This window comes from Eucyclogobius newberryi, unplaced genomic scaffold (assembly GCF_026437365.1).
Source record: "Eucyclogobius newberryi isolate DKJ021-1_F unplaced genomic scaffold, fEucNew1.0.hap1 SCAF_17, whole genome shotgun sequence".
In the NCBI taxonomy this organism is placed as follows: domain Eukaryota; kingdom Metazoa; phylum Chordata; class Actinopteri; order Gobiiformes; family Gobiidae; genus Eucyclogobius; species Eucyclogobius newberryi.
Window position 1 is genome coordinate 30,647,833 of NW_027315801.1, and position 104,603 is coordinate 30,752,435.

The following is a 104,603-nucleotide window of genomic DNA, read 5'->3' on the forward strand; positions in this document are numbered from 1 at the left end:
AGCTCTTTGTATGATGTGGACTACATACATGTGTCATTTTGCGTGGCGCTGCACCTTTTGCTCAAATGGATGACAACAGCGGAGCGGCTACTCGCGGGGGGGCAAAAGGCGGAGACAACTCATCGCGGTGGGGGAAAAGCAACACCGCGCACGGCAGAGCAACAGGCGCTGCTGCTGCTGCTGCTGCTGCGGGAGACGCGCCAGTCACACCGGGGCACGGCGACTCAAACGGGGACGTGCGCGGCGCCAACACCTGCCTGACAACCGTCCACACACAGCGCACCACAATAAAAGACAAGCCACACATGCAGCGGCGGCGGCGGCAGCAGACGTGTTTTTGTGTCATGTCCAGCGGCTACCTGCTTAGCCAGCATTAGTCAAATATGCGGTCTTTACGGCTCAAACGCGGTCCGCGAGGACAAAATGGCACAGTGGCCATCGGTGGAACGAGTCGCGACGGTCCAAACGGTCCGCGTGAACACCGCTGTCAGCAGACACAACGTGAAAACTGGCCTGGGCTGTACAGTGTTTCTCATGAGCCCCGTTGCTATGGCACCCGACCACACGACAAATGGCATTCAGCAGCAACTATTCAAAAACACGCCGTACTTTCGCATGAAAAGGCGCGGATGGTTCCCGCCGCGCGGCTCCGCGGACTCGGCGAGCGTCCGTCTTACCTGGCGGCCGAGTGCTATTTGTCTCTCTAATTGTCTGGATCGCCGTTTGTTTTCCCAGGCGACGACAGCATCTCCGGGATTTTTTGTACCTGGGAATCCCTTCAAAACAACTTCCGGGCCCATGCTGGGATGATACAGACCTAATGATTGTACAACAGAGCTCCTGATGGACGGAGCGCCGAATGCATCGATGCGTGTCATCTGAGGGCACAGGTGGACTGGAATGTGTCAACATATTAAGACTATTCATTATTTTATTATTATTATTTTTATTTTTAATCTGATATCTTATTTTTATGACTTTATTGTTTTGTGTTGTGCATCGATTGATTGAATGTTGTTCTCTGACAATGGCAGTAAACCTGATCTGATTCTAGTTCTGATTCTGAGGTGAGTGTGGGACACGGGGATGTGTGATGACCGATGTGACCAATAAGGCTATGAATGTGTCCAAGGCTGTCACTGACAATGTGGTGGATCGACTTATTGATTAAGTTGGTTTCTGGTTGCGCTGAGTGGCCTGTTTTGTAGGCATTGAAAAGTAATTCTGAAGATTATGTCACACAAGTGGGACATTCATTCTGGAAAAGCTGCCCAGAAAGTCTGTTGCATTTATTTAACTCCTTAGAGTGAACTGTACTAAAGCCTGAGCTAAATTGTTTTTGGGTCATTTCATTGTATGTTACTTAAATCAAGTATAATCTAATATATATATATATATATATATATAATATATTTTTGTGTGTTTGTTGGTTTATTCTGCTTAAGCCTGAAGTAACAGTAAAGTACATTAATATGATGTTAATACAAACATTATATGCTACAAGATAGCAGCAAACTTGTTTTTATGTCTGTAATACAGGAAGACAATAGAAGACCAATAGTGGTTGGTATTGTTATTATGTAATTAATCAATAGTAGGCTAATAGAGCTAAATATTTGTTACGGTTTATGCTTTCATCGGCAGCCCTAGTCTTCCTGGAGTTCTCCTTAAAAGTGTCTTTACATAATTCAAATGAGCAAAACATTTAAAAACATATAAAAAACAACAACACACCATATAAATAATGGAAATGGTTGCATATGCATCGATAATAAAATATTAATAAGACAGAAAATGAAAATTGAAATTATAATGAAAATTAGTCTTTCATTGTTGCATCCTTTATTTCAGTTAAATTAGTGATTCAACTACAGCATCTATCTGAATCTGTTTGGTTTGTAACGCTTGGACAGGAGTTGATAAGCCTCATGGATGTTCACAAACATGGCTTCAGCCTCCTTGCTCGGGTTATGGTCCGGGTGCCATGTCCTAACCAGCTCTTTATAACTCCGACTTATGTCTTCATGTGTGGCCTCTTCTGACAGGGACAGTATCTACAAACAAACAAGCAGATAAATCGACATAAAATAGAGTAAAACTGCATGTTCCTGAATGAAGTTGTGGAATTTGATGGTTTGATTTGTTTTGAGGTGCTACAAAGAATGTGCATTGATAAATTTCAAATGCTAGAAACCTGTCCACCAGACCAGTTTGGATGTCGATTCCAAAATCTTTGCCTTGGTCATTTCTGTTAGAGACAAATTCTCTGATAGAAAATGTTTGGTGGCTGTATGAATTAAATTAATACAAAAATGAGACAGTCTTTGGGAAGCTCTTTGTATCAGATCTTGACGATTCATCTCCTAAAGTCATCAATACTGTACAATCTCAGGCATAAAGCTCTTTGCATGTCTTCATTATGTGTGTTTTGTGTGCTGCTAAATATTGCATGTGATACAGTGTAAGGGAATACAAAGTGCCAGTGACATTTGCTGACCTTTAATGCGTCTCTTTCTTTCTCTGTGTATACTTTGAGCAGTATTTCCAGCACCCTCCTCCAGGCCTCGTCAGAGTACCCTCCTCCAGTCAGAGCACACAGGATCCTGTATGGCATCAGAAGAATGTACTCCAGCACATTTCTGAGCCAAGGTATGAACCAGAACATATCCAGAAGTGCCGACAGACAGTCAGATAAGTAATACAGAGTAGCCGTGGTGTTGTGGAAGATGCAGTAGGCCACGGGAGCAGAAAAGACCAGCAATCCTAAACCAAGGTAGTAAAGGCGGGGTGCTAAAAGAGGGAGAAGGAGATTATAAAGTCGTTTTATTTCAAAACACCTTTAGCACATTAAACTATTCCAGTACATTTTATTACATAATTATTAATAGTATATGTAACAAATGACTTATTCATATTAATCTGTAATCTCTGCAGTCAACAACTGACATGAAATCATCTTGGTGTCATGGGTGATGTGAAGCTAACTGGAGGCACTGCTCTGTCTTAAACTCTGTTACTCATGTAAAACTTAATTTTTTTCATAATACACAATCTCACTATAAAAAACAGATTTAGTTGGAACTACAACAGGTGAGCTGATTTGTGCTGTCAAACAATCCAAACGCGACCATAAATGGCTCCTGAAAATAGATCTTTTTAGATACATTTTTAAAAGATAATCTAAATTCAAATGTATCTGGGTTTGTGATGTCCCTGCAAAGTATCATTGAGCACTAAATTTGCCGAAGCATCTTACCTAGGCCTTGCTTGGCCTGTAGTGGTTTCTCTCTTCGATTCTGTGAAGCCGTGACACTTGCAGCCACACTAATGGGGACAAGTGATAGTCTGCTGCCATAGAAAATAGGGGCGGCTATTAGGCAAGTGGTCAAGGTTTTTTTAAAGTCTGATGTTTGATGACCCACTGTAGACACCAGGTGTACTCCGGCTCCCACAAACAAGGGAAGAACCAGTAGGTAGAAAAAGCTGAGAGAGTTAAGTCCCAGCAGAGCCAGTGCGCCAAAATAAATGCCCATGCACACCTGTCCAGCAAATCGGACCGGGCTTATTGGTGGGACGACCGGTGGATGAGGCTGGTGAGGTTGTTTCAGTCTCTCTGTGTCTCGATTGGCTGCAGCAACGTATGAAGGGATAAGTATGAACTCTCTGACCCAGCCCAAGCCAAATCCTCCGAGGGTCACCATCCATAACAACGCATGACTGTCTCTTTGTAAGTAAAGGTGGTGAAGTCCCAGTGGACCACCAATAGCCCATAACGCATAGGCCACTGTCACACTCTTAGGCATTCTCCGGATTTAATGGCTTATGAATGTAGACTATTAGACATCTTTGGCATTGGGTTTCAGACCTGCAACAGAGAAACAGAACGTGTAAACAGATTTATATATGATGGTCCTGTGTTGTTTGCTCACAAGGACTGGCTCATATTAAATGTGTTATATTAGTAAGTAAGAAAGTAACAGCAGATAAAAGGCCTAAGTGCTTTACAAACATCATTTAAAGTCTAGTAATGGTGTGGTGATCTAAATAAGTTTGACACTCTTGTCAAATCTGTGTATGTTATGACATTTAGAGCAGTAGTAGAAGATTTAACCCCCGAGTCACATGCGTTAGACAACATATTTACATCACATGTAATCTATATTCAGGCCCGTCAAGTTGATTTATTCATCAGAAAACTGCTGACATCGACAGTACTTATCATGTAATACCTAAACTAATTACCATAAATGGTTACTACCAATCACCAAGACATCATTAATTTGAAGCAAAGATTTCTGAAAAAGGTCCAGGATCAACTTACTTGCTGTGCACATTATTGAATTCCAGTCAGTTTGTTTGTAGGTTTGTAGGTTGTTGCAATGCTTGATGGACTTTGGATTTAGACAATGACTGATTGGTCATCTGAGGTGACGCATGATAATGTGGACTACAGCCTTGACTGTTTCAGTAGAACTATACGCATATGCTTAAGTGAACATAAGCTGCTCATTCATTCATACATATAATAATTACACAATTTAATTAATCTATAAAAAAAATACAAGTGTAAAATGAACCAGCAGATGTCATTAATTTTGATCTTTCCCAGACCTAGGCACTGACACGGATTATGAGGCAATTCATTTGCACTTGGCCTCCTCATCCAGACAGACGATGCTTCAGATAATCCTGATGCTCTTTATTTTGAAGTCTGTATCAGAACTTGACTCATTGATCATTGTGGCAAAATGAGTGTCTAGTATGCAAAAAACCCTATAATATGAGGGGATCGTCACACATTATGACATAATTGGAGCGCGTGAGTGAAGCAACACTCTAAATGAAGCAATGACATCATCTCCACAAAACGGGACTTCTTGGTCACGTGACTCGAGTCATCTCATTCTTTGGTAGGATTTGTAATAATCCCCTTAATAAACATTTTCTTCTATAATGTAATATTCAGCCTTTCAGATATAAAAAAAATAAATAAATAAAAATATATAAAATCATAAAGGCTAATTATTTATTTCCTAGTTGAATCATCTAATAAGGATTTGTAATGTAAAGAAGCATTAGGAATGTAAACACCTCTTTGTAGTAACAGGTATGTGAGGCTTACATGCTCCAGAGCTGTGTCAGGTGGAGAGTTGGCCCAATGAGGAGGCGTGGCTGACAGGTGGAGTATAAAGACACCAGCGGACAGGAGATGAGCAGACAGTGGTGTTATTAATGTACAGATACTTTGTATGTTTTACACAAGGTGCTTGCATTAGTGATGGCCAAATGAAGCCCCATGAAGCCCCATGAGCCATTTAAGGCTTTAGCCAATTGTATCGATACATGAGTCGATGCCTCGCAAGGTGTTTCGTTTGCTCCACTGCGCCATCTTGTGGTCAAAAAAATGTAATGCATGTAAGATAGTACAGTCACAGCCCAAATAACCAATTTTTTTGAGAAAATAACACCAATACACAAAATATTAATGATCTACCCGATGATGCGTATTTATTCCATAACAACAGATGATGCCACAAGGTATTTTAACTGGGCTTGATCAGGCCTCGATCTCATATTCTCCTGCTCCTGAGACAAATAGATCACTAGTCAGCCAAACAGACATCTGCATTACCTAGATTTGTAAAAGTATGCGACTATTTCAAGATTTCATTGACCACAACATTGTGATAAGGGAAAAGAAGCTTTATTTAAATTGAGACACTTAACGTTAAACAATCCCTTTCCTAGACCCAGGCACTGCCACGGCTGATGAGGCAATTCATTTTTGCTTATTCATTTTTATTTAAAAACAAGATTTTTTCAACAGTTCTAGGCTTGAGACAGCTTCTTTTTTTACTCACAACCTAACCAGCCTTCGAAAAAACCCTCTCACAGGGTACCGAGGAGGCAGGAATGCACAAAAAAACTGTATTTATTATAATAAATATGTTTTTTGGTGTTCCAGTAGTTCAACAGATTCATTCGGTTTACATTTATTTCAGCCAGGTATCTGTCGACCTCCACAATGGCATCTGCTGAGGCACTAGAGCCGCGCCTCCTTTGGTCAACTGTAGAGTCCAACAGGAACCATTATTCACCTAAAAGATTAAAATGCAAATTAGAAATCAATATGTACAGCCTTTTAGAATACACCAAATGAAAAAAAAAAAAAAAAAAACGCATACACTTATGTATATACTATTGAAATATACCCGAGTTGCTGGGGCCAACAGGGGCTTCTGGTGGACGGGTTGATTTACTGCCTATTTAGGCACGCACATTCAGATTTGAGTCCTCAAAATTTAGCGCGTTGACACAGAATGGTGCAGTATCTTCCTTAGAGGAATCACCTTTGAGGTGGACACTCTTTTTTCCTCGTTAGCCTGGTATGGTAAATGCAAAGGGAGGCACTTTGCTATACAGTCCATTTCATTGGATGACAGTGGATTTACATCCGTTTTCAGTGTTGCTAGAGCTGCTGCCACAGGTTCCCTTTGGTCATACAACCGTTCCAGCATAAGGAATGTGCTTTTCCAGCGTGTGTCAACCTCTATGATCCGTTTTTGTTCCGTCTTCCCATTTGTGTTTGCACCAGATCAAGTATTTCTTTTGCAGTGGTGCTGGTTCTGATGTACGTCACAATCCTTCTAGCTTTTGTGCGCATGTCATTTAGAGTGGCAATGTCATCAAAAGATTTTCAGAGCATCAAATTCAGGCCATGTGCAATGCACAATGAACACCTTATTTGTAAAGTCCTTGCACATGCAATCATGTTTGCAGCTGCAACAGTTATAATCCTCATCAATAAAGTGACATGTGATGGCGAGGTAGGCCTCCATGTTGATTGAGATCCACATATCAGCGGTCAGGCTTACAGCTAACACTTTCTGGACCTCCTCTTTAGCCTTTTCCTTTGCCTTGCTATGTTTTTCCTCCACGGTCGTCTTCAATGCCTTAAAGAGAGACACAATAGCAATTTTTATTTAAGCACAAATAAAGCAAAAACATGTATAATGCACACTTTTCTAGTTGGGAGCACATCGTTTGGGGCCACCAACCTCATGAGTTGGCGAAACCCCACATCTTCCACATTTGTAAATGGCTGCAAATCTTTGATGACAAGATTCACAACAGCTTGATCTAATTGTGACTTTGTGCCTGCTGGTGAGGATGATCAAATACAAGCAAATTTAATTTCACAAAAACATGACATGGGGTATGAAAACAGATTATAATTAACCTTGAGTTACTTGGTGCATTTTCAGGTACTTCAACAAAATGTAAAGCTCTATAAAGCCTAGGCATTGCCAAAGTCAGTGTTGGGAAAGTTCACTTTTTACATGAACTAGTTCAGTTTATAGTTCATAATTCAAAATTTTGAACTAAGTTCACAGCTCAAAAAAATGAACTAGTTCAGTTCTTTTTTTCAATATTATGCAATAATTGTTCTAAATTATTTCCACAGCCCATATACAACTAAAGGCAGCAATTATTGTATTAGTTTAATGCTAAAAATATGTGTCAGATTTCATCTTCATATCCAATTTAGAATCCTTACACAACCAGGATTTACATTCACATTCATCATAAAACTCACGTAACTGGTCGTAGTAGGGCGACTCCTGCTGCTCTGTTGACCACACGTTGCGGTCGCGTCAACACTGCTTTTTGTTTTGATGCGCATGCGCAGTGCTCTACATAGCCCTCACACTTGCCAGACACTGGCTCTTTTTGGGCAACTTAACAGTGTGTTTTTCACCTGGAAGTCTCTAGAAATCTGACACTTTATTGAACGAAAATAAAAAGAACGAATTTGCCGTTCACAGACACCAGAATGAACGCGTAATACCGTTCGTTCAGTTCACGTTCACCAAAATTATGAACGCGTTCATGAACTTTCGTTTAGGCACAACACTGGCCGAGGTGTTATGATTATAAGCAAATTATTGGCTCTTTATCACAGATCTTACATCTCACCTAAAAAACAAAAAAATACATTATATAAACATTAATAATAATAAAATCCTTGTTGTTTGCCATTTCAAAAAACTCCCAGACGGAAGATGTTTTTCTTTTGACCATTTTGGGAGCTTTCTTAACTACTAAGGCCTGTCTTATCTAGACAAACATGAAATACAAACTGTGAAATAAGCCTCAAATACAAACCCATGTTATTTATTTTATCTAAGGACATAGCGTCTTTGGGTCACTGAAAAGCGCTATATAAATAAAAGTTATTATTATTATAGCATTGGACGAACCAGATGCAATGTTTTAAGTGTATGTAGCGGAATATGTTAATTTTCAACACCTGTCCATTGGGCCAATTTAGAGTTTTACAATTTTACCTAACACATGCATGTCTTTGGGAGGAAGCCGAACCCATGATCTCCTTCTTGGGAGGCAAGAGCGCTAACCGCCTTTGCCACTGTGCACCCACCTGCACCCACCTATCTGAAATACAAACCTGAAATACTAAACTGGACTGTCATTCTAACTCTTTACCACTATCTAGGGTTGCCAACTAGCTCAACCCCAAATGAGGGACACTTTCTTCCAACAGCTGACCAACAATAATGGAAATGGCAAGGTTTTATTAGTCATAACATAAACCTACTAATTTCAGTGTAATTTTGGCAAACTACTACTGTACCTGCTTGGATGCATTGTTCATGGGAATAGTGAAGACAATAATACAGTTTCTCTCAAATGTCATGTTAGCATTAGACTATAATATGCTGCAGACACTGAAAAGCTTCAGGCCTAAACCAACCATTGTCAAACTAATTTATCCCAGTTCTGAGCAATACATGGGAGACCATATCATATTGAAGGGGGGAAAAATACATTTATGGAAGTTATATATTAACATTTTATTGTAACTCAGACATGTAAGCTTTTAAAACATGTCATTTAATGGGTGTAGAACTTTTTGTTATTATCCATCTGTCTTCAGTTTTTCCCTCATACACACATAGTATTGGTGTTGATATCCTGACCTGTCTCTTGTTTCTTACTACTGTATTGTCTTCTTGACTGTGTCTCTGTTGTTATCCTCAGTTGTCTGTGTCTTTGCTCTGTTTCATGGACCTCCTCTTACCCTGCAGTAAATGACAGAAACAAATCATTATTAGTTTGAGAAATACTGCCCCTAACCTATGAGGTTTTGTGTGGGGGTTGCATAAATAAGAATGTTTTTTGAACAAACAAAGTCAAAAGAAGACTCACCATCTAAGTTACTTCTTCCATGGCTATTTCTTGCTACTCCTACTCAACCCTACTTCCAGCACACATCAGCATCATCCACAAGAAGAATGTTGCTAGTTCAACATCAGCTCAACCCGCTTTACCTTGTTTCCCTCCCTGGATATGAAGAATACTTGATCGTTGGCGGTAGCAGTCAGAGATTACATGTGTGCACAAAACATAAGCCTTACGTTACTCTAAAAAAGTCATTTGTGTACCTACCAGCTAGCGTTACCCTCAACTCTGATCATGACCTTGCTACTTTTTTATTTTAAATGCATGAAAATAGCCTTGCTCCAACTGTAGATTTAACATGTTGTCCGAAGATAACGCCCTGATTCAATTAAACTGGTGTTTCAGTCGAGTTTCCAATGTATTATCAAGAAGCTAGCCTGCTGCTTACTTTGGCTAACCCAACTCTTTCATGCTTAACAACTTAAACACACAGTAAACATTTAAACTAGACTACATTCTGTTTACATGATTTGAAGTGTCCTCCACATGTTGAAGTTTTATTTCATGTATTATTAGATAGTTATAGAAGATGAAGAAGTTGCTTTAGCACTTTTAATTTAGCCATGGATGTTAGCTAACGCCAACTACGTTCACATTTCCCATAACTCCACGGGGCAGCAGGGCGCACATAAAATTGTACAAATAATAACAATATACTATCTGTTACAGGTGGTACGGCCACACTGCTGCTGAGCTATCGGGTGACCGCATCAGGCCACGTTACAGGACAGATCTGTGGAGAGGCGACTCGCTCTCAAAAAGAATCAAGGTATTTTTGACCAATGCAAAATTCCAGACAAAGCTTCACGATCTTCACGATTCATCTTCACGATTAGAGAAGTTGCATAGGCAGGAAAAAGGGCAGGATAAAAGACAGCGAACCTGGGCTCCGCTCCTCACACAGTGATGGCAAAAACAGTAATGGAAAAACACACGGCATACGGGCCTTAAGGAACTACAATGAACCCTGTTGCATTGTGGGATGTGTAGTACTTTCCCGGGTTTTTACTTACTTACTCCCGACTTTTAACAGCCGCCCCTGTATTTGCAGGGCAAATACACACATACTAAAGTCCACTAGTCTAGAGAAATGCTAACAGCGTCTTCAGGCACTGCAGGAAGCTCTACCAGTTTGGTTACAGGGCGAACGTAGGTACTGTCATTAACCTGAACCTCTGCGGCTCTAACAACGCCGTCTGATCCAGGGAAAACTTTGGTGATGGTGCCAACTGGCCACAGTCCTCTGGGTAGATTTGCATCCACTATCATGACCACCTGTCCTACAGCAACATTGTCAGTAGATTTACGCCATTTCTGTCTCAGCTGAAGGCCGGGGAGATAGTTCTGGACAAAGCGCTTCCAAAAGTGGTCACTTATCACCTGGCTGTGTTTCCATCTCCTGTTGGACAGAGCATCATGAGGTCCGTACACAGCCTGAGGTAGTGCTGAGTCACGCCGCCCCATTAGCAGGAGATTAGGTGTGATGGGGTCCGCGTCCGCTACATCGGAGGAGGCGTACCCGAGGGGTTTTGAGTTAAGGATACCTTCAACCTCTATCAATGTGGTAAGCAGGACCTCTTCTGCCACAACTTGGTCCTTCAGGACGACCTGCAGAGCCGACTTCGCCGACCTTATTTCCCTCTCCCAGGCTCCACCGAAGTGAGGCGCGTACGGTGGGTTAAAGTGGAAGTTGATCGTGTGCTTGGCCAACTTTTGCTGTAGTTCTGGGGCCATGTTGTCAAAGGCGGTCTGGAGCTCTTTGTTGCCACCCCTGAAGTTCGTGCCTCGGTCTGACCACAACTCGTATGGCTTTCCCCTGCGTGCGATAAACCTGCGTAAAGACATAAGAAAAGAGTCAGTGTCAAGGCTAGGCAGGAGATCCAAGTGCACACATCTGGTGGTGAGGCACTTGTAGATGATCCCCCAGCGCTTCTCTCTCCTGCGGCCAATCTTCACCAGGTATGGGCCAAAACAGTCCATGCCTGTGGACCAGAATGGTGGTTTGTACAGTCTCAGGCGAGATGAGGGAAGATCCGCCATTTTTGGAGTAGAAGGAGAAGCGCGCCATCTTCTGCAGTCAACACACTGGTACTGATGTTTCTTAATGGCCTGGCGTCCTCTGATGATCCAGTAGGTGCGCCGTATCTCTGCATAGAGTCTCTCTGCGCCAGGGTGGAGGAGTTGAGCGTCGTAGTGTTTGATGACAAGTGTAGTCAGAGGATGATCTGCTGCCAGCACTATAGGATGAATGCTATCTGGGTCTACATCTGTGGCCTGACGCAGACGTCCTCCAACTCTGATTAGTCCGCTGAGCTTGTCGTATTCAGGAGAGAGAGCACTCAGACGGCTGCTGGTTGGTACTGTGTGGCCTGTTCGGAGGGCTTGAACCTCTTCAGGAAAACTATCTGTTTGTGCAGAGCGAAGCAACTGTGTCTGTGCCTCGAGACGCTCAGCTGCAGTGCAGGGAGTGGCCGCCCCATGCAGGGACTGGTGAGTGGCCAGGACTAGGTTGTCCAGCGTTGCATACTGTGCTGGATTTGGGAGGCTTGGAAGTGCAGTGGTATGGCCACAAAATGCTGCTTTCTTGAGCTCCTCACTGCCACAGTCTGTGAGCTCTGTCGGGGTCTGTGGCCACAGGTCCGGTGTTCGAGTCAGGAAGTGTGGCCCGTCCGACCAGCGGCTGGAGACAGTCAACTCTGCCAGGTGTTTGCCTCTTGTGAGGTCATCAGCAGGGTTATTTCCAGAGTTCACGTAATGCCACTGCCTTGGGGAGGTCAGCTCGTGGATCTCGCAGATTCGAGCCCCGACGAATACCTTGTAGCGGCAGGAGCTGGACTGGATCCATTGCAGCACTGTGGTGGAATCTGTCCACAAGTAGACAGACAGCAGTGGGATTGTGATTTCGGTTTGGAGCACCTTTGCGAGTTGGGCTCCGGTGAGCGCAGCACACAGCTCCAGTCGGGGCATTGACACTTGCTTGCGGGGTGCGACTCTGGACCGGGCCATGACAAATGAAGTGGAGATGTGCACTTGCTCGTTCTTCACTCTGAGATAGGCTACAGCCCCATAAGCCCTCTCAGAGGCATCACAGAAGATGTGGGCCTCATATGTCACACCGTTGCTTTGTTGAGGAGGAGCATAACAGCGAGGAATGGCAACGTGCTGAAGATGTGAAAGCTCTCCCTCCCATTCCAGCCAGGACTGGAGCAGCGTGCCTTCTATGGGCTCATCCCATCCTCTCTCTGTGCTCCAAAGGGCCTGCACAATGAGCTTTGCCCTTGTGGTGTATGGGCAGATATAACCCAGTGGGTCATACTGACTGGCCAGGACTTTGTACACATTACGCAGTGTGGGGGTTTTGTAGGTCACTGGGCGGTACTTGTATCCCAGGACGTCGGTTGGGCAATGCCAGCTGAGGCCCAATGTTGATTCCTGAGGATCAAGACATTTGAAGTTTAGCCACAACTCACAGCTGTCTGACCTGGCTGTGCTGGGTAGATGAGCAACCACTTCGGGGATGTTACTGGCCCATTGGCGTATTTCAAATCCACCTTGGAGAAGAAGATCTCTCATTTTGTCTATGAGAGCCTTAGCTTCTTGTGGATTGGAAAGGGACTGCAAACAGTTGTCCACATAAAGGGCTTTGTGCACTGCGTCATAGATGTCCTGGTGGGTTTCTTTGTGCGCCCTCACATGGCGCTGTAGTGCAAAGATAGCACAGCAGGGGCTACACGTAGTCCCGAATGGCAGGACTCTCCACTCATAAACGTCTGGGGGCCGCTCTGTTTCACCATCTCGCCACAAGAACCGCAGGAGGGGGCGGTCCTCTGGCAGCAGCCGGACCTGGTGAAACATGGCTTTTATGTCTCCGCTAACAGCCACAGGAAACTGTCGGAAGCGGAGGAGCACGCCGAGCAGCGTGGGGCCCAGTGGAGGTCCTGGCAGGAGGTAGTGGTTGAGGACGGTCCCCTGGAACTCAAAAGAGCAGTTAAAGACAACCCTAGACTTGTTGTTGTGATGTACTATGTGGTGTGGTACATACCAAGATTCAGTAGAGTTATCTATCTGGTCTGGAGTCAGCTTAACAACATAGCCTGTGTCTACTAACCTTTTGATCTCCTTGTTGTAAGTGAGCGCTAGATCAGGGTTCCTAGCTAGCTTACGTTCTGTGGATCTCAGGAGGCCTTTGACTACTTCCGGAGAGACTTTGAGCTGTGGGAAATCTTTCCTCCTAAGCAGGGGAGTGGCATATCTCTCTATCCCTTCTTCAGGAACTCTGATGGTCTTGGCCTCTAACATATCTATGGCTTCTACATCCTCTTTAGAGCGTGTAACCTCCTTCTCTGGTCTGTAGAGGGGAGCGTCTAGTGGCCACAGACGCTGTACATTCTGCTGTAGGGCTTCTGCAGGAGAAAGGCACGATATGTTCAGGCAGTGCACCTCCCCCTGCTGTGTAGGCAGACTGCTGCTTGGACCCTGGATGGTCCACCCGAGCTTGGTGCAGATGGCCACGGGCCCATGGGCTGGCCCACGCAGGACTGGACGGACAGGAGTGATAAGGTGAGCATTGTCAGAGCCAATTAACACCAAAGGCTGCACCTGTGTGAAACCCTCAAGCTGTACCCGCTGTAGGTGGTGGTACTTCTCCTTTAAGAGCTCTACTTGGCATGACTGTTCAGCTAGACTCAATTGTGTAGCGGTGAAGGCCTGCGTTATCTTGTAGCGGGTTTTCGGCTTGGACTTTGGTGAGAGCTGAAATGAGACATAGGCTCCCTGTACCTGGATCACATCATGACGGATAGTCCTCAATGAAAGGGTCTTCTCTGCCTGTTCTAAACCTAGGGATTTGACTGCCGCTGGAAGTATGATAGTTTTCTCTGAGCCGTCGTCCAGAAGAGCAAATGTGTCCAGGGACTTGCTGTCATGGTGTAGCTGAACGGGAACGACCTTGAGCATAACACGCCCTGAGTGTCCGAGAGGACCCATGAAGATCCTGCTGGTGCTCACAGTTAGAATGTTAGGGTCGCGTTTCTTAGCTTCAACTAGGTCATGTAGCACTGACAAGTGCTGATCTCCGCAACTGCTGCACGGTTTCTTCAGGGTACACTGATCAGGAGAGTGTTTACGGCCACAGCGCCAACATTTGGATTTCTCTTTTACCCAGGAGGCTACAGCTTTAAGGTCTAGCTTCCTGAAGTCTTCACAGCCGTTAAGGTAGTGCTCTGTGCCTTCACAGTAAGGGCAATATGGCTTGAACTTCTGCCTCTGCTTAGAAGGGACGGAAGGAGAAGCTTGTGCCCTGGGCTCTGGCTTTGGTTGTGTTTGAGCAGGGTCTGAGCCATAATAAATGGAGGTAGACTTACTCTGTGACTTGGGCCCTGTAGTGCCTCTTGGGTTGCTTCTCTCTTGGCGTGGCTTGTCTGCCAGCTGAGGTTTAGGGATGCCATATGATGAAGCTACTATCATTTCCATCAGGTTTGGCGGGGTTACATCTGCGGTAGGAGGATGATAGGCATTGGCTATATCAGTGGGCGGAGAAACATATTGTTGGTTAAGGGCAATAGGCTGCTGTACTCCTGCCACCCATGACGGCTGATACAAGGGTGTAGAGTAGTGCCTACTGACATCTGCAGGCCCATGAGGCTGTGCAGAGTTAACCTGGTTAGAGTTGTGTAGAGGAGGCAGATGTTGCAAACTCGGGCTGTACAGGAGTTGGTCCCGACTTGGCTCCATTCTTTCAAGCTGCATTGATTGGGCTACTCGAACGGCAGGTTGTCGCTCAGGATGAATAGCATGATTGGCTCTAGGTGGGGGAGCAGGTAGTGGAGCAGGCCGAACCATCGGAATAACTCTCGGGTGCGGAGCAGGCTGGACAATAAAGCTTGTATTTACTGCAGCAGGTTGCACTGGCCTAAGCAACAGGTTCACATGTGTTTCGGTGTCCTGCCTTGAGGTTGATGCTGGTTCAGCTGTAGGCGGAAGAGAAGAAACTCTGACTGGTGCAGGCACATCACTGCGCTGAGGAAAAGGGCTACTTGACGTACAGTCACGCTCTAGGTTTTCCACGCGCTTGGTTAATGCACTGCTGGTTTCCGTCATGGTGACTTGCATCTCTTTCATGGTTGTCAGCACTTTGTCCCAAGCATTCTCCATCTTCTCCCATCTAGACCTCTCCTCCTTGTCTGATTCTACTGAAATGCTGTCAGATAAGTCCTCTGGATCAGATAAGCCATGTTTGTAGTCTGCCAGATGTCCTGGAAGCTTCCTGCTCCTGCGTGGACGGTGACTACGCTCTGGACTCTTCTCCTGAGGCGCCTCATCTGGATTCTGTGGAGTTGTCATCTCGTTGACTCAGCCAAAGATTATCCGGCTCGAAGGACCACTTGTGCGATACTATGTGCGTCTGGTATGCACTGATTATTGATAAATCTTCAGCTGAGTCTTCCTCGGTCAGAAGGAACAGACAACTCCAGTTCACACTTTGAACATTTATTGAGGGGATCAAACATTGGGAGGAGGAGGTCTATATACAGATGGGTTGAGAGGAAAGGTGCGAGGGTGTGTGTGTGTGTGTGTGTGGTTATCTGAAAGAAAAACAATAAAAACTGTGTCAGGAACAGTCACAAACAGGTTGCATTGAATATGGATAAAGGCATGTAGTTACACTCGGCGACCACCAGAGGGAGCCCTGATGCAGTTACACTCGGCGACCACCAGAGGGAGCCATAGTGTAATAGCATTAAATGACCACCATAGGGAGCCATAGTGTAGTTACATTAAATGACCACCAGAGGGAGCCATAGCTTATAAGTGGTTACAGGTGAAGCTTAACTTTATACAAAGTAAACTGCACAAATATACATAAGGGACTATTTACCAGGAAACATACAGGGCAGAGGATTGGATTATGGACATGCATGTGTAGAATTTAAGAACTATTTGTAGGTAGTAACAGGTGGAGCAGAGCCGCGCGCTATCACTTTAACAGGCACGCAAACAAGCATCTGCGCTCTAACTTATAGAACTTTAATATGCATGCATGGTTACAAACAATACTCACATCATATGGACGCACACGGTACCTATACACACAGGATAAGGTTGGATAAAAGGGCAAGATAAAAAGGCAGGAAAAAGGGCAGGATAAAAGACAGCGAACCTGGGCTCCGCTCCTCACACAGTGATGGCAAAAACAGTAATGGAAAAACACACGGCATACGGGCCTTAAGGAACTACAATGAACCCTGTTGCATTGTGGGATGTGTAGTACTTTCCCGGGGGACTTTTAACAGTTCGCCTTTAAGATGAAATATAATGTACCAATGTAAATATCTTTGAAGCCGTCTGCTGAAGACTGACATGGAGTTGGAAGTGCTGCGATACACCAACCAGATTTGATATCAAGGAAATACTGCGGAGAATCTCACTGGAGGTTATAATAAAAAAGGTATTATAACAGTATTTCCAGATTTGATATCAAGGAAGGGGCCTTCCCGGACCACACTCCATACCGGATGGTGGCGGTAATATACCTTTAGTTGCGTGCCAACCGCCAAAAAACACTATTAAAAAGGCCTATTTTTCCTAAAACGTGTGACTGAACTGAGGGAGTTTCTGAACCCTTTGGAGCACAAACCAGTGTCTGGAGTGAAGCTGACCCGCTGTCATTTTGTATTTTTATGTCTGATTTATTGTGATTAAAAGTAGAAACAATCTCTGCACAGAGAGGAAAAACACATTTTAAATTATACCAAGATTTTCTTTGTTAAATACAAATCAGAGTAAAGCTGGTGTTGGAGGATGGTATGATTGACACTAGTTTGAGCATTAGTTGGCTATTGACAATTTTTAAAAAAATCACTAAAATATAGACATATTATTAATGTTTAGTTTTAGGGCATTTGTTTATTTGTGGGTTTTGAGAACAAACTGGCTTATTTCCAGAATTATTGAATTTAACTGGAAATAAGTGAGTGACAGCTTTCTTACAACATATCTAGCAGCTTGAGAGCTCCCTTTATCACATGTGGACAAAATTTAATAAATAAAGTACACTAGACAAAGCCTAAAAGTAATTGAAGAAAAACTTTTAGCCGAATATTTTTATTAAATTAACAATGCATAGTCAGAAAAATCTAATTGCCGAACTCGATCCTAATCATTTATTGGAACTATTTTTTTTTTTTTTATTAAAAACTGTGTCCAGAAGACAAGCTCATTTATTGTAAAACATGAACACTAGCAGGTGTTTTATATGAAAACACATGCATCTGATAAGGCTAAGGCTTTTCAACAGTGTGGACTCTCCTGTGTGTTATTAAGCTGCTTAACTGGGAAAATGCCTTCTCACAAACATCACAGTTGTAAGGTTTTTCTCCAGTGTGGACACTCCTGTGTGCTATTAAGTTGCTTAACTGGGAAAATGCCTTCTCACAAACATCACAGTTGTAAGGTTTTTCTCCAGTGTGGATTCTGGTGTGGGTCTTGAGAGCACTTGCTTGAGAAAAACTGTTTCCACACTGGTCACATTCATATGGTTTTTCTCCTGTGTGGGTTCGGTAGTAAATCGAGAGCTCATTTTACGTTCTAAAAACCTTTTCACACTGGTCACACTTAAAAGGTTTCTCTCCAGTGTGGACTCTCCTGTGTGTTATTAAGTTGCTTAACTGGGAAAATGCCTTCTCACAAACATCACACTCGTATGGTTTTTCTCCTGTGTGGACTCTCATGTGTGATATTAAGTTGCTTGCGCTTAAAAATGCTTTCTCACAAACATCACAGTTGTGAAGTTTTTCTCCAGTGTGGACACTCCTGTGTTTTAATAAGCTGCTTAAGTGTGAAAATGCCTTCGCACAAACATCACAGCTGTAAGGTTTCTCTCCAGTGTGGACTCTCATATGGTTTATTAATGTGCTTGAGTGTGAAAATGCCTTCTCACAAACATCGGAGCTGTAGGGTTTCTCTCCAGTGTGGATCCTGGTGTGTCTTTTGAGATGACTTGCTGTAGAAAAATTGTTTCCACACTGGTCACACTCATATGTTTTTTCTCCTGTGTGAGTTCGGTAGTGAATCAAGACCTCATTTGACGTTCTAAAAGCCTTTTCACACTGGTCACACTTAAAAGGTTTCTCTCCAGTGTGGATTCTCATGTGTCGTCTTAAGCTGCCCAAGTATAAAAATGCCTTCTCACAAACATCAAGGCGTTTCTCCAGTGTGGATTCTGGTGTGGGTCTTGAGAGCACCTGCTTGAGAAAAACTGTTTCCACACTGGTCACACTTGTATGGATTTTCTCCTGTGTGAGTTCTGTAGAGTTTCTTGAGTGCAGAAGCAGACCTCCATGTCTTTCCACACTGGTCACAGGTGAACCCCATTCTTCTGATGGACGTTTAGATCTGCCATGGACACAGAAAAAGTAATAATAGTGTTAAATGAAAAACTTAGTTTTTCTCATCACTACTGAGTGTTTTTTTTATGGAAGAAAATAGATTAATTTCCACAAGCTTCAGTGAGTTATGAAATCAACAGGACTTTACGGTTTCTATAAGAATGTGGACTAGGGATGCGTACGTGGGACCGGATCTGGACTTGTAAAAACCTTTCGGTTTAAAACAAAAAATTAAAACTAAACCCTGGTGATTCGGTACTGGACTCAAAAAAAAAAATCTAGCACTCACTTACATTGCACCAACTTTACATAACCCACTGTTCCATCATTAGGTGTTGATCATCCAGTCCGTGTAGTGTCAGGAGTGAGATCTGAGTCAGAACTAAACTAATATAAAATCTGTCCAGTGTTATTTAACTTGATTAAGTATTAATGCCATGTTGTGAGGAATTTTCTAAGCATTGTATTGACTGTTTCACAGGTGCTAATGAATTGAGCTACATTTTTAGCATTTTGCCCTGAGTAAGCCCTGCCCTTGTTCACATTGCCTTTTTGTAGCAATATTTGGCTATAATGGATATTTATTTAATAATACCATTAGTGTTATTTATTGAAGATTCATATTTAGTGTGAAACCTGTGGTCCTGTGTTCTTACCTTTTGTGATGGCAAGCTAATGGATTAAGCCTCGAGCCCAAACCTGAAGATTCTGTCTACAACACTGAACTTCACCCGCTCTAGTTGGGCCGGTGGTCGGGCCAGTAGGCGGCTCAATGTACGTTTTTGCGTCGCACCTCATTTTTGCTGTTTCAGTTTATTAATTTATACTCTACCTCAAATGAAACCATGGACTATCTAGGGTTTTGGACATTAGCCCATTGGATTTGATACATTTGAACTGAACTGTGTGGGGGGCGTGGGTTATATGAATACAGCATGTACAATATATGCACCATAATTGTGAAGCACTGTGAACAACTTTTGTGAATGGCCATTCTGTTTAATTGTTTTGTCACGTTTGTCTACTCCGAATATTTAATATATGGTACCACTTTAAAACACAATTTAACAGTCTCTGATTCTAGCCCAATGATCCAACTTATACATTAAGTTGAATTTATTTCAATTTGCAGTTAAGCCTTGTGTTTGATAGTAGTCCTTGTTCAAGTGTCTTAACTTAATTTAGCCAAGTTGCTTGTGTTATGCTGTTATAACATTATGCAACTATGGCATGTGTTCACCTGAGTTTAGGTATGCATCTAGTCAAGTTAGCATCTCATGCTAATGCGGACAGTGTAACAGGCTCTGGCTTTGGGTGAGGACCGACAGCATCAAACCAGTCTGACCCAGAGCTCTGTCAAACATGTTTACATTCAACATTTTGGCTAAAAGATGTCGCATCATCAATGAGTGAAACAATTAAATGTGTTTGTGTGAATGAGGGTAAAGTGGGACAGTTATGTTTGATCCTTGGTATTTGGGTACATTTGAGTACGTTTCATTTCAACGGATTTTTTGGCCTTTAGGCTTTGACAGTGCAGCATGAAATGGGAATGAGACTGGGGAATGACATGGAGCAAACAGGTGAAAACCGGACTCTAACTCATGACGCCGCTGCCCGCCCCACACGGCAGGCGTCTCTCAATGCTAGAGGTTTGAGCGACTCGACTAAAACAAAAGCACATTGTTTTCTTCTTCAAGAGACACACACCAAAAACACTGATGAAAACTGTTGGGGAGACAAAATATGTTTTAGTCATGGCACAAATTGGTCAACAGGGGTCGCAATGCTCCTACACAACATTCCTGGCAAAGTAATTGGCTCTAAAAATGGCAGTTTGGGTCAGTTGACTAAAACAGTTCACACCTGAGATAACTTCATAACCGTCTTGTGACAGGCAAGTGACTAATGTCTGAACAAGCAAACAGAAACATACAGCAAAAACACTCTTTAAATGTCGCAAGCATAAGCTATTCATTGTGTTCATAAGCTGTCATTATTGTTCACAAGCTCCACTCACTTTTTCTCCTTTTGATCCATATCAAAGAAAGAATGGAAATTTGACTTAAACCTTCTAAAACGTGACCTTTTTTTGTCAAGATGTAAAAGGAACAATTGGGGATGTAATTAACGATGCCTCATTATCAAATTATATAAATAAATGGCAATAGTTTTATTTGATATTTGCACTACTTAAAAAAACAGTTAATATGCGAGTTGAATCAGATCTAATGAAATTGTGCTTTCCCATTATATGCCAGTTCCAGAGATAATTTAGAATGTTTTATTTTGATTTATCATCAATGACACGTTTAAGTGTTTTTTACAAAATATACCACTAGGAACTATGCTTTTTCTTTTCATCTCTGAAGCACATGAAAGAAAGGACTGAAAAAATCTGGAACTGAACCTCTGGCGACAATCAACTCAACTACAACTCACAGCGTCACAACGTCACAGCGCAGTAGAGCCCTCACTCCCAGCTACTCTAGAGCTCTGATCATTTTACTCTATTTTTTTTAACTATAAAATAAAAACAATCAGAGAAAATTAGATGACATTAATCCCAGGACATTTCCCTGGCTGAGCATGAGTGATTGACATGTCTGTGTGTGTTTAGCTAGTTCCTTCAGTGTACAGTACAAAAATGACGACAGAGAAAGACTGTGTTCGAGCTCAAGAGACTGAAGATGATGCGATCCATCGCACTAATAAACAAATGCACGTGTAGCAGCGGGGCCGTTGTGTGCTGCCTCAGTGGCGCATGGGGCCAGTTAGCCTTTAGCCTTCGAGGACTGCGGCCCAGAAGTTACGTAGGTTTGCGTACCATGTGATCGTGCTGACCAATCAGAACAAGTTATTAGAGCAGCGTAGAAAGTCCAGCTCATGGTCTAATGCTGTTGTGCCGCTTCTTTACTTTTACAATACATCAGAACATTTGCTCATTAATGCAATTTTGTTTTTATGTCAATTTTATTATTATATTGTTTACATAGTGCTAAACTGTACATTTTGTATGTATTTACCTAAATCTATTTGTCATGGCTCAATATTTTAGTGTTATTATTCAGTGTTTTGTGGTTTATCACAAATAAAATATAAAACCGTAAAAAATGTCTAGTTTGCAAACTGATAATAATTCTGATTCTTATTAAGTATATGGAATGTATTATCTAAAATTGATTTCTTAAATTATGGATTTTTTATCTGCCAAATAAATGCCTATCATTCTACAACATGTCAAAAATATATTCAGTTGGACGTGTTTATCTATAAGCAAAATATGCTGAAATTGGATCCATAGTTTTACACCTTCAGCTCATTCGTGGCATTTGGGCTCGTTCACATCACCTACACGCGCTGATTGGTCTAGACAGTCACCTTACTGACCAATCAGCACACGAGCGGCACACGAGCGGCACGCTAGAGCAGCGCCGAAGCGAACAGCTTAAAATGCGTTTTAAAGACAACTGAAGAATCTTAAAATTAAAAAAAGTCAATGACCCAAAAAATAGGTAAGAATTGCAGCTATATCCAACATTTCTGAAAGCTCTAGGTGCTCTTTCAGCCGAACACGAGCAGTTTTTCGTTACATTGCGCTCCAGGTAAAACAAGCTTTCTGGGCTGCACGATTTCTTTGGCTGCAGTACCAATGGAGTGGCCACTGGGGGTGGTTGAGTCATGCTGCGGCTAGCCATACCCTATCCAGATATTATAATAGATTCATAGTGCCTCCGCACAAGGTTTGATGGGAGGCGGCCTCTTGGAAACAACAGGAGGGAGGGGGGTGAGTGTGCGCATGCACACACTTCAAATCGGCAAAATATCCTCTATTATTCCTTAAATGTAAACCAGAGCCCCTCACCTTCTAAAGTAACCTACGGTGTGCCACAGGGGTCAGTACTCGGTCCAGTTCTGTTTACTATGTATATGGTGTTGTTAGGTAACATTATTAGAAAGCATGGCATTAACTGAGGTCATTGTGCTGGGCCCTAAGTCACTTCACTGGCTCCCTGTTTAGAATCAAATTTAAAACCCGGTGGTTTTCCAGTCTATTGCATGGATGTATTATATTATCAATTGTTGCTGGGACAACGGTAAAAACGCGTATATCTTTCCTAAAAAGCAATAAATATGTAAAATTATAAAAATTGTTAAAACACACTCTTAGTAATTCACTTCACATCCAGCCGAGCCAATAAAGAGTTTTCATTTCATTTGTGTTGTTGTTTTAGGTTTGTAGCGTTAGCCGACTAGCTAACGTTACAAACTAGTTAAAACGTTGGCCTAAACGCTGGATATAAGTGAATGAAACACATTCCTGTACAAATTTAAAGTTATTCTCCACTTACCTTCGGCTGTATTGAGTTGGAGCCGTTGTAGGTCGCGTGTGGTCGCGTGTTTAAGCAGAGCAAAGCGGAAGGCTGCGGAGTGGGTGGAGCTCAACTCTGTCATATCCGGTGAGAAAATAAAACAAATTAAAAATGGGGATAAATTATTAATTCACAATAACTACATGGTTAAGTTGGGTAAAGTTAACTCAATATTAAATCATAAAACTAATCAGATGTGGAGCTCCACTCAACATGGGCAGTATGGATTTATTATAGGTCATAATATGCATGTTTATTTACATTTCGGAATGTATGTAGCACAAAACCCAACAGTGCTCGGTCCATACGTTATCCTGGAGCGCCCTCTGGTGGCATAAGATAAGACATGCCTTTATTGTGCACACATGGGGAAATTTCGAGGTTGCAACGCAGGTAGATACAGAGGAAAAGAACAGATAACTTATAGAAAGTTTTAAAAAACACTCTTAATAGAAGAACTCTTATAAACAAAAACTCTTAAAAATAACTACAGACAGAACCTCTCATTTCTTACTAAGGAATGGAGGGGAAAAATAAAGATAAAATAAAACAGCATAAGACAAAATAATACTAATGGTAAAATAAACTATCTTATTTACATCAGTTATATGCACATGCATATGACATTGCGTGTGAATACGACAGTAATTGCACATGAATATGACGTATTGCACATGATTAGGTGAGTATTGCACATGGTTAAGTCAGTATTGCACGTGTTCAAGGCTAGCAGTGTTTGTTGTAAAGTCTGACAGCAGCAGGAAGGAAAGACCTGTGAAACGTCTCCTTCACACAGCGAGGGTGGATCAGTCTCTCACTGAAGCTGCTCTCCAGAGCGGACAGATTGTCCTGCAGGGGGCGACACTCATGGTCCAGAATAGATGTGAGTTTAGCCAGGACCCTTCTGTCCCCCACCTCCTGCACCGAGTCCAGAGCACAGCCCAGGACAGAGCTGGACTTCTTGATGACTTTGTCCAGCTTCTTCCTCTCCCTCTCTGTGATGCTGCTGCTCCAGCAGGCCAAACCTACAGGACTAATCATTGAGCAATCGAATTTACCATCAACAACTAATCAAAGTTTGAGTTTTAGTCACGTGACCATCACAGAAAGTTTGATCGCCATGGCGTTCACTACATCACTGGCAGGTTGCTAAAATGAAAACAGTCATTGTTCTCTTATTGTAGCCCTAATTTTATTTCACAGGAATCAACGAGCATTACAAAGGACAAGAGAATTGCATTCGTTATAAGACAGGGAACATTAAGACAAAATTCAAACTCTATCCATTTGTACACTTAGTAATTTCTTATATACATTTACATACAATACATTTTTATACAATGACTTGCCGTCTCAACCACTAAATTGTCAAATTCGTATTATTGAACACACAACAAATGTCCGTTACCATGTGAATGGTATATATAATATAATATAATATACCACACAAGAACTGTGTGAGTTCTTGTGTGGTTCTATATAAAACAGTGTTCAGATGACGAGCTCATTTATTGTAAAACATGAACATTAGCAGGTGATTGATATGAAAACACGTGCATCTGATAAGGCTAAGGCTTTTCAACTGTGTGGATTCTCAAGTGTTTAGTTATGTTGCTTGAGTCTGAAAATGCCTTCTCACAAACATCACAGCTGTAAGGTTTTTCTCCAGTGTGGACTCTCATGTGCTTTATTAATTGGCCTGAGCTTAAAAATGCCTTCTCACAAACATCACAGTTGTAAGGTTTCTCTCCAGTGTGGATTCTGGTGTGGGTCTTGAGAGCACCTGCTTGAGAAAAAACTGTTTCCACACTGGTCACACTCATATGGTTTTTCTCCTGTGTGAGTTCCGTAGTGAATCGAGAGGTCATGTGATGTTCTAAAAGCCTTTTCACACTGGTCACACTTAAAAGGCTTTTCTCCAGTGTGGACTCTTATGTGTGACATTAAGGTGCTTGATATTGTAAATGCCTTCTCACAAACATTACAGGTGTAAGGTTTCTCTCCAGTGTGGACTCTGGTGTGTCTTTTGAGATGACTTGCAGTAGAAAAAATGTTTCCACACTGGTCACACTCGTATGGTCTTTCTCCTGTGTGAGTTCTGGTGTGGGCATTGAGAGTACCAGCTTGAGAAAAACTGTTTCCACACTGGTCACACTTGTATGGCTTTTCTCCTGTGTGAGTTCTTGTGTGGTTCTTTAGATCACTACCTTGAGAAAAACTGTTTCCACACTGGTCACATTTGTATGGATTTTCTCCTGTATGAGTTCTGTAATGTTTCTTGAGTGTAGAAGCAAAATTCCACGTCTTTCCACACTGGTCACAAGTGAACCCCATTCTTCTGATGGACATTTAGATCTGCCAATGAACACAGAAAAAGAATACGTAAAGTAATAATAGTGTTAAATAAAGAAGTTTTGTCAATTCCTCATCACTGTTGAGAGTGGTGTTGTTATGGAAAAAATAAGAATCATTTTCACAAGCTTCAGTGAGTTCAGAGAATGAACTGTTAGTATAAGAATGTGTACAGTTTAACAGGCTCTGGCTTTGGGACCGGCAGCATCAAACCAGTTTGACCCAGCGCTCTGTCACTCAAACATGTTTACATTCAATTTAAAACCAAAACTAAAACCAAAATGATGTAGCAACATCAATGGACACACAGCGAAAGAATGAAATGTGTTTGTGTGAATGTGGGTAAAGTGAGACAATCATGTTTGATCATTTTACAATCTGTGTACTTTATTTTCCAAGGGATTTTTTGGCCTGTACACTTTGCAGGTATATGTGATATCCACTCCACCATGAGCGGCACACACCTGTGTACTTCTACAACTTCGAATTCAAATTCAACCTCCATCCATGAAACGTTTAACGCTTATCCGGGGTCAGGTCGCGGAGACAACAGTCTAAGCAGGGATTCCCAGACTTCCCTCACCCCAGACACTTTCTCCAGCTCCTCCAGGGGGATCAGTCGAGAGACATAGTCCCTCCAGGTTTGATGGAGCCATCAGGACATCAGAAAATAATAATGCTTTAGGTTACATCTATCATGGAAGACCAAATCCATGGATGTACATGTTGCACCTAACAAGACTGCATCACAACAGAGGAAGTGAGGTAATGGCTTATTACTTATATGCTTATATGTCATCAATGCTTATATGTCATGTTGATGAATCAGTTACAACATTTATTCATTTACAGGAACATGCTGCAAAGACCACTGAGGAGACTTCTCTGCTCTGTCTGTGAAGAAGAAGAAGGATCTGTCCAAGTGAAGTGGTGACCTAAACAATGTGCATCGAGACTCGAGAGTGGACAGTCCATTCAGTGTGTCCCATTTACTTCTAATGAGACTATAACAATGCAATACTCTTTAGGAGTAAAAATTAAACTTGTTTACGCATCTCAGGAGGACTGAGCTTGAAAAGAGTTACTTCTACATGTATGAGACAAAGTTGTATTTGTTATTAGAGCTGGAATGTCAAAAAATGTATTTCACTTGTTTCTTGGGAGCATGATGATGAAATTGAGTTAATCGCGATACATCTCCTCTTTAACTACATTTTATTCCTTTAATTTTATTCATTACTAATCCTTCTTATACATCTGTTAACCATATATTGCCTACTTTCACAAGAATGGATGTATTCATTGAAATTATCATTAAAAGCAGACAAACAAAAAACTTCCTCCTCAACTTCCGGTAGTTTTCCGAGTCTATTGTTGCTCGGAAAACTGTAAACATGCGTATATCTTACATAAAAGCAATAAATATGTGAAATATTGTAGAAACACACTCTCAGTAATTCACTTCACATCCAGCCGAGCCGTTAAAAAGAGTTTTCTTTCCATTTGTGTTGTTGTTTTAGGTTTGTAGCGTTAGCCGACTAGCTATCATTACAAACAAGTTAAAACTTTGGCCTAAACACTGGATATAAGGGAATGAAACACATTCCTGTACAAATATAATGTCATTCTCCACTTGCCTTCGGCTGTATTGAGTTGGAGCCGCAGCAGACGCGACGCCGTGTGGACGAGAATCCATGGCTTGCTTCCGAAGGCTGCGGAGTGGGTGGAGCTCCACTCCGTCACATCCGGTGAGAAAATAAAACAAATTAAAAACGGATAATTAATTGATTCACAATAACTACATGGTTAAGTTGGGTAAATTCAGAGTTTATATATACATATATATATATATATATATATATATATATATATATATATATATATATATATATATAATATAAAATGGACCCCCAGACAGAAAAGAGACTACAGCGCTCTCTGCTGAGAAGGTGATCAACTGCAGACTTCCATCTCTGCAGAACTCTGCAGGACCTGAACATCTCCAGGACTCTGGGACAGCCGACACTTTTCACCCTGGACTTGGACCATTTGAGCCACTCCCCTCAGAGAGGAGGCTACGGTCCATTTGGACCAGAACCGTTGGACTCATGAACACTTCTTAAACACTGTCACTTTACCAACCATATTTTTTTTTTAATTCACTGTTCACGTTCTGCACTATACATGTAGATTCAACTGTAAATTTTACTAAGTCTATTTAAATTTTGTATCCTACTGCAGATTTTAATTGTTTGTCTTTTTGACTCATGTATATATTGTTTTTTCATTGTTCATTGTTTTATGTTCCACCGAATCACCAAAGCAAGTTCCTATGTTTGTGAATTCTACTCATTGACAATGGCAATAAACCTTTTCTGATTCTGATCGGAGCAACTCTATGATCAATTAATTGTTTGCTGTTTACTTTGTACAGTTTAACTATAAAAAATACATCAATGTTACAGGTAGAAATAAGTCTGTGTAGTCCCTCATTCCCACAGGACGAGACTGCAGGAAGACACCACCTACAGGAAAGGACCAAGCAGATGCCTGAACATATCTGCAAACTTTTAGACATCTGCCTGAACACCACATACTTTCAGTTCCAGGGACATTTTTACAGACAGATTCACGGCTGTGCCATGGGCTCACCCGCCTCTCCCATCGTGGCCAAATTGTACTTGGAGATAGATAGTTAGTCCTACTAGTTGGTGTAGGTCCCGAGGTCGCTGGGGAGGATTAGGTCTCACTTTGGTGAGTTAATTTTGTTTGTTTGTCACTCGTAGCATGCCTTTCCCTCCCCAGCCTTCGAGTGGAACTTTCGCCAATTCATCAACCAAACTTTTGATATTTTATTGTAAATAAAAGCTTCCTTAAAGGTCCCATATCATGCAAAATCGACTTTTCAGAGCTTTTAACCTTCTTACAGTGCTATTTGTGCCTTATATGTGCCCAAAGTGTTTGATTGAGTCCCGCAGTTTTTAGCTAGAGAACTGACTATTTCCTTTCCTCGGATCTGCAAATTGACGGGGCGACCCACAGCGGCGCGTCATAATCACGGACCTGCACCACCATTCCCCCCTCTCCCTTCCCCCTCTCCCTTCCTCCTCCCCTTTCCTCCTCTCACCGGCTCCGCGCAGAGGGGGAAAGGGGGAGGGAGGGTGAGAGCTGCCGCAGAGACTGTTGCTCAGCTTCACGTTGCACAGGAGAGCCTGCTGCGCTGTGAATCTTTGGACTTGTGTTGTGGAACTTACAACAAAGTTACATTTGAGTGCTGGTACAGACGATGGAGCGCGAGAGCTGTACAAACACCGTCTCCACGCAGAGACTACGTCACGGGTTGGGCGGGGGACACACGCTCTCGCTGAGACTACGTCACGGGTTGGGCGGGGGACACACGCTCTCGCTGAGACTACGTCACGGGGTGGGCGGGGGAGCCAGATTGCTCTTCGCAAGGGTGGGTGCGATTCTCAAACCAAGCCGTTTGCATATCCGGGTTGGTGAGGGGGTCCAAGGTATGGGTGATATTTCATAACTATTATGTTATGGGTGTTGCACAACGCTTATTATGATCAAATATACCCTTAGGATAGACTACAAAACGGGGAAAAAAGCATGATATGGCACCTTTAAGGCTGTTTGACCCACACTGACTGACTTACTGAATACTTGTTTGTGCAATATTTGTTAAAAGCTGGTGTGCAATATGTACGGTGTGGTCTGCTGGAGCAGCAGCATCACAGAGAGGGAGAGGAAGACGCTGGACAAAGTCATCAAGAAGACCAGCTCCGTCCTGGGCTGTGCTCTGGACTCGGTGCAGGAGGTACTGAAGGGTCCTGGCTAAACTCGCATCTATGCAAGACCATGAGTGTCACCCCCTGCAGGACACTCTGTCCGCTCTGGAGAGCAGCTTCAGTGACAGACTGATCCACCCTCGCTGTGTGAAGGAGACGTTTCACAGGACATTCCTTCTGCTGCTGTCAGACTTTACAACAAACACTGTCATATTCATGTGCAATACTGTCATAATCATGTGCAATACCGTGACATAATGTCAATCATCCCGGTGCAATATTCTCTCCATATAACAGCTGTAAATAAGAGTTTTTCTACAAGTGTGTGTGTTCTTTATAAGTTATCGTTTTTTTACTTCTGTACCTACTCTGTTTTGCAACATTGGAATTTCCCCATTGTGTGACAAATAAAGGCTTATCTTATCTTATCTTATCTTTATATATAAAGCTATGGTCCAGTCAGCGTTAGATTGTGGTAATAGTGTTCATGGGAATGCAGCTAAAACAAATCTGGTCAAGTTGGATGTGATTCAGGCTAAAGCCCTTCGTCTGTGTTGTGGTGCATTCCGGACCACTTCAATACCAGCCCTCCTGGTTGAAATGGAGAGATGCCCCTTAAAAAAAAACGCCCTTCAGTTTGTGGCAAAATCACAGGGGGAGGGTCATCCTGGGAGGAGAGAGGAGATTTGTGTTTGATGTGAGGGATGAGGTACCAGAGCTCAGACGAAGGTGAACAGCGCCTGTGGTTGTCTGGCCGTCAGTTCCTACTTAGTTGCTCCCTCAAGTGGAAGTGGACTGGTCGGTGAAAGGAGCCCTTAAAAATAGGGGCAGAATGTGCTCTGTTGAAGCGGTGAGAGAGACAGTGAAGACCAATTGGGCTAATTATTTGCAGGTTTTTACTGATGGGTCTGTGGATCCCAGCAGTGAAAAAGGGGGATTCGGAATATAAATTCCGGCCCTGTCCCTGAGTCAGAGCAGGCGAATCTCAGATGGAATTGTAGTATTTACGGCTGAGATTTTAGCAATTATGTGGGCCCTAAAGTGGATGGAAGAAGTGAAGCCAGAACGAGTTGTTGCCTGCTCTGACTCAGCTGCTGTGTTGCTGTCTCTGGAGTCAGGAGCATCCCGGGCAAGGCCAGATGTAGTGTTTGAGGCCCTACATGTATTGCAGGGTGGAAAGAGTAGAGATTAAAAAAATATATATAGATGCATACATTTTCTGTGCTGCAAAGAATGTGCATTGATGAATTTCAAAGAATAGAAACCTGTCCACCAGACCAGTTTGGATGATTCCAAAATATTTGCCTAATTGGTGTGGTGATCTAAATAAGTTTGAAATCTTGGCACTCTTGTCAAATCTGTGTGTGTTATGACATTTGGAACAGTAGTATAAGATTTTAGCCAGATCCTTTAGACTCCACATTTACTTCACATTTAATCTATATTCAAGCCCGTCAAGTTGATTTATTCATCAGAAAACTGCTGACATCGACAGTACTTATCATGTAATACCTAAACTAATTACCATAAATGGTTACTACCAATCACCAAGACATCATTAATTTGAAGCAAAGATTTCTGAAAAAGGTCCAGGATCAACTTACTTGCTGTGCACATTATTGAATTCCAGTCAGTTTGTTTGTAGGTTTGTAGGTTGTTGCAATGCTTGATGGACTTTGGATTTAGACAATGACTGATTGGTCATCTGAGGTGACGCATGATAATGTGGACTACAGCCTTGACTGTTTCAGTAGAACTATACGCATATGCTTAAGTGAACATAAGCTGCTCATTCATTCATACATATAATAATTACACAATTTAATTAATGTATAAATAAATACACACAAGTGTAAAATGAACCAGCAGATGTTACTGTTTACCCGTCAAAGTGGTGTTCAGCATGTTAGTTTTAAATTGTTAATTTCTATGGCAACTAAAGATTCTAAATGTTGATAATATTCTGAATGTTGTTTAAGTATATTGTTGTTTGTATAAAGAAAAATGCTACAAAATGAACTGATTAATAAAATAGGGTAGAATGTGATATTTCTGCAATTGAATGATTAATTTTACAGACATGTGTCTAACCCTAATCCTTAACTAACATCTTTAAAGACACATTTAACACATTTCTGTTAGATTAACACAATATCTTCTGAATACTTTATTGGGACGCTCACACACAAGAAAAATCGAGATATTAGTTTTGGTCAATATCACTCACCCCTAAGGAAAACAAGCCTAATTCCTCCCCATCCTGAACCCCATGCACACAACCAACTATATTAAACAACTTGCTCTAAACTAACCTTTATTCTATGTTGTGGATTCAGAGTTAACAGTATTTGTTCTAACAAAAATAAAACTAGTGTAGCATAAGGGCATAGATTGTTGCTACATCTACTAGACCTACATATTAAACTTGTTCTGCCAAGTTTGATTAAGTTTGCTGACTCTATTTCTAGTCCATTATGTGCCTGAATACGTAGGCTACATTAGTTATATCTGGAGTGGGCTTGTCTTGTTGTCCAGCCCACAAGACAAACACCATTCTCCTCAATCTCCATTTACATCAATGTTTGCCACTTGTTTAAACCTCCTCCTTGAATCAACCACACCACGCACAGTTATTGACACGCTCAGGTCATCATAATAGCGACAATCACGATGATTGACAGCTACCTGCATCCCAACGCCCCGCCCAGTGCACTCCAAGCCCCGCCTTCCTCCTGGTGTGGCTTCTCTCACAACTGTGTGCGGCGGTTTAAAGGCGCCAGCTGCACACCGCGCGCACTTCCACCAAAATGCCAAGACTTTTAGCATAGTAACTGTTTCTTTTTTTTTTTTTTTTATAATACCTCCCGGTGCGGTTCCGCCAGAGGACTGACTCTGTGATGTTTCCAGACAATGGAATCGGACGAAGTGACACTGCGGGAGCAACTCTTCCACAACCGCGTCCGTGAGACAATCGTGAGTTTTAACCCCCCCAGCGCTAACGGTCATTTGCATACGAGGGTCAGCGAAAACAATAGAGTCAGCTGTTACAATCAAACCGCTTTTACACGCGCGCGTCAAGTTAAGCCACGTTGGCCACCGAGCGTTGCCACTTTTCGCAGGGGACGGGGTTTTGATGCGCAGTGGCTTTGGCAAGATGTGCGCGTAAAAAGACGGGTTTTTGCGCCGTCAACAGCTGCTTTTACGTATTTCTCTGCCATTGAGGACCCCCCTGAGTTCAGCTGATCAGTACAAAACGACTAGGGAATGGGTTTGCCCTGCATCTGGAAGTTCTTTGGTTTTGTGGAAACTGGACACGTCCCATGGCAGCTGTTTTAATATCCTGTTTTGGAATCCATATGTTATTATGACTTTTCGCCCTCTTTCTTGTCTGTCCGACCAAGTTCTGATCTGTGTTGCGTGATACTTTTTTTCAGTTGAGCTTTGAACTTGTGTGAGAAAGGCCACAATTACAGCAGGGCACATGGATTTTGACCCTCAACCTTGTGCAGTAGATTGTGAGCTGTCAGATATGAGCACTGTACAGAGCGTATCAGTGTGACAGTAAAAGACACGCGTGTTCTTTTACGGGACACTCCTTGTTGTAACTAGATATGTGTTGTCTAATCGGGTACAGACAAACACAAACACGGAGCTTATTAGTTTGGAAAGGTCCCCATGATGCTGGAATGAAATTGATTGGGTCTATTTGACATAAGTAGATCAATAGGGCTTCTAATCTTCAAATAAAACTGTAAATAAAAAGCCCACATTGTTGATGAGGTCTACACACAGTTTAGCAGTTCATATTCCAGTCTTTCAATAATACTCTTAGATTTGTTAAAGAAGGTGCAAACTGAACTGATTTTATACAGACCACAGCACACATGTAATACAGAATAACAAATGAGCGTAAAAACAATGTATTATTATAAACATAACTTCACATAATTGCACCTAATCACAGTTACTGCTTACTTAAATACTCACGATTGCTTAAATGAATAGGTTTCATGCCACATATGACATATACTTTAGCCTTGTGTTCTTTCTAATTGTCCATCCATGGGTTTCAGAAAAATGAACCCTCGCAATGAACGATACAAAACAAAATCTTTTGAAATGTCCTCAAAATGTCGCCTGCGAACAGGAAGTGGGAACGCATGGATTGTCTGCTGGCAGCTCTCCCGTGGACAATGGGATGAGGAGAGGAAGAGTCAAGTTTGTTTGCTTTTCTTTCTGTTTTCCTCCTCATTCTCGGCTCGTCTTTCTCAAGCGGTGGTTCCAGGCTCAGCGTTTGCATTTGGACTTGTCTTTCCACATTAAGTTACCTCTTGCTCAGCTTTAGACCCTCTTTTTAATCTAGATTTTTAGCTGTTAATTAACTTAAGTGTCGTCATGGTACTAAAACTATCAATGAAAGAGCTCGATACCACAACGATAATAAAAATGCTAAATAATAATGTGGTCTTATTAGTGCAGATCAAGATCAGTTCAGGATGAGTTAAATTTAGACTTGTTGAAATGAGTCTGCAGCTCTCACACTAGTTTTGGTGTCGTTTAGTATCTGGGTTTTGATATTCTTGACAACCCTAAAGTAGAAGTGGGTAAATAGCCAAGTATTTAGATGCAGTTATGTACTCTTTATGTACTCTTTATTGTGTAGTCTAAATGGTGAAGATACTACGGGATTTTTACCCTCAGAGTTGATTTTTTTCCATGTCTTTTTGCCGTCTGTCAGGCTGGAGCAAATGACACGCTGTTATTTTCACTGAGAACGTTTCCAGTTGTTCAAGCTTTTGGCCTTCCATAGTCATACTTCTTCTTCTTCTTCTTTAACAGATGTCTGCTCTGATGTCCTTGTGGTGTCCCTTTCCCCTACAGACCTAATGCTCTTATCTGGCCCCCTGTTTAAGCCTCCAGTGTGTCTGTCATGCCTCCTTCACTGCTCCTGACTGCCCCGCTCACTCCACAGTGCCCCTTATTCACCTCCCTCTGGCTCTGTGCCAACATTTGACCCGAGCCGTGTTTTGCAACTCCAGTGAAAGTGCTCAAAAACTTACACAAGATTACAGCAATAGGTTTGCTCTCATTGGGGTGAAATATTGACACTGCATTATTATGATTATGATGATTATTATTGGCGCGAGCCATTCCATGAAATGGAATGCGACGAGTCTTTGTTCTTGCCTGGTTTCTTCTTATTATTAATATTATTCATGGGCATTTTGCCACAACTCGGGCATTTTTGACCCCCTGAACATTGATGAATGTCACACATGGGGTCATAGGTCACACATGGGACATAGACGTGATCGGCTCGGCCCGAACTCCAATAAAATGGATGTTGTGAGAACGCCCGTCACAACAGTGCCGACTAGTTCAAAAAAGAAAAACATGAAACTCTTTAATCTTTGGCCTAGGCACATGAGACTTGGGACAGTGATAGAGCTACCTTTGACCTCTGACCTTTGATGAGTAAAACACACATGGCAGCATCGCTCTATGATAAACAGGAAGTCAGCCATGTTGAATCAAAGATCATCGCTAAGGCTGCAGGGAAGTACTTTGGAGCTGGGGGCCCCGAGTGGACGGAGATAGAGGATGCGCTGCGGGAGGGCGCCCTGCCCCATTCTGGCAGTGGGAGTGGGGGGGCTCCCGATGCGCCGTCAGGTTCCGGGGGCTCATAATGGCGGTGGTTGTCTTGCAATGGAATGCGCGTAGTCTTCGTGCTAATGGCCAGGAATTTAAGCATTTTGTCTCTACCTTGTTGAACAAGCCTCACGTTATGTGCGTGCAGGAGACTTGGTTACGACCTAGGTGGGGTTTTGGGATACAAGGGTATGTGTGTGTTAGGAATGATAGGGAGCAGGGTAGAGGCGGAGGTGTGGCTGTGTTTGTCCGAGATGACCTAAATTACGTTGTTGTCAGTGTGAGTAAAGCGCCGGAGGCCCTGGCGGTGAGGGTCTGGCTGGGTGGTGAAGCTGTTACTGTGGTTAACCTTTATAATCCGTGTGGTGAGTTAACGCTAGAGTCCTTACATAGTATCGGTAAGGATGTTCGGGGAAAGGCCGTGTGGTGTGGGGATTTTAATGCGCATAGCGCTTTGTGGGGCGGTAGTGGTACCGATAGGTATGGGCAGGTGGTAGAGGGTTTTATCAATCAAAGGGAGTTGGTTTGTCTGAATGATGGGGGTGGGACCCGCTATGATATGGGGACCGGTGCGGAAAGTGCAATAGATCTTACACTTGTGTCCAAGGAGTTAGCTGGTGTTTGTAGTTGGGAGGTTCTTGGTAATCTTTCTTTTGGTAGCGATCACTATCTAGTCCGCACCGTGATTGGCTTTGGGAGCTGTGTGGTCAGGGGGACGAGGATCCAGAGGTGGCAGTTGGCAAGGGCGAACTGGGGGGCTTTCCTGAGGAAAGCTGATGATGGTTCTAGGGTTCTGCAGGAAGGAGGATTGACTCAGGTGGATGATCTCAATAGTGCAATTGTCTCGCTCATCACGCAGTCAGCGGTAGGCACGATTCCTAAGAGTGGTGGTAGTGGACATAGGAAGCGGGTGCCGTGGTGGACTGAAGCATGTGGTCATGCTGTTAGGGCGAGAAATGCGGCGTTTCGCCGGCTAAGGGTTGCCCACACTGAGGGTGCCCTCATTGACTACAAGAGGGCCCGCGCTGTTGTGCGGAAAACTGTGAGAACGGCCAAGAGTGCCTATTGGAGGCGGTATTGTTCCAAAATTGGGAGAGAAACGCGTCTCGGGGATGTTTGGGGGATGATTAAGCGGATGCATGGGGTTGAGCGCCGTCGTGGGACCCCGGTCCTAATACTGAATGGTGTTGAAGCAGTCAGCGACGTTGACAAAGCTGAACTGTTGGCCAGCACCTTTGTGTCGGTGCACAGCTCTGACAATCTCTCACCTGCGGAAAGGCACTACAGGGAGAGTACTTTGGCCCAGAATTCTGAGCTGATTGGGCACCAGCCTTCGACTCAAGATGACCTTGACCTTCCGTTTAGTTTGTTTGAGCTAAGGAGAGCACTTTCTAAGGCGAAACAGACAGCCCCGGGTAAAGATGAGGTGTGCTATGACATGCTCTCTCATTTGACTGATGACACGCTTGGGCTAGTCCTGGGTCTTTTCAACCGTGTTTGGGATTCAGGTTGTGTTCCATCTGCGTGGAAACAGTCTACGGTGGTGCCGGTTCTGAAGCCGGGTAGGCCAGCGTCTGACCCTTCAAGTTATAGGCCGATTGCCTTGACGTCGCAGCTCGGGAAAACGATGGAGCGCATGGTTACCGAGCGGTTGGATTACTTCTTGGAGAGTCAGGGTTTGCTTCCCGCGCACCAGAGTGGTTTCCGTAGGGGCAGGAACACCATGGATTCCGTGTTGTGTTTGGAATCTGATATCCAGCTGGCCAGGGCTCAGAAAGAAAAGGTTATTGCGGTGCTCTTTGATGTGGAGAAGGCGTACGATATGGTTTGGAAGGATGGGCTCCTCATTAAGCTGCGGAAGTGTGGTGTGAAGGGTAAACTGTTTAACTGGGTCCGGAGCTTTCTGTCTGGCCGGCGTATCCAAACCAGAGTGGGCGCTGCTTACTCTGGGGTCTATGGGGTGGAGAATGGGATCCCGCAGGGGAGTGTGTGTAGCCCTATCTTGTTCAATGTTATGATTAAGGACATCTTTGACGACGTGGATGGGTCTGTTGGGAGGAGCCTTTATGCTGACGATGGCGCTCTATGGGTGAGAGGGAGGAATCTCCGGTTTTACGAGGCGAAACTGCAAAGGGCAATACAGCAGGTGGAGCAGTGGACCCTGAAGTGGGGGTTTAAACTGTCCGTACGGAAGTCTCAAGTGATCTGTTTCTTCAATGGACATAGGGACGTCTCCCTTCGACTGCATGGGCAGGTGCTCGAACAGGTCAGGGAGGTGAGGTTCTTGGGGGTCACCTTTGACGAGAGGCTTAGTTGGCGTCGGCACATTGATGAGGTCAGTGGTAAATGCAAAAGGGTGAATAACTTGCTTCGTTGTCTATCCGGCCAGGACTGGGGGGCCAGCAGAAGGTCGCTCCTGGGTATTTATCGGGCCGTCATGAGGGCGGCTATTGATTATGGCTGTATAGCCTACATGTCTGCGGCTGAGACTAACTTAAAGAAGCTTGATGTGGAGCAAGCCCAGGCCTTGCGCATCTGCTGTAGGGCTTTTAGGACCTCCCCTGTCTCGGCGCTGCAGGTTGAGTTGGGGGAATTGCCGTTACGGCTCCGGAGGCTAGAACTTCTGTTGGCTTACTGGGTGAATGTGCAAGGTCATACGAGCTCTCACCCGGTGAGGGACTTTCTCAGGGTTGATGGGGGGCAGAGTGAGGCTGGCGGTATGATTTTCAGCCAGGTAGGAAATGCGAAGGCGCGGCTTGCGGGGGTTGGTGATCTGCGTGTGAGCCCGTCGGTGGCTTTGTCTGCTATAGCTCCGTGGAAGTTTGTCCCGGCTCCTGTTGATGTTAGCTTGCATGGCGAGCTTAGAGGAGTCGCTGGGAGGGCACCGCAGTTTGCCGTTCAAGCGCTCATCGATAAGCACTCAGGTGATGTGTTTATTTATACCGACGGGTCTAGGGATCCTGAGAGTGGGCGTACTGGCGCCGCTTATTTTGTGCCTGACCTGGGGCTAGCGGTCAAGAAGAGGTTGACAGATCGCCTTTCTGTTTTCACGTCGGAACTTATAGCGATACGGTTGGCGTTGGAATGGGCGGAATCTGCTTTGCAGTGTTGCGGCATTGTGGTGGCCTCTGACAGCCTTTCTGCATTGCAAAGCATTAAATCTGGGAAATCGGATTGCAGACAGGATGTGTTGAATGGCATCTTCTGTCTGATGCTCTCCCTGTCCAGGAAGGATGTGAGGGTTTCCTTCATTTGGGTCCCTGCGCATGTGGGGGTGGATGGTAACGAAATGGCTGATGCACTGGCTAAACGTTCCCTTCGGCGGCCATCAATTGATGTGGCGGTTGAGTTAAGCAAATCTGAAATCAAGCCTGTTATCAAGAGTCATGTGGTCGGCCTTTGGCAGGAATTTTGGAGCCACTGTGTTACTGGACGGCATCTCTATCACATACAGGGTAGTGTGGGTCCTTGCGGGTCTATGGGCAGGAACGCGTGGGAGGAAAGGGCCTTCGCCCGCATGAGGATTGGCCATACTGGACTCAATTGGTCACTAAGTAGGATAGGCAAACATCCGACCGGTCTGTGTGGTCACTGTCGGGTGCCAGAGACTGTCGAGCATGTGCTGATTTGCTGTGAGGCTTATGATAGGGAAAGGGCCGGGTTGGCCTTGTGGTTTCGGAATAATGGGCGGGAGTTCAATCTGCGGAACGTTCTGGCGATCCAGTCACAGGGTTTGTGTCAGGCTGTGGTTGCTTACTTATGTAGCACAGGGCTGGGTAAACGTTTATAGAGGTGGGGGGTGTTGGAGACTGAGCCGAGGATGAGGAGCAAGAGGATGTTCTAACGCGCTTGGACTTCATGGGCCTAGAAACGCCAAAGTGATGGAAGAAGGACTTCTAAAGGATAAAACGACAAAGACGTCCCATGACCTCATGGGCTTTGTAAAACAACAAAGACGTCCCATGATCTCATGGGCTTTGTACTTCCAAAGCACCGAACGTCAAAGAGGGCGAGGAAGGTGAAGAAGAGTCTCCCTGGAATAAAGCCGGTTGGTCTCTGACACAACAACTATTCTAGTCACAAAAACACATCATGACCTCATGGGCTTTGTAACGCCAAAGCGATGGGAGGAGTACTTTTACGGACTACGACAGAGTCTGAGGACTACGAAACGTCTGAGGAATAAAGTCTGGCGGTAATGCAACACTCGGATGCCAACCGCCATAAAACAACAACAACAACAACAACAACATGTTGAATCAAAGTGGCGCTGACACGTTTGACTTTTTTTTTTTTTCAAAATCGTACATGTCCTAGGTTTTTTTGTTCGAGCTCAAAACAACACCTTTTACATCTAAAGACATTGAAATTAAATAAATATTCAAACAAAGGCTCAATTTCACGCCTAATGGAATTGATCTACGGAGCTCATATTTCACTCACTAATGCGTTTTTATGGTCTGATTGGAAATAATAAATACCCATGTAATAAATTTACTCTATAGCGCCCCCTACCCAATGTGTGAAAAACTCAACATTGTCTGGTTTGTTTGAAACTCATGGATTATATTCTCCTCGAGACGCCATGAAAAAAGTACATTACAGATATTGTGTATTTTCACAATTGGCCAGCAGAGGCGCAATGAATGCCTTCACTTCCTCTTTTATTTTGATGGAACATTTCTTCTCGTGCCGTGGTCTTAGCATTAGCGTTAGCATCAGCATTAGCAGCGGGTCTCTGTTGCTAGGTGACGGAGGTACAGGGAGGAGGGGGTCTAAGAGAATAAAGTCTTGAAAGTCTTAACACACACACACACACACTAAGACTTTTAAGACTTTATTCTCTTAAGACTTTATTCTCTTAAGAGAATAAAGTCTTAAAAGTCTAAAGAGAATGCAGTGTCGGGGCAATCGCGAACAAAACACGGTCGCGCGAGAAGGCGGCCGTGCGGGTTGTTATTATTATTATTATTATTATTATTATTATTATTATTATTATTATTATTATTATTATTATTATTATTATTATTATTATTATTATTATTATCTCTGCAGTAAAGAAGGAACAGGAAGAAAAATGACTAAATAATATGGCATTTATCAAAACAGACTACCTGTAAATAAAACAGGAGCCAAACTTCTGTCATTACGTGATTAGAAACCTCAAATCACACGCGCTGTTTTATTTGCTCGTTACAACATTGGTTAAAAATGCCCGCAGTATAACCCGAGCCACTCCTCACCCCCCGAGGCACCAAGAGGGATCAATGTATCACCAGTGTCTGCATCTGAAGCTCCACAACAGCACAACATCCAAACATTGTCCGACCGGTTTGGGTTAACATTAGGGCTGCGGTCGACTAAAGACGTGACTTTTGAATCAATTGTCAGAACTTGGGCGGCACTAAATATCGCAAAAGTATCAATATCGCAAAATTGGCCGACACAATAATTGATATTGCAGAAAATTAAATGTATCGCAATAACACTTCGAGGTCGAGCAGATTTCGTTCATGATTTTCTTGGTTACATGGTTTTAGTCTTGGTTTTGTCAATATAAAGCTGTTTATTTTGAGTTCGACTACTGGTCATACAATAAGGCTTGAACATATTTATTTGACTGAAAGTATTGAGCCAAAACGATAGCACAAAATATAGTACTTAATAATTATATCATATACAATCATCCCCAATATCATGCAACCCTAATCATAACTTTAGGCCAAGACTAATCTAGCTCAGGACCGTATAGATTTTAGTTTTCATACGAGTACATTCAAATTAAACATGAGATTTAAGTTTTTTTTAAACGTCGAAACCTTTTCTATCGTGGACAACTCCTGGACGAAGGAGGGATTACACTGACTGCATCAATTAGTTAACTATTGGATAGTTGACCTTTTGTATAAGTCTCTCTACAATCTGATCATGTAACTCGGTGTTTCTCAACCTCCAGATCATATGGGGAACATTTTAAAATACAAGATACAGTAGTAAATTATTAAACGAGACTTGATGCACTTATGCATTGATGCAGTAATAAATGTATAATTCATTGTTGGCCTTATGAAGTAATATAAATATCCTCAAATTACTATCAGACTTATCACTTTGGGAGTTGCTTACTTTGGCGGTTGCGAATGCCAACAGTTTTGGGAGTCACGACTGAAAAAGGTTAAGAATCTGACCACTCTCACAAAAACATAAGCTTGTCAGTGAGTCCACATAAAAAGCAATTTAAATACAGAAAAGTACTTTTAACTGTGCATTTGTAGGTTAAAAGGGCAGAATAAAGTCATAATTTACCCCTACATTCCCAGCTAACCCAGTCTATGCCTTTACCTTTCTGCTTTGGTCGGTGTATCTATTATATCAATTTATTCATTCATTTCAGGGACAGTGCAAATTCATGCCAGAATTGGACAAAAGGCTATTTTTCATCTCTTTTTATAAGGCTCTCATTGGCATTTTACCTAACAAGTATTCACCGCTTGAGATCTCATTACATTCTTATTTTATCAGTCACTCAGGCCTTCAGCAACTCTGCTCCCCATCTGCGGAATATAATGTAGAAAATCTAATAATCCCAATAAAATAATGACTATAATCGACCGAATAATCGACTAACTGACTAAAGAACTACAGCCCTAAACGTGAACTTTACCATTCATTTGTAACAGTGACACAAAATTAAGTTATTTCTGGGCATGAGATTAATCTTGCTTAGCTCTTGCCCAATTTATCCTCTTACTGTGCCGTGTGCAGTGGTGCACGGTTCCTCTGGATGTGTCTGAACCAACACACATGCTCGCTCACCTCTGTCGCTTCCAAATTAGATTTTAAACAAACTTAAACGTGCGCTCACCACTTTATTTGCTGAAATCCACACATCAGCATCATTTAGTGAACTTCATTTAACCGTGTCATTTGCCAGCCGCTCGGGCATGACTCGTGCACCATGGTCAAATTAGATGTCATTGAATACTCGTGTTAATAATACTGTCTCTTTTGTTTTGCTGCTTTTGTTAGTCTAAACCGTGCTGGCAATAAACGTCTTCCGGAGCAGTTTGGCTCTTGCACCCAGTCCTTTTTGAAGCTGCCAACTTCCTCTACCTCTTCTTATGTATTACTAACCAGGCAGGTAATCAGCTGAATGTGAAGAAAGGCCAAGGATTTGACTGTTGTTGATGACGCAAATAAACACCGTAGCCAAGTAACCAACTATTTCAACTCTCCTATTATATTCTCTCCATAATCTCACCTCGCTCTATGAATACTTAGAATTGAACAAGGTTGAAACCAGGACCAGACCAGAGCAGAACTTCAAAACTGAATAGAAAGACACGACGGAGCCCTGTGGCACTGTTGGACAAAGCACGCATCGATCAACATGTTGTATAGTTGGAATCACTACATTTTTGTGAACATACTTCAAATTTTAGCCTTTGTTCAACGCATGTCAGCGATTCTATAAATCATGTCTTTTCTCTTTTCCCCCCTACAAACTGGTTTTGTACCTGTGAATTTATTGGCACATATTTGTCATTCTACAGTTTGGCTCTCTTGGCTGTCGGTGTTTCACGTCTGTTTACATAAGCTTGATAATAATCTTGTTTTCCAGTGTGTGCGTTCGCAATAGAACGGTTTGATTGTCATTGAGCCTTTTGTTATTCTTGACGCACTGTAACATGCCCAATATCCGAGTTTGTGCTTGCAATTGTCAACAAAGAACTCTTCTCTTTGCTCTTCTATGATGCTGGGTGTAGGGTTGTCACTATAGCAACATTTCAAACTATGATATTGATTCTAAAAAAAAAAGGCTTGATGCTCAATACACCTTTTTTATACACTATTTTCAACATAAAATCAAAAGTAGTATTATTATTTTATCATGTAGAATTCTGGTGTAAGTTTATTCCATCTTTGCCCGCAGCGAACCGTTAGTTTAGTTTAGATTTAGATTTGTTTTAGGATCAATTAGTACCAGAGTATACGTTTATTGTCAGACTTGGCTTTGTTTATCTGCTTATCAAAAAAGATCAAGCATTAGTAAACTGAAAAGAGCTGTACAGTGTTGACAAAATATTTCAGACGAATATTGTGTTTGGGTCTGGACTTGTGTTAAAAATTAAGATTTAGGTGACACTATACACACTTTAAACGGGATCATTTATGTTGAAGAGAAGACATACTACACATGTATTTCAGAACATGTTTATAGAGATCTTTAACAGGTTAGATACAAAACAAGATGAGTTAACAATTATTCACGACTGACCAAACAGTGAAATCCTTTATGTTCTTTCATTCCCGTCTTACATGTTATTGTTCCTCAAGTTTCTGACCAACTTTACAAAACTGACATTCCTGAAAGACAAAACAAAGTTAAATGTGATTAAACGGACAGATTTTAATTTTAAAAAAGAAAAAAAAAGTTTAGGTAAATTTTTTGGGCTTTATATTGAACAATTTTGGTTCTTACAAAGAAATTGTGACCTGAATAATCAAGGTTTTCAATTAAACTGATATTGAACTGATACTCTTAACGGCAGATACAAATATGAAAATTTTATTAATCCTGATGAAAATGCAAGTGATCAAGGCTCTAGAAAAACTTCAGATTGATTTTTTTGTTATTTAGTCTGTTGTTGTTATATCAGATTTTCCAGTCAACAGATTGCTAGGTGGGGTTTTGTTTAGCCTAAATATGAGCCAGACGATGGCCCTGATCTCCAGCATTAACCCCCTTTTCTCTTTCTCTTTAATCTGTACTAACAAAGAATCACTGCTTCGACCCCCACCACAAAATAATCCTTCTTTCCAGCACACAAGAAGTTTCCTTTTGGGTGCTTCACATCAGTCTTTTCTGTCATTGTTCACAATCAGGGCTGTTGACGTTCAGATAGACCACAGCTCTTGTGTTATCTCATCGTTGAGAGATAAGCGCGGGCGGTGAATGTGACAGAATCATGTTGTCTTCATGGTTGTTTGGTGTTACGTTACGCTGGATGAACTTGTCTAAATGGCATTTTCCTTGCTTTTGCAGATCTGTGTCCTTCTGTTTACCAGCCTGTACATGGTCTCTTACCTCATCCTCACCCACTTCAAGAAGACAGCGGAGTTTATCACAGGTAAGTGTACAAAATGTCTTCACTCGCGTTGCCCTGAAGGAGAAGTAACAGTTTAATGTTAATGTTATGGCATTGACTTAGAGGGAATGCGTTTGGACACATTTTTCATAATGAGAAGCAAAAAATACATTTACCTGTACATGAAGGATCCTTTTGGCTCATCAGGAGTGTTATGTAACCTGTAACCTGCGCCCACCGCCCTGGGACAGACGGTGTCCTGAAGGGGGGCTCTGCAGGGGCGGGAAAGAATGTGCAGATAAACACTGTGTGCTGAAGGTTTTAGCTCAAGTTTCCCCAAGACTCAGGAAAACTTACTGTAAAAGCACTCACTGATAAACTGTTTAGTTTTAGGTTGGGTGACTAAATTGTTGACTCTAAAATTAGAAAATGAAAAAGAAAAAGTAAAAAATCAAACACAAAACAGTCACTGATCAATAAAAGATGAATACAATCCAACCGGAGAAACCTTTAATCCAAAGAACTGGCATAAATGGACTATAGGTTGTTATATATAGACCGTAAAGACACGCATTGCACTGTGTTGACAAGTGTATTTTAACAAACATAGCAAGCATACAAGGCTTCGGTCGGTTACATCATAAATGCCACTATTGGAACCAGATGCTGCTTATCCAACCGGCCCGTGCTTCAGGCTTGGCTGGATCTGATTTTTTTGGGGACTCTGCCAGATGTTTCAGGAGGTTTTTTTTCTCTCCACTTTTGACACTGGTTGTGTCACTTCTACATTAGCAACAGCAAAGCGGTTGTGCCTCGCAGCCATAAGAGAAGAGGATTGTGAAACTCCCGACACGTTTTTAACCTCCAGGCCAAAAAATCCAAAATGTAAATGAAACTGTGACTCTGCGTGTGAACTTCAGCCAGCTCTTTTTTGCATAGAAGCTTTATGTACACATTTGTTTTCCTTTCCAACCTAGACTTTCTGGCTTTAGAGCATTCAAATGAATTTGGGTTTTTGTTCACGGTTTAGGTTTAGTTAGTTTTACGTGCCGCTCCTCCTCCTCAAGTGGGTCATGGTTGTACAGAATGTTCCTTACACCACCCCTCACTCGCTGGCCACTCTGTCACACTCACGTGGACTTCATTTTCTGTCGCACATTGATTTACTTCTGTATCTCCACTTTTTTTTTTTTTACAGAAGCATAACTCGAGACTGAGTCGTGTCATTCTGTCCAGTATTGAAACTTTAACCCTTAAAATATGAGATTGTGAAGTGGGCAGTGTATCGAAATACAGATAATATTGGGAATGTTGTTTGTAAAATGTAAACATTTTGATATTGTTTATAATAAGAAATGCTACAAAAAGAATGTATATAAAATGTGATGTTGTAACTCTAAAATAAGGATATAAAGGTGATTCTGCTCTTTTCATTTCACATTTGTCTGATAATTAAAACCCTACTAAACGTTTAAAGACATAATGATGTGGCAAAATGTTGTAAACTGAAAATGATTATCATTAATTGACACAAAATGAATACGCACAGTATAAAAGAAGAAATTGAAGTTGAATTAATAAAGGCAAACATTTCTTCACTGACTGACTCTTCATGTTGTCTTGTTTCTTTCAGATGATGCTGAAGATGCCGCCGCCAACAAGATTGCGTAAGTTTACGATTACCCGACCCGCTGCTGTCTTTATCTGCTCATTCTGAACGGCGACGTGACACGGGCGCAAGCTTTCGAGTCACTTAACCGAGGTTTTTTATTGCCCAGAACTCTCAGATAAAGTTTGATAAAGCCTGTAGTGGCCAGCTGCCCTTTGCCCTGACACGCAGGTTCAGGCCTTTTTGCCAGGCCCTTGGCTCTGCTCATTTATTCCAGCTCCGCGCACACATGTGACCATCACTAAAGCCGTGTTTGCTCTCCCTTCAGGCTGTGGCTGTGCACGTTCACGCTCTCTGTGGCTGTATGCGCTGTGTTACTGCTGCCCATCTCCATCCTGTCCAACGAAGTGCTGCTCGCTTTCCCACACAGCTACTACATGCAGTGGCTCAACGGCTCGCTCATCCGGGGTACTTTGTTTACTCGGGACAAGTTGAAATGACTTGCCGAGCGTTGTCACTATAACCTTGGCTTGTTTTGTGTTGTTTATCCATGTCAATAGTTCACATCGGTCTTCACCATCAATAGTATAGATCCCCCGTTTTCATTGCGATAATTAATATGGATTTGTTCATTCCGATAGATTAAATTTGCTTTACAAAAAGGAAGATACCTTTTTTAATCGTTAAATAAAATAAATGTCAACACAGAGGGAGGTTTCTTGACATCCATGTCTTTGTACTGCCTCCTTGTGGATAACAGTAGTACTACAATGATTTCTCCGATTCCGGTTTGCTTAGTTTCAAATGGGGCTGGGCTAAATTTGTACTCAATTTTACCTATATATTTGTGTTCTTCTCCAGGCCTGTGGAACCTAGTTTTTCTTTTCTCGAATTTGTCACTGATCTTCCTCATGCCTTTCGCCTACTTTTTTATCGAGTCTGAGGGATTTGCAGGCTCGAGAAAGGTAACGACATATCCAAATTCATTTCAGTTTGTATCAAATCCACTTTCTGTAGTATGAGGATCTTTGCTGGTTGGCAGGGTGTTATGGCTCGGGTGTATGAGGCGGTCGTCCTGCTGTTGTTGCTGGCTCTGCTCGTCATGGGCATTGTGTGGGTGGCATCAGCCCTGCTCCATGACAATATTGCCAGGAAGAGTCTGTATGGTAAGTCACAGAAACAGAAACGGAACCTGAACGTTTAACACCAGGTCTTTTTGTTCAGTTTCTCACGCTTTTGCTTTCTTTACATTTTAGACATGTGGGAATACTATCTGCCGTACCTCTATTCGGGCATCTCTCTGTGTGGAGTTTTACTACTTTTGTGTAAGTGGCTCTCATTTGCTGTATTTAAAATGCACGTAGTTAAGAATAAATTGGCTTTCTAACGTCATAATTGGTCCCTCCTCAGTGTGTACCCCCTTTGGGCTTTCTCGTATGTTCAGCGTAACTGGAAGTCTGTTGGTCAAGCCAAGGGTACGTGCAAGTCCAGGAATTGTGCCTGTGTGTCTCTTGGTTTAAGAAGAACACATTTTGGCTGTATAGTGATTGTTGATGTTATTTGCACCTCTAAACTGATGATGTCTTGTCTGTGTAACTGCAGCTTTTGGAAGATATAGAGGATACTTTGAACTGCACTACATTTGAAGAGGCTACTCTGTCTAGACAAATAAAGTGTGCGTATCTTTGGAACACGTCATGCATTTGTTTGTATTTGGTATTTGACTTAATCAGTTTTCTCATTTTAGATGGTAGAACGTCATGCTGGGTGAAGCTTGACATTGAGACAGTGAAACGAGAATACCAAGCAGTTCAGAACAAGCGCATCGCTTTGGGTACAAGGCTGACCTTTAGTGGAGTTTCTCTAAAATGCATTGAAACGTTATATAACTTTTTGAAAATACTTTTCCAGAAATGCGTCGGAAAGCATCAGCTTGGCAACGAAATTTGGGTTTTCCACTTGCTATGCTTGCTCTCTTAGCAATGACGGTACTTAATACATTGTATTACATGAATTACATGTACCGTAAATGCTAAAAAGTGATTAAATTGAACTTTGGTTTGATGGCATTTCTGTGTTCAGGTCATGTGCGTGCTCATGGTCTGCTTCAATGTGCTGGAGCTGCTTTTTGATGAGGGGGCTATGCCCAGAGGAATGGATGTAAGTCATCACTGCTTCAGGCGACTGTTATTAAACTTGGAAACATTTAAAATGTCATATATCCTTTTAGGATCCTCATCTGGGAATGGCCTCATTTTCCATGTTTGGTTCACTGGGAGCTGCTGTTCAAGTCGTCCTCATACTGTATCCTATTTTAATGTAAACATGTCGTTCCTTGGGATAACCTTGCACTTACATGTCGGAATCATTATGTTGTGGATCTTAACACGTGTGTCAGCTATCTCATGGTGTCCTCAGTCGTTGGCTTCTACAGCTCTCCGCTCTTCACAAGTTTGCTTCCACGAGCACAGGACACCAACCTCACCCAGGTGGGTCACATTTGTCCTTTTCATGTGTCTTACAACTATATCAGTGCAATCCAATCAAACTCTGTATTTGTCTCCATTATGTTTTTTAGATAATAGGAAACTGTGTGTCACTGCTTATCTTGAGCTCAGCACTGCCCGTCTTCTCACGGACAATTGGTAAGATCATAGTTAAATATAATTTAAGTTAATTCATACAGCATGTTTAAATATACAATTCCAACTTTGAATAGTTCAAAGCTATAGCTGCTGTGATAGACGCAGAAAACGGTTCAGATGTGTTGCTGTCTAGTAGCATTTTACACTATTTGAACTGGCCACAGGGGGGCACATGTTGGTCACTGATCAGACCTGTTTAACATCATTTTTCTACTCCTGCTTTAGGAATCACCCGCTTTGATCTACTTGGAGACTTTGGTCGCTATAACTGGCTTGGGAACTTTTATATAGTGTTTCTGTACAACATGATGTTTGCTGGGCTCACGTCTGCCTCGCTGATAAAGACCGTCACCTGGGCGGTGCAGAGAGAACTCATTCGTGCCTTTGGTAAGTTTACTGCAGATTTGCTCTGCTGCTAAATGCCGTTCATTGTCGTTGGACGTTGTCATGAGTTTCCCCACCTTTTGGCCCACTTCCCCATGGGCTGGTCACTCTTCCTCAGATAGAAAGAATACAATTATTACAGAAAAGTGTTTGGGGACAAGAGCAGTGCTGGGTCCCTGCAGGGAACTTAAAACTGGACCCCTGGCTGCTAAAAACACACCCCTCCACCCAACATAAACACAAAACTGGCATTGCACGTTACACACCCATTTTCCTCATAGTTCTGATATCATCTGGCCCTGGTGCCTGCTACTTGCACGTTTCTATTCCCTCCAAATTATACATAGATGTTATTGTCTTTTAATAAAGTTTGTTCTAGTTTGTAAATGCTGGAAGTGTCATTTTGTGTTTTTGTTTTACAGGTCTCCACAAGCTTCCTTTAACAGTGTCGCGCTCAGCTGTCCCCTTCAGGCTCCTTCTAGCAAGTGGACTGTCAAAAATACAGTGACTCTTTCACATAAAGAAAGTAAATCACTATTTTTGCGATGGACTTCCTTTTTGGAATAGTGAGACGGCAGTGCCTCTAAAGGACCGCTAAAGGTCCCAGTCCTCTCTGCAAACAGGACTTGTGAGATGTCCGAGTCATGGTAAGGATTGGTACTGGGTAGAACTAACACTGTTACCAGAGTATGCGTAAAGGCGTGTATAAGTGAGTGTGCAATAGTCAAACCTGGTGCCTTATCTAATACAGGGCTGGGCTGCTCATATGTGAAAGTCAGCATAGTTATTTTCAAATATTACCTACTAAGACGTAATTTCCTTTTCCTGCCCTGGGCCGATGGAGTGCTCTGTTGTTTTGTATGGGCCCCTCCACTCTTGGAGGGGTGAAACCACTATTTTAGGAGTGTGTTTGGTACTCTCCAGTGTTTTAATGAGACCCTTCTCATTTTGTGTGAAATGAACACAGGTTATGCAGTGGGAACATCGGGATACTATACTAGACATCACTGTACAGTTTACAAATGTATAGATTATAGTTACCAGTGCCAGTCCCACGTGGAAGCGATCGTTTTAGGAAACCAATTTTAAAGTACAGAAGTAATTGAGCTTTATATTTAGTCTTGTGCAGAGATATTCCATTCTCATTAGCAGCCAGGAGGAAGACCTGCCTTTGACCAACTGTACTGTGAATAAGTGTGGGACAGTGCAATATTGCCAATGCATGTTTTACATTTTACAATACTTTTTTGTTGTTTTTTTCCTCAGAAATCTAATTATATTTGTAGGCTACTTGTTTTGAATAGTTTAAAGAGATTACTGTTAAATGTTGAATTTATCAGTAAAAAGCCCCTTCAGATGTAGCATCTCATTTTCAAGTACCGGTATGTTCTTACTATTAATGTGAAGACAACAACACAAATGTCTTAAGTTGTATGTTTTACAAAATGGGAAAGTTTTTTATTATGTTTTATTAATTAGCATTTTATTGTCTTGTTATTGGTGACTTGTCTCCAATGTCGTTATTGCTGTATCAGCAGATTATTAACTGGGGGCATTTCCAGTAAATGTGTCTGCAAAACCCCACACCTGCCAAATGAGTCACTCTCACTCTTAGGTTTACCCTTTTGTGTATAATAGGTGTATATTTGTTATACTGTATTGCTCCATAGCTGTTGTTGTTTGTTAACACTGTGGGGTTACTATTACCCCCACTTCTTGACATTCTGGGAAGCCAAAGGTTTATTTTATTTTTCAGATTATCTTTATTTTGTGACGCAGAGGTATTTCAAGGTTTCAAATATTGAATGTAATACTGTTGAGGTTAAAAAAAAACTGCATTGTTCTTAAAGAAAAAGTGTCCATTGTTTACCTTTTTAAAACTCTTAAAAAATAAAGCAAAATAAACAAAAAAAATAAAGCAAATAAACTTTTTTTTTTTGTAATTACTTTCAGATTTTATGACTAATACATGACTTTCACAGTAAAGGAACTGTTGACGAGGGCGGATGCCACTCGGCGGCTGTCCTGCACATCCCTTTTGCCCTTTGGTAATAACCCTTTGGTTTAATCAGTAGCAGAATAAAGCATTATTTGTTTCGTCCTGTCAACAGTGACCCTGTCGCCACACAACTACAGCCAGGGCCCACGCTTTCCCCGTCTGATGCCAGTGCCAGATATAGATGTAAATCTGGAGGAGCTGAGTTCTTCACTCAGTCACAGTCGCTCCTGTGCCTCTTCCACCCACCTCCTGCACTTTGGTCCCTTTTCATTCAAGGCTGTTCATTTCCATCAGAAAGGTCTGAAGTCATTTCAAGAAAACCCCGTCTGATTCATTTGTCCCTCTTGATTTTGTTTGTATTTCTTGTTTTGTTTGAAGTTTTAATCAAACCTCTTTAGTGTAGCTTTGTTTTGTGTTGTACTTCCTCTGCTGAAAGGAAATGGGGGGGGGGGAAGTTACTGTAACTTTATGTACACGTCAAGGTGAATCTAAATATGCTTAGTTTAAGAGTTATTTCTATATATTTAGTTGTTTCCTGTCTAATGTGTCACATAAGTAATTAAGAGTTGTGATGTTTTAAGTTCAGAATCAGAAAAGGTTTATTGCCATTGTCAATGAACAGAATTCATAAACATAGGAACTTTGGTGATTCCGTGCAACATAAAACAATTTAAATCTGCTATAGGATGAAAAATAAAATGGGCTCACTATGTACACAAAACTTAGTTGAATTTACACATGTAGTGCAGTGAGGGATATAATTATTTCTATATATGTTGAAATTAAGAGTCATTTTAAGTTGACGCAAAGTAGTAAATAAAACCATGTAAATTGTCAACCTTTATACTTATGATTCATAAAATATTGAATCAATATCAACATGAGCTGAAACAAGCCAACATCAGAGAAAGTGGGTGACCAATGACTGAGCTGTGGCTCAGCTCTCGCACATGGTGGTGGGGCATATCAGGGACGGAGCAGGAGACAAAAGTCTCATAATGGGATGAGATAGGCTATCTTTATTGTCAAAACATACGAATGAAGGGGAAAAGACCGAGATTAGCTTTCTTGACAGTCGTCTGTTTGAAGTCAGAGCCAAAGTGCATTAGCCAGTGCAACATGCACTTGGTACGTTCACAGATGCTGAATCGTGCTCAGGAAAAGGCGAGACTTACTTTGCTAATCAGCTGATAGAGGGTTGCCCCGTGCATTTGCCATAGCTGCCCTTAATCTGGTCTGCACACTCACGGCACACTCACTTCACACAGTCTGCTGGCACAAAACTTTGAAATGCCATCCAAGAGCGGCACAGTATTTTTAATGCCTGAAATCTAAAACAGATTGTATAATGTAGGTAATGTCTGTCAGGTTCCTCCATCTATAGCATCACACCTGAACTTTAACCTTTTTGTCTGATGTAGGAAGTCCCACCCTTCTCAGCCTATTGTCCAGTCTTGAATAGCAGTAACCACAACTTTCAGGTTCACCAATGTAAAGGCCAAAGAAAATGTTTTATATATAATGTTCACTATCATATTTTTAAGAGCATAAGTAACACTGGCTATTGTAAGAAATAAAAAATACACTGCTACTGCTCTCGCCTCAAAGCATGAAGTTACTGCGTTTAGCTTTAGACCTTTCTTCATGATGGTTACTTGTTCTTTTCAGTTTGGTTTTCTTCCTGGACCTGAGTCACGGGCTCAAGCTAAGTTAAGGCTGAGGACGATGTCTTTGTAGGATCAATCAGTCAAAAAACTACACCTAATTTGTGCTATACAGGGACAAAACCTCAGGACAAAACCTCACAAACCTGAAGGAGAGATGCTCGCTCACTGCCATTAGAGCTAGGCGGATGCAACTGGTGCCGTGTGATGAGGAGTGAATAAATAATTGATCAATTCTCCACTTTGAGAAACATAAAACGCTTATAAAGATATTGGCGTAAAAATACTTACCAAGTCGTTTGGCGTTACAGAAGCAGCTCAGGGGCCAAGTCTCATGGAGTGATGGAGTGTCCCCCAGCACCACCCTGCTCTTCCTGCACCGATAAGGGAGACACAAGGCTGGACCTCTGATACGTTTGACCATATAACAACTATAGGAGGAGGCAGGTGTCGGCTCCTTGACTTCTCTTTCCTTAAACCCCCAGTGGCCTCTTTCGTTAGGAAGTGGATTCTGCTGTGATTTGTACGTCTGGACACAAGAAAAAGCAATCAGAATGTACTATATCCAATATGTGTTTCAAATGCCCAATGATTAATCTTTCAAATATGTTGTTTGAGAGTTTGACCACGTCATTTTTAAAAGGCAAAAGGAGATAGACTAAACTAACCAGTAAACGCTCGTTTCCAAGACTTTGCAGGAAACCCAAGCAATCACCCTGTCATGTACTCCCAAATGGGGGAGTGTGGAGGAGACAGGGGCACCAAAATGTACAAAAAATACTAATAACAAGGCCTGTATTTAAATCTGCGAGGCACACATGCTGCTTCCTTCCTTTCCCTTTCATGTGAGATAGAAATCTGTTCTATTCGTACAGTCAATGGCAGATGCAAAAGTGTTTGTTGCTTTTTTTTGATTGAGGTGTTGCCTGCATTTGTCATGGAGACTGATATCTCTCATCTGTGTCTGAGCAAGACTTCATCGCTCTTCCATGTTTTCTATGGGACAGGAAGATGCAGACTTGCCTTGCCACCCCTCCCCACAACATCCTGAGATCTGCATGCTTTTTGGCTCAACAAGGACAGTCAGTGCGTTCTGTGACTGCTGTCGGTGATCAATCAACCGAAATATGTCAAGGAATCTCAATAGATAGAGACGCACATATCCCTTATTATCAGTAGCCTCTTTAGCACACAATAATGGGGAAGCCCACCTCGCCCACTTTGTCATAGGACTCTTTGGCAATGGTTTTTAGAGATAATTTGGTATCAGGGTGTTTCCCGCAAGTAATAGACCTAAGGTGCACGAAATGAAAGGGGTCAGCAGATTCCCCAAACACAGGAAAACTGCACAGTTACAGTCAAAGGTGTCAAGGCTAATGAGTGTGCTCAGACCTTCAACTCTTAGGCCTACTATTAATAGAATTATAGATGAACCAACCATGGCCCGAAACTGCATTTTAGAAGCACTGTAAAACATAAAACGTAACTTATGGGTAACAGCAATAACCTGTAGGGTAAATAATACTATTGGTGCTTAATGAGAGGGAGAGTGCTCCTCACACGTGCATGTGGGTCCAGTCTGAGCTGGAGGAGGCGTGCTCTCTTCAGTGCAAGTGCGCAAAGGAAGGGAGGGCAAACGTGTCCGGAGCGCGCTATTAAGACCCGATGGCCGGTGTAAGGTGGCCAGGATCGCTCCAACGCGATAGAAGAACGTGGTCCAGGCAAAGGAGCCGGAGCTGCTCGTGTTTTGGCGCCGCATCAACGATAAACTTCACTCTTCAAAACTGGAGCTAATTACGCATCTTTAAGAGAAATTGGTATGTGCTACAATTTCTACTCATTCATGCATCTCTAGGCTACTCCAATCGTTAGATAGAAGATAAAGACATTTATTGGTAATCACGCTCATGAATATATTTATGTATATCATATAATAATATAATATATGATTATATACACACATTTGAAAGTTTGTGTTTTGTCGTTTTCATATAGTTGTTGACTTGAGAATGGATCCAGACTTGAGCTTGTCTCACCCACTGTCTCCCACCTGGCCCTGGGGCATCTCTGAGATCCACTGACCGCTGGAGTTCCTCTCCCCTCATGCATCAGTCCTGCTGGATGCCCCTGGCACAGCTCAGCCTACTTGCTCTCTGGACCACCACCACATGCTGGGTCCAGGGATGTGGACCAGGGCCCGGTTATGGTATCCGACCCAGACCCAGGAAGCTCACAGCAATGCACTACAAGCAGTTTTTCCCCAACTTTTCAGAAAACAACCTTGGTGCCAGTGGGAGAGCTGAGGGCAAGATCACTCGCAACTCTGAGCGCTTCAATGAGCTGGTGTGCAACTACAATCCAGATATTGTCTTCAAGGATGAAGAGAACACCAACGCTGACCGCTTCATGACCAAGGTGAGAAGTTCTTACAATTTAAGACCCTTTAAAAACCTCAAATGTCACAATTCTTGTTGCGAATAAACACTTTAATCTACATTTATGTTTTGGATGTTGTGGTTTGAAACATTTAGATATGAATACTCTGTTTCTTGTTGTGGTTGTATGTAGTTGGATTGTGGTCCTATACATGTGCCCCTGCTGCTCAGTTTGAGTGAGTGTGTAGATGTGCCCTTTTTCTGCCCAGATGTGAAAGATGCTCTTTGTGCATCATTTGGAAGGGTCGCCTCTACTAAATTCTCGCTTGCTGAAGTAATGGCACCGTCGGAAAAGCAGCTATTGTAGTTCTGACAATGAGACGCCTCTCTTCAATGGCATTCCCACAAAAATGTGCCCAGTTTGTTTTCAATCCCCACTTTTTTTCTCACTTTTGCTGTGACATTCTCAGTCCATGCCCATACATTCCTCCCCTCTGGCCTTTCATACTCCCATCCTTTGGCTCTCAGCTACATTGTCTTTGTCTCACTGACTTTTTGTGGAAGATTATTAGGCATATAAATGCTCTATGACAAGCAAAATCACCACCTCTGATCCTTACGCTGTCATATTCTTGATATTCCTAACACAATTGAAATGACTCTTAAAAAGTCTAACTACATGCTCTAAATATATTGGAATTGACTAAATGGTTCAAACAGTCTATGAAGACAGAGTGGCCTTGATTTTTTGTTACCCTGTCAAAAAGGCCAAGGAATGTGCCAAACTAGCTACAGTAGCTTTATTCTTGTACTTTGTGATTGCCTTAGAAAACCCATGAAGAGTATGTGATGTGACAGTTTGTAGTAATTAATTAATCATTACAAATGGAGGAATTATATAAAAAGTTAGAAATATCCATATTTGCAAAATTCAACTTTAGAGTAACACTTAATTGTACCCTTTATTTAAATAAATAAAATAAAATCCTTTTGTGAACTTGCCCAGGGGTCTAGTTGGGTTGCATTATGTTAAGAATTATGGTATCACATCTAAGCAAATTGTTTTAATTAAATGCTATTTTTTCCCCTTGAATTGACTAAATAATGTATTTGTGATTGAATAAGTTGTTACAGTCTTATAAATTAGGGGTGTACAGATTCAGCCAGCTGAAGCATGATTCGGGACAATTTGATTAGGCTGCAGTGTAATGAATTAAAAAAAAACTAATTATTTCTATTTGAAAATCAAACTGAGTATTGGAAATATGTCGGTGTAATCCCTCATTCGTCCAGGCGTGTTCCATAGTAGAAAAAACTTCAGTTGTAGTCATCTGGACTCAGTTTGAAAAAATAGACGTTTCGACTCTCATCCAAGAGTCATTGTCAATAACAGAATTTAGGTCGAGAACTCCGATATTAATACTGTTCTGTGGTAAGACCCGCCCATTGGGAGGAGCCTTCCTGAAGTAGAAAGAGTTGTTTGTTTCAACAGAAACTCCCCCTTGTATCTACCGAGCTAGCCTATTCAGAATCTTAATGGGCTATTAGAAACCTCTTTGTCTTTGTGAGACCCTGGCTCAACCACCCTGAGTACCTGATTAGCATCTGAATGTCCTTTACCTTTCCAGGGGTTCAGAATCCCATTATAAATAACAGGAAGATGAAACCTAAGCCCTCCATTTCTGTTTAAAGGTCTTTCTTTTTTAACAAAAATAGCTTCCTTGACTCCTCTTTCACACCATCTTTTCTCCCTGCTTAAAACCTTCACCTCACCGTCTTCAAACGAGTGATTAGAGGCTTCAAGATGGAGATGCACGGCGCTCTGAGGTCCTGAACTAGTATTTCTTCTGTGCTGATAAAGCCTCTTGTGTAGAGGCTGTTTCGTCTCACCTATGTAACGTTCTTTACAACTTTCTTCACTGCATTGGATCGAATAAACTACATTGCTCTGTTTTTGAGTCTGCAACTTGTCCTTTGGGTGAACCAGTTTTTGTCTTAAAGTGTTTCCTGGTTTAAAATAAACAGGGACTTCGTGTTGTCTAAAAATTCTCTGCAGTTTTTCCGACAGGCCAGACACATAAGGAAGGCTCCTCCCAATGGGCGGGTCTTACCACAGAACAGTATTAATATCGGAGTTCTCGACCTAAATTCTGTTATTGACAATGACTCTTGGATGAGAGTCGAAACGTCTATTTTTTCAAACTGAGTCCAGATGACTACAACTGAAGCTTTTTCTACTACAAACTGAGTATTGCTCGTGTGGATACCACCGCAATGTGGGGCAGGCTTTAGCGTTGTGATTTTGAATCTGGCTCTCAACAATTTGGTGTATGTCATTTTCCAGTCTCATTCACATTTTCACGCTGCACTGTCCTGTGGAATAAAAAGCCTTTTGGCCAAAAAAAAAAAGAATGAAAAGAAAATCAAACTGAAACCTAACAAATATTAAATAAATTATATATATAAATAATATAATAATGTATTTTACTTCATTTGGACTATTTCATCATATATTTTGTGTAAATTTAAGATTTATTTCTGCAAATCATTCTGGCTGGAGGATCAGGGTGTGTCTTCAGGATCTCTGAATTTCACATTGTGATTTGTGTACAATTTGATGAATTGTACTACCATGTATTAGTTCTCATTATAAAATGACAGCTGTTACATTAAGTGCTGCTAAGATAAGGCCTCTAATCTATATTTCCAGCGTTGCAAAGACAGTCTGAACAGGTTGGCCATTGCTGTAATGAACCAGTGGCCTGGAGTCCACCTGCGTGTGACGGAGGCCTGGGATGAGGACGGGCACCACCCCCCCGGCTCTCTGCATTATGAAGGCAGAGCCGTGGACATAACCACAGATGACAGAGAAACAGACAAATATGGGCTTCTAGCACAGCTGGCTGTGGAGGCGGGCTTCGACTGGGTCCACTATGAGTCCAAGTATCACATCCACTGCTCTGTGAAAGCTGGTAGGTATTTTTACATGTCTCTTTCTACTCAACACCTGATTCAAACATGTTATTTTTTATATCTGCAGATCACTCTGTGGCGGTAGAGAAGGGTGGCTGTTTTCCAGGCTGGGCCCAGGTGACTGTTGCTGGAGGGGAGCAGAGGCCCCTGTCTTCTGTGCTCCCGGGGGACAGAGTGTTGGCCCTGTCAGGGACAGGTCAGGTCATATTCAGCCCAGTAATCCTGTTACTGCACCGGGACGCAGGGAGCTGGGGTACCTTCATTTCTCTGGAGACAGAGGATGGACACAGGCTGGCCCTTACCCCACATCACCTGCTCTTCACTGCCCCTCACAGGGAGGTACCATGTATTAAGTACCAGGTGCAGTTCTCTATTAAAGCCAAAGTAGGTGACTATGTTCTTATTCATAAAAGGGAGGGTCATGCAGCTCCATCCAGAATCATCTCTGTCTCAGTGGAAGAGAGTATGGGAGTATATGCACCACTAACAGAAGAAGGCACTTTGTTTGTTAATGGGGTCTTAGCATCTAGCTATGCTTTAGTGGAAGACCACAGACTTGCACACTGGGCTTTTGGGCCTATGAGAACCTTCTTCACTTTTAACCAGCTGCTATGGGGAGGGACATCAGTAACTTACAATGCTACTGACACGAAAACTGTGAACACTCAAGTACTTCAGGACAAAACATGTATCTGCAGACAAGTTCCTCAGAATAACCAACTTGGACTGAAAATTAAATGGAAGTGCCCCATGTACAGAGAGGTTTCTTCTGTACACTGGTATGCACAACTGCTGTACAATTTTGGATTTATGATTTTAGACTGAAGCTTATATTGCTCTTAAAAAATCTGTAAAGTTTTGAGCTTTACACTAACAGCCTCTTCATTCAATAAAAAACATGCACTGCGTTTGCCTGTTTTTCCTTGTTTAATTTATTTATCAATGACAGAATGCATTCTGTTAGTATGTGAACTTGGGTGGTTTGGATATATACTGTATTGTAAAACTGTCCTCTTATGTAAACATCACATTTGTTTGAAATATATAATTTCCCTTTTATTTTATATGACACAGCAGAATGTTATATTTTTGTACTATAATGTATTAATGTGTAGACTATATTTATATTGTACATCCCTATTTGATGCAAATAAATTTAAAGCATAATTGTGCACTTTTCATGTCACTGTTGCTGCGCACTGGATTGATAAAACATGCGACTCTGTTGTACGCCCCCTTGTGGAGTAGGACTAGACCTGCATAAATATTTAAATTTACAATGCCAACTTTTATCTTTACGATTTGTTGTTTTAAATAATTTGATTGTCCATTTGTAAAATAAAATAAAAACGTCACCACTTTTAGTATATAAATAATATTGTCTCCTCTTTTGTGGTTAACATCTGTGAAGGTATTCCAGGGGATTATCCTTGAGATACAAGAGGCAGATGGGAAAGCATTGGCTCTGCGATCTGACCAATAAGAATAGTCCTATGTGCTAATGCCATCCTCTGTTTACGTTCGCTGACCAATCACAAACGGCCCTACAGCCAGTCTCAGCCCCCAAAATCTAATCCGATATTACTAAAGCTGAATGGGAAATTAACTAATCCTGTCAGGGGTCCTGTAACAACCTAGTTTCGAAATATCAACAGGAAGATACTGTCGTCAAATTGCACTTGGTGCTAAATTGTTCTAATTCGCGCTAAATATTTGCCTTTATGGGTGGTTTTCAAGCTCTGTGTGAAGCTCTAACATCAGAATAGGTTTATGTCAGTCACATTCTACCCTAATACATTATGGGCCCTACATGTTAAGTCACCCGTACCAGCTGTTTTAACATTTATTTCCGTCAAAGCCATTCCATCAAAATTAAACCCTAATTATGTATGCACTGGTCATTTTCATGATAGCGGTGGCTTTTTATTTATGTATTTGATAGATAGTTACCTTTAAGTAGCAAAATATGCAGCATATTCTGCACATAGAAGGGTGCACAGCACGTTTGTTTGAACAGCTGGTTTATAAAAAGCATTGCTATACGGGCTAGCTGCTTTATGTGAGTCTGGAGTAGCAACTATCAGTTGCTTTGGCCACTTTCTGGACAAAAATGGAGACAGAGCAGCAAACTATAATAAAACGAATCTGGTATATCAACAAGCACATATAAACCACAGAAGCTATATAGATGTATAGGAATGGGACCTCTTTGCAGAGCACCGTACTGCAGCAGCTGCTGGTGAGCTTGTCACTGCCCGATTTGCATCACTTAAGTAATGTGCGTCTGCGTCAGACACAGAGCCTTATGCTCATATAAAGAATATATATTTACAGTTTGAGTCATTTAAGTGCTTCTAAAATGTTTCTCTGTGGCGTGCAGTAAATACACAATTGCACTAACATTCAATAATGATAGTATTGAAATGTGAAAAAAACTTTTTGTCTTTTGTGGCATATTCATTTATGTTAATGAAACAATCAGTATGTATTGTCAACGACTTTTTATTGTAGAAATCAATACTCCGTGTTTATGTATTTATTCAGGATGTGGAAAACTAGCGGTGTTTGTCCTAATGGTGTTTCTGTACAGTCGCCTTACGCTTGCGTGGAGCATGCTGCAAATCTGGTAGCGACGAGCTTGCTAACATTTATGCTAATGCTACTAGCGCCTCGCAGCCTACCTTCCTTCCGCCGACGTGCACTTCCCCCACTCTCCCTGCAGCCGGCTAGCTGCAGCGTTAGTCCAGTTTAGAAAATGGAGCGACTAGCTGCCTTTTGGAAGTTTTGTGGCTCATTGGGTTTTGCTTACGAATGAAGAAACAACATTGTTTATGAGAGGTGAGTTGCATTGATTTCTAAACCGTATACCACATACACTGCTGAGGCGCACCAACCCTGACCTTAGACCGGTGAACGTTAGCTCGGCTGCGCTATCCTCCGATATGCTAATTGCTATCGTAGCATTAGCGGTTAGCTGCTGTCAGATGGTAATGACTATTTCCTGGAGAAATAGCAGAGCACTACAAACACCTCGGTGTTTTTTGTGTACAGTGTTTGCAAGTGAGTCATTGAACTGTTAATTGTACAGTTTGAGACATTTCATCAATCCGATTAAATCGATGTGATAACGTCTTTGTTGTGATGCTTTGGTGCACTTTGCAGCTACGTCACGATAGGGAGTAGTGGCAGTTTGTTACAGTGAAATGGAGTAGGCTACTTACTGGAGCAGCATCAAATCTTTGAAGGCGATGTTTACATTGACAAGAAGTGCTCAGCCTCTGGGCTGAGTCGTTTCTATTTTAATAAGACTTATGCCATTAAGAGAACAGGCGCCACAAGTATATGAACCAAGGCGGCACATCAATAATGTTAGCGTTACGTTTGGAAATACTGTTTGTAATGTAAACTGATTTCATTAAGCTAGCTGGGAAAGCCTTCTTCACACAGAATACCATAACACGTCCATTTCTAAAACGACCAGTGCAGTGTAACTGGCCGTTTCATTTTTATCAACATTAAACGGAAGGTAGTCCACATTAAGACAGAAAACTTGAAATTGCACAAGATGCATTACGTGTTTCACATAACGTTAAACACAAATCTGACAAAACTGCGCACATGACACGGGCCTTATTGTGTCTAATGCACAATGTATTTTTGATTTTGACGGTTTATTGTAAAGCAATTGACGGCAGTCAGACATGTAACATTTGGAAACATGCTTATGCCGATAATGCCACACTTTTAAGTTAAACTCTACCTAGGTAACTGTCCAAATCAGACCAGGACCTGCAGACCATCACTACAGTAGTATTATAATAGTGTTTACACTATAGTTTGAATGGTTGCTATTTTCCAATAGTTATTTAAATGTTTTGTATCGGAGTGCTGCACGGCCAAGTGTCAGAGCAAAGGTATCAGAGCACCATTGTTGATCTGTCCTAGTTTATAAAGTCTGTGTAGTAGTGTATTTTGAACCGCGATTATAGTGTGTTATACAGTATGCAGCCGTATAGTGTTTTATACAGTGTGTAGCCGTCTTGGGGCAGCATCTGGTGTCGTGTGTTTATATGTGCAGCCAGGCCGAGGACACACTGTAGGTGCACAACGTGAACATGCTCATGGACAGTGTCATGTTTAGGCTAAAATGGTGGTCCCGTCCCGTTTGATATCGTTTGTAGCGCGTCATTACCGTCATTTTAGTGATTCTTCACCGGAACTATGTGAATGACATCGGTTTTACACGAAAACGGCGCTGCTGCAACAGGAAGTCCAGCACGCGGAAGTTCAGCTCTCTTTGTGTATTCCGTTTTCTGGTTATTTTAATTTTGGGAAAGCGTTTGTATTTTTGTATTATACGCATTTATTGGACACTCTTTTTAGTTTGGAATATGCAATCTTTGGTAAACGAATGTCTCTTGCTAAGTGGTTAGATTCAATCTAGTGGCATTGTATTTTGTGTAAAACAAGTTAATATAACTGCAAAGGTGGTTAATACTACCTTAAGAAAAATAAACATGTACTATATAATCTGCAAATCCTTTTAAAAATGTATATCTATGTATATAAATGCAATGTTTAGAATAACAATTGTATTCAGAACATTTGTACAGCTACCCAAGACATTGTAGCAGGGCTTTTATGCTTCAAATCCTAGATCTCTGCCAGGGAGGTCAAATTCTGTGCAGGGGATGGACCAGCAGAAATCCAACAGCGATGAAAACGATTCTGAACCAACGTGTAAGTGTCTCGGTTTGCAGTATCAGTACCCATGTACATTGTCAATTGAGCATTTTGTGACTTATAAATCAGAATTGATATAATATATAAATGTAACTCAAATCAAACCCCACAAAACTAACAAAGTACTATTTCAAAACAGCTGATGAAAATGCCCCTGACAAGCCGTGTGTCCTCCCTGAAGAGGAGTCGAAAGATCTTCCCTCTATGGATGGATCAACTCCTTGCTGCACATCCCTGTAAAAATAAATATTTATCTTCATCTTCAAAGGTTTTATTGGTAAATCTTAACAGCTCTGTTTGTTTTTGACAGAGACAGTGGACGAGCATGTGTTCTCTGCAACTGCGTGGAGCGCAGTCTGCATGGGCAGCGGGAACTGAGACACTTTGGGCCATCTACAGAGAAACCAACCTTCAAGCCATCAGCTTCCTCACTGCCACAGCCAGGGAATGATGACCTGTCTTCCATAGGATTTTCTGAATCCTCGTGTCTAACAGCACTCTTGGATGATTCGGGTACTTTTTATACAATGTATTTCCAACAATGCTTCTAGTGATCTTTAGTAATCTGTGTGTTCTCATGGATGGTCTTCTTGTTTGACATAAAGGGAGATGCTGGGTTCATCACTGGTGTGCTGTATGGTCAGAGGGTGTTAAGCAGACGGACGACGATAAACTGGAGAATGTGGAGAAGGCTGTTATCTCAGGGACACAGAAGGTTACAACACTTTCTCTTCTTTAAATATTTAGATCTACAGATGCATTGCATTACCATTTTTAATTATTTTTTTAGCTATGCGACTATTGCAAAAAGCTAGGTGCAACTATTCGATGCCATGCTGAGGGCTGCTCACGGTTTTATCACTTCCCTTGTTCTGCTGCAAGTGGGTCCTTCCAGTCCATGAAACACTTGGCTCTTCTCTGTCCACAACACATAGACAAGGCTGAGGAGTTGGGTAAGAAACTACCATATTGTTGTTCCATTGTCCAAAAAAAGTGTTTAATGGTGTAATACAATTTGAACTCTTTGTTATTCATCTATATTTGTAGCGGGTGAGGAGTCTTGGTGTGCAGTGTGTGACTCTGCTGGGGAGCTCACAGACTTATTGTTCTGTACGAGTTGTGGTTTACATTATCATGCTGCTTGTTTGGAAATTGGAGCAACACCCATTCAGCGTGCAGGCTGGCAATGTCCAGAATGTAAAGTGTGCCAGACTTGCAGGTAAGACCTTTTTTTCTTTTTTTTACAAACTCAATATTCACACATTTTAGATTGTATACATTTCTTAAATTTAAGAATTATATTTTTAGGCAACCTGGAGAAGACTCCAAAATGTTGGTGTGTGATGCCTGTGATAAGGGCTACCACACATTTTGTCTTCAGCCAGCTATGGATTCTCTTCCTTCTGATCCATGGAAATGCAGAGTAAGTTTTGTTTTTGAAAGGACTTACAGCTGCCGATCCTGTTTAATGGAAGTAAAGACCTTTCACATTCAGGGTAGAAAATATCAATTGTGTCTATCCGTGATTCCAATTTTATATAAATCTTTCCTATTGCCAGCGATGTCGTGTTTGCACCGAGTGTGGAGTTCGAGGAATAGCACTCCCAGGTTCTGCCCAGTGGTTTGATAACTACGCCATTTGTTATGACTGTCAGCGGGATCGCACTTCAGTGTGTTGTGTGTGCAGTACAATGGTAAACCCTTCTGCTCAGTGCTGCTGCACCTTGTGCCACAGGTGAGTCTTATCTTGGCCGAAAATATGTGCTTTGTAGGCATATCCCAAGCCTGAGTTGTCCAAAAGTGCTTACTGAAGATCTCTAAATTCTCTTAGATGGGTACATAGGGAGTGCACCTCACAACAGCCTCAGCTAGAAACAAAGTATATCTGCCTACTTTGTAAAGATGATCATCAGCACACAGCCGATCAAACTGGAGAAGTGTGTGAAGAGGTTGTGGAAAAAGGATCAGACTGCAGGAAAAAGCAGCCAGACCCAGACCTGGGTCACACTGAAACCTCTGAGATTGCTCGATCTGAAACACGGACAGCACTGGGTATGTCAGATGTTACAAAAACCTTTTTTTGCGCAGATTAAGTTCATATTCTAAATTATTTTCTTGTAGGTACATTGGCTGGAGAGAAACCAATGGAGGAGTCATCCCAGATCGAAGGGTTCATTTCAGATAATCATGCAAATTTAATTAGTAACACAAGTAAGTAAAAATATTATTATTGAAAAGACATACTTAATATTGTGTATGGTGTGCCCTATCTAATGATACATTTATCCACATAAACACTTGCACATTCTTTTCAACAAATAGAACAGAGCAGTTCTTGTCTGGAGTCTAATGAAAGAAAACCGTCACAAGATTTCAGCCAGCACACAGGTTCAGAAGGCAAAGATGATACAGACTCACCACTGAACCCAGACCCTGAAAACATGGACGTGGATGATGTGGATGACAGCACTGTAGTGCCACGACCACTGAATACATTTCTTCCAAAGCAATCGGACATTGGCATGGCTGATCTGCAGGACATTTCAACAGATGAAAAAGATGACGACTCTGAGTCACGACTGCTACCTCACTCCGAGGACGAGGATGAAGAAGAGGAGACGGACAAGCAGGATTTAGCTGCGATCAAACCAGAGCTGCTGCTGGATGACATGTCCAACATGAGCCATGGCGACGAGAGCAGCAGTGGTTTTTTGGACTCGCCAGGGGAACCAGACCTCATGCCTCCCTCCGATAACCTGACCGAAACGGACGACTCGCTCCCCTTTGAACCAACGAGAAGTGACAGAGAAAAGTCAAAACGCAGATGTTCTCCAGGACGCTCACGGATCAAACAGGCAAGACATACACCGGTTGAGTTATACTAATACATAGGAAAGTGAAAATCTAAGATGGTGTTTTTTTATTTTTTTGTGTATTCAGGGGCGTAGTAATAGTTTTCCAGGGAGACGTCGCCCTCGTGGAGGCGGTTCAGGCAGGGGGCGAGGAGGAAGGTCGCGCCTTAAAGCAATGGCTTCTTGCATAGATGCATTTTTGGTAAGAACACAATTCTATCATTGATGGGTTTTTAATGTGCTTAGTATTCAGTTTTAATTATTTTAATATGTCTATAGCTAAGCATGACCGCAGACACAGGAGTAAGTAAGGAGGAAGATGATGACGAGGATGATAGTATGCAGAACACAGTAGTTTTGTTTTCCAACACTGATAAATTTGTCCTGCTTCAGGTATGTCTTGAATACTGTTGAGCTTGTTGTGTGTGTTTTGCCAAGTTCATAATTTCAACTTTATGTTTCAGGACATGTGTGTTGTATGTGGCAGCTTTGGAAAAGGTGTGGAAGGGCAGCTTCTGGCTTGTGCACAGTGCTCTCAGTGTTATCATCCATACTGTGTAAACAGTAAAGTAAGTAAAACATAATTTGCCCATTTTGCTAAATGGTGGTGTTCTTAACATAAAATGTCTTGTCTATAGATCACAAAGACAATGCTTCGTAAGGGTTGGCGTTGTTTAGAATGCATTGTATGTGAGATGTGTGGAAAGGCCTCAGACCCTTCCCGGCTGCTGCTCTGTGACGACTGTGATGTCAGCTATCACACCTACTGCCTAGACCCTCCACTGCACACAGTACCCAAGGGCGGCTGGAAGTGCAAATGGTAAGAAATTAAATTGAATATAAGTATTGCTTTGTTGGTCCATGTTTCTTCAAAGGTCTAAACCTATTTAAACCTTTGCATATCATGCAAATGTCCAATGTCAGCCCTGAATTTCTATCACAGAGAAGCGGTCTGTAAGAATTTAGGTACAATGAGATTCACAACTGCTGCTCTGTCGGTTTCTCACATTCATTTCATTTCCGCTAACTTTTGGTTTCTTGTGTTCAGGTGCGTTTGCTGTGTGCAGTGTGGTGCAGACTCACCAGGTTTTCATTGCGAGTGGCAAAATAACTACAACCACTGTGGCCCTTGTGCTAGCCTTGTTACCTGTCCAGTATGCAAAGAAAATTTTATGGAGGAGGAACTGCTGCTGCAATGCCAGTATTGTGACAGGTGAGTTTTGATGCCACTCACTCAAGATTTCCTGTATGGTAAATGTGATGCATATGATGTTTTGTGTAGATGGGTGCATGCCGTCTGTGAGAGTCTGTACACAGAGGATGAGGTGGAGCAGGCCTCAGATGAAGGCTTTGCCTGCACATCCTGCTCGCCATATGTTCCAAAACCTGTGGGTAAGTGGGAAAGATTTGAAGCTTCTAATTGTCCTTGGACAAATTACACATTGTAATTTTTCTATCCCCTCTTCTCACCTTTTGTTAACATAGTGGAGTCTGCAATAATGGCTTCTATAAAGCTAAAGGAGCCAGGTTTGTTCAGTTATTTTATTGCATTCACATGTTTTTGGTTACTGAAGTAATTTGTCATTTCGTTGTCCACAGAACCTCAGTTCTACAGGCTGGAGGGTGTGTGGCTAACTGAGTCAGGCATGTCCCTGCTTCGTAGCATGTCCATGTCCCCCCTTCATAAGAGACGACAAAGGCGGTCTCGTCTCAGCACCTTGTCCTGTGATGGAGGTGTAGATGGATTAGATATGAAGGAGGGGGATGGCGATGGTAAATTGCAAAACTTTTCTATTGATAATAATTATTAATATTGATGGGAAAATAACTTTACCTGTTTTGTAGCCTGTGGAGAGTCCATGGAGAATCTTGGGAGCCCTGACAGAGAAGGAGGTGTTGATGTTGGTCCTGATGGCATTGCTGAATGTGATGCTCTCAAAGGAGCTGATGAGATCGAGGATGGCAAGAAAAGAAAGCGTAAACCTTATAGGCCTGGTAAGAAATCTTTTTATAAAAGCATGTCTGTCCTGTTGTGTATAAATTGTGCCCTACAAATTACTTGCTTGAGCATACATTGATGGTTCATAATCTTAAACTCGACAGGCATTGGAGGTTTTATGGTGAGACAGAGGAAATGTCACACACGATTGAAAAAGGAATTCTTTGCTCAGCTGGCTGGAGAAACTACTTTAGATGGACAACCAATAGAGAGGACCATTGAAGAGGGTTAGTAGGGGGTAATTGATTGTACACTGTAGCGTACATAGGGATTTAAAATAAGGCAAAATGTATTTTGAACATGCTAAAAAAGAAAACTATGCAGGGCCCCATCCAGACACCGACAACATCATGGATCCTAAACCAGCAGATGGAGAGGAACAGGCTAAAAAACGCAGAGGTCGGAAGAAAAGCAAATTGGAAGACATGTTTCCAGCTTATCTTCAGGTTAGTAGTATAATTTAAATTTTCTTTACATCTATTTATATCTTTTTTATAGATTTAAAATTGGGGCAAATTATTATCATTGGTGTATTGCAGGAGGCTTTCTTTGGCAAGACACTGATTGACTTGAGTAAAAAAGTTGTGATGATGCCTTCGGGGCCTCGACCATGCCTTGTTCGACCTCCAGCTTTAGCAGAGCCTGGTGTTAAAACTGCCCCAGAAAGTAAGGCAATTATAAAGTAAAAGAAGGACTGAAGATATGGAACATGTCATCTTTATATTTTTCTCTTTAGATGAGACAAAGGATTACATAATCAACAACCATCCCATTAAGCAGGAAGGGTGTGCCCCTCAAGCTCAGGGAGAAGGTAAATGAAAACTAAGATTAGGTCAAGATTAGTCCGTTTTATGTCGAGCTGTAATTACCATTTTGTTTAGGAGCACCTGTCCCCTCGTCATCATTGAAAGAACAGATGTCATCTCATTCTCAAATCTTAGCTGCAGAGAAAAGTAAAAGTAAGAAAAAGAAAAGGACCTCCAGCAGTTTTGTACATGGACAATATTTTTATGTGTGGTCTCTTTCACCAATTTGTCAAGGTCTTCCTCAAGGGGTGGAGAATCAGGACTCAGAACAGTTCTTCAAAAAGGTTCTGGGAGTGTCGGAGGGCTCCTCTTTGGGCAACATGAAGCCTATTTTGGAGGGCAACAAGGGAGAACTCACTCATAGTGCTATGTCAGAGAGAGCTCCCCTCTCAGGTAATACTTCTTTAAATATTCAGTAAAATTATTTGCTAGCATAATATTACTTATTCTTCAGTACTGATCACATTTTTGTCCAGGGTCTCTGTCCTCAACTGGAATGGTGGAAACATTCCCTGCCCTGTCTCAATCACCCTTTTTTGACATGCGGTATTGCTCTCCTTTTTAATGATAAAGTGATAGTAGTTGATACTACATTTTGTGATGGACTACAAGATCAATATTTTCTGATTTTTTTTTTTTACTTGCGTTTTTGTAGGGACCGTGCTGGATTGTTTAGTCCAGATGACGGAGATGACAGTCCATGGGCTACTCCCTCTACACCAGCAACGCCCTCCTCACCCCCAACTCCCACTGAAGCGGAGGGAGACGGCCTGTCCTACAACCAGCGCAGTCTGCAGCGCTGGGAAAAAGATGAGGAACTAGGGGAACTCTCCACCATATCTCCTGTGCTTTATGCCAATACCAACTTTCCTACTCTTAAACAAGATTACCCAGGTGACTATTGTACTTCAACAATGACATTATGCTTTATTTTAGCATTTGGTTATGTATGACATATAATTTACATTTGTACATTGTATATTCAAACTGCATTGTGGTAGCTAAGCTGAATCTGGTGGTATGCAGACCCTGCAGTGTGCAGTCACATCTGCACATGCCTGGCTGCGTCGGAATACACTTTCTCCACTACTGCAGCTCTATTTTCTTTTGACCTAAAGTTGATTATCTAAACTTGTCCCACGTTATGCATACCCATTCATCTGGTCAGAACAACAATGGCACAAGAAGTTTGAAAGGAAAGAATAAGGCAAAGTCATGTTCTGGCTCTGAAGATGGGGCTGAGGTGCTCTGTGGAAAGTCCTGTTTTAGTTCAGTCTGTGTATAATATATGTATAACTAGGTTGCTGCTGATTTTCAACCTATCAAAATTACTACCTTCCTTCAAAACTTTCCGTTACAGCTGAAAATTGGAATTCTCGATTAATGTAACCTCTGCATGGTTTAATCCTGTTATACTGTAGACCTGGTTTAGGTCTTTAGTTAGGGGTCTCTGTATTGTTTCCCATAAAGAGTTATTTTTACAAACCGTAAATGGCAGCGCAACGAGTCAATAGAACAGTGACGGCAGGTCTTATGGGGTACTGTTATTTACCTAAAAAACAATTATTACATCTTAGTGTACAAATGTAGGCAAGTTTACATTTACAGTGATATTAGGCATGTTAAGAATCAAATTTTTATTATTCAGCATAATATAGTTCCTAAATTCTTGGGGACGCTACTTGAAAGGGGCTGAAGAATTATTGGTAGCTTCCAAGCTACAGGTTGGAGATCACTATCTTAGCAGTAGTTGATGTGAAAAGTGCTCTAAACGTCATTAAAACAATGCTGATGGCTCTCGGTTTTGCACAATCCACCTCCCTAATGTTTATACTTTCTGTAAAATACAAACCTGCATTCACATTTCCCCTGTTTGCCCCCACAGACTGGGCAAGTCGCTGTAAGCAGATCATGAAAATTTGGAGGAAAGTATCTGCTGCTGACAAAGTACCATACTTGGTAAATAAGATCATTATTATTTACTTAGAGAGAATTGCACTGGCCATTTGTTCACGTAGCACTAGAACCAGAACTTTACATACGATACACTGCATACAAAACTTGGATCTATTTATCCCCAATGTTTGATATCAAATCATACCATGTTTCTGACATGGTTATTTAATTATATTTGATTATTTAAATTTATTGTAATATTAACTTAACCCAATGTCAACTTAACAGTTAAGTCTTAACCCAATGTGGTACTGGGGGAGCTCACAGGGATAGATGGAGGCCAAGTGAATGTGACAGGGGTGATATGTTCACCACTGTGTATATTATATATAGATAGTCTTTGACGTATTATTTTGAATTCTTTTAGCAAAAGGCCAAAGATAATAGAGCTGCTCAGAGGATCACCAAGGCACAGAAGGTGAGTCTGCTGCTTCATTATAAACTCTAGAAACAACTAATGTGTCGTATATTAATCATTGTTTTAATATTGACTGTTCATTTGATACAGCAGGCAGAAATTCAAGTATGTAGGCCTGTTACTGCAGAGCCCGGACAGGTGAAAGTGGAACGGCCCAGCTTACACCTGCATATCCCTCCACCTTCCGGCTCCACGTCTGTTTCCTCTCAGCCCAGCTCGGCAGGAAGTCCTTTCCCTTTTCCCCAAGATTCGGGTTCATCCTCTGTCTTTTTCTCGGATGGACCCGTTAAAACTCCAGGGTCAGCTGAAATCCGGACAGATCCACTCTCCAGGCTTCCTTCACAGTCTTGCACTCACCCACCTACACAATTTTCCCATTCAGGGGCAAGTCCATTACATGCCCCCTCCTCAGGTTTTCCCTCTTCCGGCCCACTGGGTCCTCCTCAGGGACGGCCAGCCAGTCTTGGTCCCTTTGACATGCAACCAGGAACACCTGGAACCCCAAGACGGGCTCAACAGGTTGACCCTTATTTTAGATCACAGTTGCAGCAGCAACAGGCTCAACTGGCACAATCCCAGCATGGTTCTCAGGAGTCTTTAGGACCTCCACAAAGTCCTCATTCACGAGGTCATGGTTACAGCGAGTCTTCGGTCTTCTCTCCTAGTCCCAATTCTCTTTATGGGGATCCTTTCAAGATTCAACAAGGGATGGGGAGAACTGAATTTCATTCTTCACCATCTCCCTCTGCTTTGGTTTTGTCACCTGCAAACACGGGACAGTACAGGGCTGATTTGAGTGCTGCTTCACCCCGCTCTTCCTCCGTAAGACCAGACCCAACTTCTAACAGCCCTGCTGGTATGCTCGAGTCAGCTGGTAATTTATTTAAGGCCCCTATGACACCTCGAATGCACCAAGGCGATGGCTGTACCCCTCAGCCCGGAGCATCTCCAAACCATCCATCTGAAGTCTACAGGCAGTCCCCTTCTAATGCTTATACCGAGGGACACAGTCGGTCCCCACTCACTCCAAGACCCCAGTCAGGAGACAGCCCTCTGCCCCAGAGAAATGCGGCTCAGCCAGACCCATGCTCCAGAGTGCCCTCCAGCCCTCAATCCCAGGGAAGCTCCCAGTCTCCTCACACGCCGGGTGGTTCTAATGAGGCTGTCCAGTCGCCAGCTCCTCGGTTTCAATCCCCAGACCCAGTCTCTCAACCTCCATCCAGACCTCAATCTAGAGATCCATTTTCTAATATACACAAACCTCGTTCATCACCATCAGAGGGAAATGGGGGTTACAAAGGTTCCCCTCATCATAATCCGCCTTTTTCTCCACATCAAGGCAACAATTCTCAAGTAGATCCTCTGTCTGGTAAACCATCAATGGCTCACTACAGTGGTAGTCCCAACAATTCAGGACATTCACTACCGCCACAGCACACTCAAACAAATCAGGGACAGCTTCATCAACCCCATCCACACCCTACCTCTACCTCTCAAGATGGTCTTGCTGTGCGGCCTGTTGATGCATCTCCTCAGACCCCTTTGTCAAACTCCCAAGACGGCTCCCAAGAGGACCCTGCTTTGATTGGCTTAAGCCCATCTGAATTGGAGAAGCATAGACCGGTATGTTTAATGACCATCTGTATCTTAGAGCTTTTTCCGTGTTTTACTAGTTTTACCCCCCCTTTCAGCGTCAAATACTTCGGGAATTTGTAATTCGACACCAGATTCAGAAAAAGGAGGCCGCTGCGGCAGCCTCTGGAAGCACATCCCCCGGTTGGTCTGGAAGTGAGGCTCGTGCTTTTCAACAGGAAAGCAGAGCACCACCACCATATCCACAGGTAATCTGAAAAATCCTTAATAAAACTATTCACTTATATTTAAATATAACTGTTCTTGAATTAGCATCTCACTAATACCAGATATAATACTTAAAAGAGCTACAAAGATGTGCCAATACGCTTAAATTTATATTATTTAAACCATTGTGGCCATTTTATTTTCAAAATAATCAGTTGTATTAAAGGGTAGACAAATTTTTCCTCCCACAGTAATATTTGCAAGATTAGATAAAAAGAAATACAATATCAGCATTTTCTTTTTGCTGAAAATCGTGTGATTTCCCTTCACAATAATTGTGACTCTAAATTTGTGACATTCCAAATATACCAAAATACTAAATGTGTTTTCTTTTGTTGTTTGTTGTTACTTTCAGGATCGTGTGACTCCTGCTGTTACAACGCAAGTGTCCAAGACTCCTAGTGTTATTTCCAGTGGTCCCCAACAAATGGGAAACTTGCCCATCATGGATCCTTGTGCAGTACGGTTAGTGCCTCACTGCAATAAAACAATACACTTGACTCCCAGATAGCGCTGTGTACGACATAATGTTACCAATACAATACTGAAAATAAGGTACTGTAATTTTTGATGGGCCTGCGAGAGGACAATAAATTGTTTTTTGCACCCTTACCACAAAGTAATTGCTTAAAAGTACAGTTCTTGTTCAAAGATCTGGTGTTGGATGACATTTATGAATATAATGATCCTGTTTTATTAATTCATATAATGATTAATACCAAAAGACATACCAAAAAAGAACTATTCGGGTACCAGGACCGTGAATCTGATACCTGAAAAATATTCGAATGTACTCAGCCCTATTGCAACAATGTTGCAAAATATTATATAGCATTATATAGCTAATAATCTTTTGTACTATTCCAGGCTGCCCGGGCCCACTAGACCTCCAGGCATGTTTGCCCGTCCACCCATGCCTCCTCAGTGGCCAGCTCAGGGTCCAGGTCTACAGAGGGTTTTGCAACCGGGCATGGAAGCAATGAGCATAAGGCATAATCTCAACCAGGCAGTTAACATGCACGATATTGGCAACCCCCTCAACTCAATTCAAGGAGAAAACATACAGACACTGAGCCACGGGCCACCACCACAGTTTATTGAACTAAGACACAATTCTCAGAGGTTGCCGATGAGGCCCCATTATATGCCACGTGGACCACAGCCTAGACCACGACTTTTTGTTCCCCACCAGGAGATGATTGCACCGTACGTGCAGCAGCATTCCATAGCTCAAAACAGCTCTGTTCCTTCAGAGAAATCACAGTTGGGCTTACAGCAAGGTGGATCAGTTCTAATGCCTCAACAGATGGCAAGCACAGTAACAGGTTCTTCATCTGTAAATCCCCTCCCCCAGCCAAGTTTAGTCGCTCCGTCTGCCAATGATCACAGTGAGGAACTACCAGAGGCAGACCTGGAGGGGCTTGGAGATACTGGAGGTGATGCTGGTGTCGAGGATGAGGATGATCTTGCTCTGGACCTGGATCCTGATAAAGGGGATGATGCTTTGGGAAATCTGGATAACCTTGAAGCCAATGATCCACATCTCGATGACTTGCTAAACAGTGATGAATTTGATCTGTTGGCTTACACAGACCCAGAATTGGACCAGGGAGACCCAAAAGATGTCTTCTCAGACCAGCTAAGGCTGGTTGAAGCTGAAAGTGAGACCCCTTCCTCTGGATCCGCACGTGTAAAAGTAGAGGACAAGTTACACAGGCAAAAGCCCTCTTCGAAGACTGAGGGCAGCACTAGCCTGATGTTGTCTGCTAAAAACAAAGGTGCCGCCAAAGTGAAAGTTGAAGATGGATGTCCGGACACTCAGCAGCAGCTCTCTGGTCTGGCTAATGTGAAAACAGAAATGAGTGATATTCTTTGTGTGACCAAGTCTCATTCAGAAAACCAGCAAACCTCTCTAAGCTCTGTTCAATTAGGGGGACTTCCATATCCCCTCACAAACCAGAGTGACCACCTGTCATTCCCCTCAGAGGCTCCACATACAGATGTTACTGATGATCCCCTGGGACTGCCTGATGTGGGTGGACAGTCTCCTGCTGTGGATTTGGCAAAAGTTGAGAGCTCTTTAGATGGTGAGCTGCCATTATTAATACAAGATCTCTTGGAACATGAGAAAAAAGAACAACAAAAACAACAGCAGCAACAGCTTGGCAGCCTTCATCAGGGGGGACTGGCACCTCCATATGCATTACAGGGTCAGCCAAACCCACAGATGTCCACTCAGATGATGATGCATCACCGTCCACCTGTTCAAGGGATGATGTCTCAACAAGGAATAGTTCCACGAGTGCCGAATCTTATGCAACAAAGACTCATGGCTCCTGGAATGGCAAATCAGCCTCATATAAACATTTCCCAACAACAAGCAATGATGCGGATGGGGCAGCCTGGAGCAATGCCGTCACATCCAGGAGTGAAACGGGCCCCTATGGCCAACAATCTCTTTCCAGATAAAGGCAAGAAAAACTTTTCTTTTCACTCTCCCACAGCATGTTTTCTCTTTTATAATTGCAATGCTTTTATTTTACAGACATGGACAAATTTGTAACGGATGACATAATGGATCCCATTGCTAAGGCAAAGATGGTGGCACTTCAAGGAATCAAAAGAGTACTTACAGACCCAATGGTTGTTCCTCCTGGCATTAACAGGTATTTTGTGTTTTATGTGTTTATCTCACGCGCAATTGCAAGTATAAATGCAAAGCTTCATTTTATTTCAGGCAACAGGTTTCTTTGCTTGCTCAAAGGCTGGCTACTACTACTCCTGGCACAGATATTACTTCTGGACCACCAAAGGTAACATACCTTTAAAAATATATATATTGGTTAGAGCTTGCTCTGAATGCTATAATAATTTTAAAATTAAATGTTAAATTTGATTTTAGGAAGGGGAACCAAGTGACTCAACTCAGTCAAGGCCGAACCCTCCCCAATTTGTCCAAGGAATTATCAGTATGTACATTGTTTATTAATTGTTTTCAGACACATTTTATATCTAATTCGTCCACACTTTGGTAGATGACGCAGAGCAACATCAATATGAGGAATGGCTACTGCACACACAGCAGCTATTACAAATGCAGTTGAAATTTTTGGAGGAGCAGATTGGAGTCCACCGCAAATCTCGAAAGGCACTCTGTGCGAAACAGCGTACAGCAAAAAAAGCCGGCAGGGAGTTTGCGGAGGCCGATGCAGAAAAGTTGAAGTTGGTCACAGAAGAACAAAGTAAAATTCAAAAACAACTTGACCAGGTGTGTACACTTAAAAACAAACCAGTAATAAGTTTGTATAATTTTTACAATACACTCTTGATTCATTACATTTACAGGTACGGAAACAGCAGAAAGAGCATACAAATCTTATAGCTGAGTATAGAAGCAAACAGCAGCAGCATCAGCAAGGCTCTGGACTTCTTCCACCTGCACACCCTCCACCAGGTCACCCTCCACCAGGTCACCCTCCACCAGGTCACCCTCCACCAGGTCACCCTCCACCAGGTCACCCTCCACCAGGTCATCCTCCACAGGGCCCTTCACCCCACATGTTTCCCACAATGCCTGGTCAGATGATTATGGGTCAACAGGGAGGACATGTGGTGGGGCAACATGGTGGGGTGCCTGTTCGAATGCCGCAGGGGCAGCCCTTCATGGGAGGACCTCCACAACCCCAACTTCCTGGTGGCTCTAGGCCCATGGGACCTTCTGGTGCCCCAGCTGGGTTTTTCCCGATGGGACCAGGAATGCAAGGGGCAGACCCAAGAATGATCCAAGAAAGACAACTTCAACACAGAATGCAGCTGGCAAAGCTTCAGCAGCAACAGCAGCAACAGCAGATGATGATGGCGCACTCTGCTCAGTCTGGCGTACTTCCCCAAACACAACCAGGGATGATGGGGAACCCCCACATTACCCAGCAACAGCCAAACACACAACAAATTGTGGTGAATCAGGCTAATCATCAAATGGGTGGGGGTCAACCTATCTCACATACCTCACAAAACTCTTTTGGGGGGCACACTCAGTCTGTAATAATGGCTAACCAACCAGGTGCACAACAGCAAAGGCCACAGGTCGTGATGGGATCTGGTGATTCTTGTTTTAGGAGTCCTCATACTCCACTACAGCAAAACAATCTTTCTCAACATATGGTGGCCTCTCAGCAGCAGCAAATGACCCCACAAAAAACAGCCCAACTCGCCAGTCAACCAGGCCCAGAACAGGGAACATCATCTCAGCCCTCCACTCCACAAATGGGCTCCTCCCCTTCAGCAGGAGGAGCCACACCTCAACCACAGTCTGGTTTTGAAAACTCAAAAACATCTCCACAGCAGAGTGGGCCCGCCACACCAAACACAAATGTCTCAGCAGACAATCCGAGTGACTTGGGAAGTCCAAAAAATCCACAGCATCAAAATCAAGTCAATACCTCTTTGCAAGCCAACCAATCCACTGAACAGCAAACATCAAATGAAAGTCAACAATCTGGAAATCATCAACAACAACCCACTCTCCAGCAGCAAGTGTCGAATATGGCAGAGAAGCCTGCAATTGTGAAACAAGAAGGGACACAGCCAAGTATGTGTGTTCAGCAGCAGCAGCAGCAGCATCAACAGCAGCATCAACAGCAGCAGCAGCAGCATCAACAACAGCAGCAGCAGCATCAACAACAACAGCAGCAGCAGCATCAACAGCAGCAGCAGCATCAACAGCAGCAGCAGCATCAACAACAGCAACAGCATCAACAACAGCAACAGCAGCAGCAGCATCAACAACAACAACAGCAGAGCTTCATTCAGACTTCACTTGGTCAGCAGACTGCAGTTGGTCTAAACCCGCAGCACCAAGCTTTATTAGCTCAGCAGCAAAAACAACAGGCCATGATGGGCATAATAAGGGGACCGCATCAGGGTATGATTCCACCAAGGCCTGGCTTTCAAGCTACACATAGTCGACCACAGATAAACATCCAGGCTATCATTGCCCAGAATCCACAGCTGCGTAACCTTCCTCCTAACCAACAAATACAACACATACAGGCCATGATAGCTCAAAGGCACTTGCAGCAGGGCCAGATGATGCGAATGACAATAAACTCAGGCCATCAAGGCCCCTTACGACCCCATTTGCCCCCAGGACAGGTCCCACAGATGAGGCAGACTATGGGGTCTGGAGGAACTCAAACTGGAGCCTCTCCACAGATGCAGCAGGGAATAATGCCCCACGGCACACAGCCTCCACAAGCCATGGAGATGATGCATCAGCAGATTATGAGGGGGCAGGTATCAATGCCATGCTCCCCCATTGACCCGAGTCGCATGTTAAGACCTACATCTCCACAAGTAGATCAACAACGACATCTTCTCATGGGTATGCGCCCTACTACTCCCAACCAACAAGTCATGCTGGCTACAGCTGCTGGCCGTATTCAAGGATCTCCTTCTCATGCCTACTCACCCAGAGCTCCGTTTGGCATGAGCCCAGCACATTCAGCCTCACCTCATGCATCAAATGTGTCCTCACCAAGAGCTGACAGTCGGGCTGGAATGGGTAGTCCATATAATGTTAAAGCTTCTCCGCTCCGATCTCCTGGCGCAAAGAGTCCACTAGATTGTCCTGGACTGAAAGTAGAGACCCAGGCGTCTGGTAATGAAAGCTCCCAAACAGCATCATGTATTCCTAATGGTCCACTGAAATGTGTTAATATTGCCCAACAGCTCCATGTTCAGCAGAGCCCCTCTGCTCATCTCCAAGGGCCTGGAGCAGGAGGAATGTGTGAGAAGACACTTCATAACATAAAGCAGGAGCCCAGAGAAGTGTTGTGTAATGTGCAACCAGACCCTCAACATAGGGTCATGAAACAAGAGGCCAACTATTCTACCTCTGAGAATATAACTCTAGACCCTAGACAAGATAATAGACCTGAAACTGGACAGCAACTGCTTCAAAAACTACTTAGGACTAAGAATCTTCAGCTCGGAGCTCAGAGGACGTCTGATGGAATCCACAATGAAATTAATGGACACATAAACAATAAATTGGCAATGCTGGAACAAAAGCTTCAAGGGACACCTCAAAATATGGAGGATTTGCAATCTCTTACAAAAAGGCCGCCCTTGCCTAAGCCCAAACGTACAAATAAAGTAACCAGTGGACCCAATGCAAGAAAAAAGAACAAGAAAGATGAAACGGGGAAAAGTCCAGAAGCTCTCATGAAACAGCTCAAACAGGTATTGATTCTTCCTATCTTTGATTGTCATGAGAGTGAGATCTGTCTTCTATTAGTGTTACTGTTGATATTTCAGGGTTTGTCTCTGCTGCCTCTGATGGAGCCATCCATAACTGCAAGCCTAGATATTTTTGCCCCTTTTGGGAGCAGTTTGCCCAATGATAAAGCCCAGCTGAAAGGATCATTTGGAAATGCAATGTTGGACAACATCCCAGACTATTATTCTCAGCTACTTACAAAGGTAGGACAATTAATCTCTATCCACTTGGATTTCACTTAAATCCACAAACATTTAGCAGTTTTCAAGATGCGTTTTTGTGCAATCCTGTCTTTTCAGAGTAACCTTAGCAACCCTCCTACACCTCCGTCGTCTCTGCCTCCCACTCCTCCTCCTTCAGTACAGCACAAGCTGCCTAATGGGATGACTACTGGGGAGGCGCTTCCAAAAAGTAAAGAAACAGATGTTGCAGTAGAGCCAATGGGTAAAGAAATAAAGACATGACTGTCTGAATATGATATGTCTGGATGTTTAAGACTGTGTTCTTGATAGACACCTCGTCTGAAGCAGTTAAGAGCGTCGACATTCTGGCAGCTCTTCCTACGCCACCACACAACCAAAATGAAGACATCAGGTAAAAGCCAACATTTGCCCTCAAAGGTGAATATTTATTTAAATGGTTGGTTAAATGTAAACATTTTGAACAGAATGGAAAGTGATGATGAAGATGCACCAGAAAGCATTATTCCAGCATCATCCCCAGAGAGTAATGTGGGAGAAGGAACAACACGTTTCCCTCAGCTCAAAGAGCCCAAGGAAGAAGAGACAGAAAGAGCTATATCTCCCATAATTCCTCTCATTCCCCGCACACCTATACCAGGTACGCATTCATAGAAATGCTTTTAATTTAAATATTCTGTTTGATTAAAATGTAAACCTTAATCTCTTACAGAATTTCAAGAAAATAAACCACTTGCCGGAGATAAGGCGCTTTCTACTTCAAACCATCTCAACAGACCAAAAAATAATGAAGTTTCTGTCACCTTCACACTGTCTTCTGCAGCTGCAAAGGTAATGTCAAAAAAGACAAATGTTTTATTATGAAAAACATAGTTTAAAATGCAAACCTCTTTCCTTTCAGAAACTAAACCATGTGATGATGGCCATGGCTCAGCTCCTAAGCATCCGGATGCCGGGGTCTTATGAGGTGACTTTCCCGCCTCAAGGCCTGGATTTTGATGGATCCAGTAAGACGCAAGGGCAGTCAGGTATTACATTAAGTTTTTTTGAGTCATGAGTTATGTTAGGAATGGGTCCAAATTGTTCTTTTCCTGCAGGTTTCTCTGCCAATTCCAATCCAGATGAATGGCTCAGACAGTTTGATGTGTCGCTCCCCGGCTGTACACTCAAGAAACACGTAGACATACTTTCACTAATCAAACAGGTACCATTGGACACATGTTGATGCCAGAATTGTTCATTGTTGTTTTAGCATTTCAAATGGTAAAGACATGCCCGTGCTTATGTTGTAAAGCCTTTTTTTTAAATTTGCAATCTGAATCGTTGATTTGCTTTTGGTTCTTTAGGAATTTGCAGAAAATGAGGACAAGCCAATACTACACTTTTACACCACCAACGTAAATGATTTGGATGTTCGGCACCTTCCTATTATTCCGGTTGAGGAATCTCCACCTCCATCACCATCACCACCACCTCCTCCATCACCGCCACCTCCAGATGACCAAGACTCATCAACCCAAGAGCCTATTTGTGAAACAGATGCATCTAAAACCTCTCTTCCTTCCTCTCCTTCCATGCATAAAACCGAAGAAGTCAAGGCCAAGATAGAGCCAGAACAAGAAGGTGAAAGTGGAGCTTCACCACCCAAAGCCTTGGAATCTGAAAGTGCTTCAGATTCAGTCTGTCCTTCAGAAACGGTTAGTGGTTCATCTGCTGAAGAGTCGCTAAAGATTAATATTAAGGAGGAGGATATGAACACTGACATCGCTGAGTCCGATGAATATGTTCCTAATGTCTTGGAGTCTTCTCCAAAATCCATGAAACAACGCAGACCGCTCTCGCCTGAACCGGAGGTGGTCCAACCAAAAGTGAAAAAATGGAAAGGGATTCGATGGAAGCGTCTTCAGTTTGTTATCACTATTCGTAAGGGTGGCTCCAAAAAGGAGAGCAGCCGCGAAGTGTCGGAGCTGATGGAGCGACTACGCATCACTTTTAGACCAGAGAAAATTCCTCGAGACAAACGCAAATGCTGCTTTTGTCATGACGAAGGTGACGGGGCCACGGACGGGCCAGGGCGCCTGCTCAACATTGACGTGGATTTGTGGGTGCATCTGAACTGCGCTCTATGGTCTACAGAGGTCTATGAGACACAAGGAGGCGCTCTGATCAATGTAGAGGTGGCTCTGCGCAGAGGGCTGCGCACACTCTGTGCCTACTGCCAGAAAACTGGTGCTACCAACAGCTGCAACAGACTGCGCTGCCCCAATGTCTATCATTTTGCCTGTGCCATCAGAGCTCGCTGCATGTTTTTCAAGGACAAGACTATGTTGTGCACACAGCACAAGCTGAAAGGCCCCAGTGAGGATGAACTGATCACTTTTGCTGTGTTAAGACGGGTCTACATTGAGCGTGATGAAGTGAAGCAGATTGCTAGTATCCTCCAGCGAGGAGACCGAATCCACTTTTTCAGAGTAGGAGGTCTGATCTTCCACGCTGTTGGTCAGCTGCTGCCCTCACAGATGCCCCTTTTCCACTCCGCCACTGCCATCTTCCCTGTGGGCTATGAAGCCACTCGCATCTACTGGAGCACGCGCATGCCAAACAAACGCTGCAGATACCGCTGTCGCATCAACGAGGACAATGGCCGGCCTCTTTTTGAGGTGCGGGTTCTGGAGCATGGCATGGAGGATCTGCACTACCGTGACAGCTCTCCTGAGGGTACAACTCACAAGCTCATATTGCTGCATTTAACTATGATCCAACTGTGACCTAAAATGTCCCTTTGTGATAACAGGGATTTGGAACCGAGTGGTTCAGCAGGTGGCGAGGCTTCGGGAGGAGTCTTCTATGCTGAAGCTCTTCACAGAACACCTGAAAGGAGAAGAGATGTACGGACTCACCATACACGCCGTCATGCGCATCACAGAATCAGTAAGAACTCAAAAAGGGCTCTCTTCCACCCGGAAGTCTTCCTGATCCATCTTTTAATATTTAAATGAAATTGTTTTGCAGTTGCCTGGGGTGGAGAGTTGCCAGAGTTACCAGTTCCGTTATGGGCGTCACCCTCTCATGGAGCTCCCTCTCATGATCAATCCCACCGGCTGTGCCCGCACCGAGCCCAAAGTCACCGCACAGTGCAAGAGGTGAGCGGGCAGTGAAGACGCTCCGTATCTAAGAATTACATTTCACATCACGAGAAACTAATGAACTTCACTGTTCTTCTGTAGGCCTCACACGCTCAACAGCACCAGTGTTTCTAAAGCCTACCAGAGCACTTTCACGGGAGAACTTAACACACCGTACAGCAAACAGTTTGTCCACTCCAAATCGTCCCAGTACCGGCGCCTGAAGACCGAGTGGAAGAACAACGTTTACCTGGCTCGATCCCGAATCCAGGGCCTGGGGTTGTATGCTGCTAAGGATCTGGAAAAGCACACCATGGTCATCGAATACATTGGCACCGTTATACGCAATGAGGTGGCCAATCGTAGAGAGAAGATCTACGAGTCTCAGGTTAAACATTTAGGCTCTACAATATGCATAGATCATTGTTATGTTTTCTCAGTGCTAGGGTGAACTGTGCAAAAATATTGTTGCATTGTAAGTGCAGTAAGTCTTTAATTCAATCTACTATTTTTTTTGTCTCAGAATCGTGGCATTTACATGTTCCGCATCAACAATGAACAGGTTATTGATGCCACTCTGACTGGTGGCCCTGCCCGGTAAGCCTCGAGATGAATTTACATTATTGGCTAAATTTTTGTCTTCAATGATCCCCTTGTTTCCTGTCCAGCTACGTCAACCACTCCTGTGCCCCCAACTGTGTGGCGGAGGTGGTAACATTTGACAAGGAAGACAAGATCATCATCATTTCTAGCCGAAGGATTCCAAAGGGAGAAGAGGTTTGTGTCAAAAAAATCCTGCTTTTGGACATGATATTTATAAAGGTCATGCGTATGAACATGTTTGTGTTTTCTTTACTACAGCTGACGTATGATTACCAGTTTGATTTTGAGGATGATCAGCACAAAATCCCTTGTCATTGTGGAGCCTGGAATTGCAGAAAGTGGATGAACTAAAGAAGTATTCCCCTCCCAAAGGTGCCAGAAACATGTGCGCCAAAGCCTTTGAATCCATCTTTGCCAGTGCATAAGCTGAAAGATGTGGAGGTGATGTGGCCTCCACCAGTGAAAGACTAAAGCAGTGACCCCTGTAGCCAAAGGTATGAAGAGCATTAATCAATAAAGCAACAACATTTGCAACGTTCATCCGAACGAGTGAAAATACGTCCTCCTCAGCCAACAGCCCTCTTTTTCACGACTGTTCTCAATAAGCTTGCAATCCTCAACATCTACCAAATGATCCTGACCTTCTGATCTCAATCCTCTTATTACAGAGCTCTGCCGGAGCCGCAACAAAAAGCCATGTTAAAATACTGAGAGTGAACTTGATACATTTTAATGTTTTGAGACGGACCTATTTCCTGCTCTTTTACACTTTACCCTCACCTTCTTTAAAGGCACTTTCCCATCAGCTCATCAATGAAGACAACATGATATTATTGGCTCGCGAGACAATCAGGACGTGGCTCTGTGTTAGAGCTGCAAATGATTGATGGAAAAAGGTGATTATTAAATTGGAGATGGTTTTTGTTCTATGGCTCAAGTTGTGTGTGGAGTCCCTAAGGTGGGTTAGTGTGACCCTGTCTACCTCATTGATTTAACGGGAAGTGACTGCTTTGAATAATAACTGTTAACTGCTACTGTGGAAGGGGGATGTTTTTTTAGGCTTAGCCTTCTCGGACAAGCAGGGAAACTTAAGCAGCAGGTTTGCTCTGTCTACTCTATGCTGGTGACGATTTACAATAATGAGCCAACATAATTATTCATGAATTATTTATACAGAAGAGATATATGACAGTTTTGATAAAAAAGAAAATCACAGCTTAGCAGGTGTCGTGTATGCCTCTAAATCATGGACATTAATGTGTTTCTTTAAGCGTTTTTAGCTGTGTGAAAGCACAATAACCACCTTTTTAGTTGTACGGACTGAGCGAGCGGCTCTCGGATCACACTTAGGACTAGTCTCATCTCCAAACGCACATTTGCTTTTGCTTCACACATTCAAGCACCACTGCTGCCTCCAGGGCAGTGGACCAATGACTACTTTATATCCCACTGCTAACACTTTGAATCATGTCTCTTCCTCTGTGATATTTAGTGAACTGTTGATAACTTTACTGTAGTAAGTCTTTCTCTGTCAGAGCGCAGCCTGCTGGCTTTCAAACCCCCTGAGCGAGTTTTTTTTAGTGCTGGAACTGTCCCATGAGGCTGGTCTCAACGCAGGGAAAGACTTATTGAAAAAGGGCATTTTTTTTCACCTCGATGTAAAAATGAATGAAATGTCTTTAAAGGGAGCTTTACTTAAAACTCCAGTACCCGTACTACTTTTCTCCCTCTTCCCCTAACCTGAAACCTCACATAATTATTAAATGCAAATTGTACAAACTGTATATATGGTATATGCATCAGGGGTAGCAACTCTATCCTGCCCCTTTGTAATCAAAAAGTCAAGAGTCGACAAAATCGGAAGAAACAACCACTGGATATCATTTTAACAAAGTTGAAGCTGTATATAAATATAAATATGTGTAAATGGCAAACTAATATCTTTATGTATATGAATCAGAGTGTTTTTGCATTGGCCTGTTTTCTATTAGTGTTTTTGCTAAAAAGCCCTCAGACAGGTTTGTTAAAATATGTTCTCTTGAATCAGTCCAGGCTGAGGGCAATACGTTTTGCTAAAGTTTCATGAGGAGCGTTCTTGGACACAAATCACTTCTTACTTACAGCAGTACTTTGGTGCATAGCATCTCTATTTATGTAATATTGTTTGTGTTTTATTTATACTACTGCTTGTTGATTATCAAAACCTGTCCCTTTATTGGTCGCAATCAGAATCATGTAGTTTTGAATGGAAAACCCTGGACTTGTACCCTAGTGCTTTTGGTTTGGATCTATATTTTCCCTCTAGAAGTGAATGTGCTGGTGAACCTCGTGAACCTGGCTTCCTGTTGTATGATGTAAAAAATGACTTTGTTAACTCCATACTTAACCTGGTAAAGAATTGCACTCTCAGACTATAATGGAAAACTCCTCTAAAGTGGTGGTGGATATTAAGTACACGAAGCAGTGAAATATATATATTTTTGGTATGTTTCTATTTCAAGGGAAGACCATGAGACATTATCCAACTCACTGGATTTTAACCTGAATTTTTTAAGGTTCCTAAATCTTAATTTAAGTTCTCTGCGTATCTTATTTAATAAAGTTTTGCTCAAATTAAAATTGTTTTTAACCTCATACTTTTTAAAAAAGATATTGCATCTGTACAGCAGAGATACTTTTAGGGAATATGAATAAATATGTTCATTTTTACTGTATGTGGCATGTTTTGTATGGATATTATTTTGAATTGTACATATTTTGGAGAACACCATAGCGCGTGTCTCTTTATATACAGCTTTCCACTCCCTCTCCCATCTTATTTCTTTGTCTGCTTTTGTTTCTTGTAAAGAAAAATAAAATGCATTTTAAATAAGTTCCTGGACTCAAGTTGATCTTTCGTCTGAGCCTTTTGGACCAACATTCAATTTAACTTCATTTGGTAAAATCTAATGTTTATACAAAAGTTCATTTCATTTGATGTTTTTACTGTACTAAACAAAATCCATGTTACTTTGGTTATAATTTTTGGTGAGAGAAAGTTCATTTCCACCTCCAGAAAGTTACTGTTACTTTAAATAGCAATGTTTTACCCTAGAACACAATCAGATGAAGACATGACATTAGGAAAAATGAATTTATTGTATCATCTATGTACAAACTAAGTGATTTTGAAACCTTTTACCTATGAACTAGATGAACAATGGTTTTATGCCTCGAAGCAATAAAAAAACAAAAAAGTTTTGACAATTTTGGTTACATAACTGCAACTCCCATTTTACGCCACTATTTCCTGCGTTTCAGTAGCAGCATTATTCCTGGGCTACCTCGTAAGCGATTACCTGATCAATCAAAACAAGGGCACAAATGAAAATTGATTGCGGCGCACGGAGCCGACCGGATGAAGTTCAGTGTTTGGAGACGCACAAACGTGTACTTATTACATAGAGTGAACGGACAATTACATATGGACGTAACAGTACATAGCCCGATAATGTCTTCTCGTAATCTCATCTGCAAAATATTTCCAAATAAAACAAAACAAAAACATGCACATTGAGTGTACAGTATCCGTAACTACAATATCCAGTAGTCGCCTCGATTACATAGTCAAACAGCAATCAGCAGTGTCAGGAGTCACAACTTACATTCCAAATATTCCAGTGTCAATGAGATGTTTACCCAGAAGACATTTACAGATGATGGAGAAATGGAAAAAAAAAGGACACAAAAACAGATAGATTACACAAAAGAAAATGATGTGGGCGTGTCAGTAGTACCATTATGTCTGTTAAATACATCCAGCAGGTTTTCACAGATAAAAATGATGTGCGTACCGGTCAAGCCACACGCGCCACACTGCAGCTTGTGGCACTGAAATAAACAACACGTGGAAGTTGTTCGTACACGTCTCATGCACTCGTCAGCAGAGCGTTTCGACCAAAATAAAAACAGTTTCATTCAGAAAAGAAAAGAGCCATTTCATTGCTTTTCCACATCTTATTTGCTCATCGGGAGAAACGATTGAAGAACAGAAGACATAAAAACGACAGAAATACAATTGATATTGCGACTTGGGCGTCTTATCTCACAGTGTTCGTCAACAAAAACAAAGAGACACAAATATAGATAACAAATAAATAAAGCTCAAGCATCCCACAACAATCCCTGCCACATTTTCGACTTTTAAAAAAAAACACACCAGGAGCACATCCATGGTCGCGATACCTGCAATAAAGAAGTCTCACACGCCCACGAGGAAGCTACAACGGAAAGAGAGTGTGCGCGACTGGTCAGTGTCGTTCGGGTTCGTCAAAACAAGCGCAATCGGGCGGCTCATGCTCAAGTTACACGGAGTAGGGCGTCGGTCTAGAGAACTATTCCAGGAGACATGCTAGGAGTCCCGACGCACGTTTAACTCATACAACTACACGCCAACGAGGGCGCCTCGAAAGCCCCTCGCACTCGCGGCCACCGAACGCCACGATCGACCGTACAAACTCCAGAAAATGGGAGCGCGGGGCGTTTTCTGAGAGGTAACAAAAGACGGTGGCTGTACAGTGATAAAAAAAAAAAAACTCCTGCCGTCGACAGTAGTGTTGGGTTGAAGGGGTCGACGCGGACACACGGGACTGTCAGTAGTTTTGGCTAAAAAAGGTGAGGTAGGCCTGGTCACAACTTGGACTGTGGCTGTAGTAAAACTGGCAGGCGTCTGTCGTGTAGTGTCTTGTCTTTAGTAGTGTTCGTTTTTCTGCGCACAGCAGAGCGTCGTTCACATCTTCACGTCCTCCTCGACGCTGAGCTGGGACAGGGTTTTCTTGATGCGCAGGGCGGTGAGGCGGGCGGCTCCGTTGGCGTACCAGCACTCCCTCATGATCTTGCCCATGACTCGGAGCGACTGGACGGGGAGAGGAAGAGAAAGAGAATCGGGGTGAATACGTTTGTAGTTAAGAAGAGGTCAAAAAGCTGCTGCGGTCGCTGTAACTGACCTCGTAGCTCTGCCACCAGTTGGGCACGTTGGGCCGGAGCTTCTGGTCACACACCACTTTCCTCATCTCTTCTATGGACGGGTCTGAGGGCACCAGGTCGTAGTACGGAAGCTGGTATTCTTCGTGAATACCTGTGGAGCACAAAACAATACTATGAGTGTGTTTTACAGATGAAGTTAGAAGAATAAACCCGTTCGACGGCGGCTCACCTCCGGCGTTGCAGCGCCGAGCGATCTCCCAGTAAACCAGGCCCAGCGCGTAGATGTCCGCACATTTGAACGAGTCAAAGTGTTTCATATTTATGGTTTCATCTAGAACCTCTGGAGCCATATACCTGCAGGAGGAGAGGGCTGTGGTTATGCAGCTGTGTACATTGTGCTTCCTGGTACTGGATGTGTGGGAGTGCGTTGGAGGAGCCGTACCTCTTGGTCCCCACGCGCTGGTTTGGAGCTATATCGATTGTGTCTGTGATGGACTCGTGGCGAACTGCCAACCCGAGATCGGCTATGGCGCACATACCGTTCTTCTTGACCAGGATATTTTTAGATTTGAGGTCTCTGTGAGCGATGCCGGGTTTACCTGCGTGGAACAAGCGATGGCATTAAAACACAGAGTGAATAAAGTGTTTCCTCCTGGAGTGAAGTGAAACTGTGGCCTCTTTATGATGAAAGGCAGTCTCACCCTGAGTGCCAAGGATTTCCATGTGAAGATGAGCCAGGCCGCTGGCAGCCGACAGAGCCAGCTTAATCATGCCTTCTATAGTGACGGAGTAACGGTTCAGATAGTCGAAGAGCGAGCCGTACTCGTGGTAGTCGGACACCAGCCACAGCTGCGTCCATGTGCCGTTGTCTACAATAGAAACATTTACATTTAGATCAGCAGTGACAACACGCTCCAACAGTTGTAGATATGAGCATTTACCTTTATTGTCTGCTGCGATAAAGCCCAGGATGTTCTCGTGGCGCAGCATGATTGTCTGGTAGATCTCTGCTTCTCTGAACCAGGAGCGCTCCTCTCTGGACGAGAAGATCTTCACAGCCACGTCTCCTCCTCTCCACTTGCCCCTCCACACCTCTCCAAAGCGACCCTTCCCAATGATCTCCTGCAGCACGATGGTTCTGGCCACAGTCCGCTGCACGAACAGAGGAAGGCCTGCAGGGGGCAGCGGAGGGACACTAATGTTAGTCAGCTGCAGAGAGTTGAGCACAATTTAATGTACTGAACTCAAACAACATTTTCCCGTAAATCTTCTACCTTATCTTTGTCTGTTTTTGTGCAGTGTGGCTTTTGTTTAGTCTGGATTTAACCAGATCAGATACTGAGTCTCTAATGTGTCCAAAAACTAATGACTCTACTTTATTGAGTGAAAATTGCCAGGATAATAAAAGTAGTTTGGTCATGATGTAATTGTGTCCCCAGGAGGGCCCCTCCCCCACGTTGGTTCCTGTTCAAGATCAAACGTAAAAACAAGCAGCCGCTAAGCAAGATAATCACTATTGAATCAAACTGCAATTAACCAAATGCAAACACTGCAAATATACTTTATTAAAGTATAATTTACTTTAGCATACATTTCAGTCTGAACCAGATCGTACAGTTCAAACATAAATCTTCGTCAGAAACTGTGCGTTTACTTGCTGCGTCCATGAGAGAGAAACATTCAATAACATAAATGTTGGTTTAAAGTGAGTGCTCCATGATTGTTTAAACATGTAATAATGCTCAAATGTAAATGGTATTTGCTTGTTTGGAGCCCGACCTGAGCCGGAGCCGGACGTGGACATGTCGTAGATGAGGTCCTGCAGGGTCTTGTCCTTGGCCAGGTACAGGTGCTCACAGGACGGGTCCTCCATCTCCAGGCGCTGCCGATGGCTGTAGGCCCTCTGCTGGTACTGGAACAGGAACACGCCCACCATCAGCAGCACACACAGCAGGAAGACGGGCCCCGCAATCACCGCCACCAGCTCCACGGGGCCCCACGAGCTGCCACTGCCCGACCAGCCCGCCATCGTAGGAACTGCACAGAAATACACAGAGAAAAGAGGCGACTATGAGCGAGGCACAAAGGTACAACATTGTTTATTCATTTGAATCCATAACCGTCATAGTTCAAATACATGATCCAGATATTTCCCTTCAGACAAAGACTCTTTGTTACATAACTGACAATGTTTACATGGCCAATGATGGTTTAGTTCAGGCACAAACATGACTGTTTCTGAACAGACTTCTCTCTCTTTATTGTTAAAGGAGACAAACTTTGATGAGCTTTAATCTCGTTACGATGTTTCCTCATCATTGGTGAGCTCGGTTGTATTGAGATTTGAGTCATCCTCATTGTCCCTGTGCTTAGTTACGATTATTGTAAAAATGAAGACTCCGAGTGACGCATGTCGAGTTCTAAAATGTCACAAAGATAAAAGCACATAAGTGACAAGCCGCTGCTTGTTGAAACATCATGAACAGGTTTGTACTGAGCGGTTTTAGATCAATATTGTGGTTTACAATGAACAAAATGTAAAATAATGATCTACTCAATACAAACTACTTGAGAAAAGCATAATATGTCTCCTTTAACCGAACAACATTGGATCAGTGTCACATTTGAGCTGGTGCGGCTGGTGCGGCTGGTGCGGCTGGTGCTGGGACTCACCGGCGACCTTGAGGTCGATGCTGTTGCAGTAGTCGCTGTAGCAGCAGTGTGTGTTGAGCAGCCCCTCGGCGCTGAGGCAGTAGAAGGGCTGTCCCGGCGGCACCAGGTTGTCCCGGCTGATGCAGATGCGCACGTGCTGCTCTTTGCCCTGACTGTAGTACGTGGAGGCCATGCAGGCGCCATCCGTCTCACACTCGTACCCCGTCTTCTCACAGTTTGTGCAGTTACAATGCAGGGCTGCAACAAAGACAGAGAGAGACAAAGTCAAGTCGGGATTCTGATTGGCTCCTGTAGGGGGCGACATCCCCCAATAGCTTTCAGACGGGACATCAAATCTGGCCCTCGGTGTGGCTCCAGAGGCATTCATGACTTGCAGACACACCGCTCAGACAGGCAGGAAACAGGATCCTCCACTGCAGATGAACCCAAACACACGGGGGGGGGGGGAGGAGGAGGAGGAGGAGGAGGAGGAGGAGGAGGAGGAGGAGGAGGAGGAGGAGGAGGAGGAGGAGGAGGAGGAGGAGGAGGAAGCACTGCTGGGAGTTACACTGAACCCGACCACAACCTGAACCCGACCACAACCTGAACCCGACCACAACCTGAGCCCCACTGCAGCCTCCCTGTCCCGCTCCTCCTGTCCCGCTCCTCCTGTCCCGCTCCTCCTGTCCCGCTCCTCCTGTCCCGCTCCTCCTGTCCCGCTCCTCCTGTCCCGCTCCTCCTGTCCCGCTCCTCCTGTCCCGCTCCTCCTGTCCCGCTCCTCCTGTCCCGCTCCTCCTGTCCCGCTCCTCCTGTCCCGCTCCTCCTGTCCCGCTCTTCCTGTCCCGCTCTTCCTGTCCCGCTCCTCCTGTCCCGCTCCTCCTGTCCCGCTCCTCCTGTCCCGCTCCTCTTATTCACACTGACACTTCTCTAATGAGTCTGAAGCTGTGATGAACACCTCCCACTCCAGCACAGGGACCCTTTATTAACCATCTCTCACCGTTCTGTCATCAAACTAAAGCTAAAGTTAACTTTGGACAAACTCATCCTCATTTATTCAACATTTGAGTACTGATCAAAGTCTGTCCGGAGCATAAACCACCACGAGTGCAGCTCCATTCGTCTTGCCTTGACTTATGGTTCAATAAATGATGGATGGAACAATATTTTGGGGGCTCAATAACTATTGTGTGTAGCTTTTCTCATCTTTTTCTTCACCACGATGAGGTTTGAGCTGTAGAGGGTCGAACGAGACACTTGATCATCGATGGATACAAACTACTGTTTCCTTCTGCCATTTATTTATAGCTTATGATTTTTAACTATACAATTGGAATAGGTTTTTTGGGTTTATTCTGCTTTAAGGTGATTATGTCAGTGGCATTTAGTACTTTCAATTGTTTATGGTCTATATTTTGTTATTGATCACTGCAATTCTTTTATGCAACGTCCTCTGCAACAAACAACATGTTGTCTTTATTATTATTTGTTGTTATTTTTTAAGCCTTTTTAACATGTATTTAGTCATTTTCCTTAAAGCACGCTTTGTTTAAATCTGTTCAAATCATCCAAACCATGTCTGACTGTATAACCTTGGGAACAACAAACAATCTGATTCAATTTACTCCCAAATGCAATTCCACCCACGGCACACATGCTTTTCATTTGGAGCGAGGCAAAGGCAGAAAGGCCACGGCCGCCGCGTCCCATTGGCTGCGCCGGCCCGGGACAGTGGGTTCACATGGGAGAGTGACAAACGGAGCGGCCGATGACAAGAGTGTGAATGAAGCGTGACTGATCCAAACGAGCCAGAGCCCTCACGACTAATCGCTGTGGAAGACGAGACCGATGTAGCGACAACGCGCTCGGGAGGAGGAATCTCAATCCCGAGTCCACATGAAAAGAAGATCAGTGACAAAAGTGTGGGAACAGGACGACAGAAAGAGAGTGGCACTAATCTGGGAGTCTTTTCTCAAGGAGCTTCATCCACATTGGTGTGTCAAACACTCGGGGAGAGAATGTTTACCAGTCGTGCTCGATTAACAACATAATCCCAGGACGGACGGCAGAATGTTGGTCCTGTAAAGACCCAATGAAAACAACATTCAGCCAAACCAGAGGAATAGAAGATGAGTCCATGTCTGGCAGAGGTCTAAAAGTATGTATTATTGTGTAAATTGTGGATTTTCACATGATTGCGTCCTTCTTCATAAGCCTCTTTCACAATGCACATTCACTTCACTGGAAAGGCCACGACAGCGTTACACATTTCACACAGGATCCAGGATTACAACACTGCAACATTCTCATGGACCAAAGCGTGTCGTCAGTGTGTCCGGGGGAAGGGCTTGGACTTAGTATATTTAATCCATATTCAACATCTATGTGTAGATGCCTGTGCCCGTCGGCAAGATCATTGGGTTAAATCATGATTATTCAAGTCACAATATGAGAACCAAAAATATATCATTGTGACAAAGCAAAATTAAATTGAGTTAACTTTACAGCCCAAAAATAGTTTACTTAGTTTAAATGTTATATGGTGTCATCAGTAGAAAAGCGGGAAATTCAGAAGAATGTATCCACAGGAGACGGACAGGAACTGTGTGTGGGGGGCACTTGGCTCTTTTAGAGGAATTTCCTGCAGATTACACAGAGGTGAAGCAGCAGAGGTCCATAATGAGAAAAACAACTGGCTGCCCCGCAGTGTGGCAGCTTTAATCGTTTGTGCACTGATGTCATCGTTTTATTTGCCCCATTCCTGTAATTTAAAGTGCCCCCCGCCCTGTGGGCTACAGCAGGACTGATGTTACTGGTCCTTCTGAGCCAAACAAATCAATTCTTTGAGAGGAAGAGTCTAGACAGAAGGCATTTTGATCAATCCATCTCCGAAGTAAGAGTGATGTTTTAATAAACTGCTGAGGGAAAGGTTCTGCACACCGCACTCATGTTACAAACAAAACAAAGTCTTTGGGACTTTGTGTACCTCGTCTTCTTTCAAGAGTTTAAAGCCCCTCAGAGCTTCTCCTTCTCCTCAGAGCAGAGCAGAATGTGGGCCGTATATCATCAGAGCCTGTGTGTGGTGAGACAGATGGTGCACAGACACCACTCACAAAGAACTGAACATGGCCCAGATCACACTCCGTTCCTCTTGGGAGGCCCCCGAGGTTTGTGGCGCACCAAAGTTTGGTCTGTGGCAAACAATCGGCTTCGCTAAAGACTACTTTCCCGTCCGTGGTTCTGCACATGACCGTGTGTGAGATCAGCTCCAACGGTCTGTATGAACTAGTATTTGTGTCGGTATAAACTTAAAAAAGGTTCAATATGTCACTTTTCTGGTCTACATCATCAGGACAAGCAGGTCACCAGGGAAAATTACAAGTCAGATCTGTGGAGAGGCGACCCTTCACATGCATTTTCAAGTTAATTTTGCACAATTAAAAAAAAAAAACAGTGAGTGGATAAATGCCAGATTGATCGGTCGCACGCCGCACTGTGGAACCTTTACCAAGCAGAAACACCTCCATAAAGACAAGCGGCGGGTGGCGGACCCTCCACAGAGCGGTTACACAGGGGCCGCGGGCTCCGGTGAAAGGAGCAGCGCGGGTTTGTGCAGGGCGGAGCTGCTTTCTCATTGAACTCTGGGCTTGTATCCACATAATTAATGGTCCTACACTGGCCCTTTGTGTGCAGATTAAGACGACATGAGGAGGGATTGGACTGGGCTCAGGGGGGGTCAGTGTGCGTGTGGGGGGTTGCACCGAGTGGGGGAGGGGCGCCGCACTGACACCACAGACAGGGTCAACAGTTTTTTTTTTTTTTTTGGGGGGGGGGGGGGGCGGGGGCGGGAGGGGCTGGTCCCAAACTGAGAGCGGGACAATACTGCAGACTGGAGGGGGGGTGCGACACACACACACACACACACACACACACAGCGACACACACACAGCAGGCGCGAGTGACCAGCTGCGATGGTCATTAAAACCCAGTCTAGACTTTGACTTATGGAGGGGGTCGCGCAGGAAAGGGAGGAGAGAAAAGGGGCGAGGACAAATATGGCAGCTCCCAGTGTCAAGTTCCTTTCATTCCTGTTCAAGTCGGGGCAAGAAACGCAGACCACATGATGGAGGGAGGGATTAATGAAACAATGTTGTCAAAACCAGTGTCACCTTACGTCATGAGCCCACGCCAGAACCACAACACGGAGTTTGAACAGTCGGATAATGACACACGCACGATGTAGAAATGCAGCAGAGGCAAGAGTTGTTGTTTTGGAAGTGTGCAAGCGCATGAACTACAATCAAAAGTGTTTAATTTACTTTGTCTTTACTTTTTGCTGTCATTTTAACGTATAAAGTGTATAAAGTGATGTTTCTGCACGTTTGGGGTTGATTTTCTGCAGTACTTGAGCCTCAAAACACAGTCACGTGTCTGAATGATAAAAAGAAACATGACTGTCAATATCGCCCACCTCGAGTTAAAAGGGAGAATTATAGGTTGGAGTGGGCAAACGTAACTAGTATTGCACAAGTACAAACTGAGGCTGGGTAATACTGAGTTTTCCTTTCATTTTAATCATAATAAAAGCAGATAACGATTTACTTTCCATGTCAATTTCCTGAACTTACGGTGCTGTACATGAAGAAGAAAACACGTAGTTAATCTTAGACTCACTTAATGTTTTGCTCACTTCCCTAAAGTCTTCTGAGCATCCTAAGTAGTCGCCACGAGGAGTTGAATTGTTTGAAACTAAACTACAAAAGACCAGAGTTTCCCTTCACAGTAAAACTAACAGCATTGCAGCTTCACTCAGAATAATATCCATTACAATATCTGCACCGGGGCAAAACTGATTTCCTCCTATTACATGAAAATACTCGTGTACAGCCTCTTTGAACAATACAAACTTGAATTATTGCCGTGTAACCTCATTTTTGAAGCATGTGACTTGGAGCAGAGTGGAGCGCTGGCCGTGGATGCAAAAGCCTCTGTGTTATCGCAAGTTTAAGAGTGTGTTCTCTTATCTCCAAAGCGGCTGATCTGCGGCGGCTGTTGGAGGGAGGACGCCGGCCATCGGGAGGTTCACTCTGGAAAAACCCTCCGGTGAGCGGGCTGCACGGGCTGCACAGTCTGCGTGGGCTTCAGCAGACACGGCACCATTACAAAAATGCACTGGCTGAAATTAGATCCATACAGATGCCAGACTGAGAGCTGATCAAGACAAGCAGACGCCACGGGACACACACACACACACAGACAGACACACACACAGACCGACACAGACACACACACAGACCGACACAGACACACAGACACACACACAGACCGACACAGACACACAGACACACACACAGACCGACACAGACACACACAGGCCGACACAGACACACACACAGACACACACAGGCCAACACAGACACACACACAGACACACAGACCGACACAGACCGACACAGACACACAGACACACACACAGACCGACACAGACACACACAGGCCGACACAGACACACACACACACAGACACACACAGGCCAACACAGACACACACACAGACACACACACAGACACACACACAGACCGACACAGACACACACAGGCCGACACAGACACACACAGACACACACGCAGGCCGACACAGACACACACACAGACACACACACAGACACACACACAGACACACACACAGACACACACAGACACACACACAGGCCGACACAGACACACACACAGACACACACAGGCCAACACAGACACACACAGGCCGACACACACACACAGACACACACACAGACACACAGACACACACAGACACACACAGACACACACACAGGCCGACACACAGACACACACAGACACACACAGACACACACACAGGCCGACACACACACACAGACACACACACAGACACACAGACACACACACAGGCCGACACACAGACACACACAGACACACACAGACACACACAGACAGGCCGACACAGACACACACACAGACACACACACAGGCCGACACAGACACACACACAGACACACACACAGGCCGACACAGACACACACACAGACACACACACAGGCCGACACAGACACACACGCGCATTACTACTGCTGCGGCCTGATCAATGCTCGGGGAGAGGAGCAGAGTCATTACCTGCGTCTGCTGCTCGGGGTCGGATTACTGATCTGATTTTGAAAGGAGGTCTTTGGGGAACACGCTCGCCTCTTCAGACTCTCTCTAGCAAAACCGCGGGCCCCCGGGCTACAGCTCATCCTGTCTGCCGTCTGTCTGCCCCGGCCGTCCCGGGACAGATCAGGTGTGAGCGCACGCTTCTGCGCCGGAGACGAGTCCGGGGTTTTCAAACGCTCAAATTACCGGGATTAAATAGAGATTCTTTTGCTGGCTTTTCAGTCGGGCTTCGGGGCTGGGCCATATTGGCAGAAATGAATATGTCTGTTTGGGAGTATCCGGATTACAATATTCAGAGCATATATTAGAAGAAACGCAGACAAACGCAGAGGGAGCAAAGGAAACCAAGACGACGACAAAAGGCTGAGGCCCATATTGGTCAATTCAGAACTCTTGTTTAGTCCAAAGTGTAATCATATTTGTCCATGTTCGCATTAAGTATTCAGATGAGAATAAGTCAATGTCAAGTATTTAAACGTATTAGTATCAGACAAGTGTGAAATGTCTGTCAAATGAATCACAAAACTGCAGCAACAACACAGAATATTCTTTTTGAAACTAAATCTTTCATTTTTATTTAGCTCTTTTCGTTACCTTTTTACTATAAACAATAAACCAAACAGTTAAATCTGGCACATCTTCAATTCCTCAGATTATTAGGTTTTATAACTATATTCTGACCTGAATAATCATGAGTATCGATTAACTGGACAACCGTAACATCCCTAGTTACAGGTCAACTCTGTGGAGAGGAGACACAGCAAGAATGCATGTTTTAAGGTATTTTAAGCAACAAAAATGCCTGTAACAGAATGAATGCGAGATGTGGAGCATTCTAAGCAAAGCAGCAGCATCTCCTCCGGTAAAGTTACACATAGCACGTCTTTAAAAGCTGCAGCAATGACTAAAAAAGGTCGATATTTGCGAGTAGTGGCTCCGCAGTCGCAGCTTCACCAACGACATATTTCAGTATTCTTCCACTGCTGGTGCAAAATCCAAAATATGACTTTGAAAAGCAGCTCCAGAATGTTGTTCCTGTGCCGTGTAAGCCAATATATCGCCCATGTGACTGCGGATTAAAAGCCCTTTAGAGCGAGGCATTAGCAGATCAGAAGTACGTGCTCACTTATAGTTTGATCGAGGAGACGCAGACATGTGGGTAACTTTACACTGTTTTATTTAAGCCACGATGTTAATGCTGCTGCTGCTGGGAAACGCAGCTCAATTTGCACTTGAAAATGTGTTGTTTAGTAACTGTGGCGATATTAGCAACAAACAGCAACAAGTCTAAAGCCAGATTCTTCCAAACAGAGCGCCACTTCATGACTCACTCTTGGTCTCCTGCGGCATGCAATTTTCATACCAGACTGTGAAACACTTGCGCATATAGACTAAATTAACAAGCCTCTGTTACTGTTACAGACGATACCTCCACTGAGCGTGTGTGTGTGTGTGTGTGTGTGTGTGTGTCCAGATTTAACCCACAAACATTCACCCTGGCGATAGCGTGAGCGTCTATCAAAGCAGATCATTGTTTAGTAACCATCAGAAATCACTCGTTAAACTCTTTGATGTGCCCGTGAAGAGGCGGAGGATCGACATCGCAGCAGCCCCAAAACCGAATCAAACGGAGACGCACAATGGCAGCCGGGTGTCGGGTTCGGCCCTATAGACGCCCTCGCTGCCACCGGATCTGTGCTCCGCCTGCGACAAACCGCCCCGCTCCTGCCTAATGCACAACCCCCTTTTACTTAGCACGTTTTTTTCTAAGTTTTTACTTCCTCCCGCACCCTTATCGAACATACATTCCCCGTTTGTGTTTCGTCTGATGTGGTTCTCTCTCCTCCATATTGTCTGAAGTACATCATTTGTATTACAGTGCGGTAAATATGGCATCGTTCTACATTTTGATTTAACAACGCTGCAGTCTTTAGAGTTCTGTATAGTCCATTTACGATTATAAAGGCACGATTATATCTTATGGTTTTATAGTTGATTAGTTATGACTGGTTGATTAATCGCTGCAGCCCCATTTCTTTGTTTTTTGGGTCAAGAAAATATATTCGTATAGAGTGCTCCAGTCATGTGATTTCTGCCATGTCTTTGTGATTTGAATGCATTTTGCCCTGTTGCGTGAAGCACTTTGAATCGCCCCGTGTGCAAATAAACTTGCCTTGCCTCCTTAAGCTTGGTTTTACACTTTGCGATTTACATCTTAAGCTATTTGGCTTTAATTTTACTTGGACATAAAGTTTGACGGGAAAAAAAAATGCAACAATACATTTTAATTATCCGAATTTGAGTATCTATTGAGTGATATTCCAAAGCCAATTTCTTCCAAGTTGATTAAAACCGTGATTATTTTCTCGTATTTGGCCTCCCCTTGTACACTTGTCCTCCCTCTGATGTCTGGGACGACTTGTGAGGAGCACTAGAGGGGAGGAGTCAGTGGTGACGTGCAGGGGCCGCTCTGTGGTCTCACATCCGCACTGAGGAGAGGGTTCAGTCGCAGGGTGCACCGTCTGCTGCGCTCACAATTAAGGCCATCGCCCCGGGCAGCAGAGGCCGTTAACAACACAAGACCAGAACTCAGACCCGACTCCACCCGCTCAGCCGTGTCTGCAAACACTGTCGACGGGGAAGAAATGAATATATTCTGGTTTTGTTTTCACGATCAGATGCAGACGATATTATGTCAATCGAATAGAAACGCGTTAAAACATGACTTTAAACGTATTTGTCAAGGTTTAGTGATCAGACAAATGTGAAATGCCTGTAACTACTGTCGCAAAAGTGAAGAAATATCATCTTATACTCTTACTTAGCATTTATTTTAACTGTGAACAATTTATTCCACATTCAAAACATTCACGATATCATCCACATTTTTATATTTTGCCCACTTATTGTACATACAACATTTAAGAGGGGAAATGACTAGGTTTTTATCATGCTGAAAATGTGGGAAATAAATTTGAGAGTTTATTTAGAACCGTATGAAAACAAGCCTCTTATTTTTGCCTGTTCTGATTTTATTTGCGTGGATTTGGCGTTTCGAGCAAACCTAAAGGACGAAAGCTGCAAATGAGGTCACGCTGGGCTTAACAAACAAACGTCTTCCGACCTTATTTAGCAGCAGTTGTATCAAAGCTCGTGTTTACCGAATTAAAACAGGCCTCGACAAGTGCATTTGAAAACAGTACTTTCTCCTTTGAGTCGGAGCCAGCTGGACCTCTTCCTCCCTCTCGCTCCCTCGCTCTCCGTCTCTGTTAAAACACACACCTTTGAACCCAATAAGGTTCACGGTTTCCCTGTGCATTCCCTGGCTCTGATCTGAGGGGCAGGTGCGCACACGTCTCGCTGCCTTTTCCTCCTCTTCCATTCGCTCACGTTAGATTCAATATTAAAAACACAACTCGAGGCTCTGATCGGGTACGAACAACGAGCCGGGCGAAGTGGACTGTTGTTTCCGTGAACCACGACGAGATCAAGATGTGGGTCGTCAATTCCGGTCATTACATCCACCAAAATAATACAAATCTACAATGTCAGGTTGTAGTCGCACACGGTTAACACTGCAAAGTAAATAAGAGCGTAGTTTTTTTGGGATGCAACATTTCCCCGCGGTCAGGGTCTGATAAAATGTTGATTCTGTGTACGTACATGATACGTTTACTGCCATTTGTACACATAAAATGACTTACTTTTAGACTAAAACATGACTAAAAACGTATACAAACACATTCTTCTTACGTTCATGCACGTAAACTACAGAAGAAGTTTCAAATTGATCTCTGAATTCACTACCGTATTTTCCGGACAATAAGTCGCACCTTTTTCATAGTTTTGACCAAGAGGTGCGACTTATACTTACATTTATATTTGTATACTTATACTCCGGAGCGACTTATTTGTGATATTACTTGTTATTTTCACACTTGCAACTGCATTTCATACTCCAGTGTGACTTATATATGTTGTTTTCTTCTCTATTATGCATTTTTTGGCTGGTGCAACTTATAGTATTATACAGTATTTATTTCCCTATTCACCTGCAGTGTCTCGCCCTAAACTAATCAATCAAAGATCTTAACTCATTTATATTTTTAGAACAGAAATGCCACTGTGAGCCAGGTCTGTGTGGCACCAGTGAAGACACAGAGAGAGGAGGAGGATGAGACGGAGTCGTGGACGCGCCCTTCCTCACGGTGCTGGGGCCACACTGCTGTATCAGATTCCTCCTTCTCCTCCTCCAGTCACACACACACACACACACAAACGCACACACACACGCGCACACACACAGCACCAGGACAGTGACTCTGGGCGCTCCCCCTGAGGTCATCAACACGTGACGCTCAAAAACTCACGTACCAGTCATTGTTCAGAGCGAGGCAGACTTCTGGTCGGTCAGGTTTACGCCATTTTGAAAGAACATCCAATTATGACTTTGTTTTTTCTGACGAGCAACGTGCAATAAAATTAAAGGTTTTAGAGGCTGGATTGTATAGCATATTAAGACACATTATTACGGACATATGCTGAATAGACACACACACACACAAAGAAAATCATTTGGTTCAGAATATCCCAATAACGACATGTCACTCCAACAGAAACGTGTCTTTAAATGCATTGTACGCCAAATTAAACACAGAAGTGCAGACCATAAGCCCTCATTTATAAAGTTTACCTATTTTGTTACTATAAACAACACATTCAAATGTTAAATTTTGCATATCTCCAAAACAACATTCACACCACGCTCCAAATCTTGAAACATTGTCCACCGCTAGCTCTGAACATTGTAGAGACAAATAAGGATTGGGGATGGTAGATTTAACGTGAGAAAAGGATATTTTAATTAGATCCCCATCTGTAAAACAAAGCTACATTTGTGATTGTAATTGAGCAGCTGAAGCCCCCCGTGACCGGCCTGCTCTGCCCCTCACAGTCGACTCGCAGTGGAAACAACAAACCGGACACTCTGGTGTGACCACTGCCCCGACTTCCTCTGTAAATATGACTTCAGCCAGGTCAAATACACCAGAGGTTAAAGGTTAATTCAAGATACAGCTCACATTATTTTAGGTTTATTAGGAGGAAACGGTCCATTTCCCAGAGCACATCACTGAGATTGAGAGACAAGTTTGATCAGGTTTGTAGTTTAGAGTTAAATATTCGGGTCAATATCTGATCTGGTAACCTCACATCTCGAAAACAAGGAGATTCCCACTGCTCTGATGTAATATTGGGAAACAAATGTAATCGGATCAAATTCTGAATGAACGCTGGACACAATTAGCTGCACATTTTGAAATACCATAATTTCCTCCACAAACAACAACATATTCTGCATGAAAAAAACTGATTTAGACCGATTTACTGCAATTTAGATCTGTCACACATACAAGTGATTATTTAGAGGGCCAATTTCAGTCTCCTGGTAGTGTTTAAAATGTGAAACTCTAACAAAAATCCAACTATTAAAGCATAAATGTTTCTCCACATCGTGTAGGCCTAATTCAACAACAGTTTATGCAAGAGGCCAAGTGCACAGAGCAGCAGATGCCCCCAGTGAATGGCTCTGCCCTCAGCTGCTGCAGCAGACGGGCTGAAGGCGCCTCTAAAAAGACCCCCACATTTCCATCACAATGAACCCAGACTTCAACTCTGACTTGTGTCTGGGGCGGCTCAATGCTCGGCTGTTTCACCCCGTGCCATTCTTTCACTTTCAGCTGGAGGCAAAGCCCTTCACAAATGAGAGAAGGAGCTGCCCCCGTTTACCCCAAACACACACATTCAGAGACAACAAACACACACATTCAGAGACAACAAACACACACAGAGAGACAACAAACACACACATTCAGAGACAACAAACACACACAGAGAGACAACAAACACACAGCAGCCTCCTGTCCTCTCTGTGGCACCGGGAGACGTGTGGCCTCAGTGGGTAGAGAGGCTGTAAGTGACCGCCTCGCAGGCTCCTCAGACGGGCACCGGGCCGGTCCCGGATAAGCCTCAAAGCCGGAGACACGTTGTTTAGTAGATGTGGCCACGGGCGAGATAACGACAGAAACAACAACTTCTGTCCACAAACCACAACAAGTGTCACTTTAACCGCACACATTTACACACTATATTTGAACTTGGAGGAGTTTGTTGTTTGCTGTTATTAGCAGACGAGCTTTAGCTGGACCAGACACAAACAACCACCATATTGTTGTTGTTGTTGTTGTGGTGCTACTTTACAACCGTCAAGTGCAGACACGCAAAAGGCGCCGCTTTGGCAGTGGAAGAGCAACACAAACACGGCTCAACAACTGTTCAATTCGAACAATTAACATGCTCCGACTCACAATAGTGCGTTACGTGCAACTGTTTGGAGGTCGACGCTAGCTACACTTCGCTAGCCAAATCCCTGCGCCGCCGCCGCCGCGAGCGACAACAGGCGATGAAAACACCGAGACAAAGCCGGGGAGAGGTGGTCGTGTTCGAACACTTACCGTCACCGGCGACCACCAGGCCGAGCAGGGCGACCAGCGCGAGGGCAGAGCGTCTCACAGCCATGTCTTCTCCAGTGCCATCTCCGCGCGCGAGGAAAAGCGAAGCGAGTCGTTATCGGAGAGCGAACAGATCCTCGACCACAGTCTGACCGCACTCAGCACCAAATACAGACTGTGCACACGCGCGCGCGCGCTCACACTGTGACGTCTGCGGAGGGGCGTGAGCGCGAGCGCAGGGGGAGGGGCCGAGCTGCGCGTCCACAGTCCACTCATCATGTGTCCACTACGGTCCACTCATGTGTCCACCACGGTCCACTCATCATGTGTCCACCACGGTCCACTCATCATGTGTCCACAATAGTCTACTCATGTGTCCACTATGGTCAACTCATAATGTGTCCACCATGGTCCACTCATCATGTGTCCACCACGGTCCACTCATCATGTGTCCACAATAGTCTACTCATGTGTCCACTATGGTCAACTCATAATGTGTCCACCATGGTCCACTCATCATGTGTCCACCACGGTCCACTCATCATGTGTCCACAATAGTCTACTCATGTGTCCACTATGGTCAACTCATAATGTGTCCACCATGGTCCACTCATCATGTGTCCACCACGGTCCACTCATCATGTGTCCACAATAGTCTACTCATGTGTCCACTATGGTCAACTCATAATGTGTCCACCATGGTCCACTCATCATGTGTCCACCACGGTCCACTCATCATGTGTCCACAATAGTCTACTCATGTGTCCACTATGGTCCACTCATTATGTGTCCACCATGGTCCACTCATTATGTGTCCACCATGGTCTACTCATGTGTCCACCATGGTCCACTCATTATGTGTCCACTATGGTCCACTCATCATGTGTCCACCATGGTCTACTCATGTGTCCACCATGGTCCACTCATTATGTGTCCACCATGGTCCACTCATTATGTGTCCACCATGGTCTACTCATGTGTCCACCATGGTCCACTCATTATGTGTCCACTATGGTCCACTCATCATGTGTCCACCATGGTCTACTCATGTGTCCACCATGGTCCACTCATTATGTGTCCACTATGGTCCACTCATAATATGTCCACCACGGTCTACTCATGTGTCCACCATGGTCCACTCATCATGTGTCCACCACGGTCCACTCATCATGTGTCCACTACGGTCCACTCATCATGTGTCCACCATGGTCCACTCATCATGTGTCCACCATGGTCCACTCATCATGTGTCCACCACGGTCCACTCATCATGTGTCCATCATGGTCTACTCATGTGTCCACTTATGGTCCACTCTGTCACTGGGTCACAGCTGAAGGAGTTAGAAGGTCAATGGGACATGAAGTTTACCTGTGTGTCCTCTTTAATATCGCCTAAAACTAAGGATTATGACATAGATTTAAGTCATAGGTCTGTGTTTTAGACCAATGATTCTCAAACGTTTTACATCAAGTAACACCAAAGAAAATATTGGCTTAATATTTGAGTATCACGAGATATAAATCAGGTCTAGAACAGGAATTTCAGCACTAATTTGGCTTATGATAAGATAAGATAAGCCTTTATTTGTCCACACAATGGGGACATTTCAGTGTTGCAACACAAGTAGATACAGAAGAAAAGAACAGATAACTTATAGGAAGTTTTAAAAAACACTCTTAATAGAAAAACTCTTATAAACAAAACTCCTATGGACAGAACCTCTCATATTCTTAATAAGATAAATAAAATAAAAATAAGCTTACATATGACAAAATAATACTAATAGTAGTGGTAAAGTAAACACTCTTATTTACAGCAGTCTAAACCAGGTCTTAATTTGGAATAGTAGTCTGAGAGTGTTTTTCAAACTTCCTATAAGTTATTTGTTCTTTTCTTCTGT

General features: G+C 43.2%; 6 protein-coding genes and 1 pseudogene across 9 annotated transcripts in view; 3 read left to right on the forward strand and 4 right to left on the reverse strand.

Moving 5' to 3' along the window:
• ikzf4 (IKAROS family zinc finger 4) overlaps window positions 1–828 on the reverse strand; it is a 5,665-nt gene extending 4,837 nt beyond the window's left edge. Inside the window, exon 1 of one of the 2 annotated variants that reach the window (XM_072449941.1) lies at window positions 678–828. In XM_072449941.1, coding sequence (XP_072306042.1) covers window positions 678–800 — 123 coding nt within the window. In that variant the 5' untranslated portion in view covers window positions 801–828. The remainder of the gene's footprint in view (window positions 1–677) is intronic. The other variant, XM_072449940.1, reaches the window with a different exon arrangement.
• A 997-nt stretch (window positions 829–1,825) lies between these two features.
• dnajc22 (DnaJ (Hsp40) homolog, subfamily C, member 22) lies at window positions 1,826–4,340 on the reverse strand. Its single transcript, XM_072449951.1, has 4 exons — window positions 4,322–4,340; window positions 3,257–3,865; window positions 2,498–2,790; window positions 1,826–2,054 (listed from the first exon to the last, which is right to left on the reverse strand). The coding sequence occupies exons 2-4, from the start codon at window positions 3,801–3,803 to the stop codon at window positions 1,878–1,880; spliced, it is 1,017 nt and encodes a 338-aa protein (XP_072306052.1). The 5' UTR covers window positions 3,804–3,865; window positions 4,322–4,340; the 3' UTR covers window positions 1,826–1,877.
• A 13,151-nt stretch (window positions 4,341–17,491) lies between these two features.
• Window positions 17,492–25,369, reverse strand: LOC140363615 (uncharacterized; annotated as a pseudogene).
• A 6,685-nt stretch (window positions 25,370–32,054) lies between these two features.
• lmbr1l (limb development membrane protein 1-like) lies at window positions 32,055–50,361 on the forward strand. The gene is made up of 17 exons (XM_072449947.1): window positions 32,055–32,139; window positions 43,862–43,946; window positions 45,538–45,571; window positions 45,842–45,981; window positions 46,375–46,478; window positions 46,556–46,679; window positions 46,770–46,838; window positions 46,924–46,988; window positions 47,116–47,188; window positions 47,261–47,347; window positions 47,425–47,501; window positions 47,596–47,673; window positions 47,744–47,817; window positions 47,912–48,002; window positions 48,092–48,158; window positions 48,384–48,545; window positions 48,965–50,361. Exons 1-17 carry the CDS (start codon window positions 32,077–32,079, stop codon window positions 49,048–49,050), a joined length of 1,479 nt encoding a protein of 492 aa, XP_072306048.1. The 5' UTR covers window positions 32,055–32,076; the 3' UTR covers window positions 49,051–50,361.
• Window positions 50,362–54,205: 3,844 nt separating this feature from the next.
• dhh (desert hedgehog signaling molecule) lies at window positions 54,206–58,460 on the forward strand. The gene is made up of 3 exons (XM_072449949.1): window positions 54,206–54,620; window positions 57,291–57,552; window positions 57,621–58,460. Exons 1-3 carry the CDS (start codon window positions 54,309–54,311, stop codon window positions 58,376–58,378), a joined length of 1,332 nt encoding a protein of 443 aa, XP_072306050.1. The 5' UTR covers window positions 54,206–54,308; the 3' UTR covers window positions 58,379–58,460.
• Window positions 58,461–60,226: 1,766 nt separating this feature from the next.
• Window positions 60,227–85,267, forward strand: kmt2d (lysine (K)-specific methyltransferase 2D). Its single transcript, XM_072449952.1, is given in 52 exon segments — window positions 60,227–60,391; window positions 62,211–62,293; window positions 62,436–62,532; window positions 62,607–62,809; window positions 62,902–63,011; window positions 63,087–63,249; window positions 63,344–63,515; window positions 63,605–63,719; window positions 63,856–64,031; window positions 64,128–64,348; window positions 64,418–64,507; window positions 64,619–65,151; window positions 65,237–65,350; window positions 65,428–65,541; window positions 65,613–65,717; window positions 65,787–65,968; window positions 66,197–66,361; window positions 66,431–66,540; window positions 66,634–66,675; window positions 66,748–67,143; window positions 67,252–67,374; window positions 67,472–67,593; window positions 67,687–67,813; window positions 67,884–67,958; window positions 68,029–68,106; window positions 68,188–68,346; window positions 68,430–68,499; window positions 68,609–68,847; window positions 69,839–69,912; window positions 70,277–70,327; window positions 70,418–71,950; window positions 72,019–72,168; window positions 72,543–72,652; window positions 73,055–74,658; window positions 74,733–74,853; window positions 74,925–75,000; window positions 75,090–75,156; window positions 75,223–75,455; window positions 75,533–78,430; window positions 78,506–78,670; window positions 78,767–78,911; window positions 78,980–79,061; window positions 79,135–79,307; window positions 79,380–79,498; window positions 79,569–79,871; window positions 80,014–81,385; window positions 81,462–81,598; window positions 81,680–81,810; window positions 81,895–82,180; window positions 82,316–82,389; window positions 82,461–82,569; window positions 82,654–85,267. Coding segments are annotated over 51 exon segments (14,256 nt in total). The 5' UTR covers window positions 60,227–60,391; window positions 62,211–62,244; the 3' UTR covers window positions 82,747–85,267.
• Window positions 85,268–85,514: 247 nt separating this feature from the next.
• Window positions 85,515–102,880, reverse strand: acvr1ba (activin A receptor type 1Ba). 3 transcript variants are annotated; one of them, XM_072449944.1, is made up of 9 exons: window positions 102,707–102,880; window positions 90,034–90,270; window positions 89,140–89,397; window positions 88,302–88,532; window positions 88,062–88,229; window positions 87,803–87,959; window positions 87,590–87,714; window positions 87,381–87,511; window positions 85,515–87,289 (listed from the first exon to the last, which is right to left on the reverse strand). In XM_072449944.1, the coding sequence occupies exons 1-9, from the start codon at window positions 102,768–102,770 to the stop codon at window positions 87,164–87,166; spliced, it is 1,497 nt and encodes a 498-aa protein (XP_072306045.1). In that variant the 5' UTR covers window positions 102,771–102,880; the 3' UTR covers window positions 85,515–87,163. The 3 variants fall into 3 exon arrangements, with proteins under 3 accessions (XP_072306045.1, XP_072306043.1, XP_072306044.1); XM_072449942.1 differs by having other exon boundaries at window positions 87,381–87,714; XM_072449943.1 differs by having other exon boundaries at window positions 88,062–88,532.
• Window positions 102,881–104,603: the final 1,723 nt, after the last annotated feature.

What these genes read in the sequence shown, in the direction of transcription:
- dnajc22 (XM_072449951.1), bottom strand. Translation starts at nt 3,803, where the DNA reads ATGCCTAAGAGTGTGACAGTGGCCTATGCGTTATGGGCTATTGGTGGT. An exon ending in ACAGGCCAAGCAAGGCCTAG is followed by an intron (nt 2,791 to 3,256) that starts GTAAGATGCTTC and finishes TCCCTCTTTTAG; the next exon opens with CACCCCGCCTTTACTACCTT. An exon ending in AAGAAAGAGACGCATTAAAG is followed by an intron (nt 2,055 to 2,497) that starts GTCAGCAAATGT and finishes GTTTGTTTGTAG; the next exon opens with ATACTGTCCCTGTCAGAAGA.
- lmbr1l (XM_072449947.1), top strand. Translation starts at nt 32,077, where the DNA reads ATGGAATCGGACGAAGTGACACTGCGGGAGCAACTCTTCCACAACCGC. An exon ending in ACCGCGTCCGTGAGACAATC is followed by an intron (nt 32,140 to 43,861) that starts GTGAGTTTTAAC and finishes TTGCTTTTGCAG; the next exon opens with ATCTGTGTCCTTCTGTTTAC. An exon ending in GATTTGCAGGCTCGAGAAAG is followed by an intron (nt 46,479 to 46,555) that starts GTAACGACATAT and finishes GCTGGTTGGCAG; the next exon opens with GGTGTTATGGCTCGGGTGTA.
- dhh (XM_072449949.1), top strand. Translation starts at nt 54,309, where the DNA reads ATGCATCAGTCCTGCTGGATGCCCCTGGCACAGCTCAGCCTACTTGCT. An exon ending in CTGACCGCTTCATGACCAAG is followed by an intron (nt 54,621 to 57,290) that starts GTGAGAAGTTCT and finishes CTATATTTCCAG; the next exon opens with CGTTGCAAAGACAGTCTGAA. An exon ending in CCACTGCTCTGTGAAAGCTG is followed by an intron (nt 57,553 to 57,620) that starts GTAGGTATTTTT and finishes TTATATCTGCAG; the next exon opens with ATCACTCTGTGGCGGTAGAG.
- acvr1ba (XM_072449942.1), bottom strand. Translation starts at nt 102,770, where the DNA reads ATGGCTGTGAGACGCTCTGCCCTCGCGCTGGTCGCCCTGCTCGGCCTG. An exon ending in CACGTCCGGCTCCGGCTCAG is followed by an intron (nt 88,533 to 89,139) that starts GTCGGGCTCCAA and finishes TGCCCCCTGCAG; the next exon opens with GCCTTCCTCTGTTCGTGCAG. An exon ending in ACTGGTGGCAGAGCTACGAG is followed by an intron (nt 87,290 to 87,380) that starts GTCAGTTACAGC and finishes CTCCCCGTCCAG; the next exon opens with TCGCTCCGAGTCATGGGCAA.